The following is a 144,179-nucleotide window of genomic DNA, read 5'->3' on the forward strand; positions in this document are numbered from 1 at the left end:
TAGCATCATGCTCCAAGAAACTTCAGGTCTTAATTCTCACTGCTCTTCTGGAATCTCTTCCCTTCCTACTGCACAAAGGCTGGGGCAGCCTGATTTTAGCCCATAAATTACAGACATTGAGACTTATGCACCATTTATGTTGAAGTGTTCCGACACTATGGTGATGAATATTATATATACATACCGAGATGAGTTAAGTTAGAGACATAGCACAGACATGTCAGATATATCAGAGATGAGCATGTGGCAGGGAGGAAACCAGCCAAACCATTTTCGGATTGTTAAAGCAGTATTTATGTACATCCACTTAGGTTTTGTTTTGTGTTGTTTTTAAGCCAGTAGTAACATTTGTTTTGCACCATTTAACTTTACAGTACAATAAACTTTATTTGAGATAGCATCTTTTATTACAAACTGTACCTCAGGAAGTTTTGCCAAGTAAAGTAATGTTCTCAATTAAACAATTGAGAAGCAGAGGGTGGGAACAATTAAAAGCTTGAGGCAAGGAAGATGGTTTAAGTTTTAAGCTAAGCTTTAATACGATAGATGACTTTCATCCTTCAGGTGATATAAGTAGAGCTGGTTGAAAATGGGTCAATAGAAGAGAGAGAATGAGCCCTTCCCCAGATGTGCCTCCATCAGAGCAGGAACCTGATTATCCCAGACAAGTGCCCTAAGCACCAGGCTACAGAGTCAGTCTCTCTCATCCTGGCCAAATGGATAGTTAATTATTGATACAAAGTGGAACAGTTCCAACAGAAGAGACTGAGACTTATTCTATAGCTTGGTGATTAGGGGACTCCTTGTGGGAGATGCAGATTTAAATCCTTGCTCTGATTTGGAGCAGGGACTTAAACGGAATTGTTGTTTTCTGCCCAACTCTAGTTGTAAGTGGTTTCTCTTTTCAATACATTGGGCCAACTAGCAAGAGGCTCTAAAATGCCTATTTTAATTTTTTTTTTAAATATTTCAAAAACAATTTTGATATTTTTGTCATTTATTTTTTGTTTTGTAACAGTAAATAGCATGTGGCAACTTCCAAGCAAATTTTCACAGGATAGTCTTAATTTTCATATGGATGTTCCAGCAATATTAAGGCCCAAAGCCAGCAAAGCACTTAAGCACATGCTTAACCTTAAGCCAGACTATTCTCATACTTAAATTTAAATATATACTTAAGTACACCACACTGCAGCTGGACTGGGATCCCGCAGGCCCTGCAGGACATGCTGTAATAATAGTGAGAAGGTAAAATGGACTTTATTGCAGATGGGATTGGGTGGGCAAAAAAACCAGACTGTAGTAATTGGCAGGAAAACACTAAATCTTTCAACAGTTTGTCATAAATAGAATTTCAGCAATGTAAAGCAAGTTTCTTTTTCTTTTTTTAAACTAAAGGTTTTAATACTTAAATTTAAGCAAGGGATAGAAAGATTTGGTGTCTATTATAACAGGAGTTAAAGTATTTTTACATGGTTTAAGCAAGCTGTTTTATTCTTTTAGTGGTAAAAATTGTGTCTGAATTCCATTTATATATATATAATATATCAACTGTGGTGTGTGTGTTTATTTGGGGGCGGTTGTGGTGTTTTGCTTTTAGAAGCATGGGGGAATCTGTCACCCTTGCAAGATTTGCGGGATCTAAGGATTTTGCAGGTGGGAGTGGGATAAAAATGCAAGAAGCAATGTGGGAGCAGGTGGGAGTGGGTAATGTGGGGCAGGATGGGCGGGATTAAAAAAAAATAGTCTTGTGCAGGGCTTTACTTTAAGTGTTTTGCTGGATCAGGGCCTAAAGGCATCCAAAAATATCTCTAGAGACAAAGTATCAGCATTATGCCTTCATCCACTATCACAATGTGATGAGGCAGCGCCACAACATCATGGCACAGATATCACAATAGGACAACTTTTTTCCAAGGAGACAAAATCAGCTGGAATTCCTTCTGGGGCTTCTGTGCACGGACTCCGATACACTACAAAATTTGACCTGGTCTCTTCTGCCCTTATAATCTACAAATTTACAAACCAAAGAGATTTTTATAATTATCTTCACAATATGCAAGTGATATAATCCTCGTTTTGAAAAGGAATGACTGTGTCATGAACGGTATGTGTTGTTCTAAAGTTGAGACAGAATCTTGATGTTTTCAATGTTAAACATAGAACCTTGAATTATTATTGATTGATAAATGTTGTGATAGCATATAGACGAGGCCTCGGCCCTAAAGTGGCAGGCCCTATGCACGCACAACGAAAAGACAGTTCCTGCCACAAAGATCTTACAGCTTAAATATATCAGAACAGGTAAGTACAACAGACAGAAGGAACATACAGTAACAGCTTGTCTACATTTAAAACACTGCAGTAGCATCACTGCAAAGCTTCAGTGAAGACACTACCTATGCCAACAGAAGGGCTTCTCCTGTCAGTGCAGGTAATCCTCCTCCCTATAGGGTGACCAGATAGCATGTGTGAAAAATCAGGACATGGGATAATAGGCACCTATATAAGAAAAAGCCCCAAATATCAGGACTATCCCTATAAAATCAGGACATCTGGTCACCCTATCTCCCCAACAGGCAGTAGCTAGGTCATTGAGAGAATTCTTCCATTGACATAGCACTGTCTATACCCGGGTTAGGTCAGTTTAATTGTAGAGTGTAGGGGGATGGATTTTTCACACCCCTGAGTGACGTAGTTGTAGTAAGTATAAGACCTGTCATAAGGCCTGTAAAACAGGCTAAGGCCTAAGTGGAAAAAGCCAAGTGAACAGGAGTATAAGTGGAAAAAACCAAGCTAGTTGAAAAATGCTGATACTGCAAGCATATATACTGCCAAAATATTGTCAAAATATTAAATTATGTAGCAGGTATAGGATGTACCAAGATATTAAAAACAACTAACTCCCTAAAATGACACTTTGATGAATAGAAATGACTAAAAAGTGATAAATGGAGTTGTTTTGCCCAAATCAGCCAATTAACAGAAAAAGGTGGTATTAGACTACGTCAAGAGGGTGGCAACTACCTACATCAAAGGGGGCAGGACAAAATTGTATGCAACAATGTATAAAAGAGGGTGTCAGAGGGAACAAAGCTGTCCAGTCTAGGGGATAACGGAAAGTCCCGCCGTTGGGCTGTGGCCATTGTAACGCCGCCTATAAGAAACTGACCCAGCAATACTCTGTAGGTCACTTCTTATTGTGCCGCATGCAATAAACCTGGCCTGGGTGCCTTCGTTGCTCAGCTAATCCGTGGTTGTGTCGATTCATTTGATCATGAGAGCCGTCTCAGTTTCCTGATCAGAGCTGGGACAGCATCTACACAGGGACACACACACGCAGCTTACACTGATAAACAACGGTGGCCAACACACCATACTACAGTAGTTATACCAACATAATTTCCTATTGTAGACCAGGCTAATGAGAGGATTAGGAGAAGTGTAACATGCTGTGACCACTGCTTACCAACCATCTAGCAACTCTCAAGTGTCTTGTAGATATCACAGCAGAGATGAGATTTGAAAACAGTCGGTGAAATGGTCTTGGTCATTTTTAGAGGTAGCTTTTCCCATGCATAAGGACCAGCACTGGAGTAAACAGACATTTTGCATAACACCATTTAAATAGAAAAAAAATATCTTTTTCCATTAGATTAGAAAAAAACTGGCAACAGCACCATTCACGCATGTTATATAATTTGGGGTTCATGACCCACCAGAGAGTTGTGTTAAGGAGACAGAGCCAGGGCAAAGTTTAATACAGCATAACTTAGGTTATGTCTACACTGACGGCGGCAAAGTCACCACCGTCAGATCAATCTTTCTGGATTGATTGAGCAGTCAGTGAAGACCTGCTCAATCGATCAGGAAGTCAACCTAGTAAAACCACCTCTTCAAGTGGCACAGTGCAGTGAAAACACCATGCAGAATGGAAGTACAGCAGTACACAGAGTAGCTTGCATAACTCCCATCGACTGCTGCCGAATTGCCAGGTAAGTGTAGACCAGGCCTGAGTTTTCTTAGGAGCATGAAGTCTCAACAGGAGCCCACCACAAGTATTTCTCACTCCAGTTCCCCTTTCAGGAATACCCATGGCAGCAGATTAAAAATCCTGTATGTGATCCATAGGCTGCAGTTTCTATATAATAAAACAGTGAAATTCTTTATAACAAGGCTGTTAATCAAATCATCTCCCTTTTCCCTTTATAAATAAGGATAATGTATATTGTTGTAAACAGTGACTTCATTGGGACTACCCACCTAAGTCAAGTTAAATATATACTCAAGTGTCCACAGGATCAGCGCTTTAGCTTGTAAAGTCCTTGGGTCGATTCTGGCCCCACAGAAGCTCCTGGGAGTTTCACCAGAGATCTCAAGAAGGTCAGGATTCGATACCTTGGGTCAGCCATTTCTTTATTTATATAATGTCAATCACAGAATTTGTCTAGACAGAGTTCGTGCGAGACAAGCTGGGGTGCAAATCTACAGTACCCTAGGGAGCTGCAAACTAACTGTCCATGTGGACCCTGCTATCATGCACTAAAAAGTTCCCTCGTGTGCTTTGATCTACTCCTGAGTAGGTCAATGCATACAAGGAAACTTTTAGTGAACAGCCCCCAGATCCACACGGATGTCAGTTCTTAGATTTACACCCCAGCTTGCCGCTTAGTAACTCTATCTACCCAACCAGTAAAATAAATACATAATACATAAAATAATAATAATTAGTACTAAACAGATGTCAGGGAGCTGGACAGATAACTTTGTGACACTTTGAAGACTAGAGGTGTGACCTAAGGCTCAGGGTTAAGTGCAGTTTCACTTATAACACTAAAATAATACTTTCTCAACTCTCTTTAACAGAGAAATCTGTATTTAGAACTGCAAGAAATTGTTGAAAAAGCAAAGAATGACAACCCTGAGACACAAATGAAATGAACTGCCAAGTAAATTTTTCACAAATGTAATAAATTTTTCTGAAATCACACAGCTTGCTTTTTTCCTAGTAAAAAACAATTGTCTTTGCTAGCTTTCATGACAACTTAGGGATCTGATTTTCCCTTGTAGTGATACTGTTAATTATAATAATGAGCTATCTAAGAATCCAAGCCTTTTTTAAACTGATGTAGTACCTTGTTGTCTATCAGATTAGAACACAATTAAAAGAAGAATTTACCATTTTAAATGTTATGTGGCAAATATTCACACATATATTAAGTCTGTAAGAAATGTCATGCATAGTTAGGTTTAAATCTTCCCTGATGTTTGTAAGACAAGCTGAGAAAGTGAATTAGTGTCCCAAATATAATTATGTGGCATATTGCCATGCGTTTGCTGATTCTCCTAGACTTTAAGGCCAGAAGGGACCATCATGATCATCTGATTTTGTGGCCCAGATGTCAAAACAAGCTACTGATTAGGAGCAGAATGTGATCTTAACTTCTTTTAGGAAAAATTAATTAATGGTTAATTTTCATTGGATTTTCATTCAAGTATGACTTTGTTTGAAATGAATAAGTCCTTGAAGACTAGTTGAGACCGATTTAGTTTTTTCCGCCACCCAGGCCTGTTATCCTCTTGTTCTAAGACAACTAGACATGAATGTGCTCTAACCTGGGACATAATTAGCACTTCAGCCAAGTTTCTAGTGAGCATATGTCCTCCACACAAAAACCATTACCCCAACTGGTTCTTCTTGGCATTCTCAGCAGCAGAATAGCCAAGAACTGAAGGGGTAGAAGTATAAAACTTCTCTTTCACCCCTTAGAGGTAATTCCTCCAAGTGCAGGATGAGGGACGTTGTTGGAGTAGCATGGGGAACTTGCGCTGTCACGTCCCACACTATGCCTGTCTATGACAGGCTGCTGGCTGAAAACTTAAGGCTAAGCCAGCCCATTGCCACCAGAGCCCTAATTAACAGGGGATTGAAGCTGACTGCATGAGCCTGCCAGGGAATGGGCCAATAGGGAGCAGCTGTTAGGCTTGTTAGGCAGGCCCTATAAAGGCTCACAGAAGGGGGGAGGTGATGTGACCAGCCTGGTGAGCCACCTCCCCACCGGTAGAGCTGCCCTGAGCTAGTGGCTGGAGCTGTGTATGTAAACAGACGGTGGTGGGTCACAGACTGTGAATAAAGAGCACTGGTGGGAGCACAAAGCTGAGATGTATGTGTGGTTTGTAGAGGAAGAAGCCTGGAACAGCAAGGGGGCAAGCACAAACCTGCTACACTGCCCTATGGATAAACAAAGCACATGAGGCTCCAAAGGTAAGAATCTGACCCCTTCATCAGCTGTGAAAGTTCACTACAATAATTTAAAAAGGGGTGGAAATGTAATTCATAGGTATGCCCCCTACTGACACACACAATGCTGATAAAACACCACCTTCACTTAAACTTTAAACACGCTCCCTGTGTTACATTGAAGCTTTGCCCTCTCCTTGTGGCACTGGAAGTTTCTTTACATCAAGTACCTTTTACCAAGAGGTTAAACTGGGTGCAGGTCATGGGATTCCTACATGTCATATTTTTCACCACGCCACTCTTTGGAAATTCCCTTCAGGGGAAATCATGGGGATGACACTAATGCTTTGATGCTAGCAGGGCTGAGCTTGCACCACTGAACCAGCTTTGCCACTGAATTCAGGAGGTTCAAGATCAGAATCCATTCATATCATCTCCCGTGTAGCAACATCAGTCAGCTGCTGACAGTTTCATTGTATGTTTCTGCTGGTGTCACGGCATATTCAATCACAGCTCATCCTCAACAAGGTCCCAAATCCCCTCTTCTGGCCTTCAAACAATACCTTAACCTCACCAAGTTCATCTTCAGAAGCAAGCTGCCACAGACCACGATCCACCAACTCAAAGTAGCAGCAGCAGTCTCTGTCAGAACAACAGATGCAAAACCTGTAGACATATCTCTGCTACTACAATGACAAATGCCCTGCAAAACATGCCATGGGGCCTACACCTGCCTATCGTAACATACGATGCACCTCATCCAATGCACTAAATGCCCCAACAACTATGTGAGTGAAACCAACCACTATGTTCTTAAATGAACTCACAGAGAAAAATGATAAAAGGCAAAAACTCCATATCATCCATGGGCAAACACTTTTCACAAAATGATCACTCCATATCTGACCTCTTAGTCCTTATCCTCAAAGAAAACCTGCACAACTCTTTCAAAAGACAGGCCTGGGAGCTTAAATTCATAACTTCACTAGACACTAAAAAATCCTGATCTTAATAAAGACACTGGATTTGTGGTTTATTACAACAATCTGTAACCCACTAACCTCTCTTGTTTGTCCTATGACTGCAGAGGTGTTAATGGGCCACTTTACCTTAAAAACATAAGAATGGCCATATTGTGCCAATGGTCCATCTAGCCCAGTATCCCAGCTTCCGATAGTGGCCAATGCCAGATGCCCCAGAGGGAATGAAGAGAATAGGGCAATTATTGCATGATCCATTCCCTTATTGACCAGACCCAGCATCTGGCGGTCAGAGGCTTAGGGACACCCAGACCATTAGATTGCATCCCTGACCATCTTGGCTAATAGCTATTGATGGATCCATCCTTCATGAATTTATCCAATTCTTTTTTTAATACAGTTATAGTTTTGGTTTTCACAACATCCTCTAGCAACAAGTTCCACAGGTTGACTGTGCATTGTGTGAAGAAGTACTTCCTTTAATTTGATTTAAACCAGCTGCTAATTTCACTGGGTGACCTCTAGTTCTTGTGTTATGTGAAGGGATAAATAATACTTCCTTATACACTTTCTCTGCAACATTCATGATTTTATAGACCTCTATCATATCCCCCCTTAGTCATCTCTTTTCCAAGATAAACAGTCCCAGTCTTTTTAATCTCTCCGCAGATGGAAGCCTTTCTATATTCCTAATAATTTTTGTAACCCTTCTCTACATTTTTTCCATTTCTAATGTACCATTTTTCAGATGAGGGTGACCAGAACTGCACACAGTATTCAAGATGTGGGCGTACCAGGGATTTACATAGTGGCATTATACTATTTATTGTCTTATTATATCTCTCTTTTCCAATGATTCCTAACATTGTTAACTTTTTTGACTTCCACTGCACATTGAGCAGATGTTTTCAGAGAGCTATCCACAAAGACTCCAAGATCTCTTTCTTGAGAGGTAACAGCTAATCTAGACCTCATCATTTTGTATGTATAGTTTGAATTATGTTTTCCAATGTGCATTATTGTGCATTTATCAGCACTGAATTTTGTCTATTTTGTTGCCCAGTTACCAAGTTTGGGAGATCCCTTTGTAACTCTTTGCAGTCTTCTCTGGACTTTACTATCTTGAATAATTTTGTATCTTCTGCAAACTTTGTCACCTCACTGTTTCTCCCTCTTTCCAGATAATTTATGAACAGCACTGGTCCCAGTACAGATCTCTGGGGAACCCTGCTATTTAGGTCTCTCCATTGTGAAAAATGACATTTATTCCTACCCTTTGTTCCCTGTCTTTCGACCGGTTACTGATCCTCAAAATGGCCTTCCCTCTTATCCCATGACTGCTTACTTTGCTTACGAGCCTTTGGTGAGGTACCTTGTCAAAGGCTTTCTGAAAATCCAAGTATACTATACAGGGCCCCCAAATGGGGGGGGGAAAGGGTACACTTTACCAGGGCTCGGAGGTCCTTGGGGGACCCGGCCCAGGCTGCAACCCCCACAGGTATGTGTGTGGGAGGGGGCCCGTGTTACAAGTTTGTATTGGGCCTGAAAAAATTGTGCATGGGCCCTGATACTATATCCACTGGATCACCCTTGTCCACATGTTTGTTTGACCCTCACAAAGAATTCTAATAGACCTTGAATGGTCCCTTAGAATGTGAGTTAACTACTTACGCTAACAATCTGTTCCACCTTATATTTAGTTATGACACTGGATGTACCTTTCCCAAACCTGAAGAGCTGGGTGTAGCTTGAAAGCTTGTCTCTTTCCCCAACAGAAGTTGGTCCAATAAAAGATATTACCACACCCACATTTTCTCACCTTAAACAACAGGCATTTAGTAAAGAAAACAATTACAGACTATAAACATAAACAAACAGGCTTCCACACAATTTGAGTCTCAGCTTCACCTCCATTGCTTACCAGGGACCACACTCTGTCTGTATATAGCACAAAGAGACAGCTACCAATAAACATATTAAACTGGGGACACATTAGGTGCAGCAGTGGCTGAGTGATGGACCCATTCCTTTACAGCTGCTGGGAGTGATCTGCAGGGAGAAGGAGAGATAGGAAGGAGCAAGACCAAGCATTTGTTAATCTCACTGTTCTTTCTTTCTCCATCATCACCCACTGAATTCAGTCCCTTTCTCTCCCAGACCACGCAAGGTCAAATTGTCATACGATCAGAAAACAGCCCACCTTTTCAATAATTTGGCCTGTCAAACATCTTGATCACTACCTAGCTGAATCATTTCGTTTTTCAGTTGGGACTCTCTGTCTTATTCAAACTCCTCTTTGGCTAGATGATTGTTTCACCATCTCATATATAACACATACTATAAGTGCTTGGTTAATTTTTGCCATATTATGCAAGTCCCAGTGCTCCTATTGGAGAAGAAATTGATAGCAAAGTCCTTGGGCCCTTTCAGTTACCAGCAATGATTACAGTGGGTATTGCCCTGATTAGGGTGGGTATTGCCTAGCCCTCTGCAGTCCCCCATTTTATATCCTCTCAATTATAAAGACAGTCACAATATTTTTGAGCGAAAAGGAGGGTTCAACAAAAACAAGACTCTTTTTACATAAAGAATTTATGTGGATTTTTTGGTTTCCATTTTAAAGCAGCTCTGCTTGGCAACCTCCCCTACACATTTCACCTTCAATCTGGACATTAACACTTGCATCACGTCTTTCCTCATTCTCAGCATTTCTCCACTCCTTAGTCAGCCCATCACATCTGTTTGACATCCTCCACTAGGGAAGCATGTTAGGTTTATAGTTGACCATTCAGCAAAACATTTAAGCACGTGCTTAAATCCATCACCATTCGGAAAGCATTTAAGCACCCGCCTAAAGTTAACCACATGTGTAAGTGCTTTGATGAATAGAGATGGACTGCTGAATTGAAGCTAGAGAGCTTATATCATCTGTTCCTGCACATGATGTTCACACTGGCTGATAGACAGCATGAAAGAGCTCTAGTAAATGTCTTTGTTGCAAATGCTGCTGCCCTACTAACCATCTCAATTTATATATAGTCCTTATGTCCAAATGAATTAAATGGCATACACCATTATTCCTGCAGCACAAGAGAAAGCCTGGCTATCTCTGAAAGCTGATAGAGGAGGATGTGTGGCAACACACAGTGCATATTCAGTGTGTTAGTTGAAATAATTAGAAATAAGACATCAATTGGAATGCTACATATTAATTATGACCTGATAACACCAAACATTTGTATAGTGCTTTCATGCTCAGAGCACTTTAATTAATCTTTACAACTACCCTGTGAAGTGGATAAGTATCATTACTCCCACTTCATAGAGAGGAAAATCAAGGCAAAGAAATTTAACAGCTTACCCAAGGCCATACGGTGTCATCAGTGGAAATCAGGCTCCCAAGCAGTGTGCAGACCACGTGACCACCCTAAAATCAGTGTCCAGTCCTTTCTTTACAAGTTTTTTTCTTCTTTGAATTGGAATCAGGCAATTCTTTTGCATCTCTTTTTCTATGTAACACATGCTCAAAGCTGAATAAGATGAAGGCCTATTTATACCATGCCTATCTGGAAAGCTGCAGTGTTGTGGCTTGCTAAGCAAGAAATATGTTAAATATTATCATATGTCATCTCCTATTGATTTGAGCAATTAGTTTAAACTATTGTATGAGTTGAGCCTGTCCCTTTTTTTTTAATTTGGAAAACAATTCATTAATCTTTATTGATCCTGCTCCAAAGAGAAGGTCTTGAGAGAAAATGGCTGTGGCTCTTAGTCAATAAAATAAGGGGATTTCAGGTGAAAAGTACTGTAGTTAGAAACTACAAGCAAAGAGATGTGCTGGAATATGTAAGCACATTTGTATATTGTAAGGCATGAGCTGTTTGGTATCCATCTGTCTTTGAGCTGATACGGACATTATAAGGAAAGTAAAGGAACTGTATAATAAAGTGTCATGTCTTCATTATAGATTTCTATTTGCAGGTCAAGCATTAAAAATAGTTTCAATACACCCTGATCCTATTTTTTTTCCATCCTGCCAACCCCAAGTGTTCAAAAATAATGAACCAAGCCCCCAAAATCATGAGGGTTTTTTTTTTCCAATTACACATTTTGGATTCTTTTTATTTGCCTGCTTGTGGGTTGCAATATGTCAGGTGTTCAAGCCTTTGTCTGCAACGATAAAAGTTAGACATTTACTTTTTAAAAAAACTGAAAGTTGAGATTCTCACAAAATAACTTGATCCCATTGCTGGGATCGTAACACCAAACATCATAAGGCTCATGATATATTTGCAAGAGTTCAGTATATTGCACATTATACTGGGGGATGGTCAGATTCAGGTTCTTTCCTGCTGTGAGAGGGACTGGCCTCTCCGGTGGCATGGCTCAAAATGAGGAAGTACTTTTGAAGGCGGTGACTCATTTTATTCCTGAAGCTTCCTACAGTCTATATGCAGCAGCAGCTGCTTCTGTGGTGTAGGGATGTGGGGCATGGCTGCAGAGACCAAAGGTTATCCTCCATTTAGGAAAGCAGGGCTCTAGACTGCAGCAGGGCAGAACAGACAGCAGAGGCTGAAGCTCACAGCAGGCTTGCTGCTGCATTATGTGATAGTCCCATAACTATTTTCTTGTTAAATGCAAGCTCTCCATGCACACAGCCCCATACAAATAGCTATGCAGTCCATCACTTTGAATGTTAAAAATTATTTATACCAGAAATGCGGAATCACACAAGAGGGGGTTATAGGAAGAGTTATTTATACTAAATGACTCTCATGCCATTTTAAGTTTCCTGTGTGAATAATTCTCTCTCTCTCTCTGCATGCGTCCCTCATTTTGGGTGACTATGCATACAGGCCAATCAAAACAATCAGCCTATCCCTACTAAACATATGGATGGAACAGAGGGAGGAACTGGTGAACAGACCAGCAACGCTGGAATTGCTGAGAGGCATCAAGGTGGCAAATGTAGTACAACTCTGCAGTAAGCAAACATTTGATAGATAGAGAAACTGAGGCAGAGGTGAAGTCACTTGACCAAGGCTTCCCACTGAGTCAATGATAGAGCGCAGCCTTGTCTTCATTCCAGCAGACCAGGCTGCTTCTCTTAAGGGATTTGATGTGGTACGGAAATAGATTGTTGGATTATGTCTTTCAGATGGCTGAGCTCATTTTTCAAGCATGGCTGGTTTATATAGCGTTAACATCCACACATCCTAATCAGAGACTTTGGCCCTGTGTGTTGTCTCTCTCACCACTTTTTCCTATGTTGCTTACCTTAGGTGGTAAACTTGTAGGGGCAGGGACTGTGTCTTCCTGCGTCAAGCCAGAGCACCCATTATAGGTGCTACCAGAATCCAGATCCTAAATAATAATTTAAAGAGCTTCATAAGCACTCTTGGCTGCTGTGTCTCAACATGTTCAGTGTCTTCCAAACACCTTCTAGCTTGAATAATTGAAGTCAATGGGACTGCTCATGTGCTTAAGTACTTTGCTGGATCAGAGCCAGCTTACTTAGTCCCTTCCAGGGTTAGCACTCTTAGTGGGCAAAATAGTCCTTTCCAGTGAGCAGCATGGGTTTGTATTACTCATTCTGCACATGCACATGCAAGCGAGAGCTACAATTCAGAGGGCAGAGCAGAATTTTGGCCATATTGCAGTTGACGCAACAGTAAAATTTTAGAAGTCTAAAAAACAGATGTTTACAGGCTATGAGGGGCACTTAGCCAGGAAGGCAAAAACACACTTGGTAAGAGGATTGCATACATTTTTCTATTACGTTTCACATTTTACTTATTTTTAAATGATAGATATTTGGTATGTCTCCTAATGAGAAGGGGGGAAGGGCCTTGCTTCTCTATCAGGGCATCTACCTACTTAAAGACACAGACACTCATGGACCCTCAACCTAGGCCCTTGTGGATCATGTTTCCTAATTCGGTGGCTGGCTGAGAGACATTCTGCTTTAGGAAAGGAAGGCAAGTCACAAGAAGCACCCTCAGACAGCAGTTGTGTAAAGCAGGGAATGCCTCTCAGTGGAAAAGCAGCAGGTCTGCCCTGAAAAAAATGAGAAACCAGGGTCTAACTTTTCCTTTCTTCTGCCACTTACAACAGGGTAGATGCTCACTTTATAAAGAAGGGGGTTGTGGGAAGTGGACTCCTACACTTTTTGCTTAAAATAATTCCTAACTGTGAATGTCATGTATTTGTAATCGTTGTTTAGTGTGTTTGTTTGTACCGCCACAGTTTTCACACCAGTTACTTATAAAGTCCCAAAGCAGCTTAGTTTTTAAGCTGCTTTTACTGTGAATTTTTATATTAATAGTCGCCTAATTTTGTAGAGCTACGGTGACCTCCAGTGGCCACTCATAGTGATCACAGCCCTTTGGTTTATAATGCTATTTTTGGAGAGGTAATCAAATCCCTGATTATCTAATTGTGACATGCTGGTTTGGAATGGGAGCTAAGATACCCATCCATGGGCCCTTGGAGCCTCATCAAAGCTGAAATGCTAGCTATATTATCTCCAAACTAACGAGAGAGACCTGAGTTTAAGGAACCCAGTATTCAGCCATTTCTTTAGCAGGTATGCCTTAAATGAAGTAAAGCAGATAACACATCTTTCTATAAATCTCCCTAACAGAATCTCTTAACTTAAATCTCACAATTTTCATTTCACTTCATCAGAAAACAAGATCCTGGCAAGACAAAAGGTAAAAAAGGTTAAAAATCATGAAAGCAGGAACATAAATAGAAACCAGCTTTTCCATGTTTCAATTTCAAGAAAGGGTGTCAGGTAGAAAGAGCTAATATAAGGCTGAGGGAAAAAGCAGAAATTGTTTACCTCAAACAAAGTATCCTGGACTTAAAGGAGTCCAGGATATCATAACCACAAAAGATCTTTGTGGCTGGTAGATCAGATTTGTTCCAGGTGGTAACCTTTCCATGTGGTAGCCTCCTGGGGAGAATGAAATTTCCTATTCTCCAACCACCACCCTAAACAGCACACAATAACAGGCCTTCCTTACCTGCCCACTCATCCCGCTTTCCCCCACTACCATCCCAGAAATTTGGCTTTAGAGTGGAGTTACTTTCTTATTGGTTATCAGGTTTTGTACAGGCACCCATCTCTGTGGTTTCTGAGCACCACGGATACTATAGTTACTCATATTCCAGGCTGCAAGGTAGATGAGAGGACGGATAGACTCAGTAATATGGCTGCTGAGGTGCTAGGTTTTAGGCTTAAACTGAAGAGCAAATAACCTTGTAATGGAGAAGGGAAGGGAAGGGAAGGTGTGGGCTTGTTTCATTCAAATTGTTGATCTGCAGAAGGCCCATTTTTACTCTTCCCTTTGTGACAGGTTATTTCCAGATCTGAAGCAGGGAGCACAACATAAACTTCACACTGTTTGCCAGACCTTTCTCAGTATAAGACAGTGTAGAGGCTGTAGTTATCAAACTGCCCTCCCTAGCTCACTTATGGGACAACCTGGTCAGACTGGGAAGAGCCCCAAAATGCTTTTCCTCATATAACTGATGTTCAGTTAGGCTGAAAAAAACTCACCCCCACATAGGATGTGTAAGAGATTCTGTCAATGTGCTTTACCTAGGTGCATAAGCATTATCATTCCTGTTGTACATTCGGGGTAACAGACACAGTGAATCGGCAGCACAGCTGGAAGGAAATACGAGCTCTCCTGCCTCTGAACCTTATGGTCAACCCACAAGACCAAAGCTTCCCTGAATAAATAAAGTGCCAAGGCAATGGTGACAGACTGCCAGTGCTAGACTCTGAAGTCATATATATCCACAGAACAAGTACATTAAATCAATGGCTTCTATGGGTCAACTTAACTCCCCACAATCCTGATTGGGTTTCTCTCTCTCTCTTTTCTCTCCCTGATTCTCTGCAGCAAAGCAGAGATGGAATTGTGAGGATGCTGGATTTGGGGCTTGGGGAAGGAAATGAGGCACAGGAAGCTGAAAAACAAGGTTACTTACCAGTAACTGATGTTCTTCGAGATGTGTTGGTCATGTCCATTCCACTATAGCTAATCCCTTATGAGTTGGTATTAATGCCACAGTGTGGGGGGGAACTCCTCGGTCCGAGTCTGTCTCCAGCAACCCGGTTTGGCACTGCCCGGCGAATTCCTCGGTACCGAGACTGTATCTGGTGACCGGGATCAGCACCGCGTCATTGCGGGCGAACTCTTTGCTGCTGGAGAGCGGGAACAATGAGATGGACCTCACCCGGTGCCGGGGGGTCAAGGCCGGTGTCGGGTGGGTGACTTCGCTCTCTGCCTCGATGCCGGATTACGAAGACCCACTGCCTGAGCCTCAGTACAGATCGGTGCTCCACCCTGCCTGCTTAGCCTCCCCCAACTCCGAGCTCTGATTCCGTCTCTTCACGGTGCCGAGTCAGGTCGGTGCCGATGGTGCCCTCTGCACTGATGGCACGCTGGGTACCGTAGCAGAGCAGGTTGGTTCGGAGCCAGTCGGGGCTCCGTGAGCGAGGCTTTCAGGCAGATTTTGGTCTGAAAGCCTTGCAGATCTGTTCTCCTTACAAAGGCTTCCCTCTCCCCCCTCCCCCCGCACTTCAGACAGTGGGGGTCACTTAGCGGGAAAGGATTACCGCCGGAAGCACACGGCTTGAAGCCATGAGACTGGAGCATTCCCGCTCCCTGTAAAGTCTCAGCTAGACTATCTCAAAGTCTCTAACTACCACTAACAACAGTTATTAAGCTAATTAATTAACACAAAAAATCCTTGATTAAAGTTCAAAACACAGGGAATTACGCACTTGCAGTGCAAGCACAGGCAATTCCAGTAACTGTCACGGGCAGAAAGAAGAACCTGAGGGGGCGTAGGGCCGGCAGCGCCTCATATACCGCGGCATGTGCACGGGGCTCCAGGGGGCGCCGGAGCCGGCCCTACGGGATCTGCTAAAGGGAAAAATGTTCTGGAAGTCATGCATGGAGGTGTGCACACACCTATAGTGGAATGGACATGAGCAAGCACTCAAAGAAGACCAAATGTTGAAGGAGCTCAGAGTGGTTGTGCAACACTGAAGATTTGGACCCACTGGAGTTTAGCTTGCAGGCAGACAGTTTGCATGTTTGGTTTGGTCTACGTTCTTGACAGCAGGATGGTGCCAGCCTTTTCCTGTGTTTGTGCTAGTGTGAGGACAACAGTTAGAGGGTCCAAACAGAAAGTTCTTTATTCTGGAGTAGTTTGAAGCTACCCCTCATGAATTAATACCAACTCATAAGGGATAGCGGTGAGGTTACAGTTGCTGTATCTTCTGTAAACTTACCAGAAGTAGAAGGTTCACGTGTCTTCTCAAAACCATGAGAAGCCACTGAGCTTTCATGCAGTGACTTGCTTCAGAGAGTGCGATCAGAAAAGACCTTGATGGTAGTATCTAAAAAAGGAAGGCAAAGAGACACTAAGCTGAGTTTTAGTTTTCCTTGTTTAAACTTTTTCCTTATTCAGTTGCTTGTGGCCACCATGCGACCTACCTGGGTTTAGCAAGATGGGTTAGGCAACACTTACCCATTAAAATAAAATAGTGCTGTTTTAAACCATTCAACTATACTTTCCTTATTATTGCTACTGAAGCCTTCTGCACACATTATTGAGGTTTTGTCTGTTATGTTCTCCTAATGAGTTTTGAATGGATTCATGCTTTAAAAAAACTATAGACAGTGTACAATTAACCTGGCTTCAATTATTTCCTTGGTTTTTCTCTGTCTGCTCTCTCTTTTTTTCTGATGAAGCATGAAAGCCTTATTGGAAACTAGGATTACCTGTATAGTATTTACCTCAGAGGTTTCCAACCATCAGCCACTCTCTGCCCTGTCTGTCTCACAGAAGTTGGCTAGAAAATGTCTTTCCAGATTAAGATCATAGTGATCCTCTACATCAGATGTACCTATATCCAGCTCCTTGGGTGTGGTTCTTCCTATGTCTCTAGGCAACATTGTACAGGATACAATAAAGCAGAATGAGCACATATTAGCTTATACACCAGTGTGACAGCAGATCCATTCAGAATCTCATTGTCAGGGTTCTGAAAGCTCTGTCAGTGATAGAGCTGGTGGCTTGGTGAAGAGCATTATCATTTTCCTTTTGAGGTACTTCCAAGATCAGCAAAAGGAGTCATGAGCCATGTTTTCAAAGTGTAGAAAGTATTCCCTGTTAGCAAGAAATCTGTTCACAGCCCAGAGCATACAGCCATAACAAGAGCACTAATGCTACCATGAGCTGATTTGCTGTATTTATCTAGAAGCCAGCCTCCAACAATCATTCTGGTTTCATATTCCACTGCTAGGCCACAAAATGTGACAGCCCTGGTATGCTCCTGAGTGACACCTGTGATTATTCAATTTACCTCACAGGTGAGTTGCAGCTTGAATTAATGGAATCCCTTTTTTGTCCCCGAAGGCCTGAGGAGGAACATGAGTTTAGTCAGGAGCACAAAGGACAGCTGGAAGTCTGTAATATCAGAGACTCCTCCAATGATTTACTGTCTCTGGGAAAAATCAATGTAATTATTAACTTGCCTGAGAATAATACACAATTGTTCGAGATAACTGGAGGAGTCTATCTTCTCACTAGGGTGACTCCCTTCAGTCTCTGAAATGTTCTCATTGCCAGCAACTCCAGAGTAGTGTTGACTTTACTCATCATACGTAAAGCATGGTTCTCATACACACCTCGCCACATCCCCTTTTAACTCCTCACAGAGATGCAGAATGGAGGTAGTCAAACCTGTAAGCTTCAGAAGACTTCTGAGATAAATTCATAAAACTCCACTGTGACCTATAGATCCTATTTTCAGGATGTAGTCTGGGCACATCTTTGTAAAATGGGAAGCTGAGATGCATGAGGCTTTCCTCCTGGTGCCCCTGGATCGTGTCATATCTATCTGGTTTCGCTCCCATTTAAAAAAAAAAAAACCCAGACTTTAAAAATAATTTAAACCATAACAATTATGTAACTCCTGCTTTACTCTATGTGAACTCTGACAGTGGTAAGGCACAAGGAATCAAGCACTGTAATTCTCGCGGTTTATGGTACTGCACTCTCACTTACAAGATCTGGGTTCAGTTCCGAGCTCTGCCACAGATTTCCTATGTGGCTTTGGGCAAGTCACTTAATCTGTTCCTCATAACCTCATCTGTAAAATGGGGATAATAATACTTTCCTACCTCACAGGGGTGTTGTGAGGAGAAATCCCTTATTACTGTGAAGTGTTAAGATGCAACAGTGATGTCTTGTCTGCATACATCTCTCTCTCCCTTTTCTAAACTACTTGAGGTCACTCATGGTTGCTACCATTATAGCACTGATTGCCATGACCAGGCCAAGATTCCCATAACTTTAGAGGCACTCCTGAGGGCCTGAGAAATCTCCCAAAAGCCTGCATCTCAGGACAAAAATTTGAGGATAGGAAGGTCTATATGAGACTCGTATTACCCATGGGACTTGTAAAAATCCACCTCCTCCTAAAGACCCCTCACTCTTCTGTACCTCAGGTTAACCCAAATATTTATAAACATCATGACCCCTCCAACATACTCATTTAAATTCTTCAGCCTAGTGACAGTCAATATGTCTCCAGCTGCTCCGCAACACAAAGAGATATTGATGAGGCTGTGTAATGCAGCTTGAGTGAGTGCTGCTCACCCTATACTAATAAAGATGCAAAATCTGGTACAAGCCACTTGCTACCCAGCTACCATTTGCACCCAAGTGCAATTATGTGAAAGTTCTTTGGCAGTTGCATTCTTCCAGCCACACCTCTCCACTCTATTGCTGCTGCCAAATTTAAATGCAGCCAGAAGAACTACACCCCAGATTCACTCTTTGAAATGCTCAGCAGCAGCATTTCTTCTTGCACCTGTTACAGACAAAAACCTGATCTAATTGTGTGAACTCTGAAAATGTAGGGCAATGATTCAACAAAGACACAACCTCATAGTATGACAGTAAGAGAGGAAAATATTCAATATGAACATATGGAAGCCATATAAGGATGAGGAAATTTGTTACTTTAATGTTTAATAATGAAAAGCAAAAATTTGTAAATAGTATTCTCTGGCCACTGTTACACCATGAATAGAAGAACATTATTGTAATGTTTGTATAAATACTAGCTAAAAAGAAATTAAACAGATGAAAGACATTAAAGTTTAAGATTCAAATGCAAGACATTTGAGGCAAGGAAATTCAAACAAAAGTTGTCACATTACTTTACAGATAGTGCTGTTCGTGAAATAATTCTTAGATTAGTACATAAAGATGATAAAGTACAATTATGTGGCAAACCAGCTGATTGTTCCATACAGTACGTCCCCGTTTGGATAACCTTTTCCTCACAGCCAGTATAATCTCATTGTAGCTTCTGTAGCCATTCCTTACAGGTGGGGCTCTTTCATTTATAAAAGTTTTCTGGACTTCATTGTTTTCTCCTCCTTCTAAACAACTACCAGTTATAGTTAACATCAAAGATCTTTAAACTAGAGAATACAGTTATTTTATATGCAGTGTGAATACACCACTTGTTTAGCAATTCAACAGCTAGCATGGGTATTAGATTCTCTTTTTAAAAAACGGAACTGAAAACAAATAGTGTATAAGTAATCTTAAAAAATATAGTTGGTGGGGAACTTGTCTTGGGAGCTATAATCATATTTGACATTATTGTGAGAGTCCTATTTACCAAAGAAAAGAAATAACTTCTCTATGCAAATGAAATATATGACCTTCAACCTCTCATTGGTCATGGCTAAGAAACTGCCAATCATAACAGAGGACAAAAGGTCGCATGCACAGTAGAACAGTCACTAAAGTGTTCCCAGGAAGTTTCATACAGCTTTGCTAGATAGAGGTGTGAGAAAATAGAGTAATGTTACAGTACAGTAAAATATTAACAAACAGTTCACCTTATGTGCCCAATCCTAAAGCCACTCTGTGCACAGACCGCCCTGCTGACTTAAAAAGGAGTTCAGCATGTGGACAGCCTAAAAAACTGGGCCCTCGCTGAAAAACTAATCAGCGTAACAGACACTGAAAAGCAGCTGCATTTTATTGCTTCTTTGTAACACAGAAGGTTTCTGTTTTCTTCTTTCAGACAACCAGCCATATTTCCCTGAAATATTTTGGAGTTCATTTTCCCCTTTAAAGAACAGTTCCACTTGTGGGTTTGGATATGTGCAGGGCCTTGTTGTTAATTACCTGTTAAGAGCCAGCACCATTAATTCATTTTTCTATTAAATGTTCCTATGTAGAAATGGCCTGTGGGGTGCCAGGCTCACAGCCACAAGCTCACGTGATTCAGGGAATCAAGAAATGGCAGAGGGACGCAGCTGTCTTGTTAAAAAAAAAAAAAAAATTAGCTCTTTTTTCCTTGTGCGAACAGTCTTGGAAACATAAACTGATCAACCTCAGTGGAAACTCTGTCATTAATATTTTTTCCTAACGATTCTATGTTATTTATTTTCACCCCTACCAAATCATCTAGCACTGGCCTTTGTCATATCTGTCACGAGAGAAAAAAAAGGGAAGAAGAGATCATGGTCCTTGGCTCCCACACCACCGGGACTGTGCTGTGAGCCACTGATAACTTTACGATCACCACAAGGTCTCTCCTTGCTGCAGCTGAGCTGGCTTCTCTGCCAAGAGCTACTGTGACCCTTAATCACTGGGAGAATGAAAGCTTAGTAGTTTGAGAGGCAGCATGGTCTAGTGGGCCAAGTGCAAGACTTAAAGCAAGGGATCCTTACATTCTAATACGGGCTTTGTCACACATTGGGCTCTGACTTACTATGAGAATTCTTTCCCAGATGTTTGGCTGGTGGGTCATGCCCACATGCTCAGGGTCTAACTAATCACCATATTTGGGGTCGGGAAGAATTCTTCCCTGGATCACATTGGCAGAGACCATTGGGGGGAGGGAGGAGTGGAAGACGTTGCCATCCTATGCAGCATGGGTCACTTGCAGGTTTAAACTAGTGTAAATAGTGCATTTTCTGTAACTTCAAGACTTTAAATCATGATTTGAGGACTTCAGCCAGAAGTTATGGGTCTATTACAGGAGTGGGTGGATTAGGTTCTTTAGCCTGTAATAGGCAGGCGGTCAGACTAGATGATCATGATGGTTTCTTCTGACCTTAAAGTCTATGAATCTAAGTTGCCTAATTTTTCTGCCTTTTCTTTTTCCAGTTTAACCCAGGAGTTGTGATGATTAATACATTTTGTAAAGCAGCATAAAACAGTGTTACAATTCACTCAAATGCACACACAAAGGCTCTGGTAGGTGGGGGCCTATCAGCCTCCAAGGTCCCAGATTATTTGAACAATTGTCTTTGAGAAAACTTTTCTAAATGATGGTAACTCTATGCATGGACCCAGCACAAGCATCTAGGTTTACCTTTCCGCACCGTTAGGCTGGAATTGACCTGAAGATCTCATATATACCTACTAGGTAAATTAAAAAATTTGGGAGTATCCAAAGAATCATTCATCTTACCCTTCCTAAAACAAAATCCTCTGGTCAGTTCCAAGCAAAGTTGTGTGGTCATCACATACAGAAATCTATTACAGTTAAGGGACAGGTTTTGTGGTTATGATATTACCCAGGATACAATCTTGACTGATGGACAGCTATGTCCCCCCAATTCTCCAACTTGGGGTGCATTTTACACTGCTTCGCGTGAGACTAACCACTCCGGGTCTGCTCACACATAGCCTCCAGTGTGTAAATCACTCCCAGCTATACTGTTTGAGTGCTACAACCAGCCACCTTTGAATTACACTGCAGGGAAACACCAGCAAACTTACCTCCAGAAATGCGCATCTTGAACTGTCCAGCACCCTCCAGGGCAATACAAGCTCATATAAAGTCCCTCATTTCATTAATAGAAAATATGCCCAAATCCTGTTATCCCAAATGGAGTTTCCCAAACACTTCAGTACAAATACACTGGTTTAGATAAAACAAGTTTATTAACTACAGAAAGAGAGATTTTTAAGTGATTAAAAGAAATGAAGCATAAGAGTCAGAATTAGTTACAATAGAAAATAAACAGGTAAAATGCAATTAATATTTAACTTAACGTGCTAAATGATTTCAAAGCAAAGGTCTCTCTCACCACATGCTTGAGCAGCTTTACTGGCTGGATTCCATTCGGCCAGGACCCCTCCCTCAGTTCAGTGTTACTTTCCTTGTCTTTCAGGTGTTGTTGATGCCACGGGCAGAGAGAAAGGGAGGCGTATTTGGGGATCTGTTCCCCTTTCTTATAATTCTCTCTTTTTTTAAAAATCATCTCCACTGAGTTTTGGAGACAGAAGATCCATGGAGATGGGAATCTCCAGCTGTTTCTTTGCCAAGAAGTAAAATTTATCACTCACATCCTTTTTCCTGCCAAAGAGCAGCCTCTTAACCAGGTGATAGTCCATTTGATTATGCTGATACCTGGCTGAGGCATCAATTTGCCTTTTGCCTTTGAGGAAGTGGTTTGTGCCTTCTTTTGCAGACTTGCAAGACGTCTCAGTAATATCATACGGTAGAATCTTATAACTTTACATACAATGTTGCCACACACCATTTTACCAGGATAATAATGATCAGCAAATTATGAATTTTCAAATGATACCTTACAAGGCATACTTTGTAGAAAATCCATTATAGTTTTGTAAAAAGGGGGAACATAGGGATTCAAACTGTCATAGGGGGCCTATCCAAAATGGCAAAGACACTTTTTCTAATGATCTGCCCATATTTAAGCATGCAGAGGAAGTCTTTTCGCTCTCAATGTGGCAGTGATGTAAAACATTTTCTTGGTGGCAACTGTTAGCATTGTTGCACTTTCAGAGCTAGAGGTCCATAGTGGTCTATTTTGAGAGGGGATAAGCTCCAAGGATTTCAATATTTTTTAAGGGAATTGGTAGTATGCTCCACTATTCTTATGCAAGACCATTAGTTCAAGTTTGCAAAATGGGGCAAAACGCCCCTTGCCTTCTCTTAGGCAAGGTGGTTGTGAGCCTGTCAGGCTTGGAGCAAAGGGTGGTCATGGTAAGGGACTTTCTTCTGAAGGGGACAGAGGCATCCATCTGGTAACTTGACATCCTGAGAGGCATGCTGCCTGCCTGGAGCTCATTTCTGAGATAGCACAGAAAGGTCACCACGGAACTATTCACTGGAGTATATGTTTCCATACTTTATCCAGTCTAGTTTGTTGTCCTGTGGAGTTATTATAAGAATGTGACTTTGAACAATGTGGGCGGCAGTGAAGAAACAACGGAGTGCAATTTGATACCACAACTTTTAATTTTTAAATATATTTTATTCTAGTATTATGTTTCCTGTAGTCAGCTGATCCTATCAGGCACTGTTATAAGCTGTAATGGAAAGTTGTTGACAGCAATAGTACAGCATCGTGGATGTATGATCCACACAATTTGTCAAAACATTAGTGTTACACAGTTTAGCACCTAAAGTTCAGGAAAAGCCAAAGATATATTCCCCTTACACGTACCACTGGATGAAAATTTAATTTAGGACATCTTTTCAAGCATGTAAGAGATTTTATATTTTGTTTATGACATGACAACATTGGTTTAACCCTAAAAATACCATAAACTACAGGTGTCATCAAGTGTTAACACGGAACCTATTAAACTGAGAACTAACTGTGAAAAAATCCAAACTACTCCCCCATACACACACACACACACTTTTTCTAATACTCAAGTTGAAACATCACATCTTCTTGCCTCTTCTCATTGCCTTATACAGTGTTATGTTTAAACTGGGGAAATTGGAAATTACTTCCAGGTCAAACAATTCCTGAAATCTGCCCATAAACTGGTTCTCTTTGTCCAGCCTGAATTTCATGGCCCAGAGAATAACAGTGTTGTCCTGACACAAGTGATGGAAGGTAAGAAGGAGCTCCTCCAAGAAGGGATGGTAGTACACAACATCAGCAGCCATGATGTAGTCAAACTGACACAAAGATGTGGGAAAGTTCTTCTCTAAATCAACTCCCCAGGACAGTTCTTTAACTTGGGGCTGATGCTTGCATTTCATTTTGGTATTTTTGAGAATGTTGTACTGAAGGTTTCCTAGTACTTCGGGCAGGTCAGTGGCAGTCACATGTGCACCTGTGACACAAAAGAAAAGACACAGATTAATCCTTGAATATATTTCAAGATTTAAGGAGAAGAAATACATACACAAAACCTACTGCACAAATAATTGCTTTTCCAGGTCTTTCCCGTATACAGGTACAATACACCTGTAAAAAGCCTCCTGGGAGTTTTATTACACTTGAAATGTATATTAGGTTTCTACACACACAAAAAAAAATCATTAAAATATGGTACTGTTCTGCAAGGTCAAAAATGGTATCCTGGGATTCCACATTTATGGTGTCATTATATTAAATCTGCTCAGTATACAAGTCAAGAGATGTGGGGGAGGGATTTCTAGCTATCAGCCCTGAAAAGTCAGCCTGGGGTCTGAGAATCCCCTGGATTCTTTCCTTCACATACAGTAATAAAAGACACTGCATGCTAAATGGTGTCCTCAGTTACATTGCAGTGGCTAGTGATTCCAGTTACTGTTGCTAAAGAACAGACTGTCAGGAAAGAAGACAGAATGGACAGTGCCTGGGTCAGCGAGCTCAAGGATACATTTCTGAAAGAACAGATTAAAAATATGAAAGCAGAAATGACTTGGGAACCATGAAGGGGTTATTTAATAGTCAGAAGATAAACTGGTCTTGTGAGAGGTTGTGTCTAAATGCAGCTTCTTCTACATGTTTCTGACCTCCTGGTCTGGTAGGAATCCTAGTACTCACATCATCTGATTTTGGTCCTCCATTTAATACTGGATGGCAGCTACATCTACTATAGCCTCCCACAAAGACATTCTAATGTGAGGGCAAATAATTTTATGGAAATAAAAGCAGAACTGGCTTCCAAATGGCTGAAAACCCCAAAGAATTGAATGTTTCTTCCTCTGTTTTCAACATTTGAGGAATTGAACAGCTTATTACACAGTCCAATTGTCATCAATATTCATCTTAATAAATTTTCCAAACCCAGCAAAGCAATGGCAAGTACTTACCAAGTAAACTGGCTACTATGGAGACCAGCCCTGTTCCAGCTCCAATTTCAATTACACTTTTGTCAACCAGGCTGTATTGTTTAGCATTTGTTTCCAAAAAGTGACATAGAACAAGAGCCTGCAGGGGAAAATGCAAGAATATACTGAACAAAAAAAAAGAAATTCTACTCTGTGCGCACATAAAATCCATAGCTATATGAGCACTGATCTTTCTGAATATGAATTACAAGAAAAATAGCTTTTTTTAAAAAGTCAAGATGTTATGTAAATTTTTTTCATATCTATCTAAAATAAGGAAGTCCAACTGCACAGGGATTAGGCACATTTTTATCTTAGCTTTCTCTTGCAATAGAAGATTATCCTTTTATCCATTACCTGATGCCGAGATTATGCATCTTGCCTCCAACAGCACCTTCTGCTGCCCAATTTGTGGAACAGCATTATCTTTCCAATCACAGCCACCTGAATACCACCACCTTGCACTTAAACAGCTCTTTCCATTCCAGACTCTCAAAACACTTCACAAACATCATGCATTCTCAGGGGTGCTGGAGCAGTTTTTATGGTGGGGGTGCTGAAAGCCATTGAACCAAACTGTAAAGCCTGTTTATAATGGAAACCACTTCAACACGGGGGTGTGGCAACACCCCCCCCCCCCACACACACACCCTTAGTTCCAGCACCTATGTTCATTTTTGTCCAACATCTCCCTACCTTCCTGTGTGACGTAAGAAAATACAGCCATCCCCATTTTGAGGGGGCAGGATGAGCCTAAATCACAGATTTCTGGAGTGACTTGCCCAAATTCACAGCACAAGCTTGTGGTAGGGCTGGGAACACAACCTATGTCTCCTGAGTCTTTTGTCTCTGCTTCAAACACAATGCCATCACTTCCTCATAGAAATAATGAGCATAGTGGTTTATCAGAATGAAGAGTAGATGTTCCATGAGGACCACGTGAACCAACCCAGAAATAATTGCTGACAGAGTGAGATATGCTTCACCCCCACCTGTGGGAGGGGAAACAGTGATTCTGAATCTCCTTGTTTCTGTGCGTTTTCTGTCAGCCCATAAATATCCTTTAACATAACAGTTGTTGGGTTTGATTCCCATGTGTGTTGCTGGGATTTTTCAAAAGACAATATTTCAGTTGTTCTTACATCCTTCTTGAAAAGTTTATCTCACAAGACTTAGATCAGTTGCTGTTTACTCTGTTGATTTTCCTCCTAGTCTATGGGAGGTAGGAGGAGAATCACACATTTATAGTGTGCTTGGACATACATAGATTAACACAAAACTGATTTATATGTATTCCACAGAAACTTCCCTCTTTCCAAGCAGGTTGGAGGAAGCCATTACTAATTATTATTGGTCACGCTTTGGCACTGTACAAAACACACCCCTAAAAACAATCCCTCTCCTCAGGGGATCAAAGCTCGCAATCATCTTTGACCTATGTAGGTTGCAGAAATATGCCGCAATAACCTGGATGAATTCATAGATTTTAAGGCTAGAAGCAACTGCTGTGACCATCTAGTCTGGCTTCCTGTCGAATTCCTGACTGAAACCCAAAAACTTCTGGAAGACTTACAGCATACATTTTAGAAAGACATCCCGATTTGATTTAAAGACTTCAAGTGACAGAGAATCCACCACATCCCCTGATAAGCAGCTTTAATATTTAATTACTGTTAAAAATTTGTCCTTCACTTCCACTTTCAAGTTCTCTAGCTTCAGCCTCCAGACATCAGATCTTGTTATGGCTTTGTGTGCCAAGTTAGAGAACCGTTTACAGTCTTCTCTCCATGTAGGCACTTACAGACTGATCAAGTAGCCTTTTAACCATCTATAGCTCCTCCTCACACTCCCCTAACTTGCCCCCACAAAAATGGCTGCCAGCAAACCACACAGATCTGGTGCATTCTAAGTGATATTTCAGCTCACTACTAAAGTAGAAAGCACTACTTCCATTCCTTATCAGAAGACAAGTTGGGGCGGCAATTGATAACTATTTGAGAGTTCAAGTAAAAGCCAGATGACACATTGGGTAGAAAATTCCCTGGTCCCCATGAAAAACAGATGTAATGGTTGCCATCTCCCCTGGTCTCCTTGCAACAGTAATGACCTTTAGGAAGGCCACTCCAGGATGGAACAAAATAGTTCTTTCCCTTGTTTCACTTGTAGCAGGTGCAGAAGGAAATGGGGGGCACTGACCCTAAAGCTGCTGAAAGCACAAAAACTGAAAACTTATATATATTTCCCTTTATCTGGTCCTTCAGCTGAGGGACTAGGGAGCCCTGTGGACTCGGCAAGTTTACGATTAATTCTGTGGATGTGTGGCCAGCTCCCATTTGCACAGCCTTAACATAAAGGATTCATGGGTTGCAAAGCAGAAGCAGAGAAAATACGGAACATTTCCCTTAGTTTTACAGGATTGGACAACAAATATGCAAAACAATTTAAAGGGCTAGAATTTTTAGGGAATAAAAACTAGTAATATTGCATAAATATTATACAAATATTATACCGATGGCCAGACTACTGCACCATAACAGTCAGTGGTTTCTATAATTTTTATCTCGTGGCCAGCAAAGTGAAAACCTTCCCAGGATCTGTGAGTTACAACAGCAGGTGAAAAACGCCTTCTCATAATTTCTGCAACTGTCTGTTCATCTTCATTTTTACCTGGAAGCAAAATGATAAAGATCATGTAAGTTATACGGTGTGGTAACAAAACTGTGACATAGAAGCAGAATCGACTGATCATGAAGCTACTGGTTTATACTGACAGGCAGCTCTCTAGCTATATATCTGATTTATGCCTTTTGTGTGGAAATCAATAATTTTTTGTATGATATGGTCCTAATCTCTGTGGTAATACTACTACTACTAGCAGCAACAATATCAGAGGAGTCTTCTGGGGAATAATTCCAACCTGTTTATACAGATCACACAATGCATTTCTTCTCCTCATTGCTGATGCAGCTTGGTACAGAAAATATTAAAAAAAAGAGTTAGAAAAGTGACAATATCTTGTTATTAATTTAAACACCACAATCAGAAGTACTTTTTTTTTTTTAATTGCTGCTGCTATGCTCTTTACTCAAATATAGTTTTGTTTATGTATTTTTCTTTAATTATTTTCTAGGCTTTGTATGGATTCTAAGAGTGCTGTTCTCTTTGACAGTATACAAAAGGAGTCAAAATACTCTTTAATCTATCACTGAACATGTGAAACCAAGACCTTAGCAACACACATTATGACAGGTAGGAGAAGGAAGCACTGTTGTTGGCAGGTAAGCCATGTCCATGCTGCTCTACCATATCCTTGTACATAGATTCTTTCCAGTTGACTAGATCACTCAAATATCTTCCTTGTTGCTATGTGAAGGATGTTTAGCCAACACACCAGACTGCACATTTCTGTTTAGTAGTAACAGAAAATTAACCTCAGTTGTGTCGTCATCACACACTATGCTGCAGTGGAATGTTATGACGTAATAGCACATTTTATTTATATATATATTTATATTTTGTGTGTGTGTGTGTGTGTGTGTATATAAATACGTATTTTTAGAAATATGCTGTCACATGACTTGCATTATAATTAGAATATCATGTAAAATTGATGTAAATATAACCACCATAAAAGGCACAGAAGTTATCAACATTTTCTACACTAAATTATGAACACAGGTTTCAAAATGAGCTCTTGTGTTAAATCATCTGGAAGACTGGAGCTTTTGGGTAATTAGTGGATTAGTGGGTAATTTGGGTAATTAATAACCTGTTACACTGTTGTTTAACTTGCAGAGAGAGGCAGAGCTCTTTTGAATCATTCTAATGTCCAATTAACCGACTTTTATTACCTCAAAACCTGGAGTAAAAAAAGCAGGTGAGTTTCCTTCTGAAGAAAAAGAAACTAGGGGCAGAGACAGAGGAGACTGCAGGAAAAACCATAGAAAACAGTCAAGTTCAGAAGAAGACTCGTAGTGACGTTTATTGTTGTTTAAGTTAACAATAAAGGAAATCCCTGGAATGAGGCAATTTAGACCTATGTTGAGTCTGCATATTGTGTTTGGAAGTGGTAGGAATACCTCTTTAAAAGTAGGTACATTCTGGCAACAGTCCAATTCACACAAATCCCACACACTTGAAACATAATAGTAGATTTTTTAGTCAGGAAGCAGAAGCCTTAAAACTGAGTAGAGTACCATCCCTCAATTACTAGCATGTTAGATATAATGTAAAAGAGAAGATAAATTTGTGAAATTTCTTTCCTCAATAAATTCTTAATTAAAGAAGAGTCCCCTTGTTACCAGAGAATTTGCTGCAAGGCCTGCTCAAGATGTGTCCGTTGTACTGGAACTGCACAGGAGTTGGTGCAGTAATCAGGTGTGTACTCCAGTTTTGCTTGTGATCAATGAATTCTCCCCAACAACTAATTAAGAATACTTTACACTTATAGAATACCTTTATTCAGAAGATCATAAAGTGCTTTCTGAACATTAATTAAAATTCACGTCCCTTTGTGAGGTAGGACAAGGACACTTCACCTACCACTGAAAAGCAGTAGTTTTTGGGAAGGAACATGGCATCATTCAACAGCACATGAAGTTGAGGAAAAGAAGTGAAGACAATTAAATTGAAACTGCAGGAGGAATGATAATAAGCAAAAATTAAGTATCCAAGTTGGAATTTGACCAAGACAATGGGATTAAATGCCCCTCCTATACAGAATCTGCAATGATTATCAGCAGTCAGATAGCAGTTTTAGGCCTCATACATCAGATACATCTACAGCAGCCAAGCATTCTCTTTTCACCTTGCTGGTGCATTGGTACAGCACTGATTCAGACACAAGACTGCCACCTATTGAGCCACCAACATCACTTCCTCAGGAATAAGTCTATAACCCCTTCCAAGTATTGACCTAACCTAACCTTACTTAACTTTCAAGGTTGGATGTGGCAGACAGTAATCTTATTTACCCTGAAGCCATATCATCTTGTGCTGTGACCTTAACTCTCTCAGCTGGATAGACCTCTTCCAGTTGACATGAATACAGAAACCCAAGACGTCCAATTTGCAATGTAGTATGTGACCTGACAAGGTTCAGCTCTGCAGCAGCATATTCAACCTACTACAGAAGCTACATACTCTCTCACCCACAGAGTTAATTCAAGCCCTGCATGTGTAAATATTTTAACACCACATATCAGTCAGTGCAGCTCTGGAACTGCAAGTGGCTCCTCCAAGCACTACAGCCTTTTTAGGTTTGAAGAGCATGGCATGAATAAGTAGACAAACTGGTTTGTACAGCATCCTGGTGATGCAGCACTTGCCCCAGAGAAAATTGCTATTTCAAATTAAAATAAAGTATAGAGATACTTGAGGCTCTCAGCAGAACCATGATTTCTAATTGTAATATTTAGGGATTAACCAATTCAACACACTGATTCAACTGTGAATGTCAGAGCCCCTGTTGAGCCCTACACAATACCAGAAAAGCCTTATGACAAATGGGCCTAAATTTTCAAAAGCAACTAGTAACTTTAGGTGCCCAACCTGAGATACCTTAAATGGGCCCTCTGAAAATCAGGTTCCTTCCCTTTCAAATGTCTCAAACTGTGCTAAAAATGGAGGATCCCAAAGTCACAATTCAGGCCAAGATTATACTTTTATTTAGCTGTATTTAAGTATTACTTCATAATAAATTTGCTGCATTTTATATTCTAAGCATGTTAAAGTCTTTTGTGGTTCTCTGTCACTCAATTTGATGTCAATGTTGCCCTTAAACTACTAACGAGTGAATGCTACTGATATAGGCTATAGCAGTGCTACAGCAACAATCTAGAGACTTTAGGCCGAGATGGGATTTTCATTCCAAGTTGCTCTTTTCTGTTCATAAACTTATTTGGGGGGGCTGAAATTTATCATGCTCAGATGCAATCAAGCAGCAACATGCAGATGTAGAACGTTTTTTATAAATGTGTGTGTTAGTTTTTGAGTTATCACAGCGGGAAAGAGTATTTTTCAGCTCTCAAGAAATTTGGGTTTGGATAACTCAAAAGCAGATTTCCTTAAAATTTTCCATCTTTGCATATGCAGAGACCTCAGTGTGGGAATGTTTTTTTGTTTTGCCTTGTTTGAAGAATGTGGTTTGAAACAACATTTTTGAAGGTTTGAAATCAGTGAACTGTACAACTGTCTTCTGACAATAGTGTTTTCATTTTAAAGCCATTGTGTAACCTAGTCAGGCGCCATGCCTCAAATTTCTAATCCCACTCCCAGTAATTCCTAGTCTGACCACTTCAGACTCCCATCGCAGTCCTCCCCACCCCCCATCTAGCACCTATAATTTTAAAAAATTCCAAAACAAACACTCCACTGCACATTCATCCTCTCCCTGGGAGGGAAATGGGGGGAAATAATGTGATAGATAATAGTCACACTGCTTAATGCACTACTGGAAGGCATTCAGATGATATTACTGTGATGAATGTAGTATAAGAACCTATATAGACTGGAACAGAACAGATTAACCATGCCCTTGACAGATCTCAAAGAGCCCTCAGGAAGGGTCTTGCAGACTACTTAAACATAGCAATTGTGAGATGACCTCGCAGTGATTATCAGAGGCTGCAGAACACTAAATCCTGCCACTCCACTTAACACATACTGAGAGTAACTTACTACTTTCCAAGAATATTAAACAAAATATTTTCCCAGAGAATAAATTTACCCAGACCATTTGACTAATGTTCTTTGGCATTATCCTTTGCAGGTCTTGCAGCTAAGCCAATACTGTCGCTATTAATACCTACAAAGGGGGAGAGGGAGGTTGCATCTGGAAATAGACAATCAAATGAATCTGTGTTAATTCTGAAGCAAAGACACTGAAGTGCAGTCATTGCAGTGCATTTATTTCTAGGTGTGACTTTTTTTTTATTCCCCATGAAAATCAATTAGAAACCTATGTCAATGTAATATAATGCTTTTATACACACAGATGCAAAAATTTAGTCATGACTCCCATAGCAGCTATACCCTTGCACACATGGCATCTATTGGGATAGATTGTGCCTAGCCCTGAGCTGTGCACAGAGTAAGGGAGAAATCCCCTCCCTTTTACCCTAGTACAGAAATCAGATACAGTTTCAGTCTCTACTGCCCTGGTGATGATGGGCCAGGAGCCTAGCACCTTCAGCAGCATAAGAGCTCAGTACTTTGGTCCCTACCAATTTTCCCCAACTGATAGATTGTACTTTGCATTCTCAAAGCACTTTTTAAGCAAAGGATCTCCAGGTGCTTTATATCAAAGGTAAATCAATTAAAGTCACACCATCTTTATGTAGTAAGGCAGGAGACACCTCGTTCACCATTGAAATGCAGCCATCTCTGGAGAGGAACAAATGACAACAGCATAGGGAAAGAAGTGACCACCACCAAATCGGTTTGAAACTGCAAAGGAAAGTAGGCAAACAGAACTCAGTTTGGAATTCAGGAGGAGCAACAGCCCCATCCCTTCCTGGGCATTTGGCAGAAGAGTTGAGACAGCCACAGGAGCAGCTCACACCTTTTAAAAAGACTCAGTGATCCACATCCCACTTCCATGGGCTTCCTGAGGCATTGCATTTATATCAGGCATTATACCTCCAGTATAAACTTGCACCCTTTACCCTGTACAGTCTATAACAAGTTAAGTTATTAACAGGCAGATTACAGAGAACTATTTTTTATTAAACACAGAAGGGCTGAGACAATTGTTGGGGGATATCAGAACTTTGCAGCTCTATGCTTTTATACATGCAAAAACCACCACCACAATGCTGCATTCCTCCTTTTGTTCCAACTAACATAAATGAACATCCAAATTTAGAAAAGAACAAAGATCTTAGTCATTTCATGAGTCAACTCTGTAATAAAAAACAGTATATTTTATCCAAACGAATGAATGTACTTCGATGCAATCACTACTGATTACATCCAAAGAAATTTGTTAGGAAATAACTAAGTTCTGCATAGCATTTGTTCTTGGCATTTTTTTTTTTTTTTTGCACTGAACTTTTTATAAGTTGTTGTCCCCGTATTTATTATTATTTGTATCACAAACACAGCAGCATACCGAGGGTCTCTGGTGCATTGGGGCCAAGCCTACATTTGACGCCCTCCTCATGCACATGCAGGAGGGGCCACGGCGCTGTCCCTCCAGCTGACCTGGGGAGGGGGTGTCTGTACCTGCAAGGGTATGAGGCATGGGGGGGCAGCACAAATGCAGGCTTGGCTCCGCCACCTCCCTCCCCACACTTACCTGCCACACAGCGCCCATCTCTCCCGCTGCCCAGCTCTGGCTCAGACAGGGTGGCCTCACCCCCCAGCCTTCACGATGCGCGGGGGGAGGCACTGAGGGGCGCGCCTCAGAATCTCCTGTGCCCTCCACCTGTCACGAAGGGCTGGCCCAGCGCGCCTCCACAGGCTGGCACCCGAGGGCCTGCCCCCCCAACTCCTGCCTTGGTACACCACTGCACAAACATTTAGGGAACCCAGCCAGGATTGAGATGTCATTGTGCTAGGCATTATACAGAGTAAAAGACCGTCCCTGCCCCAAAGAGATTACAATCTAAACAGACAAGTCAGACACAGGGTTGGGGGGAAGGGATATAACCTCTATGGGCTTATCTTCCCTGCAGAGTTAACCCAAGTTCTTTTTTGAGTGATGGTCCCTCGATGTATTCCAATGGTGGGCGCATATGTTCACCATGCGCTTGAGTCAGAAGGTTTTCATAGACGTGACTGTTGACCAACACATGCGTCGTGTCTCCTCATGCTCCCAGCTGAAGTTATAATAGGCCATGCGGGTTGATGCCTCTCCAGTTCCCTCTTACCACCATGAGTCTTCACAAAGGTCTTCACAGTGGTGGTGGCTCACATGCGCCTCCTTGGTTACTCAGCATACCCCTACCTTGACAAGTGGCTCTTCATTGAACTCTCCCAACTCTGCTCTTCACACTCTCCTAGCCTCTCTGAGCAACTGCATCAATGAAGAGAAGTCAGTGCTTGTACATACATAGACGATCAACTTCATCGGCGCACACATCGACTCAGTTGTGGCTCGAGCCTTCCTTCCACAGACTGCTTTGCGATGCTGACGGCCCTGGTGATGAACCTCTGATGCGACCCTCACACCACAGTACACCGATGCCTCTCCCTCCTCGGCCATATGGCGGCCTGCACATACGTAACACCGTATGCCAATCTACACATGCATTGCCTACAATTCTGGCTCCTTTCTGGGTACACATCCCACAGAGATTGTTGAACAGCCAGGGTCCTGGTTCCTCAGGTGTTTCTGGCCTCCTTTACCTGATGGATCAACCCTTTCAATATCATGGTCAATACTCCCTTCATCTCCCCTCCCATGCTGACCACTATCACAACAGACACCTCCCTTGCAGGCTGAGGGGCCTGCACCACCATGCAGCCTAAGGGGTTTGAAGGCCACAAGAGGCCAGGCTCTACATCAACATTCTGAAGCCCTGAGCAGCTCGCCTAGCCTGAAAGACATTTCTTCCTCTGATCCAGTCACAGAACGTGCAGCTCCCCTCAGACAATATTGCAGCAGTCACCTACATCAACAGACATGGGGATGCCAGGTCACCATCCCTCTCGTAGAGTCCATACACCTGTGGAACTGGTACATCCAGCACCACATCACGCTCCAAGCCATGTGCCTGCCGGGAACCCAAAATTCTATCGCCAATGAACTCAGCAGAGGTCTCCACCTCAACTACGTGTGGGAACTGCACAACCCCAGTCTCTGCTACCTCTTCCGAATCTGGGGCATCCCATGATGGGATCTCTTCACTACTAGGAAGAACCACAAATTGCCTCTTTATTGCTTCAGGGGATCCCTGGGACAGGACTCCCAAGGCAATTTGCTTCTGCCGTCCTGGATGGGAGATCTCCATTACACCTTCCCCTCCCCATTCTTCTTTTACCACAAGTCCTCCACAAGATTTGACAAGACCAGGCTACCATCATACTCATAGCCCCATATTGGCCACATCAGTTTTGGTTCCCAGATCTACTCAGACTCTCCGCCCAGGCACCCCTTCACCTCTGAACACTCCAAGACCTCCTCACACAACAATAGGGATGAGTCTGGCATCCCAATCTGGACCCGCTTCACCTCATGACCTGTTTTATGGATGGAGCTTGAGGGTAACAAAGCCTGCTCGCTCCACCCCAGTGCACCACATCTTTACTCAAAGCAGGAGGGAATCCACCAAGGCATGCTATCAAGCTAAATGGAAATGTTTCATCGCTTGGGCTCACCGCCATCACCATCATCTTGGTGAAATTTCCATTCCCATCATCCTTAATTACCTCCTTGAGCTCAAAACATTGGGCCTCACCCTAAGCTCTACCTGGTTCCATCCGACAGCACTTAGTGCCTTCCTTTCTCCAGTGGATGGCACCTTAGTATCTATCCACCCTACTACCATTTGTCTCATGAGAGGTCTGCTCAACATCTTTCCCTGGTACTTAAGCCCCACTCATGTGGGCCTTAACCTCATCCTATCTACTCTCATGAAGCCTCCCTTCAAACTGCTGGCAATGTACTCTCTCTCCATCAAGGTAATCTTCTTGGTAGCCATTACCTTCATTAGATGGGTCAGCAAACTGACAGCCAGGATGGCTGATCCCCCACATACCATGATTGACAAAGACAAAGTCTCCCTGCAGCTGCACCCTAAGTTCCTTCTGAAGGTGGTGTCGGAGTTCCACTTCAATCAGTCCATTCACTTCCCTGTCTTCTATCCCAAACCACACACCTCCAGTGCAGATAGGATCCTTCACTCCCTTGATGTAAGCCGTGCCTTACTCTTCTATCTCCAGATGACCCGCTTCTTTCAGGCAGCACCAAAGCTGTTTATAACAATTGCAGACCAGTCCAAAGGCCAAGCCCTCTCCTCCCAATGGATCTCAAAATGAGTCTCCAGGTGCATCTGGACATGCTACACACTCTCTAATGTACAGCTGCTGGATATAATTAAAGCGCACTCTACATGAGCACAAGCTACCACGTCGGCATACTTAGCAGACATCTTCTGGCAAAACATCTGTTGAGCAGCCACATGGCACTTCATCTCAATGATGCATTGATGCGCAGTGTCCCCTGGAGACGTCTGCAGGAGGTGGGGGGCGGGGGAAAAGAAAGAAATTCCATGGAGTATCCATGGTGGATAATCTCCAATACCCAACAGTCCATGGTAATCCTGCCCCAATTGTGGGCGAATAGGGCAAGACACCTTCACCTCCCACTATGCCGTGGGCTGTGCTATACTACAGGCTACATTTCCTCCTGCATCCTCAGACCCATTTCCATGATCACTATTCATTACTGCGCACTATTCACCCACAATTGGAATACATATAGGGACCATCACTTGAAGAAAAAGAGATTACTTACTTGTAACTGGAGGTTCTTCGAGATGTGCGGTCCCTATTTGCATTCCAATACCCACTCTCCATTTCCTTTGCTGTGAGCTGGCATACTCAGTGGTAAGAGGGATGCTGCAGAGGCGTCAACCTGCACAACCTATTATAACCTTGACTTGGAGTACGAGGAGGCACACAACACACATGTGGGTCAACTATCACTGATACAAAAAGCTTCCAGAGTCAGTGCATAGCACGCATGCGCATCCACACTTGGAATACAAATAGGGACCAAACATCCCAAAGAACCTCCAGTTACATATTGTGGCCACTCATTCGAGCTAGGCTAACCCAAAAGGAATTAACTCGATTGTAGATGACTTGAGTCAACACAGTAGTGAAAAGAAACCTTAAGTAGAGTGAACAATGTGATAATTTGCAAACATTTTTGTCGCATAATTTAATTTAGTTTTTTAATGTTTTGGAGTGGTGTTTTGTTGGGAGGGGATTAGCTGAAGAGAGAGATAAGAAAGCAGAGGGAATGGCACAGGAAAAGAAGAAGGGGAGTAGTAGGGAAGACAGATGGAGTGAGACTGTAGTAAAGAGATGATTAGAGGCAGGACTGATAGCATCTTCTAATATTAAGCTGGCATGACACTTCCTATTACAAGACCCTACTTTCTGTTGCTTATAGCTTTGCCAAACTTTAAATGTTTGGGGTGAAGTTTTCCATGCTGAGCGTCTGCCACAAGCTCACTATGTTGGAAAATTTCAGACAAAACATTTCCAAGAACAAACCTAGGGGAAAATATATTTTTCAATATTTAAAAAACCTGGCAACCTTTTCTTTGCAAAGTTCTACAAAAGCTCGGCAGCCCTCAAATTCAAAGCAAAGACTTTAAATTTGTCAGGGGAGTGCTTGTGACCGCCTCTGTAAAAATCAATCCAAATTTGGCGACGTTATAAGCCTTTGAAAAACAGCAGTTTGCATATGTTCAATAGAGATTTGCTACTGCTCAAAAGCTAAAATTGCTGCAGATTCTGTCCTCACTGAGCATGCTCTAGCCTCTCACAATTCCTAGTGCATGCGCCATTCCCACAGAATGATGGACATGCTCCAGCTCAGGGCTACAAAGGCAAAACCCGACATTCCTTGTAATGGCAACAACCGGCTGCTCCAGGCTGGGGAACAGAGCAGGGAGACTATCTGCCCTCTGCTCTCACTGACCTCCTTGCTGGCACCCAATCAGTGTGGAGGAGGAAGCCATCTCATTCAAAAGTGGAGGGGCCAAAAGCTGGACTGAGAGCGTTGTGGGGAAGGGCTGGGAGAACAGATTGACACAAGGAATCTGGGGGCGCAGAGACTGGTACTGTTGGCTGGTAGAGGATAAAGATTACATTTGGGTAGGCAAGGAGACGAGGTTTGGGAGCCAGGAAGGGAAATGGGGAGAGACACAGAGCCAATAAGTGGGGGAGAATCTGAGATTGACTGGGGTGTGGCGGAGAGTAACTGGGGTTGGTAGGGCAAGGAGTCTGGGACTGTGAACCTGTATAGCAATGGATCTGACAAGGAGTCAGAATATGGGGAGAACTTGGAGTGGCTAGACAAAGGGACTGGGACAAGGAGCCAGGAAGGAGAGGACTGTGTACAATGTGGGATTTTTTGTAATTGTTTTTAACAACGTGTGTGACTCAGTTTGCCCATTCACGTTGTATTGCTACCCACTGGCTGTGAAGGGGTTAATTTCTCTCCATGGGATACGGAAATAAGAGATAGTCAGATGTTATGTTGGCAGCCTGTCTGTCTGGGTTGGACCTAAATGTGCCATCAAGAACTGAATGAAATTAACACGTATGAATGGAGTAGCCTTGAGAAAAAATGAAAAACCCAGCAGCCAAACACTGACCAGACATTAACTTTTAACCCCCGGCAGCCAAGGAAGGAGAAGGTGTGGAACACAATGAGGCTGCAACTGGGGACAAAGACACAGGAGATGTCAGATGACCACGTTAAGAACTGTGCTCACCGAGACCAGGGAGACAGACACACAGGGTGAGAGGCTATGGGAGAAAGAGACTAAGGACTACAGGAGGCCATGGAAATGTAGACCAGTTGCTCCTGCTAATATAAACATGGACTTAATCTTGACTTTTCCATCCTAACCTAAGGACTCTCACAGGTTGTATGCCAGCTAACAAATGCTCACTTGTTTCAAAAATGCTGCCCTGCATCATTGCAAATACGTACTGGTTGGATTGCTCCCTGAATTGATATAGTTTCTACCAGGAGTCTTAACTCATTTGGATTCGCTGCAGAGCACGTGGCAAGTACTGAGGTACTGTACCCCAAAGGTTCCTCCTTGTAAACAGCTGTGCCAAAGACCTGGAAAATAATAGGGTTACTCCCACAGGGACTGTATAAAGGGTAAGGCATTAAACCCCCCTGTACATCTGTGGCAAAGACACAGATTAGATGAGGAGCCTAGAGAAACAGACCAGGACTGGGAGCCAGTGGGGACAGGGAACATGGGTGCAGTAGGACTGAGGACAGAGACAGACAGACTGGGGACTTGGGAAAGGAACGGGGACTGGCTGGAAAAGGAATCTAGGTCTGGGAGCTAATGGGGAAGAGACAGAGTCAGTGGATGGGAGGGAACTGAGATCAGATGAGGAGCCAGGGGTCACAGTGGGGCAATGCAAGGAGACTAGAACTTAGTGGGCAAGACGACTGGGACTGATATCAGACGCTTAAGGAGTGGAGACTGGGACTGGCTAAATGAAGAGAATGGGACTGGGATAAGGGTCAGTGGTGGGGTAGAGGCAGGACTGGGACAGGGACAAATTGAAAGGGTTGGGGCAGAAAGGATCATGCCTTGGGCCAACAGGCCGAAGCGTGTGGCCACTAGAGAGCACTCCCCTCTGGAATGAAACCCAAGATCCCTGAGTTTCACCATCCCTCTTCTGTCTGCAAATATCAATTACTCCATTAATTCCAGTGGCAGAGGTCTGTGCAGTAGATTTAAAGGGTCCAAACCTGATGGTGACGTATGTGGGTGTCAATATGATGCCACATGATAGAATTTCTTTTTTCAATTTGCTTATTTAAAAAAAAATCTATGACATTAAATACTAAAAAAAAAAAGCAATGTTGAAGGATTATTAAGATTGTAAGCTCAAGCACCTGAATATTAGAAAACATCAGTATTAATGTTGCTTGTATAACCTTAATTCAACCCCCTTGTGTGTATGCATTACAATAGTCTTTTTAATTACACAAATACATGCTATTTTTTCCAACCTGCTCTATGGGTGGAGTAGAGCTGCTCAGTGAAGGTAGATGTTAATTGTAGAACCCCTACTTCACTTGTTGTAGAAGCTGGAAGATGTGTAGTGTTTGAAGCAGGGGATTGCAGGAAGTGAGAGAATAGTCTCATGGTTAGAGTAATTGAATGCCATCCTGGAATATTGGATTCTCTCCCTGGCTCTGCCACAGAGTTCCAAAGTAATGCTGGGCAAGTCATTTAAACCAAACTTTTCACATATGGTTACTGTGTGTATTCCTCTTTTTCTGGTTACCTAACTTGAGACCCTGGTGTTTGATTTGTAGAAGTGCTGAAAACTCACAGCTGCAACAAATGTTAATGGGCACTGTGCTCTGTACATATAAAGTGCTATATAATGATAGTATTATGAAAAATCAGGTCCAGACTGTATCAGACTGGGCACCCAAAATTAGTAGATACTTTTGACCTTAATCTTTCTGTGTCTCAATTCCTCTTGTGTAAAATGGGGATAATACTACTCCCTCATGTCGGGGGGTGGGATGAGAGTGTGAAAATAAATTTGTTAGTGTTTGTGAAGCATTCAGACACTGTAGTGATTAATACAATTGAAAAATCCCACAAGGAAATTAATTGTCTTTTGAACAGGGTTTGAATAGTGTGCAGTAAAAAGGCATGAGACCACACACTGAACTGTGAGGAGAAAACAGATACTGAACAGATGCTCATTAAGTGCACACCATCCATTCACCATGACAAACTTTCAGCTCCTGCTACAAATTAACATTTTGAAAACTCCCTTAAGAGCCAGTACTAGAAAGTTTTGTTTTGTTTAAAACCTAAAATCTGAGATTAACCTTGACGTTTAAGGGTCTTTAAAAATCAGAGGGCCTGCAGCCACAAGCTTTGTGGGAGTAAAATCTGACCCTGCTACCAGTTTTATGTGGAGATCTCTCAGGATTAAACTGGAGGTTGTCCAGACTGAAATTGAGCTTGTAAGCAATTCATTTTGGCTAATTGACACCCCACATAGAAACTCTACAGTAATATCCTGATCTATATGGCAAGAGCTTCATTCACTGGAACTAGAAACTGGCAACCAGCCAGAGGCACTGCTCTGAACTCTGGTAGGAAGCTGCTAGGGTTGGTATGAGCTGGTATGGCATAACTTTACCCATTTCTGCTACAAAACCACAACAATGCTACTGCATTTTTATGTAAACGTTGTTAACACAGTTCCATAAGTGAAATGAATATGAAAATACCTCACTGGTAAAACTTTTATCCCTCCTAGTTAATAACCTTCTCAAACTAAACAGGAAAATGAAGCAGATAAGAGAAATAATTTACCTTCCTTATATTCTGGCTTCCTTGTTAATTCAGCAGATATCAGATGATTACACTGTGATGGTTTCATGTCCATTTCATGTGATATAATACTAGACAGAAAATATACTTATTAAAATATCAAACAGAAGATTATTTACTTAATTATATACACGGTGTGTGTGTGAGTGAGTGAGTGAATGTTGTGCTTAAAAAGGTGCTGGAAGCCAAAATCCTGCTTAGGAAAAATTGAATGAGGCAAACAATGAGGAATACAAAGTTAAGATTTGCAGGTTAAATACAAAGGTATTTTTTTTAAAAATGAGTTGATATTACCTAAAATGGATGAGGTGAGGTTTTAAAAATATCATCAGACAGGCAGGACTAGACAGAAAGTAGGGACCAGTAATGAAATTATTCAAATGACTGAGGTGACTCAATTAGCGACTCAAATGAATCACATACTTAACTTCAGTTTAAAATATTTTAAATAAAAAAATCATTAAAAACTAGGGATGAACAATTAAATAGGAAGGAAAAAGAATTATTAACCAAATAAAGGAATACTTGGAAAATCAGGATATATAAAAAACTTGCTTATCTACACAACATGGCTGCCTGGGCAGTTAAGGGAATTAGCTAATGAATTTACTGAAGTACAGAAATGATTTTTGAAAAATCTTAGAGAACTGGGGAGATACTGGCAGGCTGTAGACAAGCAAATGTATTACTGATTTTCAAAAAAGTAAAGAAGAGTGCTCCTGGCTATTGCATTCCCCCAAACAACTTCTATCACTAAAAATATAATGGAACGTCAAAGAAAATAAACTTAAATATCTATAGGAGTATACTCACAAGTAGGATGTGGCACAAAGACAATCTTCTCAAGCTAATCTGATTGCTTTATTCTCAAAGGAAAAATAGATTAAGGAAATGCAGTTGATAAAAATGCTGGGTTTTACTAAAGGATTTAATACTATTTTATTAAATTTACTTGAAAATTAATTCAAATAGTCTTAAATAGAAATACAGCCCTGTGGAGTCTACACTGGCTGAAAGATCATAAAAATCTAGTGAGAAACGTATGGAGGAGGAGGAGGAACGTGTTAAGTGTAGTATTAAAGAGATTGCCATAAGATCTTGTCTTGCTTAACTTCATTAATTATCTGGAAGGGGGTGTAAACAGTATATTAATGAAATTCACAGATAAGCAGAAAGCAGGAGTTGCAATGCCATTCAGAACAGAAAAATGATACAAAGAGATCTAGAGAGATTAGAAACATATGAGAACAACAACAAAATGAGATTCAACTTGGAAAAATTCCAGCTAACTCTTAATCATGAAAAAAAAATCCAACACACACAAAATCCATGGAAGGAACTCAAAACACATATACTCAATGGAAAGTAGTAATGCTGAAAGAGTTCAGAGCAATAGGGAACAAAAAATTACACAAGAGTTTGCAATAAAGTATAGTAGCAATAAAGGCAATGAAATTTTGGGCTGTATATGCAGAAGCATCCCTTCAAGGAATGAGGTTAATAGTCCCTTTGTGTATGGATTTTGTACAACTGCACCTGAATATTGTGTTCAGTCCTTGACACTTCATTATCAGATGAATATTGATAAACTGGGAGTTCAGAGAAGAGCAATACAAAAATGATCAGGGGCAGCAAGATTTATGAATAAAAGATTAAGAGAACTAGAAACGTCTGTAGTGGCTAAGGAATGGTTGTGGACAGCATACAGTAATACTTTATAAATATTTGAATACAAAGAGGAACATCAAATGAGAGGAGTTTGTAAACAGCTGCAAAGGAATAAAATTATGAAAGTAAAACTATAGGCTGACTATCAGGGGAAAACATTCCAACAGTAAAATCTATTGGACTGTAGACAAATTTCCCCCGGGGACAGGCCGATGCCCTTTTGCTTGGGACATTTAAAATTAGACAGCATGCTAGAAAATGTAAAGCAACAAACAATCTTACCTTGTTAGTGTGGTGTGTTCAATCTTCAATTTCTATGGATTTTATCCACACAACAGATACAGATTTACCCTATCACCATACTGCCCTACCATTATTAATCCATATAGGGACAAAAAGGTAATCTAGGGCAGCTTTTTTCAAATGCTGCCACCAGGGACTTTTCTTGCAGCCACAGCCTCCTGGATGGCAATGGCAGGGGTTGGGCCCTGCCCCCCTCTAGGTTGTAGCCACAAATGCTGGAGGAACAGGCAACTGGGGTGAGATTCCCACCTTCCTGGGGGTGGTGGGACTCAGGCTTCAACACTGGGATGGCAGGCAGTAGGCTCCGGCACCTGGCTCCCCACTGCCTCCTCTAGCCCGTCTCTGGCTGCACAGCGGTGGGCTCCATCCCCGGTCATGTGGCGATGGGCCCCTGGTCTAGGGGGCTATTGCAATACAAATACATACATACATATAACATAAAATAATCAGTTAGTAGCTAGTGGACGTTAGTAAAAATGCACAGATTTTCTTCAGATTAGCAGACAAATTAATATATTGTTTAACAGACTTGTAGCACTCTACATGACAGACAATATGGTTTCACTACACAACCATTCCAAGCTGGAAAAATGTTTCCCTTCATAGCACCCATGCATATTTTCTTCTGAAGGTCAGCTCCACAATAAACTATTGTGACTGAACTAGACAACATCCTGCTAGACTTTGAAATGTTAATTCATATCGTGTTTAATGGCTTTTATACTCTATTGCTATGATTAACTAAAAGCACTTCAGTACTAACCTGCTCAGTTACTAATATGGACTATTTAGTATAAGTAGTGTAAAGTAACTCAAATTAATCAGCATGCATTCTGAAAATTCAGGCAGGCAGAAGAATTTCTATGCTTGGTGTCCAATGTCGAAAAGCTGTATTATATTGCATTTATCGAAATACCTGATCTTTTCTTCTGGCCTTCCAATAAAAGGAGGAGGTATAAAGAGATTTATCCACTTGGATTTCCCCTGCAATTAGCTCAAATAGTCCCAGATAAAAAAGCACTAAAGTTTGTGTCACATACTGCCAACAATCCCCCACCAGAAGGCATAAATAAATCCTGACAGCTGCAGCAAAGTGGTCACATAATGCTGTGTTCCCCAGGGAACTTGGTACTCTTACATAAGGGAGATTTCATAACAGCAAGAGATCTATAGCCAACAGCACTCCAACTAATAAATCTAACTAATCTGCACAAATTCACAAAAATAAGACAGCACTTACTAAGGCTGTCATTATCTATGTAATCAAAAAAAAAATAAGAAGGGAAAAAATCATTCAAAAGCAAAGTATTCTTCCAAACACGAAGGGTCCCATTTAAAGCAGCAGAGATCCATTTGTGAAATGTATGTACAACTGCATGTCTAAATTTGAATGCACAATTACTACAACTGATTATAAAAATTGAACACCTGAGAGCAGATTTGTACACTCAAATGTTCACTTTGCAAGAGGCCAATATAGGCACATAATTATACATCTTTGTATGTATATTTTAGATACTGAAAAATGTATCTAAAAGTGCATTTTTAAGACTCCTTGTATTAGAAGCTCTTCCAAAAAGTACAATTGTATCAGTAGATCCACACATGTATCTCTGAACATTATCTCATTTAGACTGTAAACTCATGAGGGCAGAGACCGTCTCTTATTCTAACTTTGTGTAGCATCTAGCCATAATGTGGCCCCAAGCTCATTTAGGGCCTATAGGTGCTACTGTATTACAAATAATAAAAAATAAGAAAATGAAGCCTTGCTACGACTTAAAAATATAGCAGGATTCTACCATACTCAGCAACAGTAAATACTGGGGAGAGCACATTTTATATTTGGGAGACATGGTCAAACAAAACACATTGAGTCTCAAACGTGAGGCTAGCTGACCACTAGAGAAAGTTCTGTGACTATCTCCTTCAGCTAAATCCGTATGTGACGTTCCCCTCTGCAATCTGGACTGGTGTATTGCTGGGTCACCTCAATCCCTCACTCTTGGAGCCTGTCTTACTCTGCACCGCTACGTGAATCTCCACTCCTGGGTCAGCTCACACACAGCCTACAGCAGGCAAGCTGCTCCCAACTAAGTGAGCGAGCACTTCTGGCAGCCACTCCTGAGATTATGCACTGGTATGACCCTAGTCACACCCACTGCCCCAGATGCAACCCTAGGAACTGCTGTCTTACAATGTTCAGTGCTGCCCACTGCAAGCTCATATTATACAGGGAGATTTTGATAGACCAGTAAAAGGACCAGAGATCACATGATAGTGTAATATTAATCATCATATTTATTGCTAACAGCAGCCAAACTTAGTAGGCCTTTCTGCAGGCTGGTGCAGCCTTAGCATGACTAAGCCAGCAGGGCAAAGGAGTCTCTTGCTCAACCTCCTTGGTGCTCTGGTGGATGTGCTGAGATCTGTGTTTCAGGAAAAGAGCAATAAGCTTATTTATGCATGCCCTCTGGGAGATGTTTGTTTGGGCCTCAAGATATGCAGATGCAATAGGTACACATCTAGTTAAGTACGTACTCTGGTGACCTTAGCTCTAGCTTTTGAAACTTCTTTTCTTCTTTTTTGACCTGTTATGGACTTCTAACAAGGATAAATAGGAGGGGAGAGACTTGAACGCTTTGGGATCTCTTCTTGGACACTGCTTCTGGATCCTCCAATGGCAGTTGGAAGATCAGGCCAATCGGAAAGCCATCGCTGTTTCCACTCGAAAAATGCCCCAGACTTCGGTAATTATTGAGGGTTGAGGTGTTTTACTAACCTGCTGCGGACGTGTGTAAGTGCTTGAGCCTAAAGTAAAGTATAGCTTTGTAGTAAGAGCACTTGTGTGTTATACTGTTTCTACCAGTCCATCTATCAGCTGGACGGCTGTGTCTCCATTTGACTTATTCCCTGACACAACTTCGCACAAAGTAAAGTTATCATGAGCTTTGGGTTCACAGAACCCCAGGTAACAATATGTTCATCAATTTATCTAAGAAATTGATATGCACCAGTCTTGTTTACCTCAAATGGAATCCCTAATGCAACTTACACCAAATGCACTGCTTTAGATAAACAAACAAATACAGTTAAAGTACAGAAAGATTTTAAAAATGATTATAAGTCAGAGGAAAATAAGTCAGATTTGATCATGATTAAACAAAAAGCAAATCACTTAAGCTAAGCTTAATACTTTCAGCAACCTTACAAACTCAAATAGTTCTCACCACAGGCTGGCTGGATTCCTTCAGCCCGGCCCTCCCACTGTGATCAGCACTTCAGTTGCTTGATGGTGGCTGTAGATGGAGGTGGAAGAGAGAGATTGCAAAATGTCTCTTTTTTTTTTTAAATGTTCATACTTCCCTCTGGGACTTTGCCTCCCCGCTTTTAGGGACAGGTGACAAACAGTGTCCATGAATGGTTCCCTACATGCCATGAATCACCGTGGTCCTTTGTAGATCCCTTTGTTGACATCTGGGCCAGTCCTTTGTTCTTGGAATGCTGAGCTGGGTTGTTCTATACAAGTCCTAATGAGGTGAGAATTGCTCTTCAGCTCTGTAGAGTTTTGCCTAGCTCTGTCTCAAGCCATGAGACACATATTTGGGAATATTACATAGCAAAGTCTCATAACCATACAAATGACATTGCAACAAACATATTATTATAACAATAATGTTCAGTATGCCATGAGCATTCCAAAAACATTTTACATAACATAATTTGCATTAAACAATACAAAGCTACACTATAACGATGAACATGAATGATATACAATTACACCATAAGGGTGTACAGGAGGGTGCAGTGTGTCACACCATATCTGTGAATATATGCTTGAGATATCAAAAGGTATCACTTTCTAAAAGAGGTACTGCCCAGAGAGGATAGCTTACTGGTGTAAGACTCTTACATGGAATACTAGACTCCCTGGAACCATAAGGTCAAATCCTATCAAAGTCACCTCAGCCTTCCATCCTTTGGAGGTAGATAAATAAAGTTCCATGCAGTTCATTCTCTCTCCCTCTCTCTCTCTGGGGGGGGGACGACTTTCAAATGATGAAAAGTTACAACTGAGGACCTTTCAGCTGTATGGAAACATTAAAAAGATCCTATGCAGGAACTGAAGTTTACACATACAACTCTCCCCAAAATGGAACAAACAGAACCAAAAGACCGGAGACTCTTAATTTCTATTTTCTCATCCTCAAGAGCTAGAAACATGTTCTTCATACCTCTAGAAAGACAGGATTACACCAGTTATTTCTCATCTGTAAATTTCTCTTCCCGTGGAGTGACCCTCCAAGAGGTCCAACAAGTGGGTGGGTGGATTTATCCACTTGTTTCTTGAGGCAGGAATATGCAAATATCTTTCGCCAATTATCAGCCCCATTATAGCCCTGAAGCCTTGCATGGCACCTGACCTTCCACAGAATAATTCTGAAGTTAGAAAAACACAGGAAAGATAACTAGGAAAAACAGAGAGGGATGTTTCATATCAGCAGAAGCCTGTTCTACAAGAGGTTAACAGGAGAGAAAAATACTGGTCTGGACTCATGGAGTGGCCCACACTGATCCAGAGAGCTGGTGGGAAGTGGCAAGCAGTAGAACAGACAGGAAAGTCAGGCACAAAAAAAAGTCAAGTTACACCACTATAGATACTCATACACACTGATAAATTAATGAGTCTTATGCAGAACTGGCCAAAATTTAGAGATTTTGGTTTGCACCTAGCTGAAACTAAATGTGAAATTGACATTCTTGTCTATTCACTAAACAAAAGTAATGAAACAGAGAAATATCAATCAATTTCATGTAGCTGCTCCTTGTCCGGGAGTCTGTCAGCTTTGGAAGTCCCAGTTGGAAGCTCCAGCCACTGCTTAAGAGGCTAGTAGGCTCTTGACTTTGGAGCTGTCCTGGCTCGAGTAGGAACTCCTAGGGCTGCTACCACAGTGTGGGAAGCTTGCGTAGCCTCCAGAACTCTGGCTAGAGGCAGGGCTCAGAGGTCTGATAGGCTCCCAGGGCTAAAACACCAACAGTATTTTTTGTCAAATCACTGCTGGTGTTTCGTCTAATCACTAGTCTTATATAAGGTCTAAGGGAGTCTAAGTTTCACTTCACCTTTGAATCTGGAAAATTTATGCCCTTGAACATGCTCAGATGACTTAATGGGAGTCATATACATCTGAAGGCAAAATGTGTCATTAAAAATTAATACCACAAGAGATTATTCTCACAGTGCTGTCATTTCCATCTTCCATTACCACAAAATTCTGTAGGTTTTTTTGCACAATGAATGATGCAGTAAACAACATACTTGGAACATGAAGCTTTTGAAGAGAGGCAAATTGAAGAGGATAAGAGAACCAAAACTGGCTGGGCTGATTTTGTCTCTCTCAGTACTCAGAAATTCTGTAAATCACTTATCAAATTTCACTCAATTGTGAAGTTGAGAGAGTCACAGATGGTGACATAATACAATTATCTCACTTCTGTTATTAGGGCATATAAATGACAAATCATCTTCAGGCAGAGTTTTATAAATTAACTCAGGAAAAACTCCTACTTATTTAATGGAAATTTTCCCTTTATAAGAAGTCCAACACCGGACTTTTAGAATAATTGTCCTGAAAAAACTGCAGTTTAAGTTGGCTAAAAATGCCTCTTATTTAAATTCTAGTCACAAAGTCAATGCAATACATACAGAAAAACAAGGGATAATTTATGTTTATTCTTTTCAACCAGAGAATTCATTAGAATATTTACAAATGAAGACTTGATCATAAAACAAAACACACACTGTTAGCACTTTTTCTTTTTTCTTCCTCTCATATTCCATGATTTCCCTTTTTTGCCCTCAAACACAGATCTGGCAGTCACCATGACTGTATTTTCTTCATCCTCACCACTTGAGCTACTAATCACCTCTCCCTCCTTCATATCCTCTTGTTTCACTGTGTTTTTCTGAATTGCTGATTCCTTGACAGTTTTACCTCTTTTGCTCTTGTTTAAAACTTCACTTTCAGAATCCTCCCCTGAAGACCCACTGGATCCTTCTGACAGCTGCATGTCGCCAATGAAACCACCTCCATGAAAACTCTCCTCTTTTGACTTTGACTGTTTTTTCCTCTTTACCCTTTGGCTTTGTGCTGCAGTAGCTTGATCCTTTGTGCCCTGGACAGCTATTTTTCCTTTCCTTTTCTCACCATGTTTAAATTCTCTTTCCTCAACATCAGAAGCCTTCTGATTCTCATCAACTGCTGCTTCTTTTTCTTTCCTCTGCATACAAGTCACAGCTCTTTGAAGTCTCTGGCTCTTAATGGCTTGTTTTTCATGTTGTGCTAGTCTGAAGAATGAATCAATTCGAAGTTGAGTCTACAAGAATACACAACAATTAAAGAGAAGTTCAGATACTATGGTGATAGGCATTCTATAAATAAAACAGATTATGCAGTTGTCTAAATTGGTGTAGGACAAGGACTAATCAAATAAATGAAATATGAATCACAAGTAGATACAGAGTACAAGATGAGTTACCAGGAGAGATGAATAACTGTACAACAATATAATTATGCAGTAAGTTTTAAAAGCTTCCAAAGAGTAAGAAACACTACCGCCCTGTTTAAAGAAACAAATTAATGGTTAAAAAAATGAAATTCCCTTCATGTTTTACTAATACTGTATTCATACTTATATTACATGTTATTCGCAATTACAGCACAAAAGGCTCCCAGACTCGCAAAGACACATACGATTAGCATGTTTCAAATGCAAAGCTAGCAACATAATAAAATGATTGCTCTACTAGACAAAGGCTCCAACTATGCTTAACATTTTATTTCACTGTTTTGTGTAAATGTAATTCTGCTTGATCAAATGAATTGTAATGCTTACTGAAACATTTTAAGTCTTAACTGCAACCCTTTTGAAAGAGTCACTTCAGATTCCATGTTGTTAACAGTGCATCTGTAGATTTAAAAGTTATCAATACATTTATGTTATAAAACAAAATATTTTAAAAAGCAGTTTTTCCATTTATCTGCCTATTCCTAAATTCAAAGATCTGCATCTGCCTGCAAGGGCTGATAATATTACTAACAGTACAACCTCATTTAGCCAAGTTATTTGAGAGAACATTGACGAACTTTCACATAGATGAGACTTTACATGAATGGGAGACTGGACAGCTAGCTTTGAAAATGCTAGAGGAGCCAAACTTCAATGCACCGGAAGAAAGGATTAAATGGGGTTTACCTACGCTGATTTAGGAATCTGTAATATCAGATACTGCAGAATAAACAGAAGCTTAAACTCTGAAGTCAACTGGCAACAGAAGAACTAGTTTTTACTAATTCACAGTATTTAAAATTATACTAATTGCTTCACAGAACACAAATTGTACAAAATCTATATACAAAAGAACTTACAATCTAATGAAATTTCATTTTTAAAATATATTTACTTACAGTTTTAATATTTACATACATAAGGCCTAATTCCATACTGACATACAACTTGTGAAAACCCACACGTTACATGGAATTTGAGAGATTGTATAGCACAGAATTTGACCCCAGAGTGTATTAAATGATTTGGGTTCATAATATACTTTTGGTTGAAGATTTGTGGGTTATTTTTAAAATGCTAATTTTTAAATTTTCAAGCCAGCCTTAAACTATATAAAATCCTCCAATAAGATAGTTACCTGTTGTGAGTTCAGCTGTTTAAGTACAGGCAAAAGGGCTTCATCTGTCTTTGTCCTAGTCCAGCCAAAGCAACTCTGACAGAACGTGTAGGTAGTTAAGGTTCACCAAACATAAAAAATGCTTCTTACTACTAACGTGTGAACATGAAAAATGGAAGTTCCTCACCAAACTAAGCATCTCTAAAAGATACTGTACCTGAAAGTTTTTGTACTGTAAGAACAAAAGAAATATCAAGGTCTAGTAATAGCTGCTGCCAGAATTATCCCAAATGTCTTCAGGAAAGCTTGTTCTTCTCTATTATTGATAAACTGTGTTTCAAGCAACAAAAAGATCCCTCTGGCTACATCCAATATTGTTACAAAAATGTTAACCTTAAAAAAAGAAAAAAACTCAATGTTTGTATATACACTAGAGGCTTCATTTAGTTACCTACCTGTGGATCAATTATCATCCATTTTTAGATAGTGCTGTACCTCAAACTGCAATCAATGCAAGAAATATGTGCACTGTTGCAAGGGATGCTAGATAAAGTGAAGATGGAATCACTGATTTTGTTTGCAGCTTACATTTAGAGTGAAATCCTCCTCATCTTACCTTTGCATGAAGTCAGTGAGACTACAATATCACTCCTCACGTAAGTCAGACGAGCCACATTTGGTTCTCAGTTATTAAACTTGCTAACAACAGTCTCATGCACTCTTATCTACCAAAGCAACTTTGGTTCACAACTCCTAGCAAATATGATAGCAAAAAGATATTCTCTGATCTGTTCTACATCAGGCCTTCCCCAGATGAATGATCCCTTTGACTCATCCACCACAGGTTTCAAGTAAGCATCTACTACTGCTGGATTTGGGAAGCCAGGACTCAGCTGCAATTGCCGCAGTTTTTTCTTTACTTTGGTGTCATGTGGATTGGGTCTTATTTTCTTATTCTTCTGAGCTTCAGTCCACCATTCACTGAAGAATATAGGAGAGACACATTCAGTTGTTACAGTAAAATACATTCTAGAATACAAGGGCTATCAAGATAAGATAATAATAATAATGTCTGTTTAAGTTATTTGTTTCCAGTAGTGCCCAAGACATGGTAGGCAATTTTCAAAACAACAAGGCACAATCTCTGCCCCAAACAGCATACCATCAGAAGACATAGACACAGGTTAGGCAGAAGGTACACAACCTGTAAAGGTCAAGGTGATCTTTAGCCACATCTTGGTCTGGACAGTAAAAGTCAACTAGATTCTTCAAAGCCTGCACAACAAAAGTGGGTCTTCAAGAGGTACATAAATACAAAGAGGGTGATGGCCGTACTGTTTAGCTGAAGAAGAGTGTTCCACACATAGTGATGATTCTTGGATGACTTTTGTAACAAAAATTTACTCTTTTTTATTAATAAAAAGTCATAGCCATTTTTAACCCAGATAAGCCTACTTCCAAGTGAAACTTCTCCATGAAATTTTAAAAATTTGGCTCCTGTGTACTGAGCTGTGGATTTATAAATGGTTTAAAACTGATTTTATTGGAAAATGGGGAAGTATTCCTACTTACTAATTTCTTTTCTTCTAGTAATGTCTCCCGCTAATCCTCACTAACAGGATCACATGCACCCTTCAGCTCAGGTGCTTTGAAAGGAACACTGGGCCCTGGCCCCTTGCCAGAAGACTTCTAAAACTGAAGGAAAATTACTGACAAAAAGTAACAGTTGAAAATACAATCCAACCACACACACATATATTTATAAAACATACACAAAGGAACCACATTATAAAAATATTAAGGCTACAAAGTCAAGCACTCCAAAGTTAGAAAGTAGCTGAATGAAGGTTGTCCATGCAGTCTTAATTCCATCCCCTACATTCACCCCAGCCTTGCTCAAAAGCATTATACTCTTGATTACATACTGTAATAACTGGACTCTGAATTGATTCAGTGCACAAAGTTGGATGGTGCTAAGAAATATTGAATAGCTAACAATTCACTTTTCATGTGGCCCCATGCCAGACTGTCTGCACAACCACCCAAATCCTGCATCGAACACAAAATTATTAGTTTCTTCACAGGCTTTTCTGTGGCACTCATCACCATAATATTCAAGTGCTTCAAAAACATTAATGAACTTATCTGTACAACACCCTGTGAGGCAGGGAAGTATTATCCTCCCCATTTTGAAACTAGGGAACTGAATCACAGAGGTTTCATTCAAAATTAACAAAAGCGTCTACTAATTTTGGGTGCCCAACTCAAGACTTTTAGGACATGATTTTCCAGCGTATTCAGCCTTTTTAACATTTAATATGTTCGAAGCATAGCGTTCTATGACTTCAATTGTCTATGCTCAGCACTTCTACAAGTCTGACCTGAAGTTTGTCTAAAGATGAGTACCCAAAATAATGAAGAACACACAGTTAATAGCCACCTGGAGAGTTTTGGTTTCAGTGACTCACCAGCACCACATATGGGAACTCTGTGAAAGAGACAAGGATCGAATCCAAATCTTCAGTGCAGCATTTAACTTCCTACAAAATAAAATGGTCTTTTCCCTTCCTGCAGTTCCCTGCCTCATTAGCTATGCATTTTCCAACTTCAGCAACAAATGAGATTGGGGTCCTACAGACAACAAACTTTCATTCTCATTTTCATTCCCAGAGCAGCGACCATCCTGTCCCCTGAGTGAGACAGGAGTTATGTGGACAAAAGAGTCTGTTATCATGTAATTAAAGACTGTATCATAAAGCACATGTACAAAGGAGCTGAATTAAGATTGCACGGGACAACCTTAATTCTAGCATTATTTTTAACTTCTGAGCGCATGACTTTGCAATGTTAACATTCATATAATTTTTATTGGGGGGGGGGGTGAGGGGATAATATTTCCCAGATTTTAAGAAAAACAAAGTGAAAATACAGCAATTCTATCATGGGAAATCATATTGACCACCCACATGGGTCATCAGCATGACTGGGACTTTTAGATCCACAGCACAGACCTGTACTACTTGACCTAATGGAGTAACTGATAGCAGCAGCAGGCTGTTGCCTTTTATATGGACCAGCCACTAGAGGTGGGTTGAGACAAACCCTTTACCAGTGAATTTCACAGCTCCCTGCTCGACAGCAAAATAATGTAGAAACTCAGGAATCCTGGGTTCAATTTCAATTTCTGGAAAAGAATGTCTTAATGGTTATTGACCTTTCTTTACATACCCTCCTGCTCCTTGCATGTAACCCTGCAGCCTGTCTCTGCCCCCACCTTTCCTGCAGCCTGTGTATGTCTCTTTTCAGGCAGTCCAATTCCCATTCTTCACTCTCTTCCTTCTACCAGCAAGTTAGAGCACACCTTCTCCCAAACTCAGAGGGACCCACATCTGTTCCACTGTGTGTCCAACTCTCAAATGAATTCCGAGGCAGTTGCACAGTTCTAAAACCCCCAAATCTCTCCACTTTTATTCTATTGGTTACATTAAAATGTCCCCTTATTTCCTTGACACTCCAAGCTAATAATAACCTAAAGTCAGAAGGAGGCGACAGGCAGACCAGTTGACCATCTCTGCATTAAGATAAAAAGGGAAAAAATAGGGGTGACAGTATAGTAGGGATCTACTATAGATCACCAGATCAGGAAGAGGAGGTGAACGAAGCATTTTTAGAACAAATAACAGAAACATCCAAAACACAAGACCTGATAGATCTTTAACTACCCAGACATCTGTTGGAAAAGTAATATGGGAAACACAAAATATCCACTAAGTTCTTGAAATCCTCTAGGGACAACTTCTTCTGTCAGGAAGTGGAGAAAGTAACCAGGGGGACAGCCATTTTGGACATGATTCTGACCAACATGGATGAATTGGTTGCTTATCTGAAGCTGGAAGGCAGTTTGGGTGAAAGTAAGCATAGACTTCGTGATTCTAAGGAAATGAAGGAGTAAAAGCAGCAGAATAAGTAAAATGGACTTCAAAAAGGCAGATTTTAACAAACTCAGAGAATTAGTAGGTAAGGTCCCATAGCAGTTTATCAAGGAGACAATATTAAAGACACAACTGATAACTATTCCAATGCAGAGGAAACATAGGGAGAATAGCCAATATGACTCCATCTGGAACTCTTTAATGACCTGCAAATAAAAAAGGAATCCTACAAAAAAAAAAACCCAAACAAATAGCTAAGGATAAGTACAAAAGAATAGCACAAACATGAAGAGACAAAATCAGAAAACCTAATGAACAAAATGAGTTACATCTAGCAACGGGCATAAAAGGCAGTAAGAAAAGCTCTTTAAATATATTAGGAGAGAGAGAAAGACAAAGGAAAATGTAAGAACTATTTAGTGGAGAAGGACAGCTAATAATTGATAGCATCAAGAACACTGAGATGTTTAATGCCTATTTTGCTTCAGTCTTCACTAAAAAGGTTAATGGTGACCAGATACTAAAAGCTATTAATATTAATAACTAGGGAAAAGAAACAAGCCAAAATAGGAAAAGAACAGGTTAAAGAATATTTAGATAAGTTACAGGTAATCAAGTAGGCAGGGCCCGATGAAATTCATCCTAGGTTCACTAGCTGAAGCAATCTCAGAATCTTTAAACAATTATCTTTGAGAACTCATGGAGAATGGACTGAAAAAGGGCAAACATAGTACCTATTTTTAAAAGGGGGAACTAAGAGAACCCAGGAATCACAGGCCAGTCAGCCTAACTTTTATACCTGGAAAGACAGAGGAACAAATTATTCAACAATCAATTTGTAAGCACCTAGAAGATAATATGATAAGGAATAGCCAGCATACATTTGTCAAGAACAAATCATGCCAAACCACTGACCTGGTAGATAGAGTGGAAGCAATAGATGAGATATATTTTGATTTTAGTAAGGCTTCTGACACAGTCCCACATGATACTGTCATAAGCAAACTAGAGAAATGTGGTCTAGATGAAACTACTGTAAGTCAGTGCACAACAGAGTGAAAGACTGTACTCAAGGAATAGTTATCAACCGTTCACTGTCAAACTAGGAGGGTGCATCTTGTAAGCATCAGTCCTGAGTCTGGTACTAGTCAGTATTTACATTGATGACAGATAATGGTGCAGAGAGTATGCTTATAAAATTTGCAGGTGACACCACCTGAGAGGGGCTGTTAGCACTCTGGAGGTCAGGATTAGAATTTAAAATGACCTTGACAAATTGAATAATTGTTGATTTCAGACCCAGATTAAATTCAACTACAAGTGCAAAGTACTACACTTCAGAAGGGAAAATCAAATGCACAACCACAAAATGGAGAATAAATGGCTAGGTGGTAGTACTACTAAAAATGACCTGAGGGTGATAGTGGTTCACAAATTGAATATGAGTCAAAAATATGATGCTGTTGTGAAAAAGGCTAATATTCTGGGGTGTATTAACAGTAGGGTCATATATAAGACACAGGAGGTAATTGACCCTCTCTATGCAATTGATGAGGCCTCTGCTGGAGTACTGTGTCCAATTCAGGCTGCCTCATTTTAGGAAAGATGTAGATAAATTGGAAAGAATCTAGAGAAGAGCAAAAACAGCTATAAAAGATTTAGAAAACCTGATATATAAGAAAAGATTAAAATACTGGGCATGTTTAGTCTTGAGAAAAGAAGACTGGGGGGATTTGACAACAGTCTTCAAATATGTTAAGAGCTGTTATAAAAGAGCACTGTGATCAATCGTTTTCCATTTTCACTGAACGCAGGACAAGTAGTAATGGGCTTTATCTGCAGATTTAGGTTAAGTATTAGGAAAGATAGTTAAACTTTGGAATAGACTTCCAAGGGAGGCTCTGGAATCCCCATCACTGGAAGATTTTAAGAAAAGTGTGGAGAAACTTTCTTTCAGGAATGTTCCAGGTTTACTTGATCCTGCCTCAGTTCAGCGGGCTAGCTTTCATGACTTTTTGAGATCTCATCTAGCCCTATGATACCTATGATGTTTTTCTATAGTAACCTGTACGCTTCACCTCTGTTCACATCATCTCTCTTTACATGACATAAAAATATGTAAAACTAACATCTGTATTACAGAAAGAAAAATCAAATAAACCATACGTGAATTTTAAGAGAGGTTCAATTCCATGCCCAGGGAATTCATTTAAAATCTCCATTGCTGTTACATAGCCAACGGTTGAGATCCCTTCAGTGTAGTCACTTCCAAGCAAATAGGCCAAATTAACTAACTTGCTTCTGTCTAAACCTGTAAGACAGAAAAATATAAACTAGACATTACTCTATGAATGTAAGCTCTGTTCTCCCAGAGACAATAGCAGCACATTATCTAAAAACAAAACAAAAAACAACAGGAAAAAGCAAGGCATTAACCGAGATCGAAGCTACTAAAGTCAGTATTACATTCTGGACCAATCCCAAAACACTACTGCTGATCCAAGCACTAGTGATTGTTTTAAGGTACTGTATCTAGCAACCTCTTAGAGTCAAAATGAAATGCTGTTTGGAACCCTTTGGAGTTGCATTTATTTCTGACCTTTTAGAGACATTTCATCTTTAAAAAAAATCTACATCTCACTCAGTCTTCAATTCTATCCTATATCAGGAATTCAGAGACAGAACCAATACAGTATACAATCTCCTGTAGTCTGGAATCCCAGTATTCAAATGGCTTAAAGCAGTGGCTCTCAAACTGTATGGTCTATACCCTCTGGCTGGAGGTTGATCACACTGTGCTGGCAGGACACAGGGTGATGTTCATTGTTTCAAGTTGCTTCTACAGGCCTCCAGGTTCTTTTGAAACAGCTGGAAAGAAAGAGGAGAAGCTAGCCTTGCTGCCTGTACCAGGAACTGATGTTACAAGATGATAGAAAATCAGAACCACTCCTCAGGGACTGGATCCAGGGACTTACTCCAGAAATTACTTCAATGGAGAGGAAAGTGGGAGGAGCATGCATGCCGGGGAGGTCCATCAGGAAGCTAATCAGAATGTTCATATGTCCATTGAAGCAGGAAAAAAAGACCACTAGACGTAGAGAAAGGAATTTGCAGAGGAAAGAGAGAACAGGAAAGATGGCAGACAGACAGTGAAACTGATTTTTCCCCAAAACAGACCAAAACCAAACATTTACCGTATTACAGATAGTTAAAAACACAAATACTTTAATCATACTTTTCCACATAAGCAATTGCGACCACTGCCACAAAGGCACAAATAAGGTAAGCAGAGAAAAGAGAAATGCTTTATACACATACATACCAAGTACGATATTTTCTCCACTTATCTTCTTGGACTGCTGTAGCTACTCTTGCATATAGAAATAAGAAGTGCTTATCACATCAGCCCCAGCACAGGATTAAAAAGGATGTTTCAGAATTTGCTGGGAGAACGAACCACAGCAGAAGAACAAATACTTTCTTTTCCATTATTTAAAACCACTGAGAAGTTTTGCAGACTCAGTAATCAATAAAGACATTAAAATATTATTTCAAAGCCCAAATCCTGCATTCCTTGTTCAGGAAAACCTCTCAACTGGGAGTTTTACCTAAGTAAAGGCTGACCAAGAGCTGGAATTGGCAGAATAAATTAGGTGACAGACACACAAGTTTAAACATTCAATAGTTTACTGTGTGCCATAGCTAACAACTTTTTGTTCAGACCAATAAACTTTTTTGATCATTGGTCTTGCACCAGCAGTCAGAAAGAAAAATACCTACCACTGATTAATTAGTAATTGAAAATCTTTCTACAAAGTGATTTAGTCCATTGGATACCCTTATAACACAGTGTTTGTCAACATGTCCATAATAAACCTCTATTTACAGAAGTTTATAAACAGCCTACATAAATTTGCTCTGGCTAAAACTATGTATGGTCTTTTTTTCACACAAAATGTGAATGTTTACCAGAAAACAGACTTGCATTTCATACATGGTAGCCAACTTTACTATCATAATTAGGTCACTAGCCTAGATCCAGGTGCAACAAATGGCTGTGAATTTATTGCAAAATGCAAAAACCAACATAGAAGGATGGTGCCTGATATGACTTTGATCTCTCTCTCAAAAAAAAAGTTATCACAACAGCTATATATGATGCTGAATGAGTTCCAATATTAAAAAAGTACAGAACAAAACTGCCTATCAAAAACAAACAAATAATATATCCAGCATACCAGCATTTGTGCCTTACCTAGCTGGTTTTGAATGTCCACATATTGGTAATACTCCACATGCTTGTTTTGACTGAAGAAATTTTTATAAACGTGCCGTGCTCCAAATAGCCAAATATCACTATCGTCCGTGATGGTCCCAGAGGTCTGATCGGTAAGGTCCAAGACAGCACATTGAGCCTCTGCCTCCATAGGTGCTTCAATGTAAGGAACGCCAAACAGACGGAGTAGCTCCTACAGGAAGTGTGTGGGGGTGGGGTTAATACTTCACCAGAAAGGACAGCCCATAATACATGCCCTCTTGACTCAAAAATATGCTTGGTTCACATCTGGACAGTATTTACCCATACACAGCAAACCTAAACAATTTACATTAAAAACTCAAGGGGCCAAATCCTACGCACCTTACTCATACAAGTAAGTGCCACAAAAGTCAAGCATTGCACAATCACCTTACTTTGGTGGAGTATGAGGATTTTTGGTTTCTGAACCACACAAATCAATCATAGTGTTCTGTTTTCTAGAAGAGGTAGCCCAGGCATGGCTGGAACCTGCTGGTGGGACCTGGAGATCTGCATCCAGGATGAGGTGAACTGGAGACGGGATGGGGGCAGGCCTCTCCACCCCCAGCTCTTCAGCCTAGATGCCATGCTGACCTCATAAGGAAGTAAGTGGCCTTCACCAGATGAATAGATCATTATTTTGTCAACTGTACTCTCTTTGGATCCAATTCCACCACCCTAATACATGGTGAGTAGCACCATATTCTGTGAGGAAATTCATTACTACAGAGTGTGAGTTAGGGTGGAAGAAGTAATAACTGTCTTTATAAGACAATTAAAAAATGTAAGGTGTCAGGCAAGCTGTATTTAATGCAAATATGTACAGGAACAAGACTGTACTATACTTCAAAAATGTGTCCACTGGTTTGGTTTTTTTTAAATTATTTTTATTAAAAAGGAAGACTATATATAGGAAGAGACAAAAGAACACATCAGTTTTTATAGATTTTTGAGGTCTAATCTGATCATCTATTCTGATCTCCTGCAAAATACATACAATCAATTTTCCAACAGTAACTTCAGGAACAAACCCACAACTTCTGTTTGAATTAGAGCATACCTTTCAGAAAGACATCCAGTCTTGATTGAAAGACTTCAAGTGACAAAGAATCCATTACATCCCTTGGTAAGTTTCTAATGCTCAGTTACCCTCACTGTTAAAAATTTGAGCCTTACTTCTACTCTGATTGTCCAGTTTCAGCTTCAGCCACTGAATCTGTTATAACTGTCTACTAGAATAAACAGCCATCCACTATTAGAAATCTTCTCCCATACTCAAGTCACCTCTTAATGTCTCTTGGATAAAATAAATCCTCTAATTTTAATCCCTATACTTCTGAATTCCAAAATGACTGGAAACTGGATTATGGAATCTACACAGATCACTAACTTGAGAGGGGAAAACATCCTATCTCCTTAACTGTTTAACTCATTTATTTCAATACAGTTTACTCCTATAAATATTCTTTTAGGAAAGTGAAGTATTATAAGGCTTGAAAAGTCCTCAAGGATGTTTGACAGCAGATGTCACTTTAATGCTGGATGTTCCCAATTTACAGATTCCAGGAAGTCCTCTTTGGCCTTCACTATTGCTATTGATTTAACATAAAGAGTGCTCTGGTTCTATAATGATATAGCATAAAACAGGGAGACAGTTGTGAGCAAGTAACTTTATAGCTGTATTTCTGACCATGAAAGGTGGCAATAACATCCTAGAAATTTTTTTGTAATATGAATGACTAGGGTATATTTACATGTGTCAACAGTGCAAATAAATCACCTTTAGAAAGGTGTTTTGGTACACAAGTTTCAAGTTGGACTCTGCTAAATGTGCTGTTATGTGATGTGTAACAACTCCAGTTTTGCACCAGGTAGACTGTTTATACAATTTCATTTTTTTTCATCTATGGAAACTACACTTCCCCATTTCTTCTCCTTCTTCCCTTCTGCAAGCGTGGGATGTGGGTTAGTGAATCATTTTTTAGTATTTTCAGACTGACTTGATTCATTTTTATCTAGTGCTACCGAAGTATATGTTTACTTTTTTAAAGAGATCCTTGGTTGAACTGCGTTTTGTACCCTGTTAAAGTCTGTTTCAAAATAATTTGCACGGCTCTTACTGTTAAGTAAAAGCACAGGATCAGTTATAGCAATAATAGTCTATCTGTCACCATGTGGCTTGCAATATCTGAAGCTCTTACATAAGTACAATTAATCTGCCTTTTTTTTTTTTTTAAAGCAGATCAAAGTGAAAATATGAGGAAGCCTTTTAACCTGAGTAACTGGGAAACTTTTTAATAATTTAGACCATGTGAACTATCCCTCTTTTCCTCCCAAGAAAACCTGCAAATTAATATTTTGGAATATCATTTACAAATATTAGATCACTTATGCCACCCACTGTCAAGAGGCATCAAAGTCAGTACAATCTTTAATCAAAACTAAATGCCTTTTAAGCCAGAAATATTTAAATCAAAACAGGATACCATTCTCAAAAGATATGCTATAGCTCTCCAAAAAAAATTATGGGCTTGATGCAGAGATTATTGGGTAAGGTTATTTGGCCGATGGCATGAAGGACTAGATGATCATAATCATAAATCCATAGGAAACCTTAACTGGCTACAGTTTACCTGTATTACCTATATTAAAATTAGAGCAATTCTATGTTACTGTGAGGGTTTAATACTCAAAGGAGTTTACATGCCTGGTACAGCAAGAGACAGAGATCAAATTCTGGGGATACCTCCCACCTGATTTTCCACACAAAACGATATAGTGTTGTACAGGTAAAAAGTCAGGGGTAGCATTCATACACATTTTTTATTCAACTATGGTAAATAAGAATTCTAAGTCCAACAAAAGTGAAAATTCTGCAAGGATTCCAAAACTACTATTGTATATATGTGCAGTAATCTGAGCCTGATACAGAGAGTACAGAGATACACTTACAAAAAAAATCACCTACTAGTATGACTTCAGTTGGTAAGAAATGCATAAAAATGAACAGTCTTCGATAAAGCTTGATATGACACACACAAGTACAATCCAAAAGACTTTTTAGTTTTCATCGAATCATAGAAATGTAGCGCTGGAAGGACCTTGAGAAGTCACCAAGTCCAGCCCCCGTGCTGACCATCCTTGAGAGGTATTTGTCCAACCTTCTTTTTAAAAACCTCCAACAATGGAGATTCCACAACCTCCCTTGGAAGCCTGTTCCAGATCTTAACTACCCTTATAGTTAGAAAGTTTTCCCTAATATCTAATTTAAATCTCTCTTGCTGCAGATTAAGCCCATTACTTCTTGTCCTTCGTTCTGTGGATATAGAGAACTATTGTTTGTGCATTTGTATTTGTGCATTTTCAAAAATTGTACATTTCAACAATAGTTTTTAAAATATTTCAATTCAAACAACTTTAGGTACAACTTGCTGCACTTCACCTTATAAAGGCTTTTCAATTTCTACTGAATCTTCCTGCTTCCTTCTCTCGCCCCACACTCAAAAATATAAGCATGATGCTGGGGGGGGATGGGGGAGCGGAGACACTTTCCATTATTTATTTATAAAAAAGAGACCGTAACTGTATAGTGTAACAGTGGTTATTTCAGGCATTTTGAATCTGAGACACATGTTCTTTTTTTAATATTCTCTCAAGTAGACTGAGGAAAGAAAAAAAGTTCACAAGAGAGAAAAGTGACCCAGAATTAAGCAACATTATAAACAGTGTTTGATATACTATTTGACTTGTCAAGAGGTACAAACAGTAATTTTTATTTTTAAAGTCAATATGATCTTCAACAAACATTACCTGACTTTCCAAGAACATCTGTCCTGTTACAGTGGCAGCAATGCGCTCCTGCTGTTGTTTTTGAGCCTGAAGCACGTTTTGCTCAACAGAAAGGTTGTTCTCCAGTGCTTCCAACTCCTCCTGCATATTAAATAAAAGCAAAGTTTGGTCATACCAATAGTGAAGTGTATTAATTGTTTATATATATATATGTCCTTGGCTATAATTACGACAGGTGCCTGTGGCTCCACTAATTCACATAGATGCCTGTAAATCTTTCCACTCTCCTAATGAAGCACATCATAAGGATATAAATAGGCATGCTTTTCAGAACAGCTGAGCGCTCATAGCTCCCCCTGACTTCAGCTGGAGTTGTGGGTGCTCAGCTCCTCTGAAAAATCAGGCCCAATATATTCTGTACCTTTCAAGCAGACAGATGAATAAGACAGAGATGAAGTCAGCAAGTTGAAAGAGACCCATAAGAGCTCTGCCATAAGTGTCCATTCAATAGCATCCTTTAGAAAAGCAATTTACTGGAGATGACTTTACTATTCACTCAGTACAACTGACAAAAACCAAGCATCATTACCAAACTAATATCTTGCCACTCATTCACTGCATCTTCCCTGTCTTTTTCAGTTTCAGCATTCTGATGAACAGCCAACTGAACTTCTTCAGCAGAGTCTTTAAGGATGTTCTCCATGGCACCATCATCTCCTTCTTTCTCCAGTTCTGTAGCTGCTACTTCAACAGCCAATGTCTCATCAGGTTCAACGGGAGCATGTGATGTTTTAAATATTTCACCTGGAAACTCAGTTTTATTACTAATTTCACTGTCCACTTCAATAAAGCTATCTGCACAAGGGGGGAAAAAAGCACAAATTTCTTCCTCATTAAGGGGGAAAAAAAAGCCATACTCAAATCCTAGGGCACATTAATTTGTTTTTGTTTTTTTTTTCCAAACAGACACAATTCTATGTTCCAGGACTCCTCTGAGCAGTCCCACTGTTAGATTCCCTACTTCTAACACCACCTAAGAGCTTTTGCGGCTCTCACCCTTTCTGTAGTACCTTTTTTGTTTCAGACCAGTGATGTCCTGAGCAGACAGAATTAAATACTGATAGTCTGAAGAGGCTTTACATTTCTTTATTTCCTTCTAACATTGATACTGATGTTGAATGTGAAACCTCAAAGAGTCTTTACATTTAAGACACGACAGATTTTCTCTTTGGAAATATCAGATTTAATTGGTCTTTTTTTATTCATTCAATTTTTAATAATGTTGTATTGAATTGATGAGAACTGCAGTTTTACTTTCCTCTCCACTTAACGTAAAGTTTTCAGGGTTAATGGTGATAGAAATATAAAAATAATACATCTGTAAAAATAATGAAAATGTGCATTTGGGAAATTTGAAGTCTTTTTGTGGGACACCCATAACATCTGTCATTCTTTACACGAAAACAGTTATTGATTTATTTTAGGGGGAGAAGAAAAAAAGGAAGTGGGGAAGAATATATGTGCATAAGTACACATCTGTGTTTTTCCTGTCAGGCAGAACTTCCCACAAGAAAAAAATAATCATGTTAACTTCTAGATGGTATGACTTCTGCAGAGCTTTTCTATCAGAAACCCTTAAAGTATATTTGTGCAATCCTGATAGGGCGAAACAATGGTGGGGAACAGCAGATTTTGATTTATGCAAAACTGTTAGTCTCTCACAGGTACCTCTGGTTATTGGGGGTGGGGTTTTTTTAAATAGAAGATATCACTCATTATTTAGCATAAACTTATTTTTAAATGGGTAATAAAATTGTGACACTGTATAATAAAATACAGAAGATAAAATGTTTATAGTTTTAAATGCATTGTATAGGAAAATAAAAACAGCTCAATGTAATGAAGGTCTTTAATGACATGAGCAAGGATCTGAACGACCTCATCCCTCAATGATTTATCTCTTCACCACTTATATGAGAGGAGAGGAGCTTACATGAATTCAGCATACATGAAGTGAATACCATTCTTCCTACTAACCCCACAGTTCTATGAGTAAGGAAGAGCAACAGGTGTCTGCCAAATTCTACACCAAGACCATATATCAAAGTGGCTTAATTTATGCTGCTTACCTCTCTGTGACATGGAATTTCCTCACCCCGTCAGGGTGGGATCCAGGTGCAGCAGACAGTTAAAACCTTGGCAGCATGACTTTTTGCATGAGCCAAATAGTTCATGGAGCTAACCATGGCTGACCATCAATACAGAGTTTGCTTGAATTTAGGGAAAAGAATGGTAAACTTTGCCCTCCCTCCAAAGAATCACATGAAAGTACAACTTGAAACTCCAACCAGTGTGAATGGCAATAATGTTCATAAGGGAGACTCTAGCCCAAAGATTTTTCTGCTCCTATACAAAATGAATGTTTATTAAAGTGGTGTGGGAGCATCATTACAGTTAAGGCAGCATCATGCCATCTGTTTAAAGGTCAACTTTCTAAGTCCTCTAAAATCGACATGTTTAGTCAGATTTATTTGAAATTTGGTGTATCTCAGGAGGTTGCAGGGTAGGGCTAGAGACGCAAATTTGGAGTCATTTAAGCCAGGGTTCTGGAAATAAGCCCCCCCACCCAAAATGCAATTTTAAAAAAAGTTTCTAGGTGGATTTTAATTTATTTATTTATTTTGCCCGGAGCTAGAAATCAAACTATTGATGAGCTATGGGTCAAAAATGGTTTCAATCCGTAGAGTATTACCCAAGGTACCTCATGGTACCCACTAAATCTTTGAGGGACCAATATAGAGAACAGCGTTAAAGAAAATATACATGCACCAATACAGAGAAAGAACTAGAAGGTTTTCATTCCAACTATTTTTTATGTTTTAAACCTCAAATCTTGTAAGTAATCTCACATCCAAATGTTTAAGTGGACTGCTTTGAAAATCAGTGTTCCTCCTGAAGGTGTGGGGTAGCATTAGTGATCCAAATCTGAGCTCATGACCAAGGGATTCCTGAGATACAGATCCCCGCCCTTCCCCTCCCCCCAAAAAAAAATCTGTTTCCTTCTGTTGTCTTGGTTGGACTGTTATAATGAGCAAGGAACTAATGACTGGATGAATCACAGACCTCTTGAATGCTGTGAACTCATCCTTCAATTAACATGACTAAGCATAAGGTAATCATAAGCCCCCCTAGAAGAACAAAAGGACTTCTGAACTGAGTGGCTGGAGGTTGCTACAATTTGTGAATCACAAGTGCCAATTATATTTTGGGGGGAATGTAATCAAAGTATATGGGAAAACAAAGACATGTGAATGCTTCCTGGGAGGGGAGGAATATTAGGGGGTGAAGAGGAATGGGGAAAAGGGATTGTATGGGGGAAAGAGATAAATGGTGATAGGTGGTAAGGGATACAAGGTCAGGAGCTCAAGGGAGGGAGGCAGGCACAGCACTCCCCAGCTCTGCCTGTGCCCCCAATGCACCTCACAGTTCTGTCAGCATACTCTCAAACCTCCTGCACCCCAACCCTATTCCACCGTAATAGTTTTCCTTGGCTCTAGGCACTGCATGTGAGTTGGGTTATAGGAAGGATGAAGAAATAGCAACAGAACTGTTTTTATACTTGGAAGTGGAGACTTCAGGGAAATGCATTCCTTGCTTGTGATAGGAAGGTCTGGGTACAGTAATGGAGAGGGGGCCAGGTTGGATGGGGGAATGCACTGAATGAGTCAGGTGCATGGTTGGAGAGGGGTGCTGAAGCAGGGCTGGTGGGATGTGGGGAAGAGGGGTTATGCATGAAGGAGGACTGCAGCTGGCTCAGTATGCTAATGGCACGATGTGATCTGTATATCTACCTAAATGACTACTAATTCCTACCAACATCATCATTTCCTGTTCAAAAATGGAGGCGATTCAATAGCAAAAAACTACATTAATGCAGAATTAAGGCTGCTGGTGGTTGGGAGAACGCTGAGTTTAGCGAAACTCAAATGTCTGAAAACTGGGAAATGCAGAGTTAAGTTTGTCCATGCACCCTTAACTCTATCCTTTTTCAGCAATGCCGCCCATTAACACACATACATTTACCCTGCCAAACACACAGTTGTTGAAATGTACAAGCTCTTCACCTGCTTTTACAACCCACAGGATTCCATCTAACACTACTGGGGGGGAGGGAGAGTAGACCATGCCACAGTCCCTCTATCCCCCTGGCAGTAGGCAATAGGAATTATTTGCATACGCTCCAGGTGCAGTCAGTGTGCTAGGTGTACTTACACTAAATGGTGGAGGCAGTAGTTCAGCCTGCTTGGTAAAGTGTGTTTGTGACAGGTGAACATGTGTGACAGCAGTGATTAAGATATGAGGCGATCTATATTTTGCACTCTCTGCAGTGTGAGCACAAAGAAAAGAGCTGCATGTATACCTTCAGGCTGCAGTATGCATCATTTCATGGCAGAACTCTGTACGTTATATAATTAGCAAGGCCCAGGAGTATTACCATAAAGGGCATTGTCAGCAATGAGGGGGAACATGAGGATTCTAATACTTAAATGATGTTTACATGAAAGTGAGACTGTATCCTGTGAGTAAGTGGAAGACAGCTGTAAAATGTTGTGAAGTGGTCCTTAATTTTACATGTGTGTTATTCTCTCTGAGGAGATAGCTAAGCGTGTACGTGTACACCAGGATCTGGAACCTTCTGAAATTTACAGTGCCAAGGGCCACTATGAGTGTGTGCTACACACATAGTGAGGAACTGTTAAAAAAAGATAGAGAGGAGGTAGCATGGGCAACCTGTGCCCCCCTCTTTTTGTCCTTTAATAGTGATAGATGGAACCCTGTGGATGGAATGGGTTGAAAAAGGAAGCAAACAGCTTTATACATTTCAGGAACTGCGGGGCTGGCAGAGTAAAGTGTGTGAGATAACAGGGTGGATTTGCTGAAAGAGGGTAGAGTTAGATATGCATGGGCAATCTTAACTCTGCAGTTCCTGGTTTTCAGATGACGGAGTTTTGCTCAACTCAGCATTCTGCTAAGAGACGACATACCACCAAGCACCCTTAACTCTGTGTTAATGAAGGTTTTTTCCCATTGAATTGACTCATTGGCCAAAAGGTATCAATTGATAGCTGATGTATATTGTTAGTCCATTTTTTGCTTTCAGAGGATCAGAGAAAGTTTTAAATTAGAAGTGGAGGAAAATCAGTTAGGGAAGATGTATTTATATGTTCCCAGATCCATTGAGCCAACACAACTGAGAAGATATAAAATTTGAGGTTCTAATATCAAAATCAGACTTGAAAATGGGACAGTAGAATTCTTCCCTGACAAATCAAGTTATCACTGAACCTAAGATCTGTTACTTGTATATGGGAAGGCAAAGTGCTTATGGATACTGGTCTCTTTCCCCAGGGACTAAGATGACCATGTCAAACCACTGGATGATCTCAATCTTACAAAAAAAAACAAATCATATTTGCCTGAGTTCTGGCTAATCCTAGATATACTGTTAACAACTGGGTAATACTATATGCTTTTTAAAATTAATATAGCATTTGAATACCAAAGTACATTTTGTTAGTCAAATGGCTACTTAACTCTTGCAGGAACACAACCAAGTGCAAAGGATGGTTTAGGTATTCTTTATACAGAACACTCTTATATGAATGGTTCTGTCTTACCTACTGTGCTTCGCTACATTGCTGTAGTTGGGTTTTCTTAAAGAAAGATTTCCAAATGATTAATTTCTCTTTTGACAATCAGAAAGTATTCCAGCAGTGTATCTAAATGTAGCATAGGAAAGTTCTAGTGGTTTATAAGCCAGTATCAAAACAAATTTGGAAACGATATCTGAAATGAGGCTCATCATAACTACAGCAATTGTCAGTTACTCTTGAGAAAAATACTGATTTGTGTCAGAAGATAAGAAATTATCATTTTTAATCAAAATCTCTCATTTCAAATTCACAATCTAATAAAATTACTTCTCCCTACAATTAAAGCATGAAAAGTCCCATATTAAAAACTGCTTTGTACTAAGAAAAAAAAATGAAGTACTTCTTCCTGTCTACAAGAGATCATGTATTTAACTATTACCAATAAGCCAGATTTTTTAAAAACAAAATCATACACAAGATGTTTTAAAAATATAGCTTTGTCTCTGTTAGAGGAGGTAACTGCAAGGTTAATGTCAACAGATTGTAAACTCTTCAGGGCAGGGATCTTGTCTTCCTGTGCATCTGTTCAGCCATTAGAGAACAATGGGGCTCTAATCCTGACTGGGACATTGGCTACCACAATACAAAGACAAAAACAAACAGCATATTGCACGTACCATCTGAATCACTCTCTTCGGACTGTGATTTTCCTTCCACTTTTGCCCCATTAGGATTTGATATTTCTGGAGTGATTGAAAGTGGATGCTGTAGCTCAGTATTCTTCTCTGCTTTTGGGAAAAAACATTCTACACTTTCAGATTCCACATTGTTGGAAATTTCTGTAGTTTCTGAATGAATCATAGCTATTGAAATAATCTTTGTTGGGGAATGTATTGGTTTCTGCATGCAAATGTTCATATTTTCTTGCAGAGAATTTGAGTCCATTTTTAAAGTGCGATCTTGTTCATCTTCAGTCTCTTCTTTATCTATCCTAATAATTTCAACAGAGGAGTCATTTTTAACACAAGGTATGCACACACCTTTAGGTACAATCAGATTTTTTTCTAATCCCTGGCTTTTTTGGTCTGATTCACCATCTTGCATAAGGACTGTGTTTGCTGAAAGAATTGTAGGTAAAAGTAGTGGTTCTTTTCCATCCTTTATTTTAGAAACCTTATCTTCCTCATCTGAACTACTAACAAGATCCTTCACCCTCGATCTTTCCATTTGTGTTTTATCAGCACTAGTGGTAATAACTGTTCTCACATCATCATCATCATCATCACCACTTAGAGCTTGCTGAATAGCCTGTAGTGTTCTTGGTGATACATTGCCTTCAACTATACCAGGGGAGAGACTGCCATGGTCCAAAATCAGCGGCTTTTTATCTTCAACCTCTGGCTCCTCTTCTGAGCTGCTTTCTAACATAGCTGCCTGTATAGCAAGCAAAGTTCTGGGAGAAGGTGGTGCCGTAACTGCATTGCTAGCCTTTTCTGTCTTTAACTTTTCATATAAAGGTAATTTGGTATTAGCGTTAATTTCATTATGTATTTTATTAGGTGTATTATGTTCAGGTCCTGTGGAGGAATGCTCAACGGAGAGAGTTTCCAAGTGAGTATTGGTGGCTTCCTTTACTTGAATACCTGAAAGAAAAATTTTAAAAAAAAGATTGTAGGTTTCTTCATACATAACGTTTTATATATTCATCTGCTCTAATGGATTAGATTTAAAATCATGAGAAGTTTGTGGTTAATAACTAAGTTTTTTATTACTCTATTTCACTGCAATTTAATGATTATATTTAGTGTTATAGTTTATTATACTGAAAGCATCAACTATATGTTTCTGTAAATGAAACTTGATTTTTTTAGCAGTATACACAGGACAGACAGCAATACAGAGAGCACCCACACCCAGTGAGAAATGTCAGGAAGTGAAAAGATAACTGCAATACCTTTTATCAGGATGTAGTGAGAAGTATCTTCAGAGACCACCCTCTTGCTTTCCACTTCTTTCATGAAGCCCCCCTCATTTTCATATTGGGTTTGGATTTGGCCTGAGTGCTGCTGATTCATCTCTTTTTCCACATTTTCTATGTATCGATTGAGGTTGTTTTTTTTAAGCAAACCCTTGAGTTGGTACTGTGAGAAGTCATTGGACTCCTTAAATAAACAAAATAATCTTAAAATTCAGCATGAAGTGAGCCAAAGTCTATTTGAATAAAATGCAATTGCTGAATTTCTGAAGCAAATGTATTCATTGGGCTTCAGAGGAAAGGGCTGTGTTGCAAAAAAAAAAAAAAAAACACCCAGAAAAGACACACACACACACACACACACACACACACAAAAACCCACCAGTTTCTCTAAACCTCATCACTTTCAGACACAGGACATTTTTCTGTTACTGACTGCAATTTATTACAAGGGACTTTGACATATTAATTTAATACAGGATAAAAAGAGGGTTTTTAGTGTGAAAGACTGACAATATTCTGCAATATCCTGAACTTTATGGAATTATAAACTTTATTGATAAACTTTAACTTAATTCAAATTAGTTTTAACACCTTTGGGGTACATTGTATTAAAAATGCAAACGTATGTGTGTTATTGTGGCATTGTAAGTACCTTCTGTGGTGAGGAGGGGGAATGCTAATGTACTTCCTCTGAAGCCACCCCCCTGAAGAGATATTCATATATTAGTTCCAACTGGATTCTTCAGGGATGTTTTTTTGGATAAAAAGCCTGCTTTTAAACCCCCTGGTTGACAGAGGGCCCCAATCCTTAAGGTAAGGTTCCAAGAACTGGGCCTGCCAGAATCCAGGTTAGGGTTGCATTTAATTCTGGTAAGCTTATTAACATGCTTATAATGTTCCTTTTTTTGTTTTTATTGTGTTTTCTCTGGAAAGCTTTTTACCTTAAGAATAAAATATCATGCAGCATATCCTGTGCAAATCTAACATATAACTGTTGACAATCGCTCTGTTATCAGTCTCTGAAGAGAAACCAAGCAGGTGGCCTTAGGCAACCTGTCTGTGCTGGAAAATAGACAGTGAACTGTGCAGCCTGGGAATACCAAGGTCAGAAGGGAGAGAGATGCAGGTCTCCACCAGAAAGGTAATGGCTGGGGAGTTGGAAGCAAGCAGTGGATGCCCAGGCTATACCACTGAGAGGAAATACAGGTGCAGTTGCCTTTGAACTATGAGAGATAGTATTAAACAATTATTTAAATATGCTTTTGAACATTGTTTAAATAGGCTGAGACCAGCAAAAATTGGTCATTTAATATAGATGGTCCATAACTCAAAAGCAAATGAAATTATAATGGAACCCACATTGGGGTGATTTAAATGTGGTTGCCTATTACGACGCCTATCTAGTCAGGTTTTAATGCAAGCTGCCATCTAAACAGTCCTATTATGCTTTAAAATATACTTGTGCTCTCAAAAGTGATTCTAAAAATGGCACTGTAGGGTTCCAGTTGTCTCTTAATGACTTCTTTAACACATTTGCTTAGTTTGCATGTAAAAAGATGATTTCCCAACGGCCAGCTCTGCATGCAATCTGGGTTCTGGAAGTGAAGCGGTGTTCTTTCCACCTGACTTATCATCAATAAGATTCTGTAATTGGAACTGCGTGAATAATTCTGATGATGATACATGAGCCACAATATAATTTGCCACTCTACAATTCTAACAGAAGTCAGAGGAAATTACTCTGAATACATACAGAAAGCAGGTTTGTTGGGAACCATTATTCTGACATTTTGTGCAGGTCACTTTTCTTACATAGCACTGGGTGTAAGGATTTCTTGATGTGAGATACTAACGCGCAGTCTCCATTGGCACTAATGGCAGCAGATTCTATCCTACTAGCTTTAAAAAATCTGATGGATTTTTAAATTTTACCTCTGGCATTGTCTCAAATAATGTTCTTCGTCGCTTTGTAAACTCCTTTATGTCAGTCAGGATTTCATGTTTCACTTCCGGAGGCAGGCTGCTGAAGTCTTCTGATTCAATGTCTACAGAATGAGGATTGTCAAAGAATTCTTCCTATAAGAAATGAAAGACAACTTACACACATTGATTTCATATGATCAAGGCAACAAACAATCAGTCACTCATAACCAAATGGAAAGTCCCACGTCCAATATTTAGTCTCATAACAAAAGTTAAAATAAAAATCCTATAGTTACTATCTATATTGTATTACACTAGGAAGGGAAACACAGTTGTTGCCCTAACAAAGCCAAATATTCAAATTGCCAAATTTTATAGATGAAGTATTAGGGGAAATTTACTTCTGAGTCAAAGAACAGGTTTTCTATAACAAGTTAATTGTATATTTGGCATGAATCGCACCATCCAGTCTTACAGGTACAGTGATTCTGATTTTCATGCCTTCAGAAGGATCTCCTTTCGCAGCCGGACTACTTTAAAATGGTATGTGTTTTGTGAAAGGGATTCTCGGATTAACATGATTATCTTTACTGCATGAAAGCAAACTTTTATTAATGTGGACATCCACAAATGCACGTTGCTCAGATAAAGCCATTATTTTTCTTTCATCCTTTCCTAGAAGATCAGTGCACCAAAAGGGAGATGAAAGGAAGCATGAATGTGTGAAAACTCAGGAATTACAAGTGTTTCAGTATTAATGTAGGTATATATAAATGTGTGCATGACTCTTGAATAAGCCACAGTGTATGCCCAAATATTTATATTTAAAAAAGAAACATTTTCAAGCCCAGCTAAAAAAGTATTTATCTCTTTTCTCTTCACAAGTCCAGGAAATGTAGTTTGAAAAATTTACCAATCCTGAAAGTATTTTTATTGCAGTGCCACAGTGTTTCTAACCCTAGCACGTTACAAAATATTATACCTTTAAAACATGGTTGTAACTTAGGTTTTTGAAGTTCTTTAAAAATATTTTGCTATACTGCTGAACTTTAAATACATAGAATATCAATAGTTATATAAAGTCTCAAAGAACATTAATATTATCAAAGCATTTAAGTAGCACCAACAACAGAAATTACACTTTAGAAACTTTAGTTCCCATCCTGCAAATAGAACCCTGCGGGTGAATGCCTGCACCCATGCAGAGCAACACTGCATTTGGACACAAGAAGCTGCCTGCCCATATCGGACTGTATGATCAGGGCCATAGATAAAAATGTATTATTTAGACTATAAGGCAGATAAGACTAGCACACCCAAGTAGACAAGATATAGAGCAACTTTTAAGACTTATTTAATAATTATTAAGAATTCAATGAAGACAGGAAGGAAAGAGGAAATGCTTGAAGAGATTGCTTGTGCTAAAAGAGTTCCAGTTTAGGGGCAGTATTTGTTTTAGGGACAACGACAAAAGTTGGAATGAAAGACAAAAGGAGAAGCAGAGACAACAGGACTGGGACAGGCAAATGGAATATAATGATAAAAGAGGTGGTCCAACTGAGTTAAAGATTTTTAAGTTAATAAATTGTGAGTTTTGACAGGTGATACTCCCAAAATCCTCTCATATTTTATTGAGAAAAGAAGAAATGTAATATTTGTACCTAAGTTTTCTGCAAGGTTTTAATATAGTTAACTTTCAGAAACTACATTTTTCCCCCCCACAAATGATCCAGTATTTCATAAATCACCACCTTAGAAAGAGGTGCTATATAATACTGGAAAATTGAGTCTCCAGCTCTCCACTAATTAGTATAGCACTAATCTTTACATTTTAATATTTGAATAGCGAGTAATTGGTTTTTTAGGCAGGCAATCCTATTTTGACACCAGGAATTAAATGTGGTATGTCTGTACCCTGACCAATATATTTTTTGGTTCTTGTTGCTAGTATTATCCATTTGAAATGAGTAACTGAACATATTCACAATTACAAGGCAATTCAAATGCCGTTACCTGCAATATTTTTTTTTGGCTCATTCTCTCTTCCCACTCTTTCTCATCTTCGTCTTCGGAGCTAAAATTACAGAAGGAAGCATGGTGGACACAAAAGAAGATGTAGGGGGTTTTTTACAGATGTACCAATAAAGTTTTTTTATAATAAGCAAAGTAGCATTAACCAACTGCTTGCTCATGAACAGGAAAACTAAGACAATAACTAATCTGAAATGTATAATAAAAAAGATACAGGCCAGCAGAAAAGATGGAGACAAACTGGATGGGATACAAAGTTCATCACTACTGAGTAATGAGATGCTCATCAGTCAAATCTGGACCAGGTCAGTTGAGAGAGTTATTTGGAGGCCTCATTCAGATTCTTAGCACAGAAATAGCTACATTAAAAAATTAACATCAAAGGCACCCTCGTTCGTTAGTCTTAATAAAAAAAAAACAAAAAAACAAAAAAAAAAAAGAGATGAATAAGCATGGAGACTGATCTAGCCCTCTCATCCTCAGAAATCACTTCAGATCAGCATGAAGGCACATTTACAGGTTGGTGTAGGAAAGCTTGCTCTACCAGTCACTCTGCTATAGATAAAACAGAGGGCTTTAGTCTCTAGGGCTATCACTCCAGCCTCTTTCACGAAAACTAAGTTAACTTAAAATAAGTAGCAAATAAAATACAGTTTACATCCCATGGAAGAACACTCTGTTGATAATCTACTTTTTTGCCCTAAACTCAAAAACTGTATTAAAAACTTTCAATATGGGTTTTAGCATATCAGACTGAGCTACTTGTCTGAGAATTGCTTACCTATTTTTTTCTTCCTCTTGTAAAGACGACAATACATACATATCATCAATTTCTTCTCTTCGAACTTGTGAAATACTAGGCAGGGCTTCATTGCTTAAAAAAAATTGGAAGAGTTATTAATATCAAAGCAAAAACTGCTACTGATAAACAAGAGGAAAATAATATTTTTGTTCCTGCCTTTTGCCTGTTAAAGCTGTTTTGATAGCTTGTCTTTTCAGGAAAGTTTTCAAGAGTTTCTCGGTAGTTTTCTTAGAGTCACTGACTGCCAATTCTTTTCTTTGTCTTCGTTTAGCCTGCGAACATAAAATGAGTAACATCAGATTTCACTAAAAGGATATTTTTTGTTAACTAAAGGTATGTTTCCAATGAACTACTCTTATAATAAGCTGTAAACTGAGACAGTGTAGTTGAGTAATTCTTTGGGGGAAGGAAAAAAAAAAAAAGAACAGTTCTCATATTAATGGACACGAGCTTTCCATACGCCTGTATAAATATCAGAAACTAGATTATTGGTTGACTATCATAGAGCCCAATCCTGCAATTTTTACTCAGGCAAAACTCTCATTGACTTCCATAATATTAAAATGGAAGCTGCTAGACTTTTCCTCTTCCCTCATGGTTATCACAAACCTGATATGATCATATACACCTGATATGATCATATACATACATATGGAACCTAGAGCATCCCAGAAGGGTTTTTCATAGTCTTTGAAAGATGTTTTTAAGATTTCCTGCTAAGAAAAGGAGGACAGGCAAATCAAATAATAATATCACATTTCCTTGTTTAAGTTAATCAGAATTCAATACAAGTACTTTGGAAAAAATTATCTAACTTTAATACTAGTCATTTTATAAAAAGAAAACAGATGCATGATCCAGTTTCCCAATAGCCAACCTACACTTCAGAAGAAACATGGTGGGACATGGCACTGTTCCCTGCTAGAGATGTTTTGGGACGGGTAAATTTTTAAAAATAATTCCTCACCCCAATTACAAATAAATTCCAGTCGTTATAGGATAGGTTTGGGGTTTTTTTTTTTGTTTTTGTTTTTTTTCATAATTGCAGGAATAACAGGAAAGGATTATGAAATGAAAGTTATCCACTACTAAACTCATGGGTTTGCTCAGTTTCATTATATAGGTACTTGTGAAATTATAATGGACTTCTAACTGCATAGTGTACATCACTTAAACAATTAAGAATGGTGGATTCTTGACATGCTTAATGTCTGACTTAATTATTTTAAAAAAAACAATATTGCAAACTGCACAATAGTCTACACGCTTCCCTGCCACTGCTATCTTCATTCTCCCTCTCCTACTTCCTCTTTTTACACAAACTTGTTAAGTCTTGTCTTAATTTAGGGTCTAATTCTGCAGCTGATTCTGTGCAGACAACCCCCTGCACTAGGCCTCATTAAGTTTAACCTCCAAGGTATCAATCTGGTGCTTTTACATTAAATGAGGCTCCATGTAGGGACAAGGACAACCACACAACCTGACCCAATCAGAGGCCACCGATTTGGCTTGCACAGTACCTAGCACATAGGACCCCCAATTTTAATGAGATTTCTACACACTTCCAAAGTACAAACCACAAAAGTGATTCACCACGTAAACTAGTTTTGTAATGTATCAAACTTACCAGCCTAGGCATAATTGCTAAATATTTAGTATATCATAAGTCATCATTGTTGTTATATATTTTACTCACCCATTTAAAAATACATGTGCCCAGACAAGTGAGCAACTAGAATTTTTGAGGTTGGTTTAAATATATCAATTCACTTGCATGAGTAGAGTTATTAAATATTATAATGTGATCTTTAGACTACAGTCATGCATACATTCATGCAGAAACAATGTTTAAGTGGAATTTTTGTTTCTGCACTTATTGTAAGCCCAATTCTGCTCTCAATGATATTACTGGCAGAATTATCATTCACTACAAAGATGCAAGATGGGGCACTTACTCTATAAACTTTCCTATTGATAAATCTCCATCTTATTTAGCAGTAGAAAGAAAACAACATAAAATGACTCCAAAAAGTATGTACCAAAGTTTGCCTCTTCAATAGCGGTGCCTCCCCATCAAAAACAAAGACAGGACGAATTCGAAAAAACAACAACTTGCAAAGTCGATAGAACAAAGTCAGTAGGTGAGCATTTTGTATGGCGTTACCATGACGGTCCCTGGCTCCTTTTACTGCTTGATTCAACCAGATACTAATATCTTGAAGGACAGTTAAGAGAAAAAAATGTATAGTCTTACAAGCACATTTCAATAATGTTAACCATGCAATGAACAAGTTGTATTAAATTTATTGAGGTCTAAATCTTGTCTAGAGTTCCAAGCTCTAATAACTAGGTTTGGCACACAGGAGGTAGGTTGATTCTCCAAGAACTAGTGAAGATGGGAAGGGAAGGAATTCTTAACACCACACTCAAGCCAAAGAGCAGCTATGGAGCCACTTTGCAGCCAATACAAAAACCCTCATTGCTCCTATAAGTGGATGAATTGTAATAGCTTCCCAGCTTTCATGCACGTTAACAAGATGCTTTGAACTGATTTTTCCTGTCCCAGAAACAAGGCATTAGTTTCCACTTTTTTTATAATTCTAGTTCAAGTGACTGTCAGTACTGCAGACATCATATGAAGTTATGATATACAGACTCCAACCTTTCATTTATTTGTATAAGAAATCTATGACAAAGTTACAAGTTTAACTAAGTATTGTTTGTTCTTGTTTAGCATTCCTTGATTCCTACATTTTTACTGGTAATCCTGGCTGTCAAACCATGAAGGTAACTCAATAAGATCACTGGTTAGTTTCAATGCCACATATAGGGTAATAAAAATAAAATAAATCTTTGCCAAAATTCTGTGTGTTTCTGTTCCGAAAAATACACTTCATTTTCTAAAAACGTGTTCTATGCATGCTCTGATAAATTTTCAGCCAGTATCTCTGTCCTAAGCAAAACTGTTACAGAATACCACTCTTTTTGGCTCCATCTAGAATACTCAAACAAATATGCTTTGTGACCATGCTTTGGTGCTCAGATGATAAGTGTCCTAAGTAGTTTATATAACATCTTTTTAAAAAAAAACAAAAAAACACAACCTTAGCCAAACTGAGTTATACTAGTATGGCTAGCCTGATATGTTTTTGAAAAACCTAACCTATTTAGAACATGGCATGGTCTGGCCTATGTCTCTTCCTGAGCTAATGCAGGGTTTTTAAATTCCTCTCGGCACAGTCTGATTTACTATATTGTAACTGTCACGCTGGCTGGATTAGGGGGAGCATTTATTATATTATGTGACATCAGTATGTCAAAATCATTATAATTCATGTAAGATATGCCATGTCAGATACTGTCAGAAAGGCTATGATATGCTAAGTAAGATGAGAACACGTATGTTCATGTATTATATGTGTAATGGAAGTTATGGATATATTTGATATATCTGTATTTCAAATTGTGCTATCTGAGATACGCCCGAGATAGGGTGGCGGAAGGACAATAGCCTGCTTAATGGCCCACTGAGACATCCACAGATGCAAGGGGCCCAGTGGGAGAAGCCAGGGATATACCTGATGAGTCACCAGGACTTGCTCATGTGATTCTGGACTCCATTTGTGTTCCTGTGAAATTCCACAAGCAGCATGGAAAGGACCAGAGTGTATATAAAGCAAAGCCTGGGATCCATTTTGTCATCGTTCCTGTTCAGCTTTCAGCACCTATCTACCTCTGGATCAAGCCATCTGCAACTGAAGCTGTGCAACAAAGGACTTAGACCCATCCAGGTACTGGATGTATACCAGAGGGACTATACAAGCCTGTAAACTCCACAATTCTTCTAGAAACCTGATGTATATGGACTTTCAAATCATTTGTATGCATCTGATTGCTTAATCCTTTAACATTTCTCTTATGGTTTGTTTCTTTCTTTTTATAATAAACCTTTAATTTTAGTTACTAAAGGATTGGCTGGCGGTGTGGTATTTTGGGTAAGATCCAAACTTATATTGATCTGGTACTGTGGCTGACCCTTTGGGGTCAGAAGGAACCTTTTTAGTAAAGAGCATAGAGTTTAAATAACTGGTCTCTTTACTGGACCTAGTGGCAGACTGGGAGCTGGAGACTGGAATGCAGTGAAGGGGGCTATGTGTATTTGTATACTGGCCTTCTTGATAACCAGTGTGGGAAATCAAAAGCACTGTTTGTGGCTGGTTGGGAAGTCTGGCTTCAGTGCCACCCACCAGTGTTGGGAAAATCTGCTCCCTTTTTACAGCCTGCCCTGACCCTGGCATTCTCAGGTGGTTGCCCTAGGCACGGAAGGGTTACAGTAACTATGTCTTAAATATGAAGGCTTAGAATATGCGTCTGATAACACTGAAAAGCCTTTTATTAACTGACTGCACTTTAATGTGCAGAAAGAAACTTCAGGAACAGAGCTAGAATCAACTAGATGCAGCATTCCACCTCATCCTCTTTTGGCATGAACCAAAGGTGAAAGACTACATACAGAGTGGCAGAATGAATTCAGTCCCTTTCAGCTTTTCAGACTAGCACGCCCTCTTTTGGAAAGTTTCATTCTACATTTGTGTAGAAGATTTACAGACCAAATCTGCTAAAGCACTCCTTGCCACTGATCTTTAAAATCATGAGATTTCAACTATCAAACTCACAGGGTCTATACCTGCACCATGCTTCCTAGTGGGCTGTTTTGGCAAGGTTAATGCAGGATTTCTCCGCATCTTTTCAGAATGGGACAGATGGACCAGCATGTTTCAGCAACATCAACTTGAGTATGTCAACTCAAGATTTTAAGGATACCAACAGCAAGAATTTTTCCTTCCAAAGTTTCTGGGTTTATAGGTCTTCCAGAGCATTCAAGCAGTTTCCAAAGTCCTTGAACTCCCATTGTTCTTCCTTACCTACTTTGAAGGAAGAGAATCTATGGGAAAAAGGTGAAAATATTTACTTTATGGCACAAAGAACCTTGTTTATGAAAACAAAGGTTTATTATTAATACAAATATTTAGGAATAGCAAAAAGTGTGTTAAGAAGATCCTGCTCACCAACAAAATAGTGATGCATTAAATCACAGCTACTGAAGTAATCATTCACGATGATTATTGTTGTTCAACTATTTTACAAGCATACTGAGTATTTCACAGAGCACATATGAAAAACACATGATCCCTACCCTAAATATTGTATAATCTAAGTGATTATTGGAGCACGCAACACAGGGCACAAACCCATGACCCTGAGATTAAAAGTCTTATTCCACTGCCTGCAATAGCTAGGTGGTCCCTATAATTCTGTCTTTTTCTAGGACAGAGCAAGCAGAAGACTGTACTCAGGAGCTGCACATGAGCAAAAATTAAATCTATACCCCATTTCATAGTCCCTAATGCCCCTAACATAAATATCAAACAAAACAGAGATCAGACCCATTTCACTTGCCTGGCTCAACTAGCCCTGAAGATCGTCGGGGGAAGCCAGTTTTCCTGGCTCTCGTAGAGCACTGTTCGGCACAACCACGCTGAGCTAGCTGTAACATAAACCTGAGCACCCGCGACGGGGGCAAGCGAGGCTAACAAGAAAAGGGAAGCGCCCGGGAGAACAAGAACAAGGCCCCTCTCGCTGCTCGGTTGCTAACGCCGCCCGCAGGTTCGGGAGCCCGCTGGGCTGCTCTGCGCTACCGGCTGTTTTAAAGAGCTTCCAGGAGCGCCTCTCCACCCGGCACCGGCCAGAGGCTGCGCCCAGCCAGCCCGTCGGGCACAGAGCAGCCAGCGCCCGCCGCCGCCGGCCTCCCTCCTGCTGGGAGCCCCGCGCCCGGGCGGCAGGTGCCGGGCTGGCACCGCGGGGGGAGGGGGGCACTGGGGCAGGAGGCCTCGGGAGCCGCTACTGCTGCAGCCCCCGCGCTCGGAAGCCAGCGCCACAGGCAGGAGCGGGGCGAGGCCTAGCCCGGCTCCCCGCCGCAGCCCGGCTTCCCGAGGGCCGACTCCCGGCTCCACTCGGCCGCCTGCCGCTGGAGGCGCCCCAAGCTCCCCCGCTGTGCGCAGCCCCGGGCGGAGGTGCTTGGGCGGGGGCCAGGCCGTGGAGGGGCCGCTGACAGCAGAGCAGAGCAGCCCCTCCCCGCCCCCGCCTCTTACCAAGCGGCTGCCAGAGTCGATGATCCCGTCGGGCCTGAGGGACCGGGAGCGGCAGAGCCGGCCTGTGGTCTGCGCTTGCGCATAGCCAGCTGAGCCGCGCTGCCTGCTGGGAAGTGTAGTTCCTGGGGCGTCACAGCTGGGGCGCCGCCGCCGCCAGCCCGGAGAAGTGCGCGTGAAGCAAGGAGCTGGGCGGCGCGCGCCGCACGAGTCTGGCCCGCTCTCAGGCCAGTGGTGCTCAGCACTGTTTGATCCTCGTCTGGTGCAGGCATCTCTGTTAGTCGTGTGGAGGGACCCCTCCCGGCGGCGGGGAGGAAGGGTACACTTCGCCGGAGGCCCTGGGGGGTCTGCCCCGGCTCAGGCTGCAACCCACATTACCCTGAGGAAAAAAAAATTTCATGGCTCCTCAGATTGTATGTGTGGGATGAGGGATTGTGATATGTGTGTGGGGGAGGGGGCTGTGTTACAAGTTTGTACTGGGCCTGAAAAAATTATGCTCAGGCCCTGGTTGTGTGCGTCACGTGTTGGACTGGCTGCTTAGCAAGATGCTTGCACTTCACTATTTGAGTGTAACTGAGAGTGTGTGAGCCCCATACCAGGGATCCAGACTCCCAGCACCCATCCAGCACTCACTACATATTACATATTTTCTGGTTGCAGTTATTAATAATTATACTTTTCCCTCGTCTAGATTTCCCCATGCAGTCTGATTGCTCTCCGTCTTTTAAACTGTAAGATTCTTGGAGCAGAGACTTTGTGTCTTATACTGTCATTGCTCACCCAATAAGAAATTAAAAATCCTGCTTCTCAATTAGAGCATTTATTTTGTGCAGGTTCCCTACTTTCTCAGTGACAATCACATACTGTTCTAAACTCCATTTCAGCGGACCATGTCTACTTAGCAAAGCACTTCAGCACATCCTTAAGTCCCACAGCCTTCAACATTAATATAAGGCTCATTGAAATACAGTTTGGTTTCAAATACCAGTGCCAGAGTGTTTTGCAAGTCTCTGACAGGAGAGGCCATTGCAGGTAGTTCCTGCCTCTTATGCCTCCCCAGTGGAAATAACCTGCACAAAATAAATGCTCTAATTGAGAAGCAGGATTTTTATTTCTAATGAGCAAAAACTTAAACATATTTGTTTGAAGGAAGAGATGATTATACAAAAATGTAATGAAGAGATTGAGGAAAGTGGTGTAGTTAAAAAGCTTTCAAAACAGGAAGTATCAGCCCAACAGCATGTTACAGTTGTTTTGGATTTAGATAGAAAGTATCTATTCTGCTGTATTTCCCTATTTAAATTCACATATCTATAGCCAATCAAAATTACAATTTTATTTATTTTAAAATGTTGCATAGAATTCCTTAGAATTAAGCATATATTAAAGTGATGATAAAACATTACCATACCTTTGGCTAAGCTTTTATTAAATAAAACTGCCATCCAGAAGTTTCAGTTGTCTGTGTATACAGTTGATCCAAAAGACCTCTGAACCCAATACAAAAGTTAAATGAATTTATTTTTATATACACTCGTTATAACTTCACCTCTGCAACAAATACATAGTTGGCTAATATGCACAAGGGTCAGCAGTACTGTGTTGCTGATCACAGCTCTTATCCCTCATAAACACTGTATAAAATAGTACATGAAGTGACATTAGCTGGAATATAAGTGATAATTTACAATATTATTGATATCAATATTGCAAAATTGCAATGAATCTTACAAAATATGCTATGTCGGGTACCACTGGAAAAGTTATAATTTGCTAAGTATAATAATATATTTGTATGTATGTATCAGATTTGTATTATGAATCTAAATATGTATGGTATACTTGTATTTCAAACTTGTGCTGTGTTTCTGGGTGACACCCCCAGACAGGATGGCAGCAGCACTAAGCCTGCTTCATGGTTCATCAAGGGAACTCAACTTTCTTCTTCGAGTGCTTGCTCATGTCCATTCCATTGTAAGCGTGTGCGCACTTTTGTGCATGGTTACCGGAACTTTTTTCCCTTTAGCAGTACCCATAGAGCCGACTTCGGTGCCCCCTTGAGCCCCACGCACATGCAGCGGTATATGAGGTCCTGCCGGCCCGACGCCCCCTCAGTTTCTTCTTTCCACCTTGCTGGAAACTGCTTCGGCTTGCATCGCAAGTGCTCAGTTTCTTTTGTTCTCCCTTAATCATTTGTTGTTTGTCTTAGCTAGGTAGATTACACCTTAAATGTTCTTAATAGTGGTAGTTAGTCACTTAGGATAGTCCGGGCTGGGACTTTGCCGGGAGCGGGGCATGCCCCGGTCACCGTGTTTCAAACTGTGTGCCTCCTATGGGAAGGTCTTTCCACTGAGTGACCCCCATGATAGTTGCCTAAAGTGCCTGGGGGAAGCTCATTGTAAGGACAAATGCAAAATTTGTAAGGCTTTCAGACCTCAGACCCAAAAAGACAGAGAGATCTGCTTGAAAGTTTTACTAATGGAGGCAGCTTTACTTTTCTGCTTCGGTACCAAGCATGGCATCGGTGCAGAGCACGCCGTCGGCACTGGCCCCGCCTCGGCACTGGACTTCTTCCTCTCCATCAAGAAAGAAGCAGTGCACAGAGCAGGGACACTCCCCTGCACCGTTCAAGAAAGTGGGGTCAAGCACGGGGCCGCACCAAAGCCAGACAGTGGAGACTCACTCACCACCATCGGAGCCTATGTCTCCAACCAGAGAGCCATCCCAACTCCTGGGAGTGGGAGGGTGTCTCTGCACCTGCCAGCGCCGTCAACACCAGAGATGTTTCAGGTGGCACAGACCTTGTTGGCCTTGCCCACGCCATCCTGGCCTCCGCCCAGAGAGAAGGGGCCAGTGATTCAGGGGAAGCCCGCATTGGGACCCCTCGGTTGGCTCAGGCGATCCCCGGAGTGGGGAGGAAGATCTCCAGTAACCCGGTCGCCCTGGATGGAAGGGTCGACATGGCACTGCTCCCCCAGAAGTCGCTCCAGTTCATGATCACTGGAGCACCCTGCATTGGCAGGGCACGGAGCGAGGTCTTCCTCCCGGCACAGGTCACCATCCCAGGCACCAGGTGAAGTTCATTCCAAGAGGCGGTGCCTTTCTGGGTCGCCTGCAGGAGGCCGCTCCCCAGAGGGAAATCGGCACCACTCCTGCTCCCCAGCAACAAGGAGTTCGCCCGCACCGCTGCGGCACAGAACCTGGTCACCAGAGGCTGACTCGGCACCGGGGGGGAAGCGGTGCCATAAGTCATCGGTGCCCAGGTGCCACTCCAGGCTCTCCAGTTCTCAGTCAGAGCATGGTCCCCCGCATCGGCACTGGTTGCAGCACCGGGTCTTGTCATCATCACGATCAACAATGCTGAGAGGCCGTTCTTGAAAGCGGTGGAGCACCCACAGATTGGGTCATTGCTCCCGTCACTTGGCACCGTACAGTGGGAGCGTCTGAGGCAGCCCCACCATGGTCGTCTGACAGTGAGTCAGTGTCCTCTCAAGAGGACGGCCACTGGGCGAGTTGTTGCCACTAGCAAAAGATGCCAGAGCACTCTTCTGCTCAGGCAGCCCAGGGATGGCCTCAAGGGTAGTGGCCACCCCAATGGCCGTATTGAGGACTCTGGGGGTTTCAAGTCAGGCCAGGTCCACAGTCACTCAGGTTGTCTGGGGTGCAGTCTGCACCACGGGCACCGAAAAAGGGCCATTATTTGGCCTCTGATGATGATTTGGACCCCCAGACAGTGACCTCTGTTGGGGCTCCTTGTCAGTGGGGAGGGATGCCACCACCCACTGCGCCCCTCCAGTCCTCCTCCTCTTCCCCAGACGAGGCAGTCACCCAGGGACACTCAGCGTCCCTGGATGATTTCAGGGTGCATCAAGAGCTTCTCAAGAGGGTGGCTTCCAACTTGGGGTTGGAGGCAGAGGAGCTGAAGGAAGCATCAGACAGTCTCTTTAATGTTCTGGCAGCTGCTGCCCCAGCCCGGGTTGGCCTCCCTGTGCATGAAGGGGTGTTGAAGATAGTGAAGGCCCTGTGGCAGACCCCTTTATCAGTGGCCCCAACCTCTAAGGGGGCTGAGAAAAAATATTGTGTCCCGGCCAAAGTATTCAAGTACTTTTTCAAACCACCTCCCCCCGCCACCCTGCTGGTAGATGCAGCCAACCAGCAGGATAGGCAGGGACAGCCCGGTTCCACACCAAAAAACAAAGATAACAAGAAATTGGACCTGTTCAGAACAAAGGTTTATTTGACACAAGCCTGCAGTTTCGAATTGCCAATCAGCAGGCTCTCCTGGGCAGGTTCAACTTCAATATCTGGGACTCATCAAAGCACTTTGTGGACGTTTTGCCCCAGGACCAGACATTGGACTTTAGCACCATCCTGGAGGGGAGTATCACGGTGACCAGAGCAGTGCTGCAGACGTCTTCAGACGCAGCAAATTCGGCAGGCAGAGCCATGGCCTCCGCCATCTGCATGCACAAGTGCTCATGGCTGCAATCCTCAGAGCTGTCCCAGGAGATCCAACAGTCCATCCAGGACCTCCCCTTTGATGGGTAACCTTGTTTTCGGCCAGACAGATGCGAAGTTGCATGGTCTGAAAGACTCGAGGGCCACACTCCACTCCTTGGGTCTTTATATGCCCCAGACCTCTAGACGCCAGTTCTGTCCTCAGGGCCAGCAACAGCAGAGGTACCAGCTGCAGTGGTTCACACACTACAGACAGAGAGACAGAAATAAGGAGTCTAGGAGACGTCAACCAATGCCAGGGTTCTCCTCAGCCCCCCAGCAAGGGTTGTCCAGGCGATCCAACAATCAGAGGAGATAATTTTGAAGTTGAGCCCGAGGGCGGCATCCCAGCCTCTTCCCTGGATCCCTCCTGTCCCTTCTTGAATCATCTAGCTCCCTTTCTGTCCGAATGAGCCAAGGTCACTTTGGATCGCTGGTGCAATGCATAGAATTCATTAGAGCCACCCTGGACACTTCCCAGGCCAGCGCCTTTCTGCCTCAGCAATGTTTCAAGGCAATGGTCTCTATCATCTCCCAGCTGCACCAAGGCCCCATGACAACAGCCAGGCACTGCCTACAGCTATTAGGCCACATGGCGGCCTATGTAGTGAGACTAGGGCCTGGTCTACACTGGCAGCTTAGGTCGAATTAAAGTCCCTTAATTTGAATTAATTACTCCCACGTCTACACTGGTTCATTGATTCAAATTAAGGTGCCTGTAAAATCGAATGAATAAGACCACCTCTGCAAGTGGCGTAGTGCCTAATTTGAATTTGTTAATTTGAATTAGTGTCAGTGTGGATGCAATAGGACGTAATTCGAATTAATTGACCTCTGGAAGGTATCCCATAGTGCACCATTTTAAAGTCCCCTCCCCTCCCCTCAAGCAGCCCTGGGTTGATTTGAATCTTCATTTCCTGTGCTTGCTGCCAGCATGGAGAGAGCTTTCCCAGTGTTCTCAGCATGGCTACTGCAAAGCCCAAACGTGCTCCAGCATGGAGTCAAGCAGAGGTCTTAGACCTCATCGGGCTGTGGGGCAAGAAGTCAGTTCTTGCTCAATGAGGAGGACTCCATGGACGAGGAGGAGGAAACTGTGGAGAGCAGGGTGCAGGAAAGCACGGTGTCCGTTCTCCCAGGGAGTAGTCCATCAGCACACAGGACAGAACAAATGATCCTGTGGAAGGCCCATCTGGTGAGTTTTCTTTCTTATTAGCATTTCTGTCCTTGTACATTGGGTGGGAGGGGGACATGAGGGGGATCTCAGGCATTTCATTGCCTGTACTGGGTGCTAACCCAGGGCTCATTTGATTTATGTGTTGAGAAAGGCTACATTTATCATCAGTTGTTATCACCTGGAAAAATGTATGTAATCTCTTATCCCTCCCTCGCCTGGAAAAACTTTTCAGGGGAGGGCTGCCATGTTCCTCCCCCCACGGCAGGAATCACCTCTGCAATCAAGGTAGCCAGCATCATGGCTTCCTCTGTTTTAAGCATTCCCCCCAGTAAGCCGTCTGTACTTGGTCTCTGTAAGGGTTTGAAATCTGAGATGAGATTTCCCCCCAGCCACAAGCGGTATGCAGCTGATCTCTGTAAGGGTTTGAAATACAAGCAGAGAGAGGAAATAATTTGCTAGCTACATTGTTTTGTGGTCTAATTATGTGCATAGTAACATTTTTATCATTTTATTAACTCTGCTACTTGTGGCTACATTGTCTCATGGTCTCCTTATTGAAATAGAAACATTTGTATCACTTTCTTCACTATGCTAACTCTGGCTACCTTGTTATTTTTCTTTCATTGTGTAGACACCTCGGCAGTGTACCGACCCTTAAGAAATGCTGTGAAAAGACTGTTTCAGATTAGAAAAAGGAAAAAAAAGAAACAGATGATGTTTTCTGAGCTCATGAACACCTCAACATCCAGAGAGAGAGAGAGAGCAAAGAGCATGGAGGCTGACCTTGTCCAAGAGCATGGACAGGGTCATGGACACTCAGACAAATGCAGGAGACTGATCGCAGCACCACGCATGAGATGCTGCAACTCCTGTGGGACCAGTCAGACATGCTCCGGCATCTTATGAACCTTTAGGAGCAGAGGCAGGATACAGTCCCACTGCATCCCCTCCACAATGCTCCTGAAACGAGGGCTCTGCCACCCTCCACCTCCCCCACCGCCTTGAGGTCTCAGAGGGTTGTCCAGGATGCAGTACATGCTCTCCTCCACCCCAGCAAGCTACCACCCTGCCCTTGGAGACAGTGAACGAACCCTCACCCCACCCCGCTTCTCCCATGACATGAATGTTAAAAAAAAATAAAGTTTTGCATCATTCAAAAACGTTTTTTTATTACATATTCTATTGACCAGGAGGGATTTGTCAGGCACAGATATCAAAGGGGGATGGCAAAGCTGAAACAGAAATCATTCCTGCATCTTATTGCAGGACCTGGTTTTCAAAGCTTCCCGAATGCAAAGCGCTCCATGGTTAGCTCTCCGCGTAGTGCTGGCATCAGGCTGATCATAATTGGCGGCCAGTCCCTCTGCCTCCACAGCCCAACCCTAGGGGAACCTTTCCCCCTTGGCTTCACACACATTATGAAGAACACAGCAAGCAGATATCACAGAAGGGAGGTACTTCTCACTCAAGTCCAGCCTAGTGAGGAGACTCCTCCATCTACCCTTTAAACGCCCAAAGGCACATTCTACAACCATTCTGCAACTGCTTAACCTCTTATTAAAACACTCCTTGTCACTGTCAAGGTGGCCAAGGGAGCAAGGGGTAAGCAGGATCCTCCAGGATCACTATGGGCATTTCCACACCCCCGATGTCAATTTTTTGGTCAGGGAAGAAAGTGCCCGCCTGCAGCTTAGAGAACAGCCCCGAGTTACAAAATATACGAGCGTCATGCACCTTCCCAGACCATCCCACATTGATGTCTGTGAAATGACCCCTGTGATCCACAAGCCCCTGCAGAACCATGGAAAAGTACCCCTTGCGGTTTAAGTACTCGGTCGTGAGGTGTGCAGGTGCTAAGATGGGGATGTGTGTCCCATCCATAGCCCCCCTGCAGTTTGGGAAGCCCATCATGGCAAACCCCTCCACTATATCCTGCACATTTCCCAAAGTCACTAGCCTTCGTAGCAGAAGTTTATTGATGGCCCTGCACACTTGAATCAGCGCAGCTTCTACTGTAGATTTACCAACTCCAAATTGATTCCCAACCGAGCGGTAACAGTCGGGGGTTGCCAGCTTCCAGAGAGCAATGGCAACTCTCTTCTGCACCATCCTGGTTTGTCTCAAGCGCATGTTCACACGCTTCAGGAACAGTGACAGCTCCGAGCACAGCCAGAGGAAAGTTGCCTTTCGCATACGAAAGTTTTGCAGCCACTGATCATCATCCCACAGCTGCATAACTATGCGGTCCCATCAGTCTGTGCTTGTTTTCCCTTCACCAGAACCTGCGGTCCACAGACTGCAGATGAAATGTTACAGCCTGCAGCAATCGGGAATTGTTCTGCTCGACTTCCTGTAGCATAGGTGGCATAGGTGTAGTACCTGCTTCGCCTTCTTGCTGTATTTCTAAAGTACTCCATGATAAGCTGCATTGTATTTGTCACGATCAGAATTACAGTGCAAAGCTCAGCTGTCTCCATGTCTCTGCAGCAATGGCGATCGGGGGGAGTTAAAAAACAGCGCAAAAATCCTTTTCCTGTTTGTGTGTGGGGGAAAAGGTGGGGGAAGCAGCGTTGCATCCTGGGACAAGGACACTTTTCCAAACAGCCACTGTGGCTAGTTGCACTGTGGGATAGCTAACCACATTGCACTGCTTTGTAATTCGAATTAAGGCTGGCCAGTGTGAATGCAAGAGACCAGTACAAACAGTGTAGTGTGGAAAGTCTGCTGCGATTTCTATAAATTGGCTTTTGAAAGTCGAATTAAGCTAATTCAAATTAGCACTGCAGTGTAGACATGGCCTAGCTCGCCTGAGGCTCAGACCACTTCAGGCACGGTTGGCCTTGGTATACGTTCCAAGCAGACACCCATTGGTTCCCCTGTCCGTCCTTGCCTCCCTAAACTAGTGGCGGACTCCCAGGGCAGTGATGAAGGGCATTCCTTTCAGGGAACTGGCCCTGTCAGTCACCCTAATTTCCGACGCTTCGGATGTAGGATGGGAAGCCCACATCAGCACCAACCTAGGCACTCAGGGGCTCTGATCAGGGGAAGAGAAGCACCTGCACATCAACGTAAAGGAGCTGAGAACCATTCACCTAGCGTGCAAGCTGTTCCTCCGATTCCTGACAGGCAGAGTGGTGCAGGTGCTGACGGACAACACCGCAGCCATGTTTTACATAAACAAGCAGGGGAGAGTGTGCTCCTCGGCCCTCTGAGAGGAAGCTACCCGTCTGTGGGACTATGCCGTAAGGCATGATTTCCACTTGACTGCCTCTCACCTCCCGGGAGTGAGGAACAACAAGGCAGATCGCCTCAGCAAGTCGTTTCTACCCTGCCACGACTGGTTGTTACACCCAGAGGTAGCAGCCATGATCTTCCAGAAGTGGGGTGTTCCCCAACTAGACCTATTTGCGTAGGCCTAGAAAACGAAGTGTCCAAGGTTCTGCTTGCTCCAGAGTCGCGAGACTGGGTCAATTTTCAATGCGTTCCTCATGAACTGGACTGGGACCCTCATGTATGCGTTTCCGCCCATTCCATTCCTGCCCAAGGTCCTGCTGAAAATAAAGAGGGACAGAGCGGATGTTATACTCATCGCTCCAGCCTGCCCAAGACAGCACTGGTTCAGCATGCTGCTGGACCTTTCAATCGCCCCATCCCTGGAGCTCCCGAGGCAGGAGCTATCCCAGGACCATGGTCACCTGTTGCACCCGGACCTGGATTCCCTGCACCTTACGGCCTGGAGGCTCTGTGGCTGACGGAGGGAAAGAGAGCCTGCTTGGCAGCAGGAGACCTTCTACACAGGTCATGTATTGGGTTAAATGGGACGGTTTACCTGCTGGGCAGAGTCCCAAGGCATTCCACCCAGCATCTCGCCTATACAGGCGATCTTGGAGTATCTGCTCCAGCTAAAGCTCCAGGGTCTGGTGCTGGCCTCACGGAAGGTTCACCTGGCGGCCATTTCGGCCTTCCATCAGCCACTAGAGGGTTGTTCTCCCACCCCATGTCGGTCAGGTTCCTCAAGGGGGTGGAGAGGCTTTATCCGCAGGTCCATGACCCGATGCCTCCCTGGGATCTCAACCTGGTCCTCTCGAGACTCAAGGGGCCCCCCTTTGAACCCATGACTTTATGCCCCCTGCTCGTGCTTTCATGGAAGGTAGCCTTCCTGGTGGCCATTACCTCAGCTAGGAGGGTCTCCAAAATTAGGGCCTTGACCTCAGAGCCCCCCATACAGTATTTTATAAGGATAAGGTGCAGTTAAGGCCGCATCTAGCCTTCCTGCCCAAGGTGTTTCCCAATTTCATTGTAACCAAGATATTTTTCTCCCCATGTTTTTTCCCAAACCGCACATTTCAGAGGAGGAGAGGAGATGGCCTTCTACATCGAGCCTATAAAGCCATTCCGGAAATCAATGCAGCTTTTTGTCGCAGTGGCTGACCAGATTAAAAGCTCACCTGTTTTCACCCAGCGCATCTCCTCATGGATTACGTCATGCATCAAGTTCTGCTACAAGCAGGCGAGGATGCCGCTTCCAGGATCCATCATAACACACTCAACCAGAGCTCAAGCCTCATCTACAGCCTTCCTGGAGAGAGTGTCCCTGCAGGATATCTGGAAAGCTGCCACCCGGTCATCGGTGCATACCTTCACGTCCCACTACGCCATCGTCTGGCAGGCGAGAGAGGACGCGGGATTCGGCAGAGCGGTGCTGAGGGCAGCTCACCAGTAACTCCTACCCACATCCAAAGGTATTGCTTGTTAGTCACCTGTAGTGGAATGGACATGAGCAAGCACTCAAAGAAAACAAAGTTACTTACCCATAACTGATGTTCTTCGATATGTGTTGCTCATCTCCATTCCACAACCCACCCCCTGCCCCGGAGTTGGCAGAAAGAAGGGACTGAGGGGGCGTAGGGCTGGCAGCGCCTCACATACTGCGGCATGTGCGTGGGGCTCCAGGGGGTGCCGGAGCTATCCCTATGGGATCTGCTAAGAGGAAAAAAGTTCCAGGAACCGTGCACAGAGGCGTGCACTCACCTATAGTGGAATGGAAAGGAGCAAGCACTCGAAGAAGAACAAACAAAATGACAAAAGTAGAAAACAAATTTATTGGATGAACAAAATTGTCTAAAAGTCTCATTTTTGGTTAACAAAAGCAGCAACCTACAAAAAACCCTGCATTCCATGACAAGTGTTCATGTCAACAAAATTAATCCTTGAGCATACGTCAACATTTGCATCTTAATCCTAAAATGTTTTTGGGCAAACAAAGTTATATTAATCCAAATAAAAGTGCTTTACATGGACACCTGAAAAATATAGATCGTTTGCTGAAGTAGAGGTATACTGAATATGGGGCTGCCAGCATTTTTCAGTACTTAATAGCATCATCCCTCCTATAAAAATTAACAAGTAAAAATGCTAAGAAGTTTGGAGACACAATGATGGAAAAGCACAGCCAATGGGCCAGTGCGTGTTCAGCTTGGTTATTAGGAAATTCAACTTTATTTTTTATTTAAAAAGCCTGCAGAAAATGAAGCGAATGTAATGCTCACAAAGGTGCTGAAGTAAGAAGTCCACTACTTTATCCACAGAAGAGGGACAATACACAAGCCCACCCTACTGTTGTGCCTCAAACCTGACCCAGAATATTGTCATTTTCCCTGTACAATTTATCTCAGGGTTTTCAGATAAAATAGCACTAATTCATACCCAATTGGCAAATTATAATTATTTTAAGAGACGTGGACACTAGTCCACTGGGAATTAGACTGAGACCATCCACTCAGTTAAGTATGACACGTTTTTTGTATTACAATTTTTCTAATGGACAGTGGCAGCCTTATTGCATTTCAAATAAAAATAAAATGTTAAAAGGGAAGGCAGTTTGTACATTTGTTACCCTTATATAGTATGCAGGATAAGCAATCATTTTGGAAAATGATAAGATATAATGTCTCATGCTTTGAATATCATATTTTTCAATGATGTTTGTTTACATAAATGGCTTTAACCACAATTTGTTCTTTTGTTTTCATGATCCCAAATATAATTCAATTCTTGGAAAAGAAGTGACAATTTTCTTACTATATTTACTCTGTGCTTATTTGTTAGTTTACACATCTGATCTTTCCCCTCACAAACATACACAAGTGTATGTATTTAAATAACTATGAGATTGCATTTTATACCATGATTTCTATTCATATGTATCCTAGGCTTAATAAACTCCTACTATGTCTTAGCAAACTTTTAGTGCATCAGCTGTGCTGTACTAAACTTAATTTCTATCATTTCCATCATAATCAGTATAACCCTGATATCCACTGTTCCTCCTCTCATGAAGATTACACATCTTCTTCCACATGGACTCCTGATGGAAACCAGCACTGAAAGATCTACCCAGATGTCCATGCTGTTTCTTGGTCATATTGTCTTCGCTCTCAGATTTGGCAATTCCCTGTGCTTGTGGTTGCATATCTCGTCTAATGTTTCCAAATGGGAAGTTCCATGGACCAAACCTTTGCCAGTTAAGTCTCTGAAAGGCAATGATGCAATGCAGATTTCCTCCTACCTGACAAAGGCAAGAAGAGTTTGTTAAAAAGTGTGCAGAGAAAATTACTTAATTATCTATTTAACTAATATTATCTACAAAAATCTTTTGAATATTTATGTGACAAACTGCTTTAGTTTCATTTCTTCAACTCTTTTACTAACTCCCTTCCTTTACTAGCTCCCTTCTACACAGTACTTACGTTTCCCTTTCTAGGGATCACTGGCCAGCATAACCTAGCCTCTGCCTATCTTTGTTAGCCATTACACTTTCTACCCAAAATGCACAGCCACCCACTTATTTCTGTCCTCTTTCTACTCATCTTCAGGTTTTCTTCCATGCACTCTTCCTTGCACCTAGGACCACCTCCTCAACTCATTCCACCATGCTTCAACCATCTCTGCCTTCAAGTTCCTTCTTAAAATTAAATTCTTCTCAGAGGCCTAGTTCTCCGTAAGAAAGAAAAATTACACAAACAACGAAAGCCATGGAACAAACGGAGATTCATGCACTTTTTTTTTTTGTCAGATCCCATGTCAGGTAAATTTAAAAATTTGCTACTGCATGAAGATAAAATCCCACTGCACTAACAATGATGGGTAATTTTATGGCCCAAAAACATTACACAGTAAAATGATATAGGAGATCAGATACGGAGAGACAATAGCCTGGTCCAGCATATTCTACATCCTACCAGGCCTAAATTCTTGTGCTCTGCAGTGTCTCTTTTAGCATCTGTTTGGCTGTCTGAATTTTAGCAGCATTCCCTCTCAGCAACAGTTATACTTAATAGACAGAGATTCCAAGGCCAGACAGGACCACTGATCATCTAGGATGACCTGCAAAACCCAGGCTGTAGAACTTGCCCAATAATTTTCACTCTCCCAGGCACAGCAGCCATGGGATTTGAACTCTGACACAGTAGGTGTCTTCACCAAAAGTTAAAGTATAGCTTCTCAAGTACAGCAAAGTATGAATAAGCTTGTTGGGAAAAAAAATCTACTGTAAAAGCTCTTTCCCACATCTTAATAAATCAATACTACCTTCTTTGTTTTTCTATACTGTAGACCCCTCTCTAGGTGCCGAATATCCAAGTATTCTGGATTTTGAGTGTTCAAGTCAGTAACAATATCTGCCCACCTACAAAATAAAATTAATTAACATGTAGAAGAGATCAGAAAACCATACATCACTAGCATTTATGCAATTACACAAATAAGTCATTTCTACAATTTTTAAATGATACACATTTACCTGTGAGAGAAAGTGAGATATGATTGGGAACATAAAATCAATATTAATGTTAATATTAAATATTTGAAGTTGGGACATACAATTTAAGTTTTAATAACAACACCTACAGATCGTACTGTGAACGTTACCACTATTCATTGCAATGGAGGATGGTGCCCAAAGTGACATGACTACAGATAGCAATATAAAAAACTGGGACAACACTTTACAGTAAGAAGAAGTGTGGAAAGAAAAATATGTATCCCTCTGTCTCCCTTTACTGTTCTTAATCTCAACCTCTCCCTCTCTAATCTAGTTTTTATCACAGGCTTCTCATGCCCATGCTCTCACAGCCTCAAATCAAAGACTTCATTCCTCCCTGCTCTCAACTCTGCCAAATCATTATCTTCTCACAGTCCCTTAGCTCCTTCCAGCCAAACACCTCCCCCTACCTCCCTATAATCAAGATGAAGAGGATTCCTTTTCTTCCTACTTAACCTCTTGACAGCTCTGAACCAGTTTCCCTCAATTATCCCAGGCTCAAGACACCCTCCCTCCTTGACATGATCCTCCTGGCTTAGAAAATTCATACCCTGGTTCAGAACTCTCCTCCTGGTCGGTCAGCCACCCAGCTCAGAAACCCTCCCCCAGTATTTGTTGCTGGGATTGAAACAACCAGAGCTTTAGCAGCAGGGAATGTGTGAAAGCTGAAATAGTGCTGCCGAAGTCAATATTCGTCCTCTGAACTTCCTTCTTGTGCTGCCTGAAGATCTCAGGATAGGTCTACACCTAAAACGTTACAGCGGCAGCATTGCAACTGTGCCACCATAGCACTTCAGCGTAGACACTACCTACACCAACAGGAGAACCACTCCTGTCAGCGTAGATAATCCACCTCCATGGGAGGCAGAAGCCAGGGCTACGGAAGAATTCTTTCCATCCCTGAGACATGTAGCTATGCCAATGTAAATTCACTGTGCAGAATGCCCCAAAAGTCCTCTGGTGGGAACCAAGGGTACTGCATTCTGTAGTACATCAGCCGGACTATAACTATTTTTGGTAGCGTTTAGTCTCATTAGGCCAGAGTGACCAATTCCCCCGTTCACTGACCGGGCCTTGGCACACTGGCCAAATACATTTCTGAGTCTTAGATAAAGGGACAGATATGATTAGCTATGCAAAAGTCTAACAAGCACAATTCTCAGAATAGTGGGATAGAACACGGGAGTGGGGAGGAATGCACAAGGTTTTATCTCCTTACTGTCAGATTTTTCCAACCAGTTCTGTTTCAATGGGTCAACATATCCCACAAACAGTCAGGAGAAAAAATCAGAGAAACTGACTTTGAGCAAGGGGTTAGACTAGATGACGTCCTGAGGTCCCTTCCAACCTTAATCTTCTATGATTCTATGAAACCTTTTAGTTCAGTTACCATGTTTTGGGTGGGAAATGGATTTTTCAGAAATTTGGGGGAAAAGCTGTTTCCTCCCTCTAGAAACTGGCATCAAGTTTTGTACATCCAGCAACAAGTGAGACTGAGAAAGCTGTTCAGTGAATCAGTTCCAACTGAGACATCTAAGATGTTTTATTTTTGTTCAGAAAATACAGCTTCCTTAAAAAAGAGCTCTGAGTAACACCCTTTCTGAGTTTCCAATATTCTCTATTTAGGTTTGTCTATTTAGACTGTAAATCTCTAGGGCTGGAATCTGATCTTCTATACATTGTACTCAAGCTAACATTGTTGACATGTTATAGATTTGATGACAGAATTAGTAACCACAGGTCTAGTATAATATGAAATAATTGAAAGCTGTCACTAAAACCTTGACTTTTCCTGAAAATATTGAGTACTCCTTGAATCATGGAAGCTACAATTAGTCTACTGCCCATGCCTGACTGGAGAAGGCAGTTCTCAGAAGATGCTGTATGTTTTAAGTACCTATATTCTACAAGTTAAAAAAGGTATATTAACTTACTTTTTACAGTGAATGGTTGGGTGTTTTCTACTTGGTTCTCCAATTAAGATCCAATATTCCACTTCTTGTTGCAAGAGGTGACCTCTGTTGAACAAAAAATACGATTCTAGTAAGACTCAGCATGCATATTGCAATGACAGAAGACAGCATATTAACTTGCTATTGGTTTTTAAAATTTTCTGTTGACATATTTTACAGTTCGTGTAGTTGAGACAAATTACAACTGGCTACTGAACTATTAAATAATGTATTACCCATTACAAATTAGCAGAATAGATTACCTAAGTGATTTAGGAGAAACAGGGCTTTGATTTCTGGTCCAAACTCATGCTTCACACAGGAAACAGTTTGAAAGTGACAGTTTGTTTCTTTGAGATAAGGAACATCTTGTGTTGTGACACATGCCACTCCCCCCTCCGCCAATAAAAACTGATGTTGACTGGCTCAACAGGGAATTCTGTCCAAATCTCTCTCAATAGAAGAATGGTGACCACAACATAAGGCCAAGTGTGGTATATATGTAACGATGAAAACTGAAGGCTCCAGAAAGCACGTTTAAAATAGAACAAACTTTTTTCCTCACCATCCCTGTTCTCTGAGAGTGCCTCCAAAGATCTTACTTTTTCCTACTCTTAAAAACACACTCCTAGTGTTGTTACTATCCAATGGCTGGTCAGCAGCCTATGTGAAAATTGGTGGCTTCAATTAATTCTATAGAAATACTACTCCCATTATATAGATGGAGAACAGAGATACAGGGTAGATTAAATGACTTTTCTTAAACAACAAAAAACACACACAGAAGAGGTCTGTGGTTGAGCTGAGAACCGAAGTCTCTTGAGTATCAAGTTTTCCTTTCACACTTTAGAGACTTAATTATTAAAACCCACATCACAGCTACAAGATAAAAACAAGTGGCCAAGACTTGCTTCAGAGACTATCAACAGCAGACCTGGGAAATCTATAAAATAATGAGACATTCCATTTTCACTCAGGGGCTAGCATTCTGTTGCTATAGCACTTTCAATTTATGTGTAAATGTAGTGTTAATTTGCAGTCACCATTTTGATGGAAGATTCCCATAGGGGCAAGCATAATGACAAGATACTTACCTGTATGCTTTACTAGCTTTTACAGGGGTAGCTTCAAATCCAATTGGACAAAAATAATGATTTTGACAATGATAGATATAGGCCATCGACTCATCTTTCAGTCCTTGTGTTAACTTTACCAAGGCCCCTGCAGCTACAAAGAAAGGTCTGATCATTCTCCAAAGTGCTTATAATCTTGCATTCAGTATCAAGCAGAAGAGACCAGCTAATGTTCTTATATCTGTTGGTGTTACATTTATTGCTGCACTGCACAAGCAGCAGCATAACAACATTATGGGAAAAGTTTACAATAAACAAATATATTTGATTTTTCAACTTGTTTCTTTCAGATCCCATTCTCTAAAAACATATTACCCTGAAACAGTTACAAGAACAATTGCTCTAGAAACAGCACATAATTGAAATACTTGCATTTTTTTAGATCTGATTGAAGGTGTGTGTTTTTTTTCCACCTTGCAAGAGAGTCCTAATTAAGGACAAAACTATATCAAAATATTTTAAGGCTGACAAAAGCAAGAAAGTTCACAACCATTCAGAGGAATCCCACTGCCTTTAATTCCACTGACACCAGTTAATAAAGCATTTGTAGTACACAGCAAGCACGTATTAAAGACACCTGTAATTCTTAGCTCATTGGTTCCCTGACATTTTCATATAAGGAACCACTTCCTAAATCAATGATATTTTTGGAAAACACATCTGAACCTTGACATCAACATATTCCTTAACCCAGCTATAGTGCTTGCAAACATGAGACTAGAACACAAACAAGAAAAACTTGTTTTTCCTTTTAAAGAGTAGAGATAAAATGTTATTTCCTCTCCATGGGTACAGAATTTAGCAAATTGCCCCTCATAACTGCAGTGGGGATTGCTAGCAATCTCCCAGATCCCTTTGCAGCGTGGTGCATCCTATATCTTAGCTACCCCTTCACTTTGACAGTTTACTACCTAAAATGGTTTTTAAAAGGTTAAGGTATATTTTTATATGCAAATTGTAATCTTCGGTTAGAGGCTTATATGCCTTATACATTCAGAAAGGAAGGTACAATCTGACGCCTGGTCTACACTTACTGCGGATTTTAGCAGCAGTCAACAGGAGATATGCAAGCTGTACTTAGCTTGTGTATCTCCCATCGACTTCCTAACGTCTACCTACCACAGCGTCTCCACTGCACTGAGCTGACAGGAAATGCCCTCCCATTGACACAGTGCTACTCTTCTTGCCACAGTGGATTACTGGCGGCGACTTCCGGGTTCGATTGAGCAAGTCTTCACTGCCGCTCAATCAAACCTGCAAAAATTAATCCTGAACCACTGGCAGTGCCACTGTCAGTATAGACATACAGTGTCTGAACAATGCTGCTCAGAGTATTATTACTGGTAGGATAGAACCAACTGTAGAATTCTTAATGTTGGTGGGCATTCTGCCCAACAGACATCTTGCTTTCAGCTCAACATTTGAAGTTTGATATATGTCTTTGCATTAATGGGTTAGAAAAAAAAAAAAAAAAGACCACTATAGATTTATGTAGTAACGTTATCACTTATCTAGTTCACACATGCTGCAAGTATTTCCAATCAAATTTGTTGCCTCATCTGTTATGATTATTTCAAGGAAAACGCTCTCATTTGATGCATGACAAGAATAAAACATTTTATAAAATGTGTGGCATTTTTAAAAAGTGCATTGGCTGGTTAGTATTTTTATGTTGTAAGTTTTATGGATCTATTTTGTATAAAGAATTCCCAAGTGTTAAAACATACCACCTGGTGGGATATGCTATTAAGATAAATGCACATCTTGAGAGCGTAGCAAGATACAAGTTGGGAAGCCAAAGGCCTCTAGCACCTTAGAAGTGCAGCTATTTCATAATCGTATATGAAGTATGTTATTTTAGTTAAAAGGAGGAAAAATTGAGGAGCAAGAGAGAGGAGGAGGAAAAATAGAAAGGTTAGAAAAGCTATGCAGCTCAGAGCAAGATGTTGTTCTGCCTGTAACTGCACAAGTTGGGACTTCAGTAACACAATTAAATTGTCATCTTGATTCAAACATTTTTACAACTACAGTTTCCCAATTTACATACTAAATTAGTGTATACGATTAGCTACTTACCAGTTTCTCCAGCTGTCTTGTTCTTCCCATGGGGTTTATATAGAATATATGAACATCCTTTTACATGGAAATGATCATTAATTTGTCTAAACCATCTGAAACAATAAGACTTGTTTTAAAGATTTGGGTATTTAACAAAAACTAAAACAGGAAGTATTTCCAGAAATTATTTTTTCTTCCATATTTTTCTCTTGTAGTGATTGAGAATATAAACTCACTAGGACAAGGACAGTCTCCTAATGTGTTTATACAGTACTTTGCTTAAAGGTGGCCTGGTCTCAGTTAGGGTTGCTAAGTGCTACAGTAGTACAAGTAATAAATAATTCATCACAAGAAGCTGGATGGACCAGAAGTCTGGTAATGGGATATACAACTTTTTCACTTTTATCTTACTAGTTCAACTCCCACACAGATCCATAATGAACAAAGTTCTTTCAGGTTCAGCTAATTAGAGTCTCACTCCAATTCCTAAATAGATCTGCATATAAAAGGCAGCTGGCATCTTTGCTGATGTCTTAAAAGAGAGACAGGACTGAATGGATGTGGAGAACTGACATGGAGACTGATGTACTGCTAAAAACAAAGGTGAACCAGGGATTTAAAAAAAAAAGGGGGGGGGGGACATCATCCCCCACAGGTTAGTATTTGGGTACACTAGAAGAGTAACACAGGGAAGATTCACAGCATAGGTAGTGGTAATGCAATGAAAATAGAACTTCAGTCTCTAGTGACTAGAGCCATCAATTTAGAAGCATACAAAAATACTAGGACAGCAAAAACAATTCAGGAAAAAAGCTATTAAAAACCAACTCTGGGCTCTATTGTTAGAACACTTAATGTTTGTTTCATTGTTCATGATGTTTTCTGAAATCTCAATTAAAACGCACTGAATTAGTCAGAGTATGTTATTGCTGTTTTAATCATTGAAATCTAATTATTTTCGTATTAGAAAATTACTCTATATATTAGCATTTCTGTTGCTTCAAGAAAACAAATTGTACCTCATTAAAGTTGTATTTCCAGTAAAGGGACCAAACCTAATTTCCTCAAACGGAGGTTGAAAGCCTAAAATATGCAAGGCTTCATCTTGAGTAATAGGTGGCAGGCTGAAAATGAAAATGATAATCATTAATTGTAACTAATAGAGTATTTAGATAGCCATTTTAGGTTTCCTGAATCTGAAATGGAATAGAAATGACATACTTTCCAGCTCCTAGTGTGCTATATAAATAATTCCAGCAAGATACTAGAGAGGAAATTCCACAGGAAGTCTTGTATTGTGGTCGGCTAATACAGTACCTGAGAAGAAAAAGTAAATTTTCTTTATTTAGATAGATGCAGCTTGCTGCACTTTCATTTGTGACAATTTATCCAAAAGGTCTAGTAGTGGGTTTTTTTTTGTTTTTTAAAAGTATTGTCTTACTGGTGATTTATTTTAAAGGAAAGGCAAGTCTAATCATCCATACATGAATTTAAAAAATCTGGAGTAAGCAAGCCAACTTCTCTTTCTCTTAACCCAGGAAAAGTAAATAAAATGGAAATCTGGCATATTTCACAAACAGAAATCTCACATCAATTCATTTGTTGACCATTTCTAAAGCTAGATGATGATATGGATCCCATTCTATCAATGTCTGTGCTGAAACCACCAACTTAATTCACAAGGGCCTAATAACCACTGGAACAATTTTGGAACAGAACTGAAATAGGTCAAATCTACACCAATGATCTTGCGGAAAAGATTATGTGTATCCCAGTAACAAAACCTTAAGCCAGCCTGCCTTTAAAGTCAATAGCTTTCTAATACTATAATTCCTTACTAAATTGCAACCCTTTGGAACTTTACCAATGGAGATGACTTTAGGTCACAGATTCCCTATATACTAACCTTTATTTCCCATAACACAGAAACCTTCTGAAGGGTTAAAATTAGGTTAGTGGTTTCAACCCAGTTCTTAGTGAACATTCTGTACTACATTCACAGTTTTATATGACTGATAGATTTTGTTCAAATATCCCCAACTACAAAAGAAGGGTAAAAAGTCAGAATAAGCTACATTTGTATGTGAGAGTAAATTTACACATTGTCTGCTCATGCTAATGGGCTCTCACTTTTTATTAGTACCTAATTCACCAACATTTTTTTAAATTAAAAGTAGGAGTTTCCTAATATGTAGGAAATGTAAACAATGCTACATAGTATCTTGATGACAATAAGGAAAAAAAAAAACACAAAGTCATTACAAGACCCACACTCCCTCCTACTAATTATCAGTTCTAATTCACTAACTATGTTAACCAAAAACAGCGAGAGTCCCGTAGCACTTTAAAGACTAACAAATTTCTGCAGGCATAAGCTTGTTTGTAAATATTCTTGCTGGCTGTTTTATTTTGAACTTTAGTGTGTAATTGTTTGTTGTTCTTTGTTGGATAGAAGGGTATGTGGGATCTGTTAAACATAGAGAAAAGTTCCAGAGGGGTAGCCATGTTAGTCTATGTACAGCAAAAACAATGAGAGTCCTGTAGCTCTTTAAAGACAAACAAGCTTATAAATTTGTTAGTCTTTAAAGTGCTACAGGACTCTCATTGTTTTTGCTGTACATAGACTAACATGGCTACCCCTCTGGAACTTTTCTCTATGTTTAACAGATCCCACATACCCTTCTATCCAACAAAGAACAACAAACAATTACACACTAAAGTTCAAAATAAAACAGCCAGCAAGAATATTTACAGACAAGTTCTGCGTACTATGGTAATCTTAATTGTGACTGTTAAATACTACCATCTTCTGAGGTCGAGTACTTTCCGCTGCTTTATTTCTTCAACAGTGGAATGCTGAGAACACTCCCTGTATTGTTTGCTTCTTTTGTCCAAAGCTTTTTTCTTTGTTACTTGTTTCTTCATGTTGCCTGCAAGATAAATTTTAGAAGCAATTAATGAATGCTTAATATACAAACTAAATATCTCCACTATAATGCCCTAAACAGAAAGCATTCAATGTCTTGGTTAGAAGTATAATATGCTGTATAGATAGAGGTGTACTGTGATTATTTCCATTGAAGAGAAAAGTTAGCTTGTAAACAGGAACTGGCAACAGCTTTGGGAAGCATCAGTAAACTGTGATATACTGTTTACACAATACTGTAATATGTGCTAATCTCTGTAATCACTTATTGAATGGATTAGAATGTAGGTCATCCTGCATGGCCTCCACAAATATTGTGGGCTTCCCTCACCCCGGACAGGAATTGGTGGCCTCCAATGACCTCTCCAAAGCCATCTTGGTGCATTAGAGAGAGAGCAGAAAACTGACAGTAGCCTTACATCATACATCTAATTCTTAAATCTGATCTTTTTACTGCTAATCTGCATAAGCAGCATCTTTTGTCTCCAGCACTAACCACCACAGTTCCTGCCTGGAGTGCCTACGGACATGCAGAGAGGAAAAATATATCCCCAGGAACTTTCCCTTATTGCAAGTCACTGTTCACACATTCTCACCTCCTAATCAATGGTTGTGAATAGGTCTCAACTACTCTAACTGAATAGACTTTGCTTATATCTACCTTCCCCATTGCTGTTCCTTACCCTTGGATGTGTATGTGTGTACACACACACACACACACACACACACACACACACACACACACACACACACACACACACACACACACACACACACACACACACACACACACACACACACACACACACTATGTGATTTCTATTCCTTACATCTGATTTAGTGGGTTACAGCCCACAAAAGGTTATGCCTGCAGAAATTAAATATGTTAAAGTGCTACAGGACTCTCGTCGTTTTAGCTGAGAGAACATTTTCCATCTTGTATTGAGACTATTCTATTTCTGAACCAAAGTGAAATATACAGTGGTATATGTTTTGGCAGAATTGAAACTACATTTGTAAGATACATATTATCCATACATCTTATCAAAACAGCACTACATGCATGCATAAAGACAAAGACAATAGCATTGTATTAAAAAAAAGTGTTTAAGAGCTGCAAAGCTTGTTTCGCAATCATTAAGCTAAGTTAGAACTTGATTGATCAGCCAACTCATAAGAAAAATCTAAAGTAATAGCTCTAGCCATGCACAGGGATTATAGCCAGATATAAGAATCAGTGGTGTATGTATTCATGGTCAATACACCATTAAAATCTTTGGCTAAGCAGAAAAATAAGCATATGAAACAAGAACACAGAACAATGGAAAACACAGTTTCCTTAACACTGTATACATACACAATTCAAAACACTTGAACAGTGTATGGGAAATGATGACCTCCCCCATGCATAATAATTTAATTTTATAAAGATAGCATTTGCTTTTGTCAGTATTCTCACAGGAACCTTTGGGCAGTTTTTCAAGGTAGCTGGATAAAATCTGAAAGTCACAAAACCAGCAATTTCATCTCTTAAAAATTCTTCCCTTTCTGTCAGCTCTAAATAGTTTTATTTTTCAAAAGAGTGACAAAATGAAATACCAAGAGAACACAATAATAAAGTATTAATTTCCCACCCCTCAGGTAGAAAATAGGCTGAATTATATGAGCACATAAGCACACAACACCTTGTATTATTTCTACACATCTTAAATGCTATATCAAGTATGAATTACTGGGTTCTACACAGGAAAGCACAGGTAGAGTAAGGAAGCAAGAGCCACCAGGTTGCAAAGGCACACTGCAGCCACTACTCTCCTGGCCTGACCCACTCCTATCCTAGCCCCCCAAGGCCAACATCTGTGCAACCAGCACAAAGACCATTTCTATAGCACACATATGGCATGCACATTCCTTTACTAACTCCAATGCACGATGTAAGTAGGGAAGGATCTTGCATTGGCCCTCCACGCCACACATGAATTTCACTCATGGAGCATTTTCTGAATGGTTGAATGTTGTAATGTCCTACCTGTTCTGTTTTTGAGATTTGGGGTCACTCCATTGAACTCTGATTTGTCAATTTCCCATGCCAATGGAAGCTTTCCAAGACTACTAGATAAATTTTCCAAGGTAGTGTCTTCATTGTAGATTATCTCTGAAGCTCCACTTTGAATGCCAATGAAGTTAGGTGTAGCATTTCCAACATTTAAAGCAGCACTATCTGGTAGGCAGGCACTAACTGTAGCACTTGGACTTTTACGAATAGACGGTACCTGATTTAAAAAAGCATAGTCTGAGCAGATGGTATAAAATTTTTCTTGGGTATGAGTCACAGGACATCCCCATGGATAATGCCCATCTCCAGTAGGACCCAGTGATGCAGCAGAAGCATCTGAAATGTGATATGGCTTTACATCATCATGAAGAGTAGCTTCTGGAGATTTTTTTTCAGGTCTATTTTCATTGTGTCCAGAACCATTCTTCCTTTCACCTTCTGCAATGTTAGGCATTGAATGATACTAAAAAGTTTTGTCTGGTTAAGAAGTGTTCAGCAATTTTCTTTAAATAAAAATTCAGCCTACATCATTGCCTGCAAATTTGCAAGCTACCAATAAGGTACCTGCAACACGGGAAAAGCAATAGTTACCATAGCATGCCTCAGCTGATAAACAAGCTATACATACAAACCTTAAACAAAAACTTTTATTTTAAAAATTGCAAACAAACAATGGGAGTTGCATTACTTTTCAGAATATAGAATACTCTGCACTGCTGTCCAAAAATTTGCTTTCTATAAGTATTACTAGGATGCTGCTACAAATAGACCTTTCATTATTTGTGAAATGTTAACAGTGAACTCTGTGCTGACAGCATACTGAAGACAACCCCCAGCAAGTTATTTTTTAAAATGATTTAGGATAAAAAAGTAAATAGCTCTTCCAGAGGAAGTAAGCATATGCATGAAAATTCAGTTTATTATTTCTGCCAAAAACATCTGGAACAGTAATCATACTATATACTTAGATTTCAAAGCACTTTCCAGTCATTACTGAATTAAAGAGATATCAACTAAAAAAAGCATACTTCTCACTGAAAATCTTATCTATTTTTGCTATCAGAGAAACTCAGATTTATTGTAACTAGAAGAACAGAAACATTTCTTTTTCAGTTGGTGTATTTACCATCACTTTGTGTACAGTTAGTTTCACTGTCTTGTTTGTATAATCACTCTGTCTTCTCCTTTATTTGTGTCAGTCTTTCACATAGCAACAGAGGAAGAAAAGGTCTGGGACTGGGATTTGGTTTTGTTTGGATGCTAGTGTGTGTTTGTTTTATACAGACAAGAAAATGAGGCAGATATACTACTAGAAGCTACTTTTAATTATAGTTTTAAAATCAAGGTGATGGTGTCCTTGCAAACATCCACACCTCTGCAACCTAGATAACAATTATGAGGAAACAGACAGAGAAGAGTTAATGTGCATTGCTGTTGTAGCTGTGTCAGTCCCAGGATATTAGAGAGACAAGGTAGGTGAGGTAATATCTTCCACCTTACCTTTAGCTGTGGTATTTCAAGTACCTTTCCAAGACCTAAAAAAGAAATATGTGCGGCTTGAAATCTTGTGCTCTCCCCCACAGAAGTTGGTCCAATAAAAGTTACTACCTCACCCATCTTGTCTCACAGAAGAGGTAAGTGATTTGTCCAAGAATCAGAACCAGAGCCTGGCAAGACTGATTTCTAGTACCTATACTTAGCCAACAGACCATAACCCCTCCCCGATACACTATTTTGGACTTATGCACTGTAGACAATGCCGAGCAAGGCTGTAGTTATGGCAGTTTCGGCCCGCAGTAGATATAGAGGCCTCGCCAACATTAGCAAAAAACGTGCATATGTGCTACCATTTTCGGGTCCCAATCCTGCAAAGTACTCTGTGCCAGCAGCTCCACCATAAAACACACTGCCGACAAGGCACAGCCAAATGCTGCTACAGCCGCAGCCCTGCTGCTGCACAGCCACACAACCGGGGCTACCCTGGTTTGTACCGAGCCCGGGACCAGGAATCTCGGGGCAGCGCGAACATTCCTCCGCTGGCTCGCGCGGCGGTCAGTAGGTTCCAGAGTGAACGCGCCGGTGGGGCGAGGATCCAGAGCAGCCGCGCAGGCCAAGAGGAGCCGGCGGCAGCTGCAGCAGCCCAGCCCAGCCCAGCCCTGCGCCCTCTCGCACCCCTCCCCCCGGCTTGGCCTCGAGAAGGGGCATGACGGGAAGCCTCGCGCCGATCTCCGGCCGGGCCGTTACCTGTATAGCGGCTCCTGCGTCTCGCTCTCTAGCTCGGCCGGCGGCAGCAGCGGCCAGGCCGTGAGTATGAGCGCGCAGCCGCACCAGAAACCCCCGCACCATTGGGCGCGAGCTCCGAGTCCGACTCACCTGCTGCACCTCCCCGCCTCCTAAGCCCGGCTGCCTGGGACATACCAAACCCCGCCAGAGAAAGCTGGGGGACCCGGGCAAAGGAGAGGGGAACCCAGACGGCAGCAACGTCCCGTAAACTCTGGATTCTTCATGACAACCGGCCCAGCGGCGGAATTTAATCGCGCCAGGAGTGGAAAAGAGCAACACGTCTCCCCCCTTCCCCAACCCGCAATGGTATCGGCCAACGCTGCTGCTGCTGCTGCTGCTGCTCCCTTCGGCACTTCCGAGCGGGAAACGAGGGGGGGGGGCTTGGAAGTGAGGGAGGGACAGTTCATCCAATGAAAGCGCGGCGGGGGGCGGAGATTACTGGCCGGTCCGGGCGATGACGGGTCGGCTGGACTGTCACTCGGGCGCTTCGGCTCCTCTTCGTTCGGCTCGGACTCGGCGGCTGTGTGCTCAGCTGCTAGGGGCGAGGGAAGGGAGCTGCCGTTTCCCGGCAGTTGCCCCCGCGCGGCGGGAGGCTCTGCGCTTCTGGCCTGCTACTGAAAACGGGTCTCTCCCCCCCCACCAGCTTCCTGACGGCTCAAATGTAGCTGAAACAGGGACAGCGAGAGACTCCCCTGACGCTTTGGGGAGGGGCTCTGTGCAGCACCACCACATACACATGAACTACAAATACATTCATTCACTGGGCTGTCTCACAACACAACCAAAGCTGCCCATCTGCCACGCGGGGGGGCTGATATTACATTTTTTATAAAATCCACACACATCAAAGGGGCAAAAAGCCATGACTGTCTAGCAGAGAGTTTGATGCTACGCATTATAAAATGGTGTGGTTAAGCTTTATAATCCACAAGTAGAGCAATCCCTAGCCATACGGGCACTGCAGACAGTGGAAAAGGGCCTGTGCTAGCATAGAATGAGGTCTCAGACTTTGGGGGGGGGGTTGTGGCCCTTGGTGATAGGGAGGAGTGGGCAAAGAAATTTTGACCCCTTTTGGGGAGCACATCTGTGCCTGTGCCCTGGGAGGAGCTCATGCTGTCCCCCAGCCCTGGGGGGAGCAGCTTGCTCATCCCTCCTCCCCTGGCCCCAGGGAAGGGTTGTTTGCTTTTCCCCCCCACGACAGCGCTGGAAGGAGCAGCTTACTCCACCACCAGGGCCAAAGAGTTCTGTGCGCCTCTGACAATTATTTGGGGGGGGCTTACCCCTGTTGCACATGCCCCTGGTGATAGGTATAGCAAACTCACTGAGTTTTCCAGTGTCTGGCGGTCCAATCAGGTCTGTCCAGTGTGCCACTCGGGGAGCGGGAAACATCCAACGTCAAAGCCAGAATTTTATGTGACTGCTGCCAAGACTAATGTACATCTTAGAATGGAGAGCATCTGCCAAGGCTTCACTCTTTGGAAGGCTTGTGGAGCTATAAGCTGGCCAGCAGCCTTGGAAGCACACACTTATACAACAATTTTGCTTCCAAAGCATGTTTCTTTGAGCCAAATTACTGTCATTAGGAGAGCAATAGTACTGGCTCAGACTTAAAATAGATTAAATGATTTAAACTTATTTTAGAAGCTAGTTTGGCAATGGCAGGCTGTGCCTCATTGTGTTTTGTAGACCCATGCACAGATGCCCCGCTTATGTGGGAGATGTGGGCTGAGAGGCTCCGTAATCTCTAGTATCATTGCCCTACCCTTCCACATTCTGTGAATGTCTCTCTGTACAGTAAAAAGAAGGGGGAAATATTTTACTCTGTAGAATCACAGGGTATGTTTTCACTGACTGTGGCAAATTCGCCGCCATCAGATCGATCTATCTGGATCAACTGAGCAGCAGTGAAGACTTGCTCAATCGATCCGGAAGTCGATTCAATTAAACCACCTCCTCAAAAGGTGCAGCGGAGTGGAGACAGTGTGCAGAAGAGGATTTAGGATGTCGACGTAAGTTACGCAAGCTACTTTGTGTAGCTTGCGCAACTCCTGTCGACTACCGCCGAATTTTCCCGTAAGTATAGACCAGGCCATAGAGTATAAGGCCAGAAAAGACCACCAGATCAGCTAGTATGACCTCCTGTATATCACAGGCCACCAGCACCCACCCACTAAATCCAACAACCAAAATTAGATTAAAGTATTACAACCCTCAGGAGACTAGACTACTATGTGCCACAGGCACAGGAGAATATGGGAGATTGAGGTGCACCAGTGATTGAGGCCCCCGATAGCAGGGAAATGATTAAGTGAGATATACCTAAATAATCCTGGCAAATGACCTGCATCCACCCACTGCAGAAAAAACTGTAAAGTCTCTTGTCAATCTGACCTGGGTGGAAATTCCTTCCTGACCCCACATATGGTAATCACTTAGACTCTGAGCAACAACCATTCAGTCTAGCACATGTAGGAGAGAATGCTTGGTACTACTTCAGAGTCCTGCCTTCCATCAGAGGAAATAGGTAACAGCCCTCTCCCCCAGAATCCTTCTTGACCCCTGCAGATGGCTGGCTGAAACTCTGATGTATGAGCTTTTAAACACACAGGACACATCTAACTCTATAGCCATGATATTTCCTTTTTAAAATAATATTGCTCTCAAAATTCTTCTCAATATAACATTCTCTGAGTGTTACAAACTTATTCATAATAACATAAAAAAAAATCCATCAAAATAAGGACCCCTTCTTGGAGATTTAATTTACTGTGTATTTTGTGTTTCAGCACAAAAGTAATAATATAGATTTTTGTTCTTTTAATTATATTTTAGGTATATGCATCTCTTTCTTGATGGGCTTTTTGTAGATACTGTTATTGAGAATAGGAAAAACACACAAAGAATGAAGCCTCGGTTTTTGGTGTGAGGGTATCTCTATTTTTCTTACCAGCTTATGCACTGTAAAGAGAGTAATAGGATTTGCAGCTCTTCTGTCCAGGGCCCAGTAAAGAATGGTTACTTACCTTGAAATTGTTATTCTTTGAGATGTCTTGCTCATGTCCATTCCCAATTAGGTGTGTGTGCGCCACATGTACTGGTGCCTGAAATTTTTCCCCTAGTGGTATCCATAGGGCCAGCTCTAGCACCCTTGCATAAAGCTTGCATATATGGTGCATAAGCGCTTGCATATAGGGTGTTGTTGCATATAGCCCCCCCTCTCTCTCCCCCCAGTTCCTTCTTGCTGGAATTCTGACTAAGGGGAAGGAGGTTGGGTGTGGAATGGACATGAGCAACACATCTCGAAGAACAACAGTTACAAGGTAAGTAACTGTTCTTTCTTCTTTGAGTGCTTGCTCATGTCTATTCCCAATTAGGTGACTTACCAGCAGTACCCCTGGAGGCAGGCAGGAGTTCATGGATGTTATGTTTGTAACACCGCTCTGCCAAAGCCAGCATCGTCACAAGCCTGTTGCGTGATGGCATAGTGGGATATGAAGGTATTGGCTCTACAGATGTCCTGTATTGGGGCGTGCACCAGGAAGGCCACTGAGGACGTCGGGGCCCTTGTTGAGTGGACCCTCAGGGATGTTGGAGACACAACTCCTGCCTGTTCATAGCAAGCTCAAATATGGGCTGTGATCCATACCGAGCTTCGCTGGGATGACACCAGTATCCTTCTCATCCTATCGGCAACTGCAATGAAAAGCTGCAAGGATCGATGAAAGGACTTAGTCCTCTCGATGTAGAAAGCCAGATCTCTCCTGACATCGAGAGTGTTGTAGATGTCTCTCCTCAGCAGAAAGATGTCTTGGTTGACATGGAAGTGGGAATTCACCTTAGACAGAAATGCTGGATAAGGATGTAGTTGAATTGTGTCCTTGTAAAAATTGCATAGGGGATCTCTGAGGTCAAAGCCTTATTCTCTGAGACCTGCCTTGCCAATGTAATGGCTGTGACCCTTCCGTGTCTAGGGCAGCCACCTGAAAATGCCAAGGTCAGGGCAGTCTATAAAAGGGAGAGCAGGTTCTCCCAGCACTGGTGGATGGCACTGAAGCTGAACTTCCCAACCAGCCACAAACTGTGCTTTTGATTCCCCACACTGGTTATCAAGAAGCCAGTATAGAAATACACATAACCCCCTTTACTGCATTCCAGTCTCCGGCTCCCAATCAGCCACTAGGTCCAGTAAAGAGACCAGTTATTTAAACTCTGTGCTCTTTACTAAAAGGTTCCCTCTGACCCCAAAGGGTCAGCCACAGTACCAGATCAATATAAGTTTAGATCTTACCCAAAATACCACGCTGCCAGCCAATCCTTTAGTAACTAAAACTAAAGGTTTATTATAAAAAGAAAGAAAGAAACTATAAGAGAAATGTTAAAGGACTAAAGCAATCAGATACATACAAATGATTTGAAAGTCCATATACATCAGGTTTCTAGAAGAATTGTGGAGTTTGTAGGCTTGCATAGTCCCTCTGGAATACATCCAATAATTGGATGTGTCTCAGTCCTTTGTTGCATGGCTTCAGTTGCAGATGGCTTGATCCAGAGGTAGATAGGTGCTGAAAGCTGAACAGGAACGACGACAAAATGGATTCTCCAGGCTTTGCTTTATATACCCTCTGTTCTTGCCATGCTGCTTGAGGGATTTTACAGGAACTAAAATGGAATTCAGAGTCACATGAGCAAGTCCTGATGACTCATCTGGTGTATCCCTGGCTTTTCCCCCTGGGCCCTTGCATCTGGGCCATTAAGCAGGCTATTGTTCTGCAGCCATCCTGCCTGGGGTGTGTCCCATACAGCACAATTTGAAATACAGATATTTCAACCATATCCATAACTTCCATTACACGTAACACATGAACATAAACATTATCATCTTACTTAGCACATTATAGCCTTTCTAACAGTACCTGACATGGCATATCTTACATGAATTACTACGATTTTGACATACTGATGTCAAACAATATACTAAATGCTCCCCCCCAATCCAGCCAGCGTGACACCCCCAACGCCAGACTGGTGTAGAAGGGAGTAATCAGGGCTCCTGAAGACACCTCAAGGGCCCCCCTGATCCAGCCAGTGTAACAATGGCTACCGGGAATGCTACCTTCCAGGACAAGTACATAAGGGAACATGAAGCTAAGGTCTCAAATTATGGCCCAGTGATCCTGGAGAGAACCAGATTCAGATCCCATTAGGGAGCTGAGTCCCGTATTGGTGGGAAGAGCCTTTCCAGGCCCTTGAGGAATCTGGCCGTCATCTCATGCAAAAAGATGGTTTTGCCCCGTACAGGAGAGTGAAAGGCAGATATGGTTGCTAGATGCACTTTAATCGATGAGACGGCTGTGACCCATCTGTGCCCAGGGTAGCCACCTGAGAATGTCAAGATCAGGGCAGGCTGTAAAAGGAGAGCAGATTCTTCCAGCGCTGGTGGGTGACACTGAAGCCTGGCTTCCCAACCAGCCATGAACTACTTCTGATTTCCCCACACTGGGTATCAAGAAGCCAGTCCACAAATGCCCACAGCCTCTTTTATTGCATTCCAGTTCCTGGCTCCCAAATCAGCACTAGGTCCAGTAAAGAGACCAGTTACTTAAACTCTATGCGCTTTACTACAAAGGTTCCCTCTGACCCCAAGGGGTCAGCCACAGTACCAAATCAATATAAGTTTGGATCTTACCTAAAATATCACTCTGCCAGCCAATCCTTTAATAACTAAAACTAAAGGTTTATTGTACAAAGAAAGAAAGAAACCATAAGAGAAATGTTAAAGGATTAAAGTAAATCACAGGTATACAAATGATTAAAAGTCCATATACATCGGGTTTCTGGAAGAAATGTGGAGTTGCAGACTTGTGTAGTTCCCTCTGGTTCACATCTAGTACCTGGATGGGTCTAGGTCCTTCAGTTCAGTTGCAAGATGAATTGATCCAGAGGTAGGTGTGTGTCTGCAGACTGGACAGGAGCAAAGACTAAATGGATTCCGTGGTTTGATCTTATAAACCCCCTCCCCCGGCCATGCGGCTTGTGGGCAGTCACAAGAACCAAACTGGAGTCCAGAGTCACATGGGCCAATCCTGGTGACTCTTCAGATGTGCCTGAGGTCCAGAGTCACATGAGCCGATTCTGATGACTCTTCAGGTGTGCTTGGGCCCCTCCCATCTGTGAGTGTCTTGATGGGCCATTCAGCAGGCTATTGTCTTGCTGCCTCTCTGTCTGGGGTGTGTCCCAGCCAGCCCAAATGGACATACACAAATAGCAAATACATTCATAACTTTCATTTCACCTATAATACATGAACATGAGTATTATTATCTTACTCAGCACGATATATCCCCCTAACAGTACCTGACATGATATATCTCACACGCATTATCATGATTCTGCCATACTGATGTCACACGATATACTAAATGCCCCCCTACTCAAGCCAGCCCACATGACAAAGGCTAACCCTTGTTTCAAATGAAGCAAGTAGTCCAAGATCTTCTGGATAGGTGACTTAGTTGGAAAGCTATCGTGATTAGCTACCCAGCAGGTGAAGCACTTCCACTTGGCCAGATAGGACATTCTGGTGAAAGGTTTTCTGCTATCCAACAGAATCTGCTGAACCTGAGTAGAGCAGGATTGTTCTTCCCGGCTTAGCCATGGAGCATCTATGCGATCAGGTGCAGGGAGTCTAAGTCCAGGTGGAGCTGATGACCATGATCCTGGGAGAGGAGTCCAGCTGCAACGGGAGCATCCACAGGCAGGCTACTAATAGCTCAAGCTACATCCCAAACCAATGTTGTCATGGCCATGCTGGGGCCACCAGGATGACCCATGACTTGTCTCTTACTTTTATGAGGACTTTGTGTAGCAGCATTGGTGGGAAGGCGTACCTGAGACCGTTCAACCAACGCAGAAAAAAGGCATCGATCAGTGAGCCATTGTCGAGCCTCTTCCGAGAGCAGAACTGCTTGCATTTCCTGTTGTCCCTGGTGGACAAGAGGTCCACCCAGGGAGTGCCCCACCTCTGGAAGATGAGATTGACCACCTCCAGGTGTAGTGACCACTCATGGTGAGAGCAGAAGGACCTGCTGAGGCGTTCTGCTAACACGTTCCTGACCCCAGGGAGATGCACCACTTCAAGGTGAATGTTGTGACACACACAGAAGTTCCACAGACATAAGGCCTCGCAACAGATGCCTGGGAATTGGGCCCCCCTCACCTGTTGATATAGTACATTGAGGCTGTGTAGTCCATGAGTACTTGGACTACCTTGTTGAAGAGCTGAGGTAGGAACACCATGCAGGACAGATGAATTGCCCTGAGCTCTCTGATATTGATATGTAATGCTCATTCCTCTGTGGTCCTGATGCCCAGGGTCTTGAGGGAGCCAAGGTGAGCTCCCCATCCTAGTTCTGAGGCATCTGAAACCAGCGATAACATCAGTCACGGGGCCTCGAAGGGCACCCCTGTAAGTACATATTGCGGTTTTGTCCACCATGACAGGGAGGCTAGTACCCATGGAGGGACCGTGAAGATCATACCCTGATTATGCTTGGACGGGGAATACATCATCACCAGCCACATTTGAAGAGGCCTGAGGTGAAATCTGGTGTCCTGTACAAAATAAGTACAGGCTGACATGTGTCCCAGCAGGCTGAGGCATACCCTCACAGTGGTGAGAGGGTGGGCTGATATTCGGGCTATAAGCTCCAACATTGCTAGGAACCTTTCTTCCAGTAGAAGTGCTCTGGCTCATGTAGAGTCCAGGATCGCCCCAATAAAATCTATCCTCTGAACTGGAACGAGTGTTGACTTCTGCTTGTTTATTAGCAGGCCAAGTGCTTGATAGCTGCTTCAGCCTACCTCTATGTTGTGCTGGACTTGCATTCTCGATCGGCCCCTGATAAGCCAATCGTCCAGGTAAGGGAAGACCTGCATGCCCCGGTGTCTGAAATGGGCCACAACCACTGTCATGCATTTGTTAAACAACATGCTGTGATTGAAAGGCCAAAGGGGAGCACTGTGAACTGATAGTGGTGTGCCCCCACCACGAATCGTAGGAACCTCCTGTGTCCCGGGAAGATAGAGATAAGGAAATAGGCATCTTTTAAGGCGAGAGTGGCATACCTGTCGCCTGGATCCAGCAATGGAATAATAGTGGCTAGGGAGACCATACGAAACTTCAACTTCTTGAAATATCTGTTGAGGCCTTTCAGGTCTAGGATAGGTCTCAAGCCTCCTTTTGCCTTCGGAATTAGAAAATAATAGGAATAAAAACCTCTTCCCATTAGTTCTCGAGGAACCACTTCCACTGTGCCCACTTATAAGAGGGGGTGCACCTCCTGGACAAGAAATTGCTCATGGAGGGGTCCCTGAAGAGGGATGGGGAAGGAAGGTGGGAGGATGGAAGTTAGAACTGAAGAGTGTGTCCAGCAGCTACTGTATTTAGCACTCAGTGGTTTGATGTTATGGTAGCCCAGGCAGAGAGGAAAGGAGTAAGCAGGAAAAAAATAGTAGGGAGGCTGGATCCCGGGTGATGGCTGATAGGTCGCTGTCATGTGCACTTTCCAAAGGCCTCTTTGCCTCCTTGGTGGTGGCAGCTCGAGCCCGACTGAGGAGCAGCAGATGACAAGTTGCCCTGGCGTCTCTTGTAACCACTATTTCTTCTTTTGTAGGGCTCTCCTCGGGGTTGCCTCCCATATCTCTGTGGTTGCTGGGGTCTGAAATGTCTCCTGTCAGATGATGGAGTGTACAGTCCTAGGGAATGCAGTGTGGCCCTTAAGTGCTTCATCCCATGCAGCCTAGAGGCTGTCTGCTCTGTGAACAGGGTTATACCGTCAAAGGGGAGGTCCTGGATGGATTGTTGGCCCTCCAACGAAAGGCCAGATGATTGAAACCAAGATGCCCTTCTCATCGATACGGCCGACGCCATAGTCCTGGATGTGGAATCTGCCGCATTAGAGGCTGCTTGGAGGGAGGCCCTAGCTACTGCCTTTCCTTCCTCCAAGGTCACCTTGAACTCTTGTCTGGAGGACTGCGCCAGGGAGTCTGCAAATTTGTCTAGTTTCTGCCAGATATTGAAGTGGTATCTTCCCAGCAGTGTTTGTTGGTTAGATACCCATAGCTGTAGGCGTGTGGTAGAATAAATCTTGCACCTGAATAGATCTAGTTTCTTGGCCTCCTTATTCTTCGGGGTGGAACTCATTTGGCCCTGCCTGTTCCTCTCATTGGCAGTTGTTGCCATCAACGATCCTAGGGAGGGGTGGTGTAAAGATATTTGAAATTTCCAGCACCAGTGCATGTGGTGCACACACATCGAATTGGGAATGGACATGAGCAAGCACTTGAAGAAGAACCCGGACTGGTTTCAGTAATATGTCTAGGGTCTCTTTTTAAACTAAAATGTGTGATCCAATTGTGGCAGTCTATATGCTTATGCTCCTGACTTTTACTAGACCATGATAAATTTTAAGTAAGCCTTGTGAGATATCGTTTGAAAATTCATAATCTGCTGAATACCATTATCCCATTAAAATATGTATAGTGACACTATATGCAAAGTTATATTCTACTGTATGATTGTTACAGAAATATGTAATTCCGGGTAACACCCACAAACCAGGTTCTCAGAGACAAAGATGCACTAGCACCTCAGGCCCCCATCACCTACCTAAGCAGCCATTCTCCAGCAATAGGGGAGCCGTAAACAAGAAATTTACATTTTATCACAGGGACGATTCAAACCTCAACATGACTCAGCAAGGATGTTTCTAGCACTACAGACTGAATTATAAAGAGGGAGGAAAACACTTGACTTCACCTCTACTCCTTCCATATTTCTGCTCATGACATCAATGACACTCAAAGAACTGAACTAAGGGGGAGTGGTCCCAGGCTGAAAGAAGACACAGCCTATGAAATTTACACTAGCGTATGATGAAACTAAACCTTTGCTTTTAAGTTCACTTAGCTTGTTAAGTAAGGTATTAGCTTATGTTTTACTTCTTTATTTTCTTTTGTAACCAATCCTGATTTTTATGCATCACTTGTAATCACTTAAAATCTATCTTTCTGTAGTTAATAAACTTGTTGTTTTATCTTAACCAGTGTGTTTGGATTATAATGTGTGGGAAACTCCATTTGAGATAACAAGGCTGGTGCATATTATCATTTTCCTTTGATGAAATGATGGACTTTCTATGAGCTTGCATTGTTCAGTAGTGTGCTGGACAGTACGAGACACACATTTCTGGGGGAACAAGGCTGGGACTAAGAATTTGCGGATCTTGCCCTGAATGTAATTAATGAGTAACTGGTCAGAATGCTCATGTATATTGGCTGGAAGTGAATTTGCATGCTGAAGGCTGTGTGAGGCAGCCAGGAATGGATGTCCTGACAGCATAGTAGTGAATTAGCTACCTGAAGCTAGAGAATTAAGGGGACACAGCTGTTTAATGGTCCAGATTGTACCCTGGGTACCCAGGATATGGGAGGGGATATGAGTACCCAGATTGTACCCTCACCCAGGATATGGGAGACCCAAACCAGATTCAAACACCACCTCTGCAGGATGGTATTTAACCCACTTCTTGTACAAGTGCTGTAACCACTGGGTTATGGGGTGTTCTAGATGAAGTCTTTCTCAGTCCTATTGAAGCTGTTCCACTGCACGTAACTAATGAAATATACGGGGAGGGGGAAGGGGAACTTGAACAGTGTGTTCTAAACACTGGGCTATTGAATCATTTGCATGCTTTCTCTGGCCCAATGAATGCTAATTATTTATACATAGTCAAACAATTTCAACAGAAGCAACTGAGAAAGCCCCATTCTGGAATACCCCAGAGCCCAGTGGTTAGGATACTCTATTGAAAGACAAAAGTTTAAATCCTTGTTCCATACCAGGCAAAAGGATTTAAACCTATGTCTCTCACCTCCTAGCCGGGGACATTAACAATAGCAGCAGCACTACCTCTTTTTTGCAAGAAAGGGCTTAGGCACCCAGCTTAAGGAGAGAGTTCACAGCTGTGAATCCCAACCAGAGACAGGCACCTAAACCCCTTTGAGGAGATGGGATGTAGGCAACACTCCTTTCCTCAGCATTTCCTGTTCATTAGTTTGTGTGGCTCCCTGCCCAGCTTTGCTGACTTTTGTGGATCCCATTCTTAGGCACGTAATTCTCCCTGTGCATCCCTAACTCAGGGCTGTGGATTCCATCAGGCATCAGGGCACCTAAAATTAGTTGTTCCAACACTGAGTGTAAGTCACCTTTGTGGATCTAGCCCTAACCATGGACTGGAGAGGAAACAGAGAAGCTATGTACAAACTCTGTGATGCTAAATACATAAAGCAAACAAATGGAAAAAGTAGATTTAAAAAAAAAATCTCTTTCACTTGTGTGTAACACACAGCACTAATAGGTACGACATTTTCAGAGAGAAGTGTCATTTTTAAGCTGACAGTGTCCCATTTAAACCTTTAGTTGCAGTTCCCGGCAAACGTCTGCACTCTTGTTTGAAATAGCTTGCAGGTTGTCTTCCCCGCCCAAACCATACTGGCAATGAGTGTGAGTGGTGAGGAACAAGCCCGCTGTGATTCTTGTTGTTGGACTACATTTCCCAGCATTACTGCTCAGCCTGGGAAGTGAGACAAGAGCATTATTCATTCGGAAGAAGTTTTGCTGGACCAATGAAGCAATTCGCTTTCCTTTCCCACCCGGCGGAGATTGACGATAGGGTTAACCCGAAGATGCTGTCTGAGCTGCAGGGTTAAGGGCAGACGAGAACCGATAAATGAACACACAGACAAAGAAATAGGGACACACGGCAGCAGCTCCCGATTGTGTCCGCTCCGTGGTAGCTAATATAGTTAACTAGCTTTCCCCCTGTAGTTTGTTTAGGGGGGACGTGGGAATATTCAAGACTTCTTTGAAACAAACAAACTAAAGCTACATCAAGGTAGATGTGTAACTGAGCAGATGTTCTTGCAGCCGAAATTGAGGCACAAGTTACTCTTTAGTACACGTTTTCTACCCCTTCCCTGCAGCTTGGGCTGTCTTTTTGTTTGTGTTTTTCCTGAAGAGGAAATCTTGTAAATGTTTAGCATTTGGCTGCTTTGTTACTTAACTCTTGGAACAATTCCGGTGTTCGCTGTATCGGGCGGAGGAAGCCAGCTGAGTCCGGAGAACAGTTTAATCTGGGGACCTGGTCTGAGAGCAGATGCGGTCCTCCCTGCTCGGTATTTTTATGTTCAGGCTTTGGACACTGAAGGGCAGAGGTAAGCACGACAGCTTCTTCTCACAGCAACTTTACATTGTTTTTATGGTAAAGAAGATGTTCGAGTTAAAAATGGCCCTTTCTTCATAAATCTAATACTCATGAGGTACCCCATCACCATAGTTTCTGAATGCCTCCTTCTAATTTAAAATTAGAAATGATTATGCTCCCTCACTGGCATTTCCAAGCTCCCTTTTCCATAAATATTTAAACACGTGTGCAACTTTACTCAAATTACACACATGTTTAAGTGGTTCAAGGATCTGGGTCCAAGTCATACCTACAGGATTTCTTTGACAAAAATAAGTTTCACTACTTTTTCTCCTGTTACACTGCAGAGCCAGACCCCTCACATCTTTTACATTCCATTGTGTTGTGTTCATCACCAGTAGAATTAGCCCTGCCTTCTCCTCAGAGCCACATTGTATGCCTGTATATATTGGCTCTCGTGTTGTTTAATTAAGAAACCTACTTAATTTGTCTTTCTTACAGAAAAATATATTAATGTTGAAGGCCTCAAATCTGACATACATTTTTATGCCTTATATCTTTTTTGTAAACTTTGATTAATTGGCATGTGTGTCAAATGTTATAATGTTCTTTTAATTAAATGAATTCCAGCAGCCCCTTACTCCTGACAATAATCATAAATCAGTGTACTTGCACAATACACGAAGGAAAAATATTCAGTAAAGATTCAAGAATCCACTGTTGGCACACAAGGCTGTGATTCCATTGACATCATTCGAGTTGCACCCCCCTTGCACCAGCAGTTAATTTGGCCCATAGATTTTATTTTTAAGATGCCTTTGGGATATTATCCATAGTAAGAAAAAAATCTATATACTTTTAGAACATGTATCTTTTCAAAATCTCCTGAGTTTATATCCATACCTCTAATATAAAATTTGCCATTCACCTCAAGCTTCACAGGCATCATACAGGAAGTGGGATGGGGAAAGGAAATGAAAATTGGGTTACAAACAAAATAGAGGCATCTTGGCTGGCCCAGCAAACAAGTTATTATATATATATATATATATATATATATATATATATATATATAAGTAACTGGTCAGATTAATTTATGATGTGCCCTCTAGACATTCCTGCTTCTTTCCATTGTCACAGACTGATAATCCCCACAAACATGCAGGTATCAAATCTGTGAAGCTATTTAAAATAAATTACTGATTAAATACTGTATAGAACATTAAACAAACCTAGTAACATTTTCAGACAACCTAAAGCTTAATTCAAAGATCAAAATTAGTGATCCAGATCATCTCTAGATAGGAAAACCTCAGTAGAGAACAGGAAACCCACAACTTCTCACTTGTGGTGTTTTCACCACAATATTCCATGAAGAGGAAGGGTTTGTTCCCTCTATCCACTCATGGAACTGGCAGAGCGACTGGAGGAGATTTTCAGAGGCACCAATGTGTAGCTAGGTGTCTAACTAACTACCATTAAATATCAGTGGGAGTTAGGCATCAAAATGTCATTTATTTCTTTGAAAATATCCTCAGCCCTTTAAACCTGCAACTTCCCTAAAATCTGAGAAGGCCAGTGCCATCTGCACAGAGTCTGTATGCCTTGGCATTGCTTCCCAGCCCCTCCTCTACTTTAATGGTAGCACTGCTTCTAAAGGACCCAAGCTGCCAGTGCATCCTTATGGGTTGCTATCCATATATCTCTTCCCATTCAAGAGTGGGGAACCCATGTAAAGTAACAACAATGGGCTTAACATTATTTTATGTGGGGATTCCCATAGGGTTGCCAGGGTGAACAATGTCTTCTGGCCAACCCACCGCACTCTGCAGAGTTCCTAATATCTTAATGGGGTATTGGGGAGGGGCGATGGTAGAGAGCTGTCCCTTTTTCCTTGGGTAGCCCACCTCCTTCACACACAACATAGATGTGATCATAGAAATGGAGGTGGACAATCTAGTTTAGTACCTGGTAGTATATACAATTGTAACATATTGTTACAATTGTTAAACTTCCCTACATTCATAACTTTCCAAGCCGTTCAATTTTTAGGCTGAATTTTTCCAGATTTGGGGTCTGCACACTGTGAATTTCTTTTTTAAAGTTTGAGCAAAATCCCATAAACATTTTTTTTTTAATTTATGGGACATTCCTAAAGTTCTTCTGTTTCTACCCTGAGATTTATATTTTGAGATGTTCTGATTTCTTGTATAAACAACAGATGATCTTCAAAGAACCATGTACATTTTTGGACATTTGACTCAATTCTTCTTTTCCCCACATCTGTTATTAAAGACTGTATCTCTTTCAATAAGACCTACAAAATAAGCTACATTTGAAAAAATTTAGCTCAGTTACTAAAGTTACCAATGTGAAATTCAGTTACTAAAGTTACCAATGTGAAAAGTTGGCAAAGTGAAACTTGTTCCCACAGTGTCCATACCGGCTTGGTGTCATTCATCCTGACTGCACACTGTCACTTGGTTACTCATGCCAGTTGAAATGTCACTCTTGAGGGTTGCAGGTAATAAGAAAAGATTTTGTCTTCAGCTCTTACTCTCATTTACAGAAGGCTACTTTCAGGGCTTCTGAGCAGGCAGCCGAGGTGTCTGTCTCCTGCTTTTCTTGCTGCTCCATTTCCACCACTGTGAATTGGGGCAAGAAGTGGAGATGAGTAAGTGGCCAGCACTGCTACTTTCTTGCCCTCAGCAGCAGTTCACTCCACCCTCAGGAGGTAACCATGGTGTAAGGTAGGCAGGATCAGTGGGGTCAGAAAGAAATGAATGAAGAGAAAAGAGTGAGAGGGAGACTTGATTATAGCAGTAAGAGGACCAGTGGAAAGGGGGATGTGGAAGAGAAAGGATCTGGGGGTAGGGAGAGAGGGGGTGAAGGACGGAGAGAGGAAAAGTAACCCAGACAAGGATAGTCTTGTGATTAATACACAGGACTGATTATTAGGAATGATGGGTTCCATTCCTACCTTTGCCACTGACTTTCTGTGTAAATGTTGAGAGTCATATCACCTTCCTGTACCTCATTTTCCCACATCTAATAGTAGTACAGTCCTACTTCCCAGGTAGGTGGAAGCACTTTAAGACTCTGGAATAGGAAAATTGCTGTTCATTTGTTAATGCCAGAAGGGAGAGAAGTGCTGAATCGGAAAAGCTCATATCTGCAAAAATGTCACTGGACAAGAAGTACTTTGGCTTTGAACTAGTTTGCTTGTAGAGGCAGGATGTCTCAACATTCAATGTCAATGGTCTGTTAAGACACTCTGGTCCAAATTTTCAGAAGAGCTCAGATCTCACACTCAGGGCCAGATTTTCAAAATTGCTTGGCTCTCATTTAAGCAACAAAATAAGTAGACAGATTTTCATAAGAACTCAGTACTTTGGGTGCTAAGGTCTATTGAAAACCTACCCATTGGTGTCACAGTGGGAGCTGCTGACTGCTGACCACTTTTGAAAATCCAGGCCTTATTTAGGTGCCTAAATTGGAGCTGAAGTCTTTGGAAAATCTGGCTCTATTTATGGGCACTGAGCTCCTGGAAATATGGTGCATTTTAGCCCTCAATAAAGTCAATGGCAATCTTTCCATTGGCTTTAACTGGAGTTGGATCAGATCCTAAGAAAACCGTCACATAGTCACTTCTTAATCACGATTATACTTGTTCCCTGTGTAGGTTTACGTTCTCTCCGGGAGCAAATGCATTCCAGGTGAAGATCACTGCTCCTGAGGAGCAGTTCACTCGGGTAGGAGTGCAGATATTAGACAGAAAAGATGGCTCCTTCATTGTGAGGTACAGAATGTATGCAAGCTACAAAAACCTGAAGATAGAAGTCAAAGTCAAAGATAAACATGTCGCCAAGTCTCCATATATTTTAAAAGGTACAAAGAAGTATTACATGATACAACTTTATTTTACGGTGTTTTTTCATACAAACTGTATCCCCAAATGCTTTATAGTACTTGGGCCTGATCCTGCAAGTTGCTAAGGCCTGGGTTTACAAAGGTACTTACGCAATCCACACAATCCCCTATCAGCTGCTCCTGACCCCTGTAAACTCCTAAACTCACTCAGGGTATGTCTACACAGGGATAAAAGCCTGTGGCATGGCCACGGCTAGACCAGATCAGTGGGTTCGGGCTCCGGGTCTGAAAAATCACCGTGTAGACATTTGGGCTTGGGCTGGAGCTTGAGCTCTGGGACCCTGCAGGGGTTGAGGGTCCCAGAGCCTGAATGTCCACACAGCGATTTTTCAGCCTGAGGGTGCCAGAGCCTGAGCCTCATGAGCCCGAGTCAGCTACCCTCCGCCAATGGCTGATTTTTTATCCGTGTGTAGGCATACCCTCAGCACCTAAGTTTTTGTATAAAAATTCCTTAGGAGCCTATGTTTTTGCCTCTGAGCATGCACACTGCTGCCTCACTCTAGGCTTCCAGACTCTTGTCTCCTACCTAGGGCCGAGAGTGATCCACAAACTGGGAAAGACAGGCATTTGCATATCTGGTTGGCATGCTCAGAGGCAGCCTAACTCCACACAAAACAACATTTAGGAGGAAGAACCCCTCCTTTATAACTATTCCCCAATGGGTAGGTTATTCACCTGGGATGAGACCCCACTTCTTCAAGAGACCCTGTCAGCCTGATGAAGGGAAGGGATTTGAATAGGGACCTGCCACCTTTTGTGCCTAGATCAGGCAAGACAGGCAGGCTAACATCTATCGTCCCCTAGTTTGTGAATCGCTGTAGGGCTTAGGCAGGAGATAGGTTCTTTTATTCTGGAACAGAGTATCCACATGGGGCAATTATTCCAGAATAGCTCATTATACCAGAACAGTTATGCCGATCTATTTCCCCTTTGTAGGTAAGGCCTAAGAGTCTAAGTTAATGTAATTTACACATTAAGGAGTCTGGAACTAAGTATAAGTGTAAGTGTAACTTACACTACATTAAACTGACTGATTCACCTCTGAATTTGGTTCCAAGTGTAGGGTAAGTAAATTCTGAATTAAATATCTTGTGTGTGTTGCACATTAAAAAAATCTAAAACTTTGTGGTGTATACAATAGGCCCTGTCTACCATGAGAATTGTGACTGCCCTCGGGAAGACAGCACTGCATGGCTGGAAGATATGAGCTGCCCTCAAGCCATTCCACAGATTCAGAGAGACCTAGCGCATTTTCCTAGTGTTGATCCAGATAAGATTGCCAAGGAAATTCCACAAAGATTTGGACAAAGACAGAGCTTGTGCCACTATACCTTAAAAGATAACAAGGTACAGTATGTGATTTAGCTTAAGTGTTAAAGGAGGGCTTCGAGTTAGTCGTATATTTAGGTTGCTTAACAATTTTCATTATAAAGGATTATTTTGACCTTTTCATTGAGAAGTTCTCAAACCTCCATTATTTGCTTCATTGTCCTTCAAATATAATACTTAACTCTTATATAGTGTTTTTCATCTGTAGAGCTCAATTATACTTACCTTCCTTTGTAAGGTGTTTTACATCCATGTTACAGATGGGGCAGTTGAAACAGAGAGGCAAATGACTTTTCCCACAGTCGCACAGTAGATCCACAGTACAGTTGGGAATAGCCCCAAGTGCCCTGATTCCCAGTTGAGTTTCCTGTCCACTAGGCTCCACAAGAGTTTTGAATACTCACCACTTTTGTATGTTGCAATCGTCTAAGAATCCTCAACTCAACTAACAAGAGCTTCATGGGTGGTGTTTTGGAAACTGTGCTAAAATTACAAGCTAGCAGTTTAAAGGTAATGGATTTTCTGGTCCTGCTTGCACATTAGTGGGCTTTAGAGGGAAGCATGTGATCTTATGCAGTCAGCCAGCAAACAGCCCACCTAATGCAAGGTAGGGTGAGTTTTGCCTCTCTACTTTAGGGAGCAGCCTGCATTTTTTCTCTCTGTTTTTGGTTCTTGTGTATGTTAAAGTTTTGGATTCTAAGAAAGTAGTGTTACATTGCGACCTTCCAGAGAGAATATTTTATGTTTTTAGCTAGCTTCTCTGTATGCCATGAACATAACCTGGGAAAGGAGTGTCATAGAATCAGGATTGAAAGTAATGAATTTCTGTTTAAATGGGATTATTTTTAAAGGTGACTACAAAGGACAAAAAATGTGTGCCCCTTTTTTTGCTTCTTCAGAGAGGTAGGACATTCCAAGGCCTCCCAAAATGATTTGAAGTTATATAAAGGTGAAGCCATACAATCTCTCTGCTTAATTGTTTATAGCAAAATAGGAAAACTCCAATGTCATCAGTATTTTTCCCCCCAAGCAAAACGCTAATGTAATAACTTTTGGATTATTTTTAGATTTATATAAGGACACATGGAGAACATGTAGGCTTCAGGATTTTCATGGATGCCATACTACTTTCTTTGACTAGGAAAGTGAGTATATATTAGTCTATTATACATTGTATATATTAGTCTTTAAACATAAAAATTTCCCTGAAATCTTTATTACAGCTTTGTTGACATCCCTGCAACAATAAAATACCACCACTGTTCTTGTTTGCTTATTTTTATTACTTTCACATTAATAAGTAATAACTAACAGGATTGTTCCTAGCTGAAGTTGGATGTTCTGATATGCTCTTTGATTAGTTTGTAGAATGTAGCTTACAAATATTATCTGCAATGTTGTTGTAGCTGTGCTGGTCCCAGACTATTAGAGAGACAAGGTGGGTGAAGTAATATCTTTTACTGGACCAACTTTTGTTGGCGAAAGAGACAAGCTTTCAAACTTACACAGAGCGATTTTAAGCATGTTAAGGTGTATATTCTAGACTTTTTCCTTGGAGCAGCATGCTTAAAACCACCTTCACCAAACAAGGACGCTATCAGAGAAGTAGCTCACTTCATAAACTGGGCCATCCACATACCCCAAAGAACCTGCTTCAACATGGGGGGAGGAGGAGGAGAGAAACAAAGCCTCCAACCACACATTCTTAGTTGTTACTTACCATCCCACACTGGAACCCGTAGAAGGTATCATTAAACAATTACAATCCATACTTAATGGTGACCACATCCTGAAAGAAGTCTTTCCCCAAACCTCTCTTCTGGCCTTCAAACAACCCCACCAACCTGGCCAAGCTCATCATCAGAAGCAAGTTTCCCACAGACTAGGACACCAACTTAAAGCAGCATCAGATCCTGTCAGAATAACACGTGCAAAGCTTGGAGACTTATCTCTACTGTTTCAATGATCAATATCTCCCCCCCACAAAACACCCCTTTCAAGATCTATGGGTCCAACACATCTGGTACACCTGATACAGTGCATTAAATGCCCCAATAACAACTATGTTGGTGAAACAAGACAATCATTATGCTCTCAAATGATCTCACACAGAAAAATGATAAAAGAAAAAAAAACACCGTATTATCCTGGGTGAACACCTTTCACAAAAAGTTCACACTATATCTGACCTCTTAGTCCTCATCCTCAAAGAAAACCTGCACAACACTTTCAAAATATGAGCCTAGGAGCTTAAATTGATAAGTTTGCTAGACACTGAAAATCATGGAGTTGTTAAATACACTGGATTTATGATTTATTACAACAATCTGTAACTCAGTAAACCTCCTTTTTAGTCCTATGACTGCAGAGGCGTTAAGATGTCACTTCTCCTTGAATGGTCTCTTACAATATGTGTCAGCTATTTGTGCTAAACAATCAGTTCTACTTGTATTAGCTGTGACACTGAGTACATTTTCCACACCTGAAGAAGAGCTCTGTGTAAGTTTGAAAGCTTGTCTTTCTTGCCAACAGAAGTTGGTCCAATAAAAGACATTACCTCACCTACCTTGTCTCTCAAATATTAATTAGGCAGCTAGACCTTTTGACAAAGGTTTATAGAGTTAATAGAAAACAATTTTTATAGGCTTTGTGAACCATCCTATAGGATTTAATAGAGAATTATATCACTACTAATACATTTTATAGGATGATTTAAACCGACTTTAGGGAATTTATATAATTCTCTATTAAATTCTATACCCTGGGGAAAGAAGCCAGAGGGCAAAGAGAGGCTGGGGCAGATGTCCCCCAGTACAGGAACCACAAAGCACTGTCACATGCTGTCCTTTGAGGACTACCTGACAAGCCTTTCCATATAGGGCATGACTGGGGCAGGAGGAGTGTGTCAGGAGTGGGGTCACAGCACATAGTACTATGAAGCTCGGAGTGTCACTGCTGCTCATAGGGCAGCCTGGAGAGGTGGCCATAATTTAAGCAGACCCCTAGGGATGCCTATGTTATAGTGGGGATGCTCTGCAAGCCCCTGCCACAGCTCAAAATAAAATTTCTGGAGAATCCTATTTGTTTCATCACTGTTTAATTCTATACAACTTTTTCATTGGGTAATATGATTGAAGAACAAAAAAATCTATTGTGTTGAAGGAGAAAATTAGCCCCCAATTACTTTGTGCTCTGAAAATGTCAATACTGATCATATATAGTTTATAGCTTGTCTATTACAGTTATTGAATAGCACCAGTAGATGGCATTGTATTCATAAAGATTATTCCTAAAGATTACAAACAAGTGCTTTGATTTAGGAGAATCAAATAGAACCCTATTTATCTGTATGTAAACTGAAGATAAGAACTGCTGTTTTGCTTCTCCACCTCTAGAACTTCCATGCCTTTCTGCCTGTTCTTATCAGTGAATCCTTACCAAAGGTTTCTCTATGTCATCAAGTAAGAGCAAATAGACTTTTCTGTCTTTCCTCAACCATATGAGAGGGTGTACAGAACCTGCTTGATATTTGACAGAGGATTAGTTTATATCTCTATCCATGAATGTTAGCTAAGTCAAAAACCTATTGTTTCTATTGTTTGGACAGCAGAGGAATCGAGACATGTTGCAATGTGGATGAGCCACAATGAAATTCATTACCTTGCTGTTCTGAACAACAAATATTTAAGAGAAAAGATTCACACATGAACATGCTATGGAGAAGCAGTAATGTGCTTATAATTGCATATTATATATATGTGGGGACTTGGTCAGTATGGGTTATTAACGTGTACATGGATAATTGTTATCCATTTTCATGTGATATGGATAATTGTGATCCATATCATGTTGCCTCTTTATAAATCCATGGTATGCTCACATCTTTAATATGGCATGCAGATCAGGTCACCGTATCTCAAAAAAGATATATTGGAATTGGAAAAGTGTACAGAAAAGAGCAGCAAAAATTATTAGGGGTATGGAAAAGCTTCCATCTGAGGAGATATTAATAAGACTAGGACTTTTCAGCTTGGAAAAGAGATGATTAAGAGGATATGATATAGGTCTATAAAATCATGACTGGTGTGGAGAAAGAAACTAAGGAAGTGTTATTTACTCCTTCTCCTAACACGAAGTAGGGGGTCACTAAATTAAATTAATAGGCAGCAGGTTTAAAATGAACAAAGGGAAGTATTTCTTCACACAGTGCACAGTCATCCTGTGGAATTCCTTGCCAGAGGGTGTTGTGAAGGCCAAGACTATAACAGGGTTCAAAAAAGAACTAGATAAGTTCAAGGAGGATAGGTCCATCAATGGCTATTAGCCATCAAGGAGGATGGGCAGGGATTGCTGTTTGCCAGAAGCTGGGAATGGGCAATGGAATGGATCACTTGATGATTACCTGTTTGTTTCATTCCCTCTGAAGCACCTGGCATTGGCCACTGTCAGAAGACAGGATACTGGGCTAGATGGACCATTGATCTGACCCAGTATGGTTGTCTTATGTTCTTATGTATTCCTAAAGCACTCCGGAAGCATGATGATCAGTTGTTATGGTTTTTGAATATATTATGGTCCTGAACCTAATTTTTCCCTTAAGCTTCTCTTATTGTACCTAATTTCAGATACCATATTGATCAAGAAAGAGTATTCCTATGTATTAACACATACAATACACTAACACAGCAATGTTATCATTTGTCTTCATTTAGGTGAAAATGCCAGACGTAGAATTTTTTGTTAATTTAGGTGATTGGCCTTTGGAAAAAAAGAAATCTACCCAGAACCTTCACCCCATCTTCTCATGGTGTGGTTCCACTGAATCGAAAGACATTGTGATGCCCACCTATGATTTGACGGATTCAGTTTTAGAAACTATGGGCCGGTAAGAAACTACATATTTCACAAAGTACTAAATTTGGGTGAATGATCTTCCAACAGATTCTTACATTACCAATACTTTAATAATTGTAGTACTATGTATTTATTCAGATTAATTTCTATGTTGACACAGACACCATTTTAGACCAGATAAGGTATACTGAAAGTTTGAGGTTAGCTATTTTATGCTTTACATAATTGTATTCCTGCAATGTGCTACTTCAGAAATCGAACAAAGACCAAATGTAGTCCAATCAAAACACTGAAAAATGTATTTGCTCTCTGATGACACCACTACCAGTCTCCCGATCACTCAGGCTCGTATCCTGGGAGGGGGTCATCTTCAACTCTTCCCTCTTTTTCCCTGCATATTTAGGCTTTCTCCAAATCTTGCTGCTTCTCCCTTCATGACATTCTAAGATACATCCTCTTCTCTTCAAATACATATAGCCAAAACTTTCATCTAGGCTGTCATCATCTCCCATCTTGATTACTGTAATAGATTCTTCTCATCCTTCCCTAACAGATATGTTGCCTCTTCAGAACCATACAAAACCAGTTTCGAAGATGATCCATCACTCTAAATCCATTTGAATCCTTCTACTGGGTCACCCTTCTTGTCCTTACCATCAAGACCCTTCACAGGTCTGCCCCTCTTTATTTGTGCATTCTAATCTCTTACTGCAGCACTTTCTTGCTGCCTCCTTCACTCTGCCAAAGATGGTACCCTCATTCACCCTTTGTCAGCCTCTCCTACATCCATCTCCACCGTTTCTTCCATACTGCCCCGGGCACATGGAAGGCTGTTGCTGAACTGATCCACAAAGCCATTACTCTATTCCCCTTTCAAGTTTCTGCTCCAGACCCACCTCTGCCATAATGCCTGTAAGATATCAACTAATGAATGGTGGCTTGAGGGTCAGATGGGGTTGGTTGGCACTTATTTTATATAATAATAAAAAGTTTACAAATATATGTTTGTACATCATCTGTATTTTTAGACTGTAAACTCTTTTGAGTAACACCATTGAAATCAGTGGAAACATGGTATATAACTGTTGAGGGAGAATCTGGTCCCAAATTGTATTACAATAATATTTTAAAAGACCGGTGCATGAAAACTGCAAGAGTTCTCTTTTCTGAAATCGCTTGTTCCCTCCTGACCTCTAGAGTCAGCCTGGACATGATGTCTGTCCAGGCCAACACTGGGCCACCCTGGGAAGACAAGAACACCACAGCAGTTTGGCGGGGACGTGACAGCCGCAAAGAGAGGCTCGAACTTGTAAAACTCAGTAGAAAACACCCAGATATCATAGATGCTGCTTTCACCAATTTTTTCTTTTTTAAACATGATGAAAGCCTCTATGGTCCCATTGTGAAGCATATTTCATTTTTTGATTTTTTCAAGGTAAGACATCAACTGCTATTTAGACTTTCTTATAGACTTAACTCACTAGTGTTTGAGAATCCCCCCCCCCACCCGCCTATTGTCTTTGCACATATTAAAGTGCTTTAACTTGTCAGACACAATCCTTTTATGATGATTAGAGTTGAGTTAGATTTTGAGGTTTTGTAGGAACCTTCCATTCCATCTAAATCTCTCTAGATTCTATTTTATTGTTATTCTGTCTGACTAATGATCACAGCTTCTCCCAATAAAATATATTTAGCCAGTGGAACTAATCTAATGAGTAAAGTTATACATCTACTTAGTAAAAATAAAGATTGCCTACAATGCTAGGCCTGTCTGGCATAACCTGCATGTCTCAAAATGAGCATTTAATGCCCTCAGAATACCCCTCACCCACAAAACTACCATTGCTACCTGTTTTTAAAATGTTTATTAATCAATTATTGTATGTTTTTGCAGTATAAATATCAAATTAATATTGATGGCACAGTGGCTGCATACAGATTGCCTTACCTGTTAGCAGGAAACAGTGTAGTACTGAAGCAAGACTCCATCTACTATGAACATTTTTATAATGAGCTGGAGCCCTGGAAACATTACATTCCATTTAAGAGTGACCTGAGTGACCTTCTCGAGAAACTACAGTGGGCAAAAGATCATGATGAAGAGGTAAATATATATTAAAACACTTAGCAACATTTCCTAACAAACTAAAAGTAGGTGAATCCAAGTTAATTTCTTTAAAAACAAAGAAACAAAAACATTAGCAGATTTTGGAGCATCGCATGTTGTATCAAAGGGGAAGCAATATGTATTTAGGTTGCGTATTCTTCTACAACCCTTAATTTGAAAATTAATTTCAAACTAATAAAATGTGAGTTTGAGAAATTAAAGATATATTTACAGAATAAAAATACCTTTCTTTTGACATTACAAATAGGTCAATTTTCAGTCTTCCTTTTATGTTATCAGTAATAAAAGTTTATTTTTTTATTTTATGAAGCAGTCACCACAGTGGTACCTAGACACTTGTCTACAAATTTGGAAGGCTAAATTACTAAAACTATGTATTGTGTTGCATTTCAGAATCACTACCACCATCTCCAGAAATGTTCCTATGTCAGGTTTTTCCTTTTCTTTGACAGGCAAGGAATATTGCAAAATCAGGGCAAGAATTTGCAAGAAATAACCTTATGGGAGATCATATATTGTGTTATTATTTCAAACTTTTCCAGGTCAGTATATCTTAGACTACTAAAAAAGAAAATTATGTAGAAAGCACGTAAGATACTGGAAATTGGCCAGTCCATTGATGAAGTAACAAAGCAAACAGTAAAAATGGAAAACATTAAGTAGATTGTGGACATTGTGTGAAGCTTATGTCCTAAAAGACCCCTTAATGTTATATTGGTAGTTTGAAAGAGGCATTCCAGATCCCATAAATCTCAATCTAATCTACAAGAAAATGTCCCCATGTTCCCCACACTAGCTCTCAGCAATGATTAGAGTGTAGTATCATTCTCCTAGCCACAGCTGAAAATGTTTGTGCATTAGCACTGAGGTATTGACACTTCAGTGAGGCACCAAATGAGATCTCTGACAGCAGTTAAGGATCCGCTTACTTTGTTTGTGGGATGTTGGGCTTTTCCAAGAGCAATGAAAGATCCTTTGGCCACATAGCTCCTCCAAAATTATTGATCTGAGCTGTTGAGATATTACAGGCAGTTAATAGAGTAAGAATCCCTTCCCCTTTTTTGAATTAGGAATATGCCAATTTACAAGTGAGAGAGCCAAAAATCAGAGAAGGCATGGAGAAGGTGGAGCAACCTGACGATGACCTCTTTCCATGTACTTGTCACAGACAGAAGGTAGGTCTATACAAAGATCTGATCCTGCAAGATGCTGACTGTCCTCAGTTCCCATTTAACTGAATGGGAGCTGAATGTGTCCAACATCCATCATCAGGGCCTAACTGAGTTTCATTCAAATTCTGACAACTAACCGGCTTGTAGGTGGCCTATATCTTCATTTTCTCTTTTTAAAAATTGTGTATTTGCACCAACCAAGCAGCTGAAAACTGCTGCTGAAAACAGAACTGAGAGATAACTCCTGTGAAATCACTGGAGCAGCTCTGCCAGGAAGAGATCAATAATAGAACAGAACAGTTTCAGAAAGGCGATAATTTTATCTGTCAAAGTCAAAAAGAAGTGACAAGGTTTCCATTTTTTGTTTTAACCTTTTCTGGATTTTTGTAATATTACTTTACTTACTGGTTTGTAAAACTGCTGGAAACCAACCACTTAAACAGTGTTTTTATAATTCTTGTAGACTAAATAAGAGCCTCGGTGGGCATGTGCTTTCAAAATTAAATATTTTAAAGAAAAAACTGAAGGTCTCTAAAAATTAATAGCTAATTAATAAGGAGTTGTTTGGAAGCATATCCCAATTCATTAACTGTCAGACCCGTCTCTGTGGGACAGGAACAGACAAGGAACTCTGTCTCATATAGATCTGTTGTGAGTGGAGGTTTGAGGACACAGCAGACTTCAGGACCCCTCATACCGCCTGCATACTGCAAAGAGTATTTCATAGTCAGCCACAAATAAGACAAGGAAGAGGGAGCTGTGGGGACTAGGCAGAGGGAGGAAACCAACCAACCTGCACTTACTGGATACAGTGGCTCATAAAGGACATGGAGAAGCTGCAGCCACTGTTTCAATCTGTAGGCTGAACCAGTGGCCAAAGAAGAACTGTTCCTTTCTGTCTCTTTAGACAGGGAAAGGATTATTGAAGTAAAGCAAGAAATAAGTCTATCTTGACTGTTAAAACTTCAGTAATTAATATTTTTCCTTCTTAATTACAGGCCAAAGATGAACTCTAACAGGAAGAAATAAAGTCATTTTTAGGAATATTTACCTATCTTCAGAATCCCTTTAAAATAAAAGGAAAATTATTTTATTAACAATTTTGATGGACAATACAAAACAGTGCAATAGTCTGAATGAGGACTTTTTTTCATCAGCATCAATAGAACTTGCTGTTTTGAAATGTTTTTATGTTTTTTTAAAAAAAATAAAATTCACCTTTGTTTCAAAAAAGCAATGTTGTTACCATTTTAAGACCTGATTCTGCAAAAGGATGGTGAGCAGGCACCTTTCACAAACTGCTTTACTGACTCAATCCACACAATACGTTAAGTCTAAATCCAAACCCCAGGAAAAGTTTTTTTTAAACAACAACCTGTAAAGTAACAAATTCAATTCAAATCACGTGAGCATGCCTGCTTCCAAGGTTACTTCTTCAGGACTGTTTAGCCTACACCTTCATCCCTTTGTACAGAGCCTACACTCTAAGAAGAGAATGATATCCTTTCGACAGATTTTTTGAAACCAGCCTACAGAATTCCACAGGAGGGATTCAATTTTATTGAGCAGTTTAAGAACCTATAGAAATATAATTTTAACTTCTCTGGGATTTGCCATAGGGGATAACAACATGTGCATTTGGCAGTATGTAGAGAATCATAGCAATATCAAGCAATGTAGCAGTTACTAAAGTTAAATAAATCTGATCATTTTTCATGAACAGAGTCCAGGGTTTTAAGAAATTATCTGTATCTCCTGAAAGTAGTGGACTTCTTTAAACCAGTCACTAATTTGTACTTACGGTCCTTTCATTCACACCAATGTTAATGGGAGCACTATATGTGAAGGGATGGCAGAATTGGACCCAATTATGTTACTAAGTCAGGTTTAAATTCTCCGTACTCTAAAAATAGAACATTTCCCAGCCAAAAGGAGGAGTTTTCATATTATAGCTAATGAAGGCAGAGTCTGCATGGCTAAGAATGACCCTTAAGTCAATTAGGCCTGTTTAAAGTGCTTCCAATGCTGTATTTTCTGCTGAATAAAATGAATGCCAGTAGCCCAGCACTCATGAGCAATCCTACAACAACAAACTAGAGAAAACATCTGGGTGCAAAGAGATCTAAATTTTCAGCCTTCCGATGATTTCACAAATACTTTGGTAGTAGCAGCCTCTCAAATCCAGCACATGATAGTGTTGGCTGCAATGCAATTTAACCATGCCAACCCTCTTCAAGCAAATTGATTAGCTGGCTTAATATCATAAGTATGTTTAAATCACTGATCTCTTTCAAGTTCCCCTTTCACTGTCACAGCTGTTAAAGTATTTCACGTGGATAACAAACAAGTTATGTATTCTGTTCCTGTTGTCCCAACAGTGAAGCCTTACTGCGTATTATACTTTTGCAGAAACATGGACAAAATTGAGAAACTGAGGGCTAATTGGTTTTGCTGTTTTCAAGTCTGGACATCGTAAGTGGCTGTAAAAAGAAACTATTTCATTATGTACTTATGATACTAAGTTTGTCAGGGACTGAGTTGTTTGTCTGCTGGCACTGTAAATCAATTCGCTGCACCCATTTAACCATAATAATCTAAGGCCAGATCTACTTTGGAAATTTTTGCAAGTATAGTAATGTCAGTTTGGGGCGTGACTTTTACTATATTTCTATACTAGCAAAAGCCCTACTACAGATGCCATTATACCAGTATAAAACCATCAAAATATAGCAAAAGTCAGTGGAGTGTCACCACAGATGAACTGGGCCTGCTGTGTCCAACATCATACTTTAATCCTAAATCCAGCATTTATTGCACATACGTACACCAGAAGAGGGGAACTGGTACAGATGAAACTAATAAGAAAAGTAAGTTTAATTTCAGCTATTTTGATACAAAGATTGTTGACAACCTTTTTAAAGCAGAATTTTTTTTCCTGATCAAATAATTCAGAAATGACAGATCACACTGTTCTGGATTTTTTTTAAATCACTTTCACACAGAAACTAAATATACATTATCTGAGTCTCTACTGCATTTCACCTTACATAATTAAATGGCGGTGCAAAGAGGGTGTGAAATGCTACCAAATGAGAATGGCACCATTTTATATCCACTTTCCAAAGAAGTGTCTATGCTGGATGCAAGGCATGGAAGAAACTGACCTGTGAAGTTTCAACCAAATATGGATTTTTTCCTCAAAAAACTTGTGAGTGAAAGGGAGATTGAATACGAAAGTGTCTTTGCAAATTAACCAGTGTCTGCAATACAGCTGGGAATAAATCAGACTAAAGTTTCAGCTCCAGTAGAAAATTGAGTTTATTTTGTAGTTCTTTTTGAAAAACGTTAACTAAGTAGTAAAAAAAAAAAAAAATGCGCCGGGGGGGGGGGAGGGAGGGTGTTGCTTAGTCACACAGATCAACAAATGTCATATATTGCACTAAAACAAACATAGAAAAGGAGCATCCAAATCTTTAATATTTTGCATGTTTTGTGACCTTCACCTTTAAAAAAAGGCACTAACTTGTTAATATGGCATAGACGTTTTGGATTCATAAAGTATTTTTCACTTATGTTTACACTTAATATTTGCAGGATGACCTGTACAGAATCAAGCAGACCACATGTATGAATAGCTCTTTTCTAATGCTCTCTTTGGCATGCCCTTTACTTTTAATAAAGGTAAATGTGACAGATGTTTAACTGCTGGAAATTATTTGTACTCCTGTTCAATGATTTCTTTGATCCAGGAAAAAACCTGTGTGCTTATTTCCATTAGAACATCATCTGCTGTTCGTCCTTTCACTGCCATGCCATGGTTTGCTTTTTCAACCCAATGAATTTTTTTAGGGGCCTTCATTTTGCTTGCCACACTTTCCAATAATGTCTGTAAAAAAATCAAGAGAAAAAGAATAATTATGTGCCAGAAATTAGGTGGATTGTAGTCATTCTATGCATAATAGGCAGCAGTTCAAAATGCAAATAGAATTCTGAGTGCATTTAAATGGATTGATAAACAGGTTATGACGACATTGTATCCAACAGTATAATCTCTTTGGAGTACTTTGCCCAATTTTAGTTGCTCACATGAAAAGGTCCAGAAAAGAAGGACATCTATCTGAAGTCTTCTCCCACAAGCCACTGAAAAACCATCCATTCCTGCTGCCACTGGGTCAAGACACCAGCAACAAAATGGAGGAGCCTTTATAGATATTTGGGAGCCAGTCTCATAGATCACAGCAGATAATAGAATATTAATATAATTTTTCAGGACTAGCTATTCTGTAGGACCCAACACATAGATTACTCAGAGGATAGATGGACCTACTTCACAGGCACAGGCTCAGGAATTCTCACAGTAAGTGTATACTCCAGGCACTCTATATGCTTGCTAATATAACTGCCATTCTGTTGTAATGTTATGTCATTAAAACATTGACGTACCAGAAGCACGTCCCAACGCTGGACAGTTAACTGCACAGAGTCCTAGCAGGATTTTGTAAGGATCCTGTAACATGCACCCCAATTCTGACTTACATATATCTACTTCATGGGGAAAAGGAGATAAGATGAAACTCCAAACCTTGCTGAACTTTACATTCTGACCGTTTCTAGCACTTGGATATTTTTGTAGAGTTTGGATTGCAGAACTCTTTCCTCCACACGAACAAAGAGCACCACTGAGCAAGCAAACTTACTTCGCTGGAAATATTTTTATTTATCCTGAAAAATACACTGAATAGCTTGACAGTATAGCACAATATACACTTTGTGTAATCTGAAACGGGAAGGGAGCTAAGATTTCTTTAGAACAGCCAGGTATATTCTCCCCAAGGCCTTTTTTAAAGTAATACCTGCCATTTGGTGCTATCTGGTCCATTCAAAAGGCAAACAAAATTCTGTTCAGAGGTATTTTTGAGCCCAAGGATAAGTTGTCTATAGCACGGATGACCTGGCAATATCCAGGGAAGGTGTGCTCTCCATCAGGAAAACATCCCAACTTTCTCTTTAATTTTGATGATAGAATTCCCTGCCTGAAGCTTCCTGCAGCATATCAGTGCTTGGAGAAGACTGTCAATCATTACCATCATGTTTGGATACTAGTGCTAAGCCCATTTGAACAGTTTCCTATTTCTTCTCCTTTATAACTGAACTCACACAGGAACTCACTTTTTCACACATCTCATCTTCTGATCCGGAGACAAACAGCACGGGACATTTAATAAAAAATAAATCTTCATCCCTGAGTTTGGATTGAAGCTTTGGTTGATGCAGTGGATAAGATAAGCATATCAGCCCACGAATGAAATCCTCATTGTCTTCCTGGCTAATCTGACGTATCACAGAGGCAGCGGCTCGTGAACCCATTGAACGACCTACCTCCCATTTAAAAATAAAGAATAAAAATTATGTTCACCATTGCATCATTCACAGTCACACTGAGGAGAACCACTCCTAAAAGTTATCCAATTTAGTATATGTTATAACACTAATATGGCATATACTCTACAAAATGACAGTGAAGGGGCAACTGAGGGACTTTTGTTCACCTGGTCCCCAGAAACCACCACCCAGAATTATGGTACTGTCAGATAATTGAACTGGGGGCACTTAATGGCTTTACATCCCTGCTGAAAAAGAAAATCAATAAAGAGGATCAGACAATGGAATACTATTGGGGTGGGGGGAGGTTAGAATGATTCAATTAAGAAGTGGGCAATAACTCACATTTAAGTGTTTTTGCCTACTTCACCCATCCTAAACTATAATTCAGGACCCTTGAAATACTATAGAACAATGGTTATGATGTTCTTGTACAACAAAGACACAGTATTGATTCTTTTCATGCTGTCTTAGTTTGCTAATAGTAAAAATAAAGTTCCTGTGACCCACTCTTCAAATCAGACCAAGACATATTCACTTGAAATAAATCCACTGTGTATCTACTCTATTACTTTAAACTCCAGTGAAAACATACGAATACAAACTGAAGAGAAGATGAAACCTGCATGAGGTCATTCTATGTGTAACAATGTGAGGTCATCAAGGTATTTCCCCTAAAAGAAGCCACGTGAGTTGGTGGATCAAGTTTTATAATTGAGGTTTTGGAGGTGGCTGGATTAAACTGTTTGTAAGGTCTGTTGGAGTCAGAGGGGATTTGATTTTGCCTTTAGCTTAATGAGAGGAGAACTGGAGATCCTGGAATCACATAACCTACAAACCCCCAGGTAGGCACAGTTACCCACAAGATAAAAGGTCTGAGGCCTGAACAACAAGAAATAACAAGATACCAGTGGCAGAAATATATATGCATGAATAGTTAAAGTGCTTAAGTGTATTTTTTTTTACCTTAAATACTCAACATTAAGGGAATTCGTATATTTGATATCCAATTGTTTTTAGGTTTCCTTTACACAAGGAAGCAAATTTAGAACGGGTATAAGCAGGTATAATTCCACTGACCTACACCAAGTATGAATTCCTCTTCCTTTGATAACCTGTGTAAGTAAATCTATCTTTTCTATTGTTCTGCTACTGCATGCAGACATAGGGTATGTACGGATGGGATGAATACTTAAATGACATTCAGTTTACCATGCAGTGTATATATTATTAAATAAAACTTGACTTTTTTATACTGTCAAATTACAGATCATAAGACACAGCTTGTCATAGTCCTTTCCCTGCAAGTCCAGGATCTAAAGTGGGTTTCGGGTGACTAAATAAAACATACACTAAATATTAAACAGTATAAAGTGACAAAGCGTAACTTTTATGCAAGAATGGGATCTTGTTACTCTATTATAGAATTTCTAAACTACAGAATTATGTTTGGAACGTTTTAAATAAAGAGAAAGCTAGTTATTTTTTTCAGTACTTTTCTCTTCAGCCCTCTAACTCCAAACTATACACAAAAAGAAAAAAGCTTATTGCTGAAAAATAGATTGCAAAAGTAATATTGCTAAGTACTACTGTACTGTATATTGCATATGTTATTTACTAGTATTGAGTGTCAGGTAGTTAAAAGACACTATCAATGAAGTACTTAATTGGAAGTATAAGGAAGTCATAATTGGGCATCTGATTTCAATCCCCACAATTTGATATCCATCCCTATTCCCCTTAGTTATATCTGTGTCAAATTATGGGTCAAGTAATAGATTAAAACATAAATGCAAAGCACTAGGGAGCTACAAGCTTCATGGCCCTTTGCATCAATTCTGAAGACTATCAATTTTTTTACCCACGCCTCAGGAATAGAATAATTATAGAGTGTATTATTAAAACTACCCATTAGGCCTACGATTGTAGATAAAGACACACACATCCTTACCTCCAAGAAAGACACCGGAAAGTTTATATTCACCAGAGGACTTTAAATATTCCTAAGGAAAGGAAACAGCAATTTTCATTTGTTTAAAAAGACAGCATTTTAAGATATGTGATAAAAAAATTGCTGTAGCCAGAGAATGTGCAATTGGCCACTTCCATCACTTCCCTCCCCCACATAAACCAGTCAATTTATTTACATGTGATGTTTCTTCTCATTTTCTCACATCCACTAACAAGTGCTTCTGCAATACTTTTAAAGCAAAATCAACATAACAAGCCCAATACCCACAAGCTACCCTACAATAATACACCTCTGTGTCTAAGGTAGAAGTGATGAACACAGTGAGGGAACTTTTCACTATCAAGTTTCCAAAAGATTATGAATCATAAATAAAATATTTTTTAAAACTGAAAAGTATCCTGCCGGTGTTCTCTAAATAAACTTTCAATACAATATTGTATTTCTGACTTCCTAACAACCAGTGTGGTTACAAAAACAATGTTATTGTGTACTTTTAAAGAAACTTCAACACAAAGCTCCATAAAAGGCCTGCATTAATAAAACCAAGGTCTAATTTCAGTAAAATACTGTGTATAAAACATATGGAAATAATTATGTCAAAGTTTGAATGGCATCTCTGAAGGCTGGACTGTGCTCTTGTCTTACTCAACTAAGCAGGTGAGTATGACTCCCTGACTCACTTGTTAGGCCTACATAAATCTTGGGTGCGGGTCTGAGAGTGCAGTGCCTGCTCTCCAGATACAAGGTCTAAAAGTCTTGAGCCTACCTTCCACCCTCTGACTAATGTAGCTGGCTGGGCAAGAAGGCAGTGGGAATAAGCTGCACCCTTTTAAGGGCTGTTCTCCCTCCCACCTGCTCCAGTGCTGAGAAAGAACTGAGAGACTCTTAGAGGATCTTCCTAATCTACCCAATGGTTATAACAGAAGGATGTCAAATACAACAAAAACGACTTACAGAGGAAGAGAATTCTAAAAGAGCTTGACTTGTTTAGCCTAACAAAACAAAGCTAAGAGAGGAAATTATTGCTCTCTATAAATATATTAGCAGGGAGGGGCGAGGGGACTGTAAACACCAAAGAGCATGAAGAGATATTTAAGTTAAAGGAAAATGTTGACACAAGAGCAAATGGATAAGCATAGGCTGGAAATTAAAAGATTTCTAACCATCAATGGAGTGAGTTTTGGAAACAGCCTCCCAATAGGAGTTGTGGGTGAAAACAATTTGATTAGATTTTAAGACAGAGCTGAACAAGTTTATGAGAGAGATTTATGACATTTGCTTGTGGGGACGGGGGCTAGTCTCGGCAGCCCTAGGGATCACTTCTGGTTCTAATGTCCCTACAATCTCATGCTTCAGGGCTTCAGCCATCAACTTCAGGAATCAGGAAGGAAATTCTCCCTCCCTCTTTCTCCTCCCCCCAAATATTCTGTTCCTTTTTTTCTCCACAGCTGAAGATAAGATGCTAGACACGGAGTGTGGGGATGCTCTGAGGTGGTACAAAGTATTTCTCTGTCAGATGTCTGGCTGGTGGGTATTGCTCACATGTTAATGGTTTATCTGATCACCATTTTTGGTGATGGGAAGGAATATTTCCCCAGATCAGACTGGGGACTTGGGGTTACTCACCTTCTTCAGCATCATGGATGAGGTCACTTGCTAGGATTATCAGGGTATATCTAATTAAATCAATTCCCTGCCATAGCAGGGGCCTTGGGTATTGGTGTTACCCCAGTCCCTCTTTTTCTTGGCCTGTGACACACAATAGTTTAGTCTCCTAAAGACTGAAATATTTTGATCTAATTCTGGTTGTTGGGTTTGGTGCAGAGGTGGCTGGATTGTGTGATATACAGGTCAGACTAGATGATCTGGTGGTCCCTCCTGACCTTAAACTCGATGACAAAAGCATTTTAATACTTAGTAATGACAGGAAATAAAATATGCAAAAAGCATATGATGGCTTAAGTGAATTTTGATCAAATTAAATTAATTAACAAGTATCCTGGATTGTGGCTGTGACTCTAAACTTCCCAGAATTTAAAATACAATATGGTCTTTTCTTACCACAACTGTTTTATATGCTTTAATCCTATAAGTAATGTTAAGACCTTTACAGGTAAATCTCAAGCACAGAATTCCACGGGATGCAAGATAGGCTACCAAAGAAACTAAATGAGAGAAATTCATATCTCCTCCAGCTCCATGGGTAAGAATCACTCCATGTGTTAATATCTTGTCTGGGACAAAAAAAATAGCATCAAGGTGTTTATTTCCAAAAGGTATTTTCACTTTAACCTAGAAATAAAAATAAAAATAGTAAAGTAAGAAAGAAATATTTCCAGTTTGCACATTCAGGACATCATGTTATAAATAATTTGTAGTATCACACTGTTCTGTGCTCTGATGCAAAAGGAATGTTTATTTTTCTAAAGAGTCATGAAGGATGGCCTTGCGATTAAGGCAATGTACTGGCAGTCAAGAGATCTATTTTCTTCTATTCTTGTTTCAGTCAAAAACTTCCCGGGTGACCCTGGACAAGTACTAATCATTCTTGGAAAACAGAGAGCTGTAAAATGAAGATATAATGCTTCTCTAACTTACAGGGGAGTTGTGAGGCACACAGAAACACTGTCATTTTGAAATATAGCCCGTATTTTTTAAAAAAAATGGAGAGAAACATGTTGTCAGGTACCGTAACAACTTACTCCCTTTATTATTATTTTATACAACAGTTTCCTATTTTTAGAAAATTTCTCTAATCCATGTGGAGCCAGTTGCTGAATCCATGCAGGTGAAACAGTAAAAATGACTGCACAAAAAATGCTATCAAATGAATAGTCATCTGAGAAAAAAATTGAAGCTTGTTTCTTTCAGTATATTAATTTTAGACATTACATGCAAATACAATAGGTACAAATGTTTTAAATTGACAGTGTCCCTTTAATTTTAATGTTTCAGGGACTCAGGTATTATGATCAGTGCCATACAATACTTATATAAAATAAAATATTTATCTAATTCAATTTCAAAGAAACAAAGAAGGCACCTATCTTGTGCTCTAGGTGCCTCTGGCAGCTATTTAAAACAATGAAACATGAAGAAAGACAAAACCCAGCAAACAAACACTACACATTAATAAGTGATTATACACTACATAAAAGGAGACATGAGGAAAAATGCACCACCTCCCTAACTATCATCCTTCAAATAACATCTTCTTTCCCCAAAAGTCTTTGTAAAAAGATACATCTTGCAGCATCCCCTGAAGATCCATATATTTAATCTATTTTGGACGGGGCAAGTGGGCCGGGGCTAGTGAATTTCAAAGTTGAGGAAATATGTCCTTCAAGTAGTTCCCTCTCTTTGCACAGCTGCCAAGTTTGATTCTGCTCCATGTGTGACATTTTAGGCTTTATTTATTGAACAAGCTAATTTGTACATTATATGCAAATTATTTGCATAAACCGTAATCTTGAGTTTATGTTCAATAATGCTCTGAGCAGTTTTGGAAGTAAGGCATGGAGCTCAACAAAACTTGGCAGGTCTGGCTGGTGAGTAGTGCTCGCTTGAGGATGGCTGGTGGATAATTG

The 144,179-nt window shown here is 41.0% G+C and overlaps 5 protein-coding genes and 2 long non-coding RNA genes across 17 annotated transcripts in view; 3 read left to right on the forward strand and 4 right to left on the reverse strand.

Moving 5' to 3' along the window:
* Positions 1-6,126: 6,126 nt before the first annotated feature.
* LOC137145917 (uncharacterized) lies at positions 6,127-12,378 on the forward strand. The gene is made up of 2 exons (XR_010917795.1): positions 6,127-6,265; positions 12,078-12,378. It is a non-coding gene; the product is annotated as an uncharacterized lncRNA (long non-coding RNA).
* An 11,205-nt stretch (positions 12,379-23,583) lies between these two features.
* LOC137145882 (protein-lysine methyltransferase METTL21E-like) lies at positions 23,584-42,365 on the reverse strand. Its single transcript, XM_067536845.1, has 5 exons — positions 42,262-42,365; positions 41,431-41,519; positions 27,882-28,039; positions 25,355-25,472; positions 23,584-24,387 (listed from the first exon to the last, which is right to left on the reverse strand). The coding sequence occupies exons 2-5, from the start codon at positions 41,501-41,503 to the stop codon at positions 23,987-23,989; spliced, it is 750 nt and encodes a 249-aa protein (XP_067392946.1). The 5' UTR covers positions 41,504-41,519; positions 42,262-42,365; the 3' UTR covers positions 23,584-23,986.
* Positions 42,366-49,128: 6,763 nt separating this feature from the next.
* On the reverse strand, positions 49,129-81,545 carry ERCC5 (ERCC excision repair 5, endonuclease). Of its 2 annotated transcripts, XM_067536869.1 has the most exons (16): positions 80,970-81,521; positions 80,334-80,454; positions 77,549-77,724; positions 75,666-75,781; positions 75,489-75,581; positions 74,690-74,750; positions 72,686-72,829; positions 70,730-70,937; positions 69,453-70,418; positions 63,711-63,976; positions 63,143-63,262; positions 59,291-59,504; positions 57,202-57,346; positions 51,884-52,084; positions 51,125-51,209; positions 49,129-49,794 (listed from the first exon to the last, which is right to left on the reverse strand). In XM_067536869.1, exons 2-16 carry the CDS (start codon positions 80,419-80,421, stop codon positions 49,222-49,224), a joined length of 3,456 nt encoding a protein of 1,151 aa, XP_067392970.1. In that variant the 5' UTR covers positions 80,422-80,454; positions 80,970-81,521; the 3' UTR covers positions 49,129-49,221. The 2 variants fall into 2 exon arrangements, 1 of the variants encoding a protein (XP_067392970.1); XR_010917789.1 differs by lacking the exons at positions 49,129-49,794; positions 51,125-51,209 and adding an exon at positions 52,676-52,798 and having other exon boundaries at positions 51,947-52,084; positions 80,970-81,545.
* A 10,863-nt stretch (positions 81,546-92,408) lies between these two features.
* Positions 92,409-107,824, reverse strand: BIVM (basic, immunoglobulin-like variable motif containing). Of its 7 annotated transcripts, none has more exons than XM_067536876.1 (11): positions 107,650-107,824; positions 106,777-106,811; positions 105,250-105,493; positions 103,098-103,224; positions 101,516-101,611; positions 101,314-101,418; positions 100,313-100,407; positions 98,198-98,330; positions 97,086-97,169; positions 94,920-95,016; positions 92,409-93,897 (listed from the first exon to the last, which is right to left on the reverse strand). In XM_067536876.1, the coding sequence occupies exons 1-11, from the start codon at positions 107,690-107,692 to the stop codon at positions 93,604-93,606; spliced, it is 1,353 nt and encodes a 450-aa protein (XP_067392977.1). In that variant the 5' UTR covers positions 107,693-107,824; the 3' UTR covers positions 92,409-93,603. The 7 variants fall into 7 exon arrangements, with proteins under 7 accessions (XP_067392977.1, XP_067392976.1, XP_067392971.1 ...); XM_067536875.1 differs by having other exon boundaries at positions 98,198-98,324; positions 105,250-105,840; positions 107,521-107,758; XM_067536870.1 differs by having other exon boundaries at positions 105,250-105,840; positions 107,521-107,758.
* Positions 107,825-108,831: 1,007 nt separating this feature from the next.
* On the forward strand, positions 108,832-109,080 carry LOC137145909 (uncharacterized). The gene is made up of 2 exons (XR_010917792.1): positions 108,832-108,972; positions 109,012-109,080. It is a non-coding gene; the product is annotated as an uncharacterized lncRNA (long non-coding RNA).
* A 10,225-nt stretch (positions 109,081-119,305) lies between these two features.
* POGLUT2 (protein O-glucosyltransferase 2) lies at positions 119,306-134,574 on the forward strand. Its single transcript, XM_067536805.1, has 10 exons — positions 119,306-119,832; positions 123,505-123,710; positions 124,894-125,099; positions 126,149-126,226; positions 129,794-129,966; positions 131,133-131,370; positions 131,833-132,042; positions 132,519-132,608; positions 133,137-133,241; positions 134,237-134,574. Exons 1-10 carry the CDS (start codon positions 119,651-119,653, stop codon positions 134,252-134,254), a joined length of 1,506 nt encoding a protein of 501 aa, XP_067392906.1. The 5' UTR covers positions 119,306-119,650; the 3' UTR covers positions 134,255-134,574.
* Positions 134,575-136,538: 1,964 nt separating this feature from the next.
* TEX30 (testis expressed 30) overlaps positions 136,539-144,179 on the reverse strand; it is a 9,669-nt gene continuing 2,028 nt past the window's right edge. For 3 of the 4 annotated variants that reach the window (XM_067536843.1, XM_067536842.1, XM_067536840.1), the window contains 4 exons: positions 142,654-142,884; positions 140,572-140,623; positions 138,408-138,613; positions 136,539-137,124 (listed from right to left, as the gene is read on the reverse strand). In XM_067536843.1, coding sequence (XP_067392944.1) covers positions 136,951-137,124; positions 138,408-138,613; positions 140,572-140,623; positions 142,654-142,884 — 663 coding nt within the window. In that variant the 3' untranslated portion in view covers positions 136,539-136,950. The remainder of the gene's footprint in view (positions 137,125-138,407; positions 138,614-140,571; positions 140,624-142,653; positions 142,885-144,179) is intronic. The other variant, XM_067536844.1, reaches the window with a different exon arrangement.

This window comes from Emydura macquarii, unplaced genomic scaffold (assembly GCF_026122565.2).
Source record: "Emydura macquarii macquarii isolate MOO-44397 ecotype Brisbane River unplaced genomic scaffold, CSIRO-AGI_Emac_v2 contig_3671, whole genome shotgun sequence".
NCBI lineage: Eukaryota > Metazoa > Chordata > Testudines > Chelidae > Emydura > Emydura macquarii.

What these genes read in the sequence shown, in the direction of transcription:
- LOC137145882 (XM_067536845.1), bottom strand. Translation starts at nt 41,503, where the DNA reads ATGGACATGAAACCATCACAGTGTAATCATCTGATATCTGCTGAATTA. An exon ending in GAAGCCAGAATATAAGGAAG is followed by an intron (nt 28,040 to 41,430) that starts GTAAATTATTTC and finishes TTTTGCTTCCAG; the next exon opens with GTAAAAATGAAGATGAACAG. An exon ending in GTGCAGTAGTCTGGCCATCG is followed by an intron (nt 25,473 to 27,881) that starts GTATAATATTTG and finishes TTTCCCCTGCAG; the next exon opens with GCTCTTGTTCTATGTCACTT.
- ERCC5 (XM_067536869.1), bottom strand. Translation starts at nt 80,421, where the DNA reads ATGGGAGTTCAAGGACTTTGGAAACTGCTTGAATGCTCTGGAAGACCT. An exon ending in AGGAAAAATTCTTGCTGTTG is followed by an intron (nt 77,725 to 80,333) that starts GTATCCTTAAAA and finishes CTGTCCTTCAAG; the next exon opens with ATATTAGTATCTGGTTGAAT. An exon ending in ACAGCTTTAACAGGCAAAAG is followed by an intron (nt 75,582 to 75,665) that starts GCAGGAACAAAA and finishes ATTTTTTTTAAG; the next exon opens with CAATGAAGCCCTGCCTAGTA.
- BIVM (XM_067536871.1), bottom strand. Translation starts at nt 105,730, where the DNA reads ATGCCTAACATTGCAGAAGGTGAAAGGAAGAATGGTTCTGGACACAAT. An exon ending in CAAGACAGCTGGAGAAACTG is followed by an intron (nt 98,331 to 100,312) that starts GTAAGTAGCTAA and finishes CTTTCTTTGTAG; the next exon opens with CTGCAGGGGCCTTGGTAAAG. An exon ending in AGTATAGAAAAACAAAGAAG is followed by an intron (nt 93,898 to 94,919) that starts GTAGTATTGATT and finishes TGCCTTTGTCAG; the next exon opens with GTAGGAGGAAATCTGCATTG.
- POGLUT2 (XM_067536805.1), top strand. Translation starts at nt 119,651, where the DNA reads ATGTTTAGCATTTGGCTGCTTTGTTACTTAACTCTTGGAACAATTCCG. An exon ending in TACTTTCTTTGACTAGGAAA is followed by an intron (nt 126,227 to 129,793) that starts GTGAGTATATAT and finishes GTCTTCATTTAG; the next exon opens with GTGAAAATGCCAGACGTAGA. An exon ending in CATTTTTTGATTTTTTCAAG is followed by an intron (nt 131,371 to 131,832) that starts GTAAGACATCAA and finishes ATGTTTTTGCAG; the next exon opens with TATAAATATCAAATTAATAT.